General features: G+C 39.6%; 2 protein-coding genes across 4 annotated transcripts in view; one reads left to right on the top strand and one right to left on the bottom strand.

The window, feature by feature from the left end:
- The window catches only part of EDNRB (endothelin receptor type B), a 16,179-nt gene extending 3,728 nt beyond the window's left edge, over nucleotides 1-12,451 (top strand). The window contains exons 2-8 of one of the 2 annotated variants that reach the window (XM_048946222.1): nucleotides 5,404-5,516; nucleotides 5,682-5,886; nucleotides 6,232-6,381; nucleotides 7,336-7,469; nucleotides 8,044-8,152; nucleotides 9,700-9,845; nucleotides 11,682-12,451. In XM_048946222.1, the coding sequence (XP_048802179.1) occupies nucleotides 5,404-5,516; nucleotides 5,682-5,886; nucleotides 6,232-6,381; nucleotides 7,336-7,469; nucleotides 8,044-8,152; nucleotides 9,700-9,831 (843 nt within the window). In that variant the 3' untranslated portion in view covers nucleotides 9,832-9,845; nucleotides 11,682-12,451. Of the gene's footprint in view, nucleotides 1-5,403; nucleotides 5,517-5,681; nucleotides 5,887-6,231; nucleotides 6,382-7,335; nucleotides 7,470-8,043; nucleotides 8,153-9,699 lie in introns of both variants that reach the window. The other variant, XM_048946213.1, reaches the window with a different exon arrangement.
- Nucleotides 12,452-65,166: 52,715 nt separating this feature from the next.
- SLAIN1 (SLAIN motif family member 1) lies at nucleotides 65,167-121,512 on the bottom strand. Of its 2 annotated transcripts, XM_048946249.1 has the most exons (8): nucleotides 120,864-120,943; nucleotides 118,854-118,970; nucleotides 117,538-117,677; nucleotides 91,976-92,125; nucleotides 86,388-86,726; nucleotides 71,736-71,900; nucleotides 69,645-69,927; nucleotides 65,190-66,306 (listed from the first exon to the last, which is right to left on the bottom strand). In XM_048946249.1, the coding sequence occupies exons 4-8, from the start codon at nucleotides 92,034-92,036 to the stop codon at nucleotides 66,231-66,233; spliced, it is 924 nt and encodes a 307-aa protein (XP_048802206.1). In that variant the 5' UTR covers nucleotides 92,037-92,125; nucleotides 117,538-117,677; nucleotides 118,854-118,970; nucleotides 120,864-120,943; the 3' UTR covers nucleotides 65,190-66,230. The 2 variants fall into 2 exon arrangements, with proteins under 2 accessions (XP_048802198.1, XP_048802206.1); XM_048946241.1 differs by lacking the exon at nucleotides 118,854-118,970 and having other exon boundaries at nucleotides 65,167-66,306; nucleotides 120,864-121,512.
- Between the last annotated feature and the right edge of the window lie 11,248 nt (nucleotides 121,513-132,760).

Raw genomic sequence — 132,760 nt, forward strand, 5'->3', positions numbered from 1 at the left:
AGCTGATAAATGTGATGAATGCGTTCAGTAGAAGATGGGAAGCACTGGAATCATTCACACCATCAGCAGAACAGATACAAGATTAGAGAAAGAGGAGCACTGTGTTTTGGGAAGCAGAACCTGGAAGGCATTTCATCTTTCAGGGTCCTGGGAAACAAGCTGGCTTTGGCTGTATCCTCAAAACTGCAGAAGTGAAGTAAAGAAAAGACTGAGACTCTCATTCTGCAGCAAGGTGCTTTGCCAAATTTCTGCCAGTTGTAGTGGTTGTAAATATGCTCTATGCCTACATCGGCTCCACCACCATGTCTTTGTTCATTGTTAGATTTTCTCTTTAATTTATTAGACTTTCTCTTCGCTGAATCTATGGATAATGGAAAGCAGTGACAGTTTGTTATTCTGACGGTACAGATCTGGGAGACCGACACTTAGCTTCCCAAATTGACAAAGGTGATGTCTCGTGTCAGATGCCAGAACAACATCAGGACAAACTTAATGCCTTTCCACAGCAGTAGCTCTGCTTCTTATATGTATATCTGTAATGATATCAGAATGTGTAGCTTTATAAACTAACCAAACTGTGTAACACCCTCCTTTCTCTTCTTATGCCAACCTCTCTTGTTTTTAATATTCATTCTCTTATATTAAACTAAATTTATGGTCATGTTCCAATGGATATTTAACAGGGGAAAGATCATAGCCTTTACACACTCTTGTGTGACTTTCTGAACTCTGGTTATCAATCTGCTGTAGCATAAATACATGAGGAAGAATGTCTACCTGGAAATACTGTGATGGATTCCTTTATCACAGAGTGTAATTTAAGAGTAGAGGAAAGGAATTTCAGAGAAGGAGCAAAAATTGGTGTTTATCTAAGAAAATGATCTAAGGCCAAATTCTGCTTTGTGGGGTGTTTAATTGGTTTAGGATTTCTTCATTGTCAACGAATGGAGGTTGTAGGCACTTGGCAAATCATAGAATCCTTAGAGTTGGAAGGCACCTTCAAAGGTCATCTGATCCAACTCCCTTGCATTGAACAGGGACACCTACAGCTCCATCAGGTTGTTCAGAGCCCTGTCCAGCCTCACCTTGGGTATCTCCAGAGATGGAGCATCAACCACATCTTTGGGCAACCTGTTCCATCGTCTCACCATCCTTACTGCAAAATACTTCTTCCTCAAATTCAACCTAAAGCTACCCCCTTTAAGTTTGAAACCGTTTTGAATGGTCCAGCAAAATAACCTACCTGGACTCCACAGATGATGGGGATAAGTTTGTTATGTAGTCAGAAGGGAAGAGTCTACCCTGAGACCAGTATATGGAGTAGCAGTAGCGCCTGTATGGTGAAAGTGCATGCAAACAGTCTTCACTATGGGTCTCCAAACCAGAGTACATTAAACATCAGCATAGATTTCTAAATTTAGAGTAATTTTTTTACTGTGCATATATTAGTTATGCCTACATTTACTTAAATTGCGTGTGACAAATTTCAAAACAAGTTTTCATATTCTCACTTGCTCTTGTTTGGTTTTGTTTTTGTATTTTTTTAGTAGCTTTGTTCTGCGTTTGTGTTCCCCAGTCCAACAGTGGAAGAGCTTTCTTTATGGTTACTTTTGATGCAGTCCTTACACTGGGTTTGAGGGATTGCAGAAACCTCTCTGTCTAAAAAGTGAAAATCTGCCAGTTGTTTCACAGATGTAACAAAAAGTGTTGTTTGTGAATTAGTTGTACACCTGCGTGCCTGATTTCACATATAGCTCTGCAATGCATAAATATGAATGTCAAGTCCTACCCCACTTTGAACGACGTAGTGCAAATGCTCAGCCAGGAGGAAGTAAGTTCTGCTTAGCATTTCCACGTGCATTCATTACTTCGGATTAGGACAGAGATGTAAATGAGTGCACACCTTGCTGCTACTTCTTGTCTGACTGTGGAAAGCCAACAGTGGTGGGCTGGAGCTGTGGAGCCCTGGAGCCCTCAGGCTGCTGGCTGCAGCCGCTGGGCCAACAGGAGTGGTGCATTGCTCTCACATGCTGGGATATTCCATAGCAGATTACTAACATCCCTCTTTTCCTACGCAATCAAGAGGGAGCAGGGCAGGAACTGTAACTTGCAGGTGTGTCTCTGAGTCACAATATCTCTTGGGGCTACTTTCATTGCTGAGCAACTTTCACATCAGCTGAGGCCTGGCTTGAGAAAGTATTTGCTAGGAGTGCATCAGATGTAGAAACAGGGATTGTTATAGAAGAGTTCATTTCATTTTAATTTCTCATCATTCTGCAGTGTTCTATCTCATAGAATCATTTGAGTTGGAAGAAACCATTATAGATCACGTAGTCCAACTCTCCTGCAATGATTTTCAGCACTTCAGTCTTAGCAGCTGGAACTGCCCATGCAAAACAAATGACAATAAAACATTGGGAAACCCCACTCTGAATACAACCAGTGGTAGAGTTCTTTTGACATTTTACTTCTGAAAATGCAATATTATTTTTCCCTTTCCTGCCATTTGGCATTATCTCATGACTCAGAGTCATTTGTCACTTGTAAAATGGGACTCTTGTTGTTACAGATACCCTGCCATGAATCATAAAAAAACTGTTATACCCATATGAAATTGTATTAGACTGTTTCAATACAAAACTAAGACTAATCAGTTGTTCTTGTCTGCAAATGCTCTATAACTATTTCTTACTGAATACTTTAACAGAAGTTTTTTTCACTATACTTTAAGGCAGCGTTTTGAAGAGATGGAAATACAAAGGACAAACAAACAACAAGAAAGCATATGTAATTCAGCAATTAAAATCCTTCTTCCTTTTACTGTCTGTATTTTCAAGCTTTTGCTGCAAAGTATATCATTAGCTACTTGCAATACCATGGTAAGGAAATGGATGACTCATGCATTAAAATGCTCAAATTTCATAATACATCAGCTGCAAGAGATAAAGGACGTGCTTTTCCAATCCAAGGCAGACAGCTGTGCATCCATTCTGCCTCTGATTTAAAAGCTGGCTGAATGCAAGTAATATTTTGATGTGATGCTAAACCCAAACTAATTCCCCCTTTCTCTCAGAAGCGCACATTCACTCATGTGCATTACAATTATAATCCAGCCATATGGCTTCCAAACTGGAGCTGGCTTTGATCCAGGCAGCTCGGAGCACAGGTGTGACTGTCTGCACCTGAGAGATAAGCATTAGTTCTGGGAAGTTTCATGCGTGGCTGAACGGTTGTGATTTTAGGAAGAGAGAGAGAGGGAGTGTCTTGTACAGACACCAGCTAGCTGTAGCTAAAATTCTTCGGTAGGATCTCTCAACGGAAACTTGATCAATGCTCTGAATTTCTGTTTGGTGAAGAGCAAAATATTTCCATTTTAACATGCTTTTTTATGAATTGGTTCTGACTTAATATATACAAATGTACAATATACAGTAGATATTATAAAGAAGTGTACAATGACTTTCTTTTAAGTCTTTGATTTCTCTAGCAACTTGGTGTGTGGTAGAGTGGAGATTCTCTGGCTAATTGATATGTATAAATTAGTCCAGATGTCATTTGATTCTTTAGAGTGTACATTTAGAAAACCTGTAATTATTCACATTGCAATTTTAATAAGAGTTTGTTACTCTCATCCCCCTTTGGCAATTAAAAAGAAGTCTCATGGAGAGGCTTTGCTGAAAATGCCTCAATTACAGTCTGAGTTATTTTCCCACATCACAGAAGCAAAATGTACTGTACAGTCCTTACAGCTTTCTCCCTACTTCCTCTGCTTTATTGCTTTCCATGAAACTCAAGAAACATAAATCCTTAGAATTTATTTTTCTGCTTTGTTTCTGCAGAAGCGTTACACTCCTCATCCGACTTAAGGATATCATGGAAAAAGTAGATCAAAGCAGGGTTGTATTACAGTTTTCTTTCTGCTGTTCTTTCAAAGATCCCCTTTCAGCCTATGACTAAAGCAGGGTTTTGACGGTGTTCTGGTCACTTCATAGGGATTTCCAAAAGCACATGGTCATGAAATGTACTTAACTTCCTTCATGTGGAAATAAAATTATATTTAAATTATACCAGTGCTCTTGAAAAGCTTTCTAGCCCATGTAACTGGTTATCCTTTAATGCATATGTAGGTGTGCTTGAAGACTTCCCTAAACAAAACTAGCATCAATGGGCAACGCTGTGGTTATTTTCAGTAATTTTGATCCTCAGCAGAATCCATGCTACTTAGTGATCTGTTTATTTTCTTACATTCCCCTGAAAAAAGATGTCTGAGGGGATCTGAGCTGAGGGAAGGATTTTGTAATCTCGTGCTTCTTCTCTCTGTTTTTACATGTTGAAGTCCTCTCTCAGCAATAGATCCAAAAGGCCTGATTTGAAGAAATTTATGAAAAACAGATCTGTAGAGATGAGCTTAGATAATGTAACTAATTACAGAAACTCAGAAGGTTTACTTTTGTGTAAAGCAATTGCGACTATTTCTTGGCGTAACCCCTGTTCTGGAGAGCCATGTTTTTATGAGGAATTGGAAGATTTGGCCGCGGCTGTGATGTGTTTGAACCATTAAAGCAGCTTGCAGTGGAGTACAGAGATTAAATATTTCTAAACTGAAGCTACAGGCAAACAATTCATAGCTTCATCTGTGAGGAAAGTGCTTTCTGTGTCCAGTAAGACTTGTTCTCTAAATCAGCTAGAGCGCAGCAGTGGGGATTTGTCAGAAGATGTCTATGCAAGTATAAGAAACAGGAATTGTGATAGAAGTAGATACAAGGTGTAGTATTGCAAATTATTGGTCAATCGCAAAACTGATCAATAAAGATCTCCAGTACAGCATTCATCTCATCTGTGAAATCTTTACATCAAACAAACTAGTTGTATTCCTTGAATGGAAGGAAGGAGGACCCTCAAGAAGGCCCCTCATGGTCAGCAAAAAACTGTGGGACACATTGCCCTCCAGTCTAACCCATCTTCTCAGCTGAGGAAGCCTCGACACTCAGTTTTCAAATAACCCCCACCCGAGGTGTGCAGCCGTTTGTTGTGTTTCTGTTCTGATCAGCCTTGAGTTGTTTTCTCTGTTTCTAATAAATGGAGAATTACTTTCAGGAAAAGCCTGTCAGATAAAACCAATACGAGGAAGTGGGAAATCCTCGCTTTTTCACCATGAACACTGAAGTGGTGAAGTTGGAAGCAAAATGAATTGAATTTGCAGGGCTTGAAAAGTCAGGATTATGCCTGTGGCTGTGTTGCTACTGTTCAGTTTTTAGGACATGCACTTTAGGGTCTTATTTTTGAAATGGTTCTAATGAAGTTTTACAAGCTGGAAAAAAAATAGAGAAAGATAATATGTTACATCTAAGGGAATTATTTTTAAAAAATTGTTCATTTCTAATGGCTGTTTTCCTTTTACAGCTACTTGCAAAGGACTGGCCCTTTGGTGTCGAAATGTGTAAATTAGTGCCCTTCATTCAAAAAGCATCAGTGGGCATCACAGTGTTGAGTTTGTGTGCCCTCAGTATAGACAGGTGAGACCCATTTTTCCATCAAACTCTGTTCTCTCTTAAATAAGGGCACTGCCCCAAATTCTCTTTTCCATTCAACTAAGATGCTGAGTTTAAAAGCCAGTTAAACCAGACAGCTTCTTTTTTTTCTTTGTGCTTTTAATCTGCAAACATATGCTATTACTCCAGGTACCGAGCAGTTGCTTCTTGGAGTCGAATTAAAGGAATCGGAGTGCCAAAGTGGACTGCTGTTGAAATTGTACTCATCTGGGTTATATCGGTGGTATTGGCTGTTCCTGAAGCTATTGCATTTGACATGATAACAATGGAGTACAGGGGAAAGGATCTCAGAATCTGCCTGCTTCACCCCATACAGAAAACATCCTTTATGATGGTAAGACATCAAAGGTGGTATCACAGCTCTCTGGAACAGCTGCTTCAGCCTTCGCAGTGTTCTGTGGATCACAATGTTCACGAGTGTATGAGAAATGCATCTGAACATGTGCAGATGAAATACTGGCAAATTTCTGAACTATGTTGGCTAAATAAGCACCTTCAGAAGACTGTCTTTTTGTGAGTTGAGGGCATATTGCTTTCTTGTCCTGTTTTCTCAGCTGTAACATAACACCTTATATAGATATTTTTTCAGGACAGACTGACCAATTTTTTATAATATACTTTTCAAAATTGTAAACATTTAACTCTTAATGCTTTTTTTTTTTCCTCTTCCCTTTTCTAGTTTTACAAGCAAGCTAAAGACTGGTGGCTGTTCAGCTTTTATTTCTGTTTGCCACTGGCTATCACAGCACTTTTCTATACTCTCATGACCTGTGAGATGTTACGAAAGAAAAGCGGGATGCAGATTGCTTTAAATGATCACTTAAAACAGGTAAAAATTTATCCCTGACAACTTCGTTGACTTTATGCCACATCATTGCCTTACGCTTTTATGACAACTTCAAGATTACTACTAAGGAGTACTTCATGGCAGTGGTGCTAATAAACTCATGTATGTATCAAAGCTGTTAGAAACCTAAGAAGTTCAGTGATGATTGCAAGACACTTGTTCTTATCTGCTGATAAGATTCTAGATTTTATAGGCTCATTTCTTTGTAATAATGAGAGCTGGCTATTTTGTGATTGAAACTAAGATCATCCCATGATATAGAAGCTGGTGCTGTAGAATTGTTAATTATTTTTGAGTTAATTTCATGCCAAACTGTAGTAAGGTTATCAGTGTATCAGAACAAAACACATTGCAGAATACATTCCAAGTTAGTACTGTATCAGAGGGAAACATCATGTGTCATGAATGGAATTCTGAAAACAGAGAATTAATTTACATTTGTACTGTAAAATATATTTGTGATCCATGCTTTTCTAATAGACTTATATTTTGCATGCTAATATGCAATAGTGATGTAAATAAGCATGATCTTCTTACTTTGATAATGCTATAATTTCAATCTCTTAGAGCCATGAATGGAAGGACTGAGATCAAAGTGCAAGAAAATGCAGTTGAAAACTAGCTGGCCTTTGAAAGTGATTGAGCTGATGACTATCTTCCTCATTTTGATTTAAAAGACTGTTTATGTCTGTGATTTTTCATGTCATTACTCATACTTCAGTAAATTAGAGATACAGAGAGTTGGTGCAAGACATCTAAAACAACAAAGAACATTAAGTACATATTCCAAGAAAGTAAAGTACTCTGATGTTCTCGTAACTCCTATTTTTATAGGGATTTTATTTTATTTTATTAAACATTTGGATATTGGAAGGAAACAACCATTAAGAGAGGCACAGAAACTACAACAATGTTCTTTCCAATTTTCATTTTCAGAGACGCGAGGTGGCCAAGACTGTGTTCTGCCTGGTACTTGTTTTTGCCTTGTGTTGGCTTCCACTTCATTTAAGCAGAATATTGAAACTCACTATTTATGATCAAAAGGACCCCAATAGATGTGAACTTTTAAGGTGAGACTACACAAATAAAATACATATGGGCTGCTGAATTCTCCTTAAGGATATTTGGATTTCCCAGTGAATTAACTTCTTCTGTATATCTGAAGTTTTCTTCCTTATCTAGAACATTCGTGTTTCACTCCATTAACAGTTGGGAAATTATGAGGAAGACCACAAACAGAGGGCTTCTATCCTGTTTGCCCTGTCTTTTCCTGATCCCTTTTGGGACACTCATTCTGTCTTGTGACATTACGTGGATGTGGGGGACATTCTGTCCCCATTTTCCATTTCGTCTGAATAGATAAGATTAAACCTGTGAAGAAAATGTTGGGAATATTTCCTCCCAGAAGTTAAGGAGAAGTTAAAAAAAAGAAGTTAAGAAGTTAAATTACTTTCATGAGAATGGTCTACTGATTCAAACTTTGTCATTAAGCACAATCATTACCTGCATGAGTTAGTCCTATTGACAGAGGTCCCTTTACAATCACATTTCATATTTCTTCTTTGTTGACCATAGCGGAATCCAATCTTTATAACTGTAAACATTTTACGAGAAAATGAGAAGTCTACTTTAATTTTCACACAGCTTTTTTCTTGTGATGGACTACATTGGCATTAACATGGCCTCACTGAATTCCTGCATCAATCCAATTGCTCTGTATTTGGTGAGCAAGAGATTCCAAAACTGCTTTAAGGTAAGAGACTGTTGGGAGTTGCACCTCTGGTTAAGAGATGGTGTCAGCTGTAAAATTCATTGTATAGCACACACACAAAGTGTTACAAACCTTCATTGAAGTTTACTTTAAATTTCAGTTGCATTATGGTAAGTATTCTCACCTTCTCCCTCTGAAGCTATGTAGAAAGGTACTGAGGATTCCTAGAGTTAAAAAAAGAAAACAAAATAGCATAACGTGTAATAAACCCTCCTAGCACCATCATTTCCTGACTGGTCCTGGCACATGGCCACTTTGAGAGCCCTGACAAAACAGTGTCAGGCTGCTCTCTGGAGATTCGTGTAGTCATATCCTCTGCAACCCAACAGAGGGGACACACTGACCCCGTGTTCCCCAGAAACTTACTGAGCACTTGGTTCAGTATGTGCATAGATAACAAAGAGTGTATGAGTATTCCCTTGTCACTTTCAAACACCAAGGGAAAGGTCTGATCTGCTCGTAGTTTTGTCTTGGTTCGTGTCAATAGCCTAGGCACTCATTCTCCACACTGGACTTCAGGTTCTGGTTTGCAGCCCTTCTCCCGTCAGTCCTACAGCTTTACAGCCAGCCAGATCTACCACATCCGCTCATAAAATGTCTAGATCTGACATCCAGCAGCACCAAACAGCACTGGTGTTTTTTGAGCTTTTTTGAGGCCACTCCCTGTCTTCAGACAATGATCAAGATTCTTACACTGCTGTGCAGAAATTCTTATGTTTTTCTTCTTTGCAAGGCATTTAACAGTTGATCACTGCTAGGCCTATTGCCTAGTTGTGGAAAATCTTCAATGGCTGTAATTTTCAGTCAGATACCAGTCAGCTCTACATCTAGTAGTCTAGAAGTGCTGTGATGTCTCCCTCATACTTACAACATGTTGCAAAAGCTTTAAGTGTTGGCCTCATTTTCCCTGTCTACATTGCTGGCACTCTGAAGGAATAACCAGGGTTAAAGACACATAACAATCAAAGTCCTGATTGTGCAGAGAGAAAAAGCCTGAGACAGAAACCATGCAATACCCCCTCCTGTCAGGACCATAGGAGGACATTCAAAAGCCAGTCAGTTTGTAACACCAGCAAGAGGGCTGAAGTACATCTGCTACGATTTTTGTAGTTTTTCAACATTCTCCTATTTAATCTTTTTTTCCCTCTAAAAATGAACTAAACAGTGCTTCGTTTAGGAAGTACAAATTACTCCATAATTTTTTTACAGGAAAGATTGTGAGAGAAAAGAAGTGATTTTATTTTCAGATGCATGTAGAATTGCAGACCAGACTCAGCTAGTATGTATGTGGCTGGAATACTGCCCTCCCTGCCATCCAGCACTCAGCTTGCTGTGGCTAGTTGTGATCTAAGCAGTGAAGAACATAGCCTTGTTTTTTTTGGCTTACATTGCCTTGACAAAATGGAAGCTTACACATTGTCTCTTTTGTAAAGTACCACTGAAGAAGGGCAGTGTTTCCATGCGTCCTGCAACATGCACAAAACAAAATGATGCTGGATGTTCATTGTTCATTCCTTTCATTTTTACAGTCATGTTTGTGTTGCTGGTGCCAATCCAAAGATCTGTTGTCCCTGGAGGAAAGACAGTCGTGTTTAAAGTTCAAAGCTAATGATCACGGATATGATAACTTCCGTTCCAGTAACAAGTACAGCTCCTCATAAAACAGGCATAAAAGGTATATTCTCATATATTATCACTGGTGCCTCTTGAAGAAAAAGTGGCAATTACTTTTAATGAGGTGGTAGCATTCAGAAGACTTTAGTTTTGTTTTCGCACAAAGAGGACTTGATAAAAAGAATTGCCCCAAATCTGTGTAGCTCTCAAAATCATGGACATTTATAATGTTGTCACTTACAAAACATGAAGAAAAGCATAAAAAATCGTTGTTAGCACTTGAATCCTTCTGAATCAGCACTTCCGAACGATCCCTGCTTCCTGTATATTAAATCACCATTTGTATTCACTGTAACAGTTGTAGGAACTGGAGTCACAGTAATTACTAAGCAGTATAATATAACTTTAATTGGGTCAATGCCAGTATTATGTATAACTCAATATATTGTATTATCTTTTATAAAGCAGATTAACCACCATCAGTGTTGTTTTGTTCTTGGTTTTTTATTTTTATTTTTAAATAAAACCTGAAATATGTTGTAATACAAGTTTAAATGTAAAAAAGTAGAAGTTTTTATCTGGGTTTTATAGATGCAGTTAATTAATTGTTAAAGGATGCGGTCAAATTGAAAGAGCATTTTGCTCAGGTGATTGTTTTACCCACTGTTGTAGAAGGAACCTCCAAGGCCTGGATAAATACTGTTCTGTAGCCTCTTTGCTTATTCAGTGCATTTAGCAGTACTGGAGTATGATCCATTTAACTGTTGCCATGTTATTTGTGTTGAATGGCAAGAGAAGAGAGAAAAACACACAGAAAGCAATAGCGTAGAGTAGTAGATCCATACAAACAATGGCTAGTATTAGAAACAACCAACTTTTAACTGAAAACAAATTGTTTGTATCCCTTTGTAATGAGTGGGCATTCAAGAGTCCTAACAGCTTTCTCAAGATACTTTTGAGGCAGTCAAAGCTGCAATTGGCATACTGTCCTTCAGAGACAGCAGGTGGAAAAAATGTTAGAAAAAAAACAGCGGGAGAATTTGAACATTTGTTTTCATATGGATTTAAGTCTTCACAAAGAAAAATAATTCACAAACTGTGCTTTGAAAGAGCAGTATTATGTAGCACACTCAATGTTGTTTTAAAATGTTCTATTTCGGTAGTGCCACATTTATGGGCTTAAGAAGATGTGTGATTAGTTTCTGCTTCTGTAAATAGTTTAGTGAAGCTTAATTAATTATAAAGCATTAAAATATGGGCAGGACCCTGTAAAAAGCAGAAAGATAAAGATGCCTGTAGTAAACATGGTGTGTGTTGCCAGGAGCAATACACATTTTATACATACATAACAGGTCATTCTTTGGCTTTTCGTGTCCTATGAATTTTTTATTAAAGATGTCCCCAAAGACTTATTAACATATTTTGTGCACTAAGGCATGAATCTTTCAAGAAAAAAATATCATATAACTTGTTTTTATAAGACATTTTTTCAGTAGACATGGTATTTTATTATAATAAAATTATTTATGAAAACTCAGGATTTTTTTTTAATTTCCAAATTTTACATATAAGGACTTCTCCCTTTTTTGTTCAGCCTTAACTCACTTTAGATTTTTTTTTTTATCAAGTGCCTTAAATATGATCAAGATGAAAACAGTTTTCATAAAATGTTCAGCTGATATTTCTTTGGATGAGGTTCATCTCACTGGAGTTGAGGTAGTTGATACTTTAAAGACAACTGAAAATAGAGGTGAATTCCATCCCTGGTGTTGCCCCATCAAGAATTAATAAGTTTATGTCTGTATAAACAAACTAAGGAACTAAGCACATGCATTTGAGCATGTTTCTGTGTGTGTGCGTGTGTGTGTGTATATATACATTTTTTTTCTACCATTAGGTTGCTGTTACCAGCTTTCTCTGCAGCACAAACACCCAACTGCTATAATACTGAAATTCTGAAGAACAGAACTTTTAATACATTCATATTTATGAAACATTTTTGGCTTCACTTTCATGAAAACTGCCGTGGGAAGCAGCTTTTTTTCTGTGAAGCGTGTTTCTTCTGCTAAGAATGGATAATCAGTTAAATCCTAAATTCGATACTGGTCAGTACTATTTTCATCAAGTTTTATATCATTACAATATTGTACATGTATATCATCGTTGTTTTTATTTAAAATGTAGCTGTTGCATTGTGTAACATTTTTCATTTTTCCTAGATTAACTCTTTAAGACAAGTCTTGCTATGTGAGTGCAAATAAAGATCACATATATTGCCCACTTTTCAAAGTAGTATGTACATATTTGTACACTTTTTGTCTTCTTTTTTTTTTTTTCAGTATTTTTCAAAGCAGTATTTTTGCTAAAGGTCTCATTTTCTGTAAAAAAAAAAATCAAGAATTCTGCTCTCATGTACTTAAAAGAATATACAGAAGAGATCAAATGCATCTGTGTTCTACATAAACTATTACTCTTATAGTGAATACTGACATTCTGTAAAGTTCTAAGTAGAGATCTGTTCATAGAACCTCTGAAATCAGCGAATGTTAAACATTCAGTTCAGTTGGAACTGCATTAAGGCAGAACTTTAAAAAAAAAAACACATGCCTGAAATTTGCTGCCTTGAATTAAAAGAAAAAAAAAAAAGAAAAAAAAAAGAAAAAGAAAGATGCTAAATACTCTCTTTTCTGGACAAGAGAATTGAAAAGCTAAAAAGAGAAAGAGGGTAAAATCAGTTGTTGGGATAAAGCATCCCATGTAAGACTCATTTCAGCCTCAAACGGGGGGTTGCAGGTAACAGAACAACTGCAGAGAGAAGTTCAGTGTAGCGTGACTGAGGAAGAGTCATTGGTCACAGTGGACTGAACAGCTGACACATGATGAAAACAGATGAACTTGGAAGAAGCTACAGCACAGCTCTGTGCTTTGGCCTTCAGATGGCAGTTAGATGTTTGCCGCCGCTCTGGATTCTGCCTGCATACAGCTGAGTTAGGAGAGGAAATTCCAGACTGGGTGGACTGAACTGACGCGCTGGTACTACACCTCAGAGAAACTAATGGAAAAGGCAGTGGTTATGGAGCATCTACTGTGAGCTGTGGTATTTCAGTGTCCCAAATGCCTCTTAATCGATTAAGATGCAGTAGGCTTAGCAAGAAAATGTTGTTTGTATTGAAATAATGTTAAAAGGACTTTTTAAAAATTGTTTTGTATAGCAATGTAAAATAATTCTGTATTTCATTTTCTGTGGTCTCTGGAAATAGGAATTCTTGTGGTATAGGCACTGTAAACTAATGAAATTATCAATAAAATATTCAAAATTTCAGTTCATTAAAAGATGTTTCTGATGTTATTTCTTCTCTGGGGTCTCAATTATTTACCAGTAGCAGATAAAAAGTGAGTATTTCAGAACTGAAAATAAAAGCCTTTGGTCAAGATAACTTCATGCTGCTAGTTGAAAATTGGAAAGAGTTCAGACTTCCATACGCGTTGCAAAATTGTTTGTTAAAACAATCAGTCATGCCTATCTTTGCTGTGCTTGTTTTTGCTCAAAATGCCAGTTGCAATCTCTCTACATACCCATATATAGTCAGAAATCCTGCTGTATTAGGGGCATAACAAAAAAAAAGGCATGAAACTTTAGATCTGTGTGCATTCTATACTGGAATAAGCCTTGTGAAAACCATCATGTTTGTATGATGACTGTAATTTCATGCATATTTCAATTTACCTTCAGTAAAGCTGTAGAAAATTATATCAATCTAAATATTCTGTTGTTCAAATATATAAGTTTTTATGCTTGCAGTATCTCTATATTGCAAAATACATTTCCTGCTATTGGCATTTGGTCGCAGGCACTTAAGTTTCCTCCTGTTCAGTTGGTGACCTGCTGCACTTGTTATAGATTTGCCTTTCCTTGTGGTCCCAGGACTTTTATCACATAGTTTCAAGTTCCTTGTGCCTGGAACAGAAGCACCTGTAGAGAAGAAATCTCTTGTAAGTAAATGTTTTATTTAATACCTCTCCTGATCTCTTCATTTATTTTCCCTTCATCTCTGGTCCTCAGTAAGGTTATAGATTTGCATATTTCTTTTAAAATCCTACCGATTTATGTACTTAGAGCATAGCATTCACAGCCCAGCTCCTGCTCCCTTGCCACAATTTGCTTTTCTTGCTCTTGTCTCCAGTTTTATCTGCTGCAGTCTTGACTGTTTCATTTAGGGATTAACTGTGCAGCTTGTTGTTGGTTTTCTAAACATACTAGAATTTACATAGCAACAAGGATATACATCCAGTTTACGTTCCTCAAATACTGACTCATCCTAGCCACTGAGGGGGTATATTTGATGCTGTGGTGTTGATGGCTGACTGGTCCATGAAGTGGTTCAGTTTGCACTGTCCCTTCCTTTAGGCTGCTGTTCTTGTGGTCTGCTCGGTAAGGCTGAAGAGTTCTCAATATACACGTGCAAATCTGCTATATTTCAGTAACTGACACCTACAGTAATCGCACATATATACATAAATTTGATACATATTTATGTATATACACCTCTATCCCTATACACAAACATAAAATACTGGATCAGCCTATTTAATTTTTTTAATGTTATTTTCATAATCATTAATGTAAATCTCAAAAAAGCCTACATAAGGAAAATGATGATAAGGAAAACATATAGTTGAGGTCATCTGAGATTTGTTTACATATGTATGTAGCTTATGCAAGAGAATTTAACATAAAATCTTGTTTAGTTGACTAAAAGACTAAAACAGTATTATAATATACAAACACATTCAATATATAATTTATATTTAAAAACACTGATGCATATATTTGTTTTTATCTGTCTATGCATACATACATATATTGTATATATTACATAAGTACAGGTGTAATTACACTTATCTCTATTTATTTATTTTACTTATAATTACACTAACAAATCATTACAGTGAAAGAAGCAGAAAAGACCAGAGAAGCTATAGTTAGGAGTTAAAATACCAACAATTTCTTGCATAGAAATTCTAGTGTAGATTTACTGAGACGTCTGCTTGAGCTTACAGCTTTGATTCAAATAACCATTTTTCCAGCCAACATGATTATTCCAGCTTTTCCAATGAGTGGTAAAACCTGGAGTACAATCGTGTTTCACGGCAGTCCTACAGAGGAGCAGAATTGCTGATGCTGGGCTCTTTGCCAAATTTCAATTGAAATAATTACAATCTGCTTATTCTTTCCTATCAACTGTAGTGTGGTGGTGAAGAGCATACTGCTTTGTTCTGTAGCACTCTGCACAGAGACATCTGCTATGTCTCACTCAGGAGGTAGGTAACTATTTCAGTGCTAGAAAGTGGGAGCATTCCAAATGTGTCTGTTTGTAAAGTACTTGAGGGTGTTTCAGAATGAAAAGCAGAATTTAAACATAAAATCTGTATCTTAACATTGCAGGTTTCTTTCACTATGTGTCAACTCTACGTGAAATGTATCTAAATCACTCCTTTTCCTATTCTGTTAAGTAGTTTTATAAACATGCACTCTAAAAGGCTTTAAAATTTTAGTGTATCTTTTATTTGTATAGTTAGAAAGATTTATTATTATCTACATTCCATGAAATAGTACTGAAGTACTTTAAATAGGTATTAAGCGTATCTACAAGGTTGAATGTAGAAAGTCAGGAGTGTTAGAACTCAGTGGGCACCAAGCTGAGGCTAAGGTAGTTGTACGGCTTCCAGGGCAGAACAGGCTAACTTATATTCAGCTCATATCTTCAGTAGAGTGAACTAGTGTCAGTTTGCTTCCACGCTTGTGGGTAGATCCTAAGTGATGCATGGCTACTTACTCAGATAAATGTTTGAACCATTAGAGTATATGAAAAGATCATCACCTTCAATTTAATTAATTTATAAAAACAAACTAACAAGGAAGCAAGGAAAACCCCAAACAATTGTCATGCTTTGAGCAACTCTAAAATTACTGATTTTTTATTGACATTTTGTTTGTTTACATTCAGAAATTTCAAAAATCCTAGCGGAAAAAAAGTATTTTCCAGTCAGTGATGTTTGTGAAATAAAAGATGGGTTGGAAATGAACTTGATTTGACTGTGTTTGTGTAAGAGAATCGGTGTAGAACAGGCAACACTTATTTTAAGATGTTTCATTCCTTGGACACACATTGGGTCATCTGACATGCAAGGAGAGGTTGAGAGAGCTGGAACTGCTGAGCCTAGAGATGAGAAAGCTCAGGGAGGGTCTCATCTATGCGTATAAATATATGTAAATAAATAATGAAGGGAAGATACAAAGAGGATGGAATCATAAAATCATAGAATCATAAAATCATGGAATGGCTTGGGGACCCCAAGGATGATCAAGTTTCAACCCCCCCTGCCACAGGCAGGGCCACCAACCTCCATATCTGGTACTAGACCAGGTTGCCCAGGGTACCATCCAACCTGGTCTTGAGAATCGCCAGGGATAAGGAGTGTGTCTAGTTAACAGAAAAAAAATGCAGTAGTGAAAATCTGAAATCTTAAAAAAACTAAGCTGATTTCAGCAGTTCTATGATTTAAATCAATTCTATGTACTTTCTGAAACTATAGGAGCTTCCACTGTCAGAGAATAGGTATATGATCAGAGAGATAAGTTACTGCATTAAAATAATGTGAAAATTCCCTTTTTTTTTTTCACTTAACCCGTGTCTATTTCAATCCTGGTCACTTTTTTTTATATAACTAAAAAGACACAGGGAGATCCATAGAAATAAAACAAATGATTTGATAATTAATGAAGAGATGTACGTATGGCAACAAGAAATCACAGACATTTTGCAAAGCTTGTCTAACAGCCTACCAAAATGGACTTCATTGTTGTTCAACTGGGCTGCTGAAGACAATGGAAGTTTGCAAGGCAAAGGTGTATTGAACTGCAAAAGAACTAGTAGGTTTTATCTCCACTTTTATGGGCATCAAAGTGGATTAAGTTATGATTTTGTCTGTAGGGGTTATATGCATACTGATAATGCATTGCATTAATTAACTCATTGCATAGTAAATATGAAGCCATCATCTCCCAGGACTTTCTTTTTTTTTTGAAGGAGCACACCAGAAGCAAAATAATATTTGTGAGGTGGCACAAGTGACTAATAATGTACAGTTTTGTTCATTTTGTCTCATTAACAGTTGAATGCATTTGAGGAGACTGAAGTAATAATTCTGTTGTTCAAAAACCTTTGATTTTGCTGAGCTTCTTGACAAGCAGGCAGGAAGTTGTGAAACACACATTGCATATGTGCACATATAGAGTACAGTTAATGAAGATAAGCAGATGCATTCCTTAATAGTAATTCAAACAAGAGGAAGGAATATATTGTCCAATTAAGCATTTTCTCTTCAAGAGTCTCTACATGACAACAAACGTCAGTTCCTTCTCATCATCTACACCGATAGTTTTTAAAAATTATTTCTCAAAATATCCAACACATTAAAAACAATAGCAGACTTCTCTGTAACACAGGATTATAGTTCTGCAGCTGCACCAGCACAAGTACTTAGAGTTCATGCCTTATTTTGCTATAACAAGCACAGTAGACACTGACAAACTATGTAACATACAATACTTGAAAGATAAAATGGTTATCTCAGATTGGAACTCCACAACATATTTGTCATAAATATGACTCTCCTTTCAGTATTTCCCACAATTAGACTTCTCTCTTTTTTACAGTGTTATCATGTTGAATAATCTTTACACACTGATCTTTTACCACCCTTGATCTTTCCTGATTTGTTGCCATGTAGTTTTACACTGTTGCTTACAGACTGTTCTCCTGGTCTCTCATTCGTCAAGACAGTCTAGAGTCCTAATACAAAAGTGAGCATGCATATTCTGTGTTATTTACCATTCATTGGATACACTACCTGTAATCAATTCAAGCCATTTGTAAAAGTACTGAAGAGGCACATGTCCACAGCTGATCTTTGCAAGAATGCCTACTTTAGGGTGATTTTAAAATCATGTGAGTTTAGAATAACTGTATGAATTATTTTAGATAAATTTTCAGGGAGTTCATAAGGCTGTCGTGTGATAAGGTCAAAAATCTTGACAAGGTCGAAAGTCTTGACAAAGTCAAAGTCTACTCATAAGGCTAGTCAGCCCTTATTTATCCCGTGTAAATCAGATATGTAATTTCCCCCTCCCTCCCTCCCACTATTGCCAATGCAAGTTCTTCGGTGCTGTGGTATCTCCTTCCCAAACTGCCTTCCCAATCTGAGTTTGAATAACACGGACTGTGAGACACAATAGGAGAGGAAAAGAAAATTAATCCTATGACCGCCATGGCTATCTCCAGAGGGCATTACTTTGACAGAGCTGTCCTCTGGGATCCTCTTTTCTCTCAAACAGAAAACAAGCAGCTTGTGATTGCTGCTGCTTTGAGTACAGTCAATTGGATGTTCTGAATCTGAAGGACATGGTTTGTTTGTGGACAGGATCAATAGTATTGGCCTGATCAGTATTTGAAGGTGCTGTGTTCAAGGAAAGGAACAATCCACAAAATGGGATTTTAGAACAAAAGCCCTGGAAATCTGTTTTCAGGGCTGCCATGAGCAGTTCATTTGGTTGCTACAACTACAACAGAAAAGCTCTGTTAAATAAAGAAGACAGAATGTTTTCTGAGGCAGCTACTTGATATATACTATTTCCTTGACTCTTGGTCCTCAGGCTTTAAAACACCCTTAACATAGCACATGAACCATTTCAGAGTGCCACAGGATGTATACTGCCACATCCATCAGATACGCATTGGGCATGATGTGATGATGAGCACTACTCAGAGGTTCACACCTTAACATCAGCGTCAAGCAGGGAGGACACTTAAAATGAAAATTCCAGTTCAGTTTATTCAAAAAATAATCTAATTGGCAACCACTAAAATTACTGACGCCCTAAACATATTCCAACAAGTGAAGAAAATCAAGTCTTTTCCTTCAAAACCCACCTGACTGCTCTGAGCCAGGCATCTTTAGACAGAGACCAAGATTCATAAGGTACCTAAATTTTGTTACTGATTTCTCAATTATCGCATCTTTATTTAACCCACTTAAGTCTATATTCTTTCTCTCCTCTCTAATTCTTCTATAATTTCTTTTTAATTTTTTGAGATTATGTAAGTGTTTCTAGGCTTGCATTCAGTGAGAGAGCTGTAATTTTAATTCTGAGGTTTCACTGCATATTTATTTATTGGGATTGTTTACTGGGGAAGGCTTTTTAGATGCTGTAAGATTCCAAGTGACTATCATATCTAGAAACTCTTGTTTGAGGTAGAAACAACCACACATCCTCCCTTAGCCTCGAGGTATCTTGAAATCAGAGAATATATCTGTGAAATTCCAAGAATGAGATCCAATAATACAAATAATTACTTCCATGTTGCAAATATTTATTTGGAGTAAATAAGGAAGGAGATTTGTTGTGGTGCAATCAGTGCCTGACTGACTGAAATAAACAAGTACAAACAACTGTGAAATGGTTTCCATTATTTTTTGTTATTTCACGCAGTTTTTCAGAGAAGTTATCCATTTTCATGTCATCAATTTCCTCTTAGTATAAATGTCACAGTAAACCCTCTGTTCAGTGTTTCTCCTTATAATACAAGTAGGAGCATCAAACACGTTACAGCCAAAAACCGGAAATAGCGTGTCATAGTGTGGCTAGATTATTAAGGGAACCAGGCACCCTGAACTACCTCAGCTACCACTGATATTCAGATATGTAGAACAGCTTAAAGTACCACAATACAATGTAGTATTACAGTAGTGACATTATCTTCATTAAACAGAGAAGCACTCTATTGCAGCCATTTTTTTTAGTACATACCAATATGCTCAGGGTCACTGTTGAATTGTGCAAACAGCAAACAACTGCACAGCCCTGGTTGTGCAGAGCCAGCTCTGCAAAGTGCTTCACCTCAGTCAAATTACAATAGACTGATTGGTCCTGGAGCCAATCATTGTTAATTAGCCCGAGCTCACCACCAGAGCACTTTGTATTGCTTAAGGTAGACTTGTTCCTACATCAGTCTATACAGATTCAGACTAGATCACAGTGAAGAATGGGCACACACATAGTGTTGTACAAAAAGGGCAGAAGGGCTCAAATAATGCTTGACCACTGTAGTCTCATCTGTAACAGAGGTCACAGAGTTTTGCAGTTATTTCAGGACAAGCAGACCTGTTGTAAATCAAAGCTTGTCTTCAGAGAGACACCTAATCCAGATTTAAATGTTAGAAATGCCATGCTTCCCTGATAAGTGAATTTAGCCACTAATTTCACAGATCGTTAATGAAAAAAATGTTCTTTTTTGTTTGAATTTTTGGCTTCAGAGGAACTTGTCAGACCTTTGACTGCTGGACTGAAGAGCACTTCACTATTTGTCCTGCTTTTGTGTACCATGAGGAGTTATCTTTGAGTCATCATGTTGATAAACAGATTGAACTCCTGGAGACTTTCCAGGTCTTTAATATTCCCATGGCTTTGCTTTGACCCCTTCTTCAAATTATTCACATCCATCACAAACTCTGAACACTAGAACTGGACACTATTCCAGTAGCAATTGCTTTTCTGCCAAAAGCAGCAATGACTTAACCTTCCCCTCCTGTCCAGTGGAAACACCTAATGATAGCATTTGTCTTTTCTGTCCAATGGAGAATTATATTATGTCCTCTTCAGGATCGTAACTTCACAGAAAAGTCTTATCTCCCATTTTAGTGGCTTACATTTTTTTTCCTAAATGTGAGACCTTCTATTAAGCTCTACAGATATAATTTTTTTCTGTCTGCTTAACCAGTGTCTCCAGATCTCTTTTCACTGATCTCTCTCTTCTTAATTTTTCTGTTTTATTTGTGTCGTCACCAAATTTTGTCATACAATATGTTTTGTCTACCCAGTAGAAGTGGTATAATTGATCAATAGCATGGAGCCAAAATATTCTCTCTGAAATCTCACGGAAAGCAGTTAATCAAACAAGACAGATACTCTCATATTTACAGTTACCATGGAAATAAGCCGTTTATCATCAGTGTAATTTGTGCTATGTTGACCTGCTAATGTGCTTATGTGTGTTAATGAAGATGCCATGCAATGTCTTGTCAAAGGTTTTTCAGAAGTTTCTCAGTCTGTGAACAAATGTTGAATTAAATTATTCAGCAATTTAGTAAAAAAATATTTACCTCAAATCTGTTGGTTAAAATAAATGATATTAGCTTTTCTTAATATTATTTGGTCACTGCATGCAAAGTCTTCAATTATTTTCTATTAATTCTTTGTTTTAAAATATGTCATGATTTCAGCTTCTTTTGAATTCTCTGGAAATTCTAAGACTTACTGAAAATCATCACCAAAGAATATTCATATGAACTTTGGCAAAGGTTTGACTGCAAGATTACTTGATCTTACAACTTAAAGACATGCAACTTATAGCACGGGTAGCTGTCCTATGTACCACTGGATATGAAATCACTATTAGCTAATGGGAAGACATCATTCACTTTTCACCCCAATTTATAATACAGAACTGAAACATACATTGAATTATTTTATATTTTCTAGAACAGTCATTGTAGCTCTGTCAGGGACATCTAGTTTTTAATATTGTCAGTATTTCATATGGATCTACTCAGAAACTATATTTAATGGAGAAAATTATAGGCTTCAATTCTTTAATCTTCTTTCATCCATTTTCTTAATGCTCTGGCTTTCAAGTTGTGCACTGATATTACTCATAAAAAAAAATTCTTTCTTTTTATCATTTATTCTGCCATAGTTTATTTTCATCCAGACTGCTTCTTTTTTTAGATATAGAACTCTATCCTCGGAGCTCTGTAGTGTTTTCAGCAACTAGTAAAATATGTTTAAACAAATCCTAGTTATAATTCATGCATTTTTTCATATTGTTTCTTCTAACTGCAAGTGTGCACCATCTTCTATAACAAGATACAGTAGCTGTGAACAACTAAGGGATTTGGACCATATGATAGAGATTGTCGTGAATGAATCAGTCATCCAGCAACTGCAGGCAGCCGGTAATGGACTAGTGCACATTTAATGGGAACAAGAAACTCAAAGAATCTACTTGCTATTGTTTTATGCAGAAAGCCAGTCTCCACCACATTTCAAAGATAATGCTGAGAAATACCACAGTGACATACTGATGATGGAGAATTGCATCACAGTGACATAAGCCAGTTCCTCCAACAGTCCTTAGTGTATTCTGTTCAGTTCCATGGTCTTGTATTGGTTCAGTTTTCTTAAATAGTCTCTAATTACATCCTCTCCCAGCATCCTCTCCCATGGGTAACACTTCTCTGCTTGAGACTGCCAAAGGCATTCAGGTAGCCTGAGTGCTTACCTTGCAAGTAAGAGCAAAGGCAAAAGGATACAGAATCAATCTGTCTTCTCCTTCATCACCAAGTCATCCACCCCATTCAAGAGTGGGTCTTCCTTTTGCTACCAACTGTTTGTAGCAGTTCTTGTCACCTTCCTCATCAATTTAAATTCCGTCCAGACTTTGGCTTCCCTAACTTCATTCCTGTGTACTTGAATGATAAGTTCCTAGTCTTCCTTAGCCTCTCCCTGCTTCCAATTTCAGTGTATTTCCATTCTGTGTTTGTGCTCAGTCAAGAGTTCCCTGTTCAGCCAAGCTGGCCTCCTGCCACACCTGCTGTTTCCTGCCTGCACAGCTTGCACTTTGAGCAGATGTCCCCAGAGATATCTGTTGTGCCCTGCCCTTTAAACGAGGGCTTCTCATGCAAGACAGAGATGAAGATCATAGTATTTCTACTGTTCTTTTAGAAGAAGAGTTTATATTAATGTTTCCTAATCCACTTAACTCAAAGCAAGTCAGGTAAACTGCTTAGCTAAAGTAATCAATCCAAGTAATTCTTCCTTAAATTAGTTAGGGAGTACTCACAAATAACTTTACTGGCTAGATATAGGTCAGTGTATATATATATGTGTACCTATGTATTGAAGCTACATCTTCATTATCTGGATTATGGGATAAGTCTTTAACTTCCAGAAGAAAAACTAGAATCACTTCCTCCTTTCCCATGGCATGGGTAAAGCCCTGAAAAAATCTGTAGACTTAAAAATAAATAAATAAATAATCACACAAAAAAAACTACCTATCAGTACAGTTCTTCTAGTTACTACCTGGGCTTTCTTGTGGTCCTGCCAGATACCCCTACCACTGGCGCTAAGTCCATAGCTGCTCCAGCAACTATTATGGGCTATTAAGGGCTCTGGTTGCCCTTATCCTAACAGTAGGCTTAGATGTCTTGAAGAAAAGTAGAAATTCCTCACAGTTGCAGATGAGCCTCACACAAAATCACAGCTCCTGGCTTTTCTCTAAACTACCATTATGCAATAGCTAAAAATGTGTCTCTAAGTGGTGTGTCTTATTGACCATTGGTGCCATATTTTTGTTGAGATTCCTTTGAGAAAAGGCTTCTCCCCATACCTTTACTGAACTTGACATTGGATCTTTACAAATGTCTTATTGGTGCACATCCTTCAGGAATTGTCTGATTTTCAGTTTATTAGAACTGAGATGGTTATCATAGTAGGCAAAGGCTGAGGGAGATTTATTCACTGGTTCTCCTAGGCTTGGTTCTGTGACACAGAAGAGAAACAGTGAAAATTTCACATGAGATGGCCAGGGTCTTAATTAATCTGTTCTCAACCAACCAAATTTTATATTTGCAAATATAAATTACATTTTCAGTTAATTTAAACCACATTTCTGGCAATTAAGTAAGCTATTAGGGAAAATATTATTTGTTTCCAGCCTTGTATTTATTGTAACAGTGTTTATATAACTCAGCTACGAATAAATTATAAACATCAGTGCTTTGGAAAACAGTTAAATACAGCAGTTTACCTCTTTATTTCAAACACATATGCTTTCTTCAATCATTTACTGGCTAAAACTTCTAATGTTCCTTCCAGTGTTTGTTTTATTGTAATGAATTTACCACCGTTACTTTCCTCCCCTTTACTGGAAATAACAATTCGTTTTTCCCTCTCTTCAAACATCCTAGTCTGCAGATGAGCAGGATACAGAAAAAGGCACACCTATTTACCAAATCTAAACATGCCAAGTTATCATGACATCTTCAAAGTGCTCCTCTTCCTTCCGCTGCCCCCCCCCCCACCCTTGTTGCCACATACATATTACAATTGCTTTTGATGTCAATGTGTCTGGATTCCTGGTTCTAGTGTCAACCACCATCTAGGATACTTAAAAGAAAAATTGAAAGAGGAAGAACAAGTCTGACTAGGCCTATGTTTTGTTCTAGGAAGCCTTGAAAACATTATTCATTTTAAACATGGGAATAAATGGATTAAAATCAGAGTTCTTTGAACAATTCATTTTAAAAGCCGTGAAAATACTTCACAAGACCAAAGGCTAAGAGCCAAATCTAGGTCCATATTTTCATATACACTGCATAAATCAGAACTTTGAGCTACGATAGGTAAGTTTTGGTTCATGTATATCAGGATCTTTTTGCAAACAGTTAGTAGGGCCAGGGGCTCCTCCACATCGGTATAATGTAGCCACGCTAGTTGAGAGCTAAGGGAAATCAGCTATGTGAGTGCAGGCCATTCCGTGCTAGCAAATGTTAACAGTCATATTTAATTTATGTGCCTATGTTTAGCAAACCAAAGCTCCCACTTCCTAACTATTTCATGAAAACTATGCTCTGTCTCTGGCCACGTAATGAACTGAATTCCATGTTGCATATGTGCATTGTGGAGCTACTAACTCCAGCTAGGACACTCTTTGTTTTGGGCAGTTACATAAGCTTTGCAGATCCAAAGAGAATTGCTATAAAGTGAGTCTACAAGCATCTAGGATCTGGCAGACTTTGTTGATGCCGGCAGGAATTCCTGTATTTAATATTGGAGCCAACACTATACAATATTTTGTTTGAACCACAATTCAGTATAGGTATCTGTTATACTCAGTATATTTCCAAAAATGATTCACTTAGGTACTGCAGGCAGACTGGCAGGCTGAATATACCCCTATGTATTTTCTTTGAATTGTAAACTGATCAAAAGATGCATCAATAGAAGAGAGACATTCCTTAACAGTATCAGATGCAAAAAAGTACCTGGTCAAATAAATTGTTAATTGTATCTAGTAAACAAATCATGTCTTAAACACTATAGCTTACCTGACTGTAATGTAACAAAGATTAGAAGACGTTAAGAAAACTAGCAATTATCTTAATAATACTGTTTATTGCTCACTGCATTACTTCAGTCGTCCTGAACAAGACTGAATGACCAGTCTGGCAAGTCTTCTCTCTCAAAAATGAGTACTTAACATTTAACAGAGGCATTATTAGTTTGGCCTTTAATACCCTCTGTACTTCATTCCCAACAGCAGCTCAGCATTCAGACTCCTCTGCACTCAATCTAAATCCCATTAAAGTCAATGCAAGTCTCTCCTATTTTAATGGGATTTAAATCAAGCCTTTAATCCTCAGTGTCTATGTCGAGGAGAGAGAAAATACTGAATGTGATTTTGAGAGGTAGTTACATACCACTGCACTGGAAATTGCATGGTAGCAACAAGTACAAGTTGCTATGAGAAAAATATATTTTTGTATACCTTTGTTTCTGATGAAAGCATAAGATCTTTTATCCTGTAAGAAAATTAAAGGCAAAATTAATATTTAAGATGAAAAATTTTGAAGAAGTCATTCATCTGCCCTAATGAACTTGCCTAAAAATTGAATGCTAATTCTTCAGGTTTCTTTTGCTGCAAAAGAAGAGTTAGAGTCATTTGAGTTGGAAGAGACCCTTAATTATCATCTAGTCCAACTTTGCTGCAGTAAACGGGGATGTCTACAAACTCCCATACAGTTTGACCTTGAATGACTCCAGGGATGTGGCAACCGCATCTGGGGCAAACAGTTCCAGGGCTTCACTTATTATAAAGAACAGCTTTATCTTTATATCTAGTCTAAATCTCCCCTCTTTTAGTTTGAAACCATTACCCTCTGTCCTATCACAGAAGACTCTTCTATAGAGTTTGTCCTGTTCCTTCTTATAGCACCCTTTAGATACTGAAAGGCCACTATCAGGTCCCCCTGGAGCCTTCTCTTCTCCAGACTGAATAGCCCAGCTCTCTCAGTCTGTCCTCTCATAAGGGAGGTGTTCCATCCTTTGGATCATTTTTGTAGCCCTTCTCTGTATGTGCTCCAACACATCCATGTCTCTTCTGTACTGAGAATTCCACATCTGGATGCAGTATTCCAGGTGAAATGTCACCAGCACAGAGTAGAGAGGCAGGATCATCTCCCTTGACCTGTTGACCACACTTCTTTTGATGCAGCCCAGGATACGGCTGGCTTTCTAGTATGTATGGCTCCATTGCTGGCTCATGTCCAGCTTCCCATCCACCAGTACACCCAAGTGCTTTTCAGCAAGGCTGTACTCAATTGTTTCATCCCCCTGCTTGTACTGATAGCAAGGGTCATGATCTTCCCCAGCACAGAGGTGAGACTGACAGGTCGGTAGTTCCCTGTACATCTTTTTCACCCTTCTAAAAAACAGGTGTGACATTGCTTTTTTTCTAGTCACTGGGGACTCAACCTGACTTCCATGGCTTTTCAAATATCATTGAGAATGCCTTGGTGACTATGTCAGCCAATTCTCTCAGGACTCTAGAGTGCATCTTTTCAGGATCCATAGACTCACAGGTGTTTAGGTTCCTTGGGTGGTTGTGAACATGATCTCCATTTACAATGGGGAGGAGACTGCTCCCTCAGTCTCCACCTTCCAACCTATTCATTTGAGTACTGAGGGAAGAGCAGTTGTCATCAAAGACTGAGGTAAAAAAACTGTTGAGTATGTCATCCTTCCCTTTGTTACCAGCCTGTCTGCATTACTCACTAGGGAGAATCGGACTTCTTGGACTTTCCCTTTCTGGTTGATGTACCTGTAGAAGCCTTTGGTGTTCTTCTTTGCATCCCTTGCCAAATCCAGTTCCAGTGGGGCCTTGCTCTTCCTGATCCCATCACTACATTCTATCAGCATCCCTATACTCCACCCAAAGAGTTACCTCCAGAGAGCAATTCATCTGATCTATCTTAGTTATATGTCTTCAGTTGAGACGAACAGCCTTCTTCTGATTCTTATTTTTTGATATTGATCATACTGGTAAGCTTGAATGCATAACTTAGATATCTAATTTTCAGCCATTTAAAAGGCAGGCTTCGATTAATTTCTTATATAATTAGAGGAATTCCTTAAGACTGAAAAGTAGATAACATCTTATATTGTGCTGATATTCAGTTTCACTCCTGAAGTTATATGTAACAAGTATAACATTACACTTTTCTGCTGCTTCCTTGTTAAGTCTTCTGCTAATATAATGACACTCTCCAAAATAATCTGTCCCATTACTGCTATCACAGTGATGAAAAACAGTATATACCACCTGTTAGGGTCTAAGTTGCAACATGATCTTTCCTCCTCATTATCTAACTGTTGATTTTCTGTGTTGCTGTCAAAATATGACTGCATTATAATAATTACTATTAAACTTCCATTGTGGACAATGTGATTAGGACAATGTGAGATATGATCATCAAATCATGAGTTCTGTTTTTTTTTGTTTGTTTGTTTTTTGTTTTTTTTTTTTGTCTCATGTTTAAGAAAAACAAAATATTAAAATGCCAGTTCCATAGAGGAAGGCTCCTTTCCTTTCCTTTCCTTTCCTTTCCTTTCCTTTCCTTTCTCTTTCCTTTCCCTTTCCTTTCCTTTCCTTTCCTTTCCTTTCCTTTCCTTTCCTTTCCTTTCCTTTCCTTTCCTTTCCTTTCCTTTCCTTTTCCTTTCCTTTCCTTTCCTTCTCCTTCCCTTCCCTTCCCTTCCTTCCCTTCCCTTCCCTTCCCTTCCCTTCCCTTCCCTTCCCTTCCCTTCCCTTCCCTTCCCTTCCCTTCCCTTCCCCTTCCCTTCCCTTCCCTTCCCTTCCCTTCCCTTCCCTTCCCTTCCCTTCCCTTCCCTTCCCTTCCCTTCCCTTCCCCTTCCCTTCCCTTCCCTTCCCTTCCCTTCCCTTCCCTTCCCTTCCCTTCCCTTCCCTTCCCTTCCCTTCCCTTCCCTTCCCTTCCCTTCCCTTCCCTTCCCTTCCCTTCCCTTCCCTTCCCTTCCCTTCCCTTCCCTTCCCTTCCCTTCCCTTCCCTTCCCTTCCCTTCCCTTCCCTTCCCTTCCCTTCCCTTCCCTTCCCTTCCCTTCCCTTCCCTTCCCTTCCCTTCCCTTCCCTGTCTTTTCTTTTTTCTTTTCTTTTCTTTTCTTTTCTTTTTCTTTTCTTTTCTTTTCTTTTCTTTTCTTTTCTTTTCTTTTCTTTTCTTTTCTTTTCTTTTCTTTTCCTTTTCTTTTCTTTTCTTTTCTTTTCTTTTCTTTTCTTTTCTTTTCTTTTTCTTTTCTTTTCTTTTCTTTTCTTTTCTTTTTCTTTTCTTTTCTTCTTTCTTTTCTTTTCCTTTTCTTTTCTTTTTCTTTTCTTTCTTTCTTTCTTTTCTTTTCTTTTCTTTATCTTTTCTTTTCTTTTCTTTTTCTTATTCTTTTCTTTCTTTTCTTTTTCTTTTCTTCTTCTTTTCTTTCTTTTCTTTCTTTTCTTTCTTTTTGAAAAAATGTATGCCTAGTACTAAATGGTTATAGTCTGTACACTGGAATACATCTGTTGAAACACAGGAAATGATATAAATCACTAAATCTTTAAGTCACATTGAAAATACATAGTTGCATTTGAACAGGAATGTTATTAAAGCCACTGTTTCACAGATGACATGCAAATAATGAGTATGGTTTGAGCTAAGAAAAGAACTATGACTATATGGAAAACCTAAGGATCTTGAAAAAATTGAATGGATTTACTGATATGAAAAAGACTTTTATAGAACTCAGGAAAAAAAAAAGAGGGAGTAGTATAGCTGAAAAGCTCTAAAACTTCTGTAGTAATATCAGAAGGAGGGAAAGAAGGAAAGAAAGAAAGAGACAGAGAGAAAGGAAGAGAGAAGGAGAGAAAGAGAGAAGGAGAAAGAGCAAAAGAGAAAGAAAAGGATTCAGCATCAAGACTCAATTTCTAATTTGTTTGTAGGACCTCTCAAGTGCTTGCAGCTCACAATTATCCTGCTGGCAGTTGTAACCGCAGCTCTAGGACTAAGTCTTTTGTGTCTTGTCATTACAATGCTTCCTTTTGTTTGATGGCTGCAAATGTTTGACAGTCATTAGAAAGTCATCCAAGGAAATACTTCCTTTCCATGTACAAGATGCTTGTAGCGGATTTTTAACACTGAGCTTTCTCAGTAACTCAGATAGCATTAGCAAAAGAATAGTTTCTTACAGCCTGCCTCTGCCCTTAAGGTTCTTTTATAAAGAGAACAGAAGCTCTTTGTTGTTACTCTTTCACACGTTATTAACAGAAATTTAACAGAAAGAAGAGGGGCTTGTTACATGCCCGCTGCAATTTGTCTTTTTCAGTTCATTCAGATCTCCATCATGTCCAACCAGAAGACGGATTAACCCAGATCCAGGGTGGCTGTTTCATAGTAAACAGAAAATGAATTTTAGAAAGTCAGACAGTGTAATCTCTCTCTGCAAAGAACCAACTGAGCTTACTAGACAGTGAATACTCCTGCATACCAAGAAAACAATTTAATAAGCCAAAGTGCTGTTAAATTAATGAAAATAAATTTCAGTAGTATGAAGATAAAATATCTTGATAATCTCTAGTTCACGCTTTTACATTCATCTCTGCTAGTTCTTCCCCTCCTACCTATGTTCATCAGTCGTGCCGTACAAAGCAGTAACTTAAAGTGATGGCTTCTAATCCTATTGCAAATTGATCTCTGTGATCTGCCAGTTAAACAGAATTGCTCTGCTGATAACAGACAAATGAGGCTGAGTCACACTTGCTGAGCCTCAGCTTCCTCATTTCCGCCTTTGGCAGCATCCACACGTTCACTGTGACTTGCAACTTTTTACATCCATAGCAAATCTTTTGATAAATTTGGGATAAGGTCCAGTATGAATCATGGGCAACCACCCAGTACCACTACTCAGGACCGAAAGTTGTAGATTTTTCTGTTGTGGCCCAGTGAATCATTTAGCTTTCTGTGAAAATTTCTTTTGGTTCAAGATGCTATAAAGGGATGGTGAAAAACATCAGCACTTGTACTAGATGATCTTTGGATATCCCTTCCAATAGCTCTATTATATTCACAGAATCACAGAATCACAGAATCACAAGGTTGGAAACGACCTGCAAGATCATCTAGTCCAACCACCCTCCCATTCCTATCAGTGCCACAAGCTACTAAACCATCTCTCGTAGCTCCTCATCCAGGCTGCTCCTCATTCCATTCTGTCCAAAGCCAAAGAGACACATACATAAAAAGGGAGTTAGCAAAGTGGAATCCAATGCTGCACTTCCTGCTGAAGTGCAAAAATCTCTTGAAAGCCAAGATCTTTCAGCCTAAGCTATTCTGTAGTGTCAGATTGCTAATACTAAGAGTTAACACTGGTTAAATGCAGCTTATTTAGCAAATGGGATCTTTTTCTTAGAGTGCCAGTTACAGTTTCCATTTTAAATGGCGAGAAAATTCATTCCTGAACAGCTTTATCTAGTTCTGTTGCCTGTTCCCCTTCTCTGTTGCAGTTTTTCATCCTAAACTACGCTCTTAGAACTTCACAAAGATGTGGAAGGTATCTAGAGTGATCAAGATTGAAGAAAAAAACAATGTCACCCTCCCGACTTCACCATACGCAGCTTTGGAAAAAGTTGAAGCAGAAAAGTAAGTAGGTACAGGTGGACTATTTCAAGACAATTTCAAAAAGAAAAAAAAGAAATCTGCAATGCGTATCTAACCCAAAACACAACAAAGCAAAACAAAATATATCGACAAAAATAAACCAAAACAGAAGAGGGAAAATATTTTCACTTTCTATACTAAGAACGGTGTAGGGAAGGTCTACTGATCTAGTTTGCAGGAAACAGATACCAGAGGGGATGCTCTGAACTTACAGATAAGGTATAACCAGATATCTGGCCAATTTGAGTGGACTCCTCAATTCAAGCTGTATAACACTCATAGAGCTAGTGTGAGTTGAGTCGTGTGTTCAGTTCAGGATGTTTATAAACAGCCTGGAAAAGAGAGCCAACAGTGCAGTGAATGAAAGCTGTGGATGATACATAACCATTTAGGTAAATGAAAGTAAAGTGCACAGAATCACAAAAACACCTTAAACAATTGAGCCATAAAACAGCAGGTGGATTTTAATGTAGATAAATGTGCAGTAAAGAGAGAAACCACATGGAAAAATGGACCTAGCATCATATTTTAAAATGTCATATGAAATGAGCGAGATTTTATATCCTGGGAAAGGACTTTGACTAAATAACATCATCCCAGTGCTTAGAAAACTGACAGAATATTAGGAAAAGCTAGGAAAGGAATACAGAACAGAAGATATCTGTATGTCATTATTCAATGCAATTTATGCCCTGATCTGGAAGTCTGGGACAATACGCAGAATATACCCCCAGTGATTCAGGTGGAGACAGTTAGAGAGCTCCTCTTCCATCTGGACTGTCACAAGTCAATGGGACTGGATGGGCTACACCCTCAGGTGCTGAGGGAGCTGGTGGGGGTGATTGCCAAGCCGCTCTCTGCCATCTACCTGCACTCCTGGTTGTCTGGAGAGGTCCCAGAGCACTGGAGGTTTGCTGATGTGACTCCCAACTACAAGAAGGGCCACATGGAAGATATGGGGAACTATAGGCCAGTCAGCCTGACCTTGGTACCAGGGAAAGTTATGGAGCAAATCATCTTGAATGAGATCACACGGCACATGTGTGGTGTCCAGGGGATCAGGCCCAGCCAGCACAGGTTCATGAAAGGCAGGTCATGCTTGAGCAACCTCATCTCCTTCTATGACTGGGTGACAGACTTGTAGATGAGGGAAAGGCTGTTGATGTAGTCTACCTAGACTTCAGCAAAGCCTTTGACATGGTCTCTCACAGGCTTCATCTGGGGAAACTGGCTGCCTGTGGCCTGGAGAGGTATACCTTCCTTTGGGTAAGGAACTGGCTGGAGGGCCGTGCCCAGTGTGTAGTGGTTAATAGAGATAAGTCCAGCTTGTGACCCGTTACAAATGGTGTCCCCCAGGGGTTGGTGCTAGGGCCCATCTTGTTTAATATATTTATTGATGACATGGACGAGGGGCTTGAATGTAGGGCAGGGAGGCCCTTCAGAGGGATCTGGATAAGCTGGATCGCTGGGCTGAGGTGAATGGGATGAGGTTCAACAAGGCCAAGTGCCACGTCCTGCACTTTGGTCACAACAACCTCATGCAGCATTATAGGCTTGGGGATGAGTGGCTGGATGACTGTAAAGAGGAAAGGGACCTGTGGGTGTTGGTTGATGCTCGGCTGAACATGAGCTGACAGTGTGCCCAGGTGGCCAAGAGGGTCAATGGCATCCTGGCCTGCATTAGAGATAGTGTGGCCAGCAGGAGCAGGGAGGTGATCATCCCCCTGTACTCAGCACTGGTGAGGCTGCACCTTGAGAATTGTGTTCAGTTTTGGGCCCCTCACTACAAAAAAGACATTGAGGCCCTGGAACGTGTCCAGAGAAGGGCAGTGAAACTGTTGAGGGGTCTGGATCAGAAGTCTTATGAGGAGCAGCTGAGGGAGGTGGGATTGTTCAGTCTGGAGAAGAGGAGGCTCAGGGGAGACCTCATTGCACTCTACAACTTCCTGAAGGGAGGTTGTGATAAGGAGGGGTTTGGCCTCTTCTCCCAGGCCACAAACAGGACCCGAGGAAATGGCTGCAAGTTGTACCAGAGGAGGTTTAGATTAGACATAAGGAAAAGTTTTTTCTCTCAGAGAGTGCTGGGCACTGGAATGGCCTGACCTGATTTAGTAGCTTGTGGTAGCAATGGTAGTGGGAAGGTGGTTGAACTATATGGTCTTGTAGGTCCTTTCCATCCTTGTGATTCTATGATTCTATGATTTAAATGCATGATTGCCCATAGCTTGAATAGTGTGTATAGCTTTGATACCTTCATCATTGAAAGGCCATTAGGAACTATCAGTTACTAGCCCAGTTTTTCCCTTCCCTCCATATCCACATATGGACAGTGCTAGGATAACCTGGTGGCTAAACATGTTTTTTGTCTGAATCATTTCTATGTCCTTTTGTGTATGTGGAGATTATTTTATGGCTGTGAGCTAGTGCTAACTAATCTAACAAATGAGTGTTGGCAACCAGTTCCAGCTGAAAAGTGTACATTGGCAAAGGTTTACCTGTTGTATGCACAATTCTCTGTGAGGATAGAGAGGATGAAGACCTGATTACAAAAAGATTTGAAACTCTGTACGCATGGGATCACCTTGGGGATAAATAGCAATCAGTCTGAATAATTTGCTCTCCCACCAATACAGTTGAATGCTTATGCATATGGGAATAATGCAGTATAATGCAGTAACTGCATAGTATTGTGATCAGTGTTAAAATGTCTCAGATGCATCTCTGCTGGCTGTGGCCAAACAATGACAAGTACAGACACGGATTATAATTGTACAAAGCAATTATCTAACTGGGTTGTTAAATATCGTAAAGAAGCTACATAGGCAGGGTTTTTGATACCATTCTCTCATACCCTGTTCAAACCCACTGCAGCTTTCCCATAGTGGTACACAATGCCAGCAGTACACCATGAATGTTAGAAAGCTCACAAAAATTTTTATTTGAACGCTTAGCTGTCAATGGTTGTAATCCCATAAGAAGCTGATTATTTCTGCTTTATATTAGCAATATTTACTGTGTGGGAAAATACAAGCAATTCAAATGATGTATTTCTGCTGCTGAAAATACAATGTCATTTTCAGAACTCTCTGAAAATATCAGAGACTCCAGTAGTTCAACAGTACCCTATTGTTGTTAACAGTTGCAAGTAACACACACTCCATTCATTTGACTGCTTGAACACTAAGGGACGTATTCTCTTACTCATTCTGCTTTCCCTCTGCTCAGCTGCCAAAATGACAAAAGGAGGCCAGCTGAATGCTGCAGGCAATTTTATTGAGTATAAAGCTAATACTTTCAGACAGTCTCAGGAAAACAGTAGCTCAGATATACTCAACTGCTTCAGAGCAATTGAGTGGCATGAAGATACAGATCAGACTGAGAGAGATCAGCATCAGCTAGCTCACATCAGCACTGTTCCCAGTCATGAAATCAAATGGAACTGAAGACCTAGATGCTCTTGACAATCTCTTCCTCAAATACTGAAAAATGAACATCATGGATGTTTTCAAAGGCTGTCAGATATACATCGTAAACATTCTTAATTTCTCTTTTGAGCCTTGAAACTCAACCTAAATCTAAATAAATACATTCCAAGTCCCCGTGTGACTGTTCTAATTGGACAATGAGTGCCTTTTAGCAGCTGGGCTTAATCTCAAATTATGCAAAATCATCAAGTAAAACTGCGCAAATGCATTGTTATTATAGATAAGATGATATATATAAGAATCTCAAGCATGTGCTGCTAATGCTTTTCTCTCTTCTAGGATTATACGTTTTAGATAAACTCTCCGTTAAATTATGTGATTTGACTTGAACCTATGTGAAATAAATCCAAATCACATAGCCTGAACAAAAGCTGTTCATATTGAACATATTGTCTAGCCGAGACTCCATTTACAATAGGAGTGAATTCAGTGGAGTAATCATGGCATAAAATATTATTCATATATATATACATATATGTATGTATACATAAAGTATTATTCATACAATATATATGTGGGAAGCAGAAGCGTTCTTTATATGGACGAAAATCTCATTACAAAATCCTGCTGCATTCCTTATAAAAGCAGAAGCAGATCAACATACCAAGCATAATGTTCAGCTCAGAAAGGAAAGCAGGAAAAAGAAGGAAAAACAACAGCATTGACCTCCCTTTAATACTTTAGGAAATACTTGTTTGGAAGAGTTGCATGAGAACATACAGACAATGTTTTTGGTTTCTTATCAGGCTGGACCAATTACAAACCAATGACCTCAAGGTTAGAAGCCCTACATGTCTTTTCCATGTTCTTAAACAATCCAACCCTTCCTTCTCATAAAATATCTTATTCAGGACTCCATACTATTGAGTTACATATAACTTCTAAATACAACTAAGTCTAGATAATCATCTGACACTTGTATTGCATCAGACAATATGAAGAAAAAGAAGCTGATTCTCAGTGCTACAAAATACTTTCTATAACGTAGGGAAAGAGTGTCTCTTAAAAGCAGATACAGGTCTAGCATTTGGTGCTTAAGGTTTTGCATGTTTTAAGAATGGATCACTTATTAGGTACACATTTGGGAAATGTTCCATAGTATCTACTCTGAAAGGAACTAGGACCTCTTAGATCTTATTCTTACAAAAGAAACATTGAAAGCTTCATCACTGCCAGTCTATTTCATAGGTGTGTTTTCCTGCAGTACTATCTTATTTTGATGGAGTATGCTTTCTGGTTATATACACCTTTTTTTTTCTTTATATTTACCAATGAAGGTTTTCTGACATATGAAGCATATGAACTGGATTATCTATTTATCAATAAGAGAAATATACCACAAATTGTTTGTTGATCAGGTTTCTTCTCCTTGTACACACAAACCCATCAAGTGCTTGAGTTCAGTTTTTCTCTGCAGCAATCCCAGCAGGTGGATGCAGCAGTGACCTGTGTAGAAGGAGGCCACAAACCAACCTGTGCTGATCACAGTTGGTTTTGGCCAGGTGGCAATTGTGCCAAAACTTCAGGTAGTTAGAAGAGCACACAATGTAAAAAGAGACACATAAGAAGGGCTGGGAGTTGCTACTGTTTGAAGATGTGTAAAGAGACACAAAAGGACACACAGGAGGGGATATGTAAGGGTACACTAAAAATGAAAGAGGAGATATGCAGGAGACATGATCATGAGGGAGATGTGATCATGAAGGGATATGCAATCTTAAAGGAAGCACTCCTATACAGAAATGATACACCTCTAAAGGAATGCAGCCCAAGGATACACACACACTGGAGCAGGAACACCCCTGAAAAAGGTTGTTGTCTGTGGTAGAACGCACACTCACACTTGTCCCAACCTCCTGCACTATCTGTTGTCTCTCAGAAGAGACTGAGATTTCTCTTTTTGATTGATGCTGCACAGGGGGAAAGAAGGTGGAAAATTTTCCATAAATGATTGTTTAAATGTTTACTTTCTTTGTTTCCCAGTACCCAAATTGGTGATTAAAATTTTATGTTAATTGGCAATAAACAAAATTAAGTGAAATTCTCAGTCAAGACTATGTTGCCTGTGACAGAAGGAGATCTCTTCAGCTGAGATTCTGAAAGAAAAAAGAGGAGGTGACAGCACCTCCATGTGCCCATTATGGTCTCAGGAAGGAATAGATGCAGTTTGCAATCTCATTCATGATATCCATGTTGGCATTTACACAAGCCAGCAGAGGAGTGAGAATTAACCTGATCTGAACAATATTTTGTTGCTTTTTACCTTCAGCTCTCCACTTAAACTGGAAACACGTAAGTCAATGTAGCTTAATTTCACTCTTTCTGGAAAGAAGATCATAGAAAAGCTGTAAAGAAAGACTTGGAATTGTGTCATGACAAGGAAAATAAATGCTGTTGATAGCACTTGTTTCTAGGAAGGTTTGTATTCAGATAACTTCTCACCACAAAGCTGGTATTCCTGTCTCTGCATAAAAGAAATCTCTGACAGCTCAGAAGTTTTGGTTTTTTTTACAAGTCACCTGAGGCTGTTATTAATATTTCTGAGCAGGATACAAAACAAATATTTAATTCCATACATTTCTTTTTTTTTTTTTTTTTTTTTTTTTTTTTTTCCTAGAAGTCAGCAATTGTGTGAGAATGAAGGATAAAACAGATGAGAGCACAAAAAAATGTATGGCGCACAATCTGAGTGTATATTTGCCATCCACATCTTCCTCTGCATTTGTTTAAATTTCTGAGCATGTAGCATTTCTACAAGAAAGAAAGAAAAAGAAAATAGAGAAGGAGAGGAATAGAGAAAAAGGGAAATGGGGAAAGGGGAAAGAGGGAAGGGAAGGGAAGGGAAGGGAAGGGAAGGGAAGGGAAGGGAAGGGAAGGGAAGGGAAGGGAAGGGAAGGGAAGGGAAGGGAAGGGAAGGGAAGGGAAGGGAAGGGAAGGGAAGGGAAGGGAAGGGAAGGGAAGGGAAGGGAAGGGAAGGGAAGGGAAGGGAAGGGAAGGGAAGGGAAGGGAAGGGAAGGGAGGTATTTCAGACATAGGCACTTTAAAATGTTGAAAATACATTGTCTCTTTCCATGTAGACATACAAAGAAGTCAAATCTTTTTCTTTTGTCAATTAGCTTGACAACTGTACTGAGTAAATAATAAAACAAGTCTTCTTCAAATTACTTCATGCATGCCTGAGATTATCCTATTAAGATATTAACCAAAGCATATACTGCATTTGCAAATCACAGTATTTCCAGTTTAGTGAATTTTTTGTTTTACTAATTTTTTTATGTCTGTAAACAGTACATATATTAATATTGGATATATTTTAGGTCAAAATGCCATTTAATTACCTAAAATGTTACTTTATTACAAGGAAAAGTGTTCAATATATAGGAAAATGAATGTGCAATTACTAAGAGGTTAGAGTGGTGAATGAGTTGAGGGAATATTACAGAGGCATTCCAAAGACACTAGTTGAAAGAGCTTAATGTCATTAACTTTATTGGGAGCCATTCCAAAAGATGCAAGTTGAAAGAACCCATGTCATTAATATTATTGGGAGTAATTCCAAAAAAACAGTAGTTGAAAGAGCTTCTTGTAGGATGATTTATTTGTTGGTTTAAGCAGATAAGTTAACCCATTTGGTATTTGATGCCAGATTTTGACAGTAATTCATTGTACTGATGACTTTCAGAAAAGGAGGTGGGTTGTCCTGGACTAATATTCACACTCAAGGTTGAAGTTAATTGCTTGTAATCAGGAAAAAGGTTTTCTGCATTCTCCAAGACCCATTAAATAAATCTTTTTTTTTTTTCTTTTTTTTTTTTTCCTTCTCATGGCATAAGGACAAACTTTTATTTTCCATGCCCTTTTCAACTCTGTCCTTCTCTATTTCCTCTGTTTTGTATTTATCAGTGCTGTGTGTCGCAACTACTACATTTTCATTTGAAGTGCTCTTCCTCTGCCAGGACAGATGCTGTCCTCATGGGAGAACAATTCACGTTTTTAATTTATTATCCTGTGCTTCTGCACTGATTGTAGCTTTAAATGATCACTTACAATTGCATGACAGTCTTATACAGGATGCACTTTATATATTTGTCTGCGAATCTGTTAATAGGAAAATTTCTTCAACCTTTTACATGGCAAGGGAAATAGACAGCATCCATACTTGTTATGCTGGATAACACTGTGTTCTATTTCAACATCTTTTCATATCCCTATCTCAGCATTTAGACCATTTTGAAGAGGGATATATTTTTCCTATGTGTTTGAGAAAAGCACTGGGCACAGAGGAGTCCTGGGTATTGCAGAATTCCAGACAGTGCCATATCTTTATTGTCATGTTCTTTGTTACATATTTCACACTACGGTCTCAGTCCTTTGGTCTTCTTAGCTACATACACATTATTTATCATCCAAGTTCCCATTATGGTGTGGTGAATGGTAGTGTTGGTGGAGGTAGTGAGCCTGAACGACTCCCTTGGCAAAAAAAAAAAAAACTGCAGGCATGAACTGGAAAACGTTGCCTGCCAAGGTTTCATTACTATTTCTGCAATATAAAAATAAATGCTGGCACATCTGACTTCTTCAGCCTCCAAGCAACATGGCCTTACGTGCCCTTTCTCATTCTCATGCTACAGACAAAAATGACATGCCTTAGCTTTGGCAACAAGCTACAAAACATTCCTGAGTTAGATTGTATGGCAGTTGGCCTTCTGGGCTGCAGCTGAATGGGAATGATGCTAAGCAGCACTGAAAGAAGTGTCAGCTGGGGTCAAAAAGAGATCAACATTTATGGTTTCACCAGTTTGAAAAAAAAAAAAAAAAAAAGATCTGAGGCCAAAGAAAGAATCCGGAATTTGAGGGAAGTTTTGGTGTTTCCAGAAAATGCACAACAAGTTGAATGGAGAACTAACCATTCAATCTGCCCTTGATTCTCCATACTCAGGCTAAGTTCTACACAGAAGTGCCAGCATGCAAGAGACCAGTCTGTGACTCAGAATCACCAGCCAACCCAGAATCTAGCTGTGCAACATCTCACAGTAGTAGCCTCCAATAAAGACAACCACAGCAGTGGAGGAGCCAGGAAGAAGTGGACAGCCATGTGGACAGAGCATTCATGAATATCTATGCTAGGCAGCAAGGCTCTGCTGGATCAAGAAGCTATGCCTCTACCAGTTCACAGAGTTGTTGGTTCTGGGAAATCTGAGAGAATGTTTCATTTTAGTGTTTCTGATGCACAGGGGAAAGATATACTTACTCATTCAGAGGGGTCAAAAGCACAGTAATGCGTAGACTTGGACGATGTACAGAACAGTCTTGTATAACTTTCCTTTGAGTTTCCTGGCAGGAAAATTTCTCTGTCTAAACTGGCTCAGGGTGAACAGCTCCTCAGATTCACTTTTGTGTCCATGTGAAGAAGGCAATAAAAATGGAATGTTGGTGCTGCAGGGTAGGAATGAGCTCCTCCAAAATGATTACAAATGTTCTCATAAATAAAATAAAGTTGTGGATGCACTTGCATTTCAGGACTAAAACATGTCTGTTTCCTTACCCAAAACTGTCACTCAGCAACAAGTACTGTGGCTGCATCCCTGACAAAGAAAGAAAAAGGGTAATATCCCAGTCAAATCAGCCTTGTCTGATCTCAGCATCTGAGATGAGAGGTCCATGAGAGGTCTGCACTTGCCAGGGTCTACTGATCTTTGTTAGATATCTTTGCTCCAACTCTTGGAGTGCAAATAAACCAGAAGTAAATAGTTGGCTTTCCTCCTGTTTTTAAACTTCCTTCATGTAACGGATGGCCTCAATGAGATCTCTGTAGATGATTCTCTTCCAAACCCAAAGCAGGTTCTTTGATAGTGATAGAAAAAAGGGGAATAGTTTTAAACTGAGACAGGGGAGATTTAGATGAGATTAGTTTTCACACAGAGGGTGGTGACGCACTGGAACAGGTTGCCCGAGGAGGTTGTGGATGCCCCATCCCTGGAGCCATTCAAGGTCAGGCTGGATGTGGTTCTGGGCAGTCTGGTCTGTTGGTTGGCAACCCTGCATATAGTAGGGGGTTGAAACTAGATGATCTTTGAGGTTCTTTTCAACCCAGGCCAGTCTATGATTCTGTGATTCTATGAGAGAGCTTAGCATGCGTGGAAGCCCTCATATGTATGCCTCCTTGCTGGCCTAGAGTGAAAAAAAGGAAGCTGGAGAAGTGAGCCAATGGATGTGTTTAAATGTATTTTATATACATTTCATGTTGTATATTTATTTTAAAATTCATACAAACAGAAATAACTATGTAACTGCAACCCAGTAAAAGGCCTACTAATCCCTTAACCCTAGTCCATCCTAAACAGGGAAGTATATTACAGTCTCAGATTTGTTGCTTGGATGGCCCAATAATGACTGAAATATATCCAGAAGAGGCAAGTAGCCAAAATTTGGAACATCTTCTCATAAAAAGAGAAAGACTTTAACTAGTAGCTATGCACTTCACAGAGGGAGTTGTATTTTGTTTCTGCTTCCTTTCTTCCCTTCCTCCTTCTCACCTTTCAGAACTGTTTAATTAATATATTCATTTGCTTGGCTCATCACATGCAGCTGCAAAAGCATTTGTTCAGACAAACTAGGCTTATTTTCCCAGATTTCTAGGTATATATTCAAGTCTGTTTTAGTATAGAGTCTTTTAGAAGCCTTTGTTGCTGCCAACAAAGCCTGGCAAAAAGATTATAGTTGTTAGGTTTTATCTGAGAAAAGCAGCTGTAATGTATGAATACTTATTTTAAGTGGTTCATTTTGGGAAATGCCAGTGATCAAAAAGGTCTCTTTCCTTTACTACAGACCCTGAGGCTATGTCTACAAAGCACAACAAAGCATGTCACCTGGCTTGAAGGCCAGGTGGGACCAACTGCTTCCCTCAAACTTAGTTAGGACTAATCTCCTGGAGATATGCCTTGGAGATGGCTAGCTGGAGCAGACTAAAACAAAGCCAGGGAATGAGATACCAATCAAGCAAGGTAGATCACACTGGGTGTAGCGTCTGAACTCCAGTATAGCAAGGATGACTGAGCTCTATCCTGACCTTTGAACATGTCTTGTGGAAGTGAGATGACACCAATATACAAAACATTATTACCTATACCCTGTAGAAGAAGACTCGGGAACAGCTTGGTCCACAAGGACTCTCCACCTTTCAGAGGAATGGATCAAGGTTTGAGTTGTATGCTTTCATTTTGTGCTGCTGCTCAAAAAACTTTGCTTATTCCAAACTAGCAACTGTATAGAGATCCTAGTCCATAGCTTTTAAATAAGACTGTCAGACTACAGCTTTAAACCCTAGATTATACTTCTGTATGCAATGTGCTGCATTTTTCACAGCACACACAGCAAAGTCACAAAGAGTGTCCACAAGTAGTTCTACAGAATCTGATGCCAACACAGCAGTTCCTGAGCCCATCCCATTAGTAGGGATGGTGCTGATAGGTCTTTGGAGGGGTCTTATCACTAGGGATCTCATGATTGTCAGTTATCCTGCCCAGAGCTGGCTTGAAATTATTCCACTGCATTCATTTGTCCAGGTCACCTTTTGATGGATGGTTTGTTTACCCACTCTTTCTTTTAGAAAGACCGTTTGGTAAAAATAAGGAAGCATCTGAGTTGTCATCTCAGAACCTATGCTATACTTGCATTTTTTCACTTGAGTGCAGATTTTGAAATGCTCCAACCTCTACAGAGCATCCAAAGACTTTTGCCTGTGACAGAGAACATTTTTGGACTGCAGGAGGGATTACATGACGTGAGAGATCAGCTATAAGTTTCTATCTTGTGACATTTTCTTATGGACACGAGAACACAGCCTTTTAAAGAAAACAAAAACAGTAACAACATCCTCTACTGTGTCGGTCATACTTCTTACAGATGTTATTAATTACTGTCTGTGACAGGAAAATATTTTTCTTCATGCAAAAATCTCTTACAAATATGATCTTCTAAACATTTTTATCGTGCCTTCAGGCATTACCTTTCTACAATGTTTTGTCAAGTATGAGGTGTACTGTCATGACACACAATACCATCTGACCAACAGTAAAAATAAACTGTTGTACTTAGTACCTCTGTCCTGCAGAGTTGCTTGAAGCACTGCATGGTTTAATATAAACATCCTAAAATATATAAACATGTTCTGATTAAACCTACCACTTAAAATTCAAACAAATGGTAACAAAGTGAGGATGAAAAAAAGGCTTTATGAGATAAGTAAACCCAAAGTCACTGTTGTTTAGGATTAAAATATTCAACTTCATTTAAGTGATGTTAGATCAATTGCTTTAATGTGATCCTTAGGTCTGACATCTGTACACAGGTTGGAAAATTTTTTTTAACAAATAGTTTAACCACTCTCAAATTAGCTTTATCACTAAAACGCCACTACATATGCCTGATAAAAGAAGAATTTGGCTTCCACAAGTCAGGTAAGAAGCTAATACAACCATCCATCTTGTTTCTGGAGCAGCTTTGTGAAATTGTCTCCTTGCTCTCTAGATACTACCAGCAATACTAATTAAATGTGCTTTAATTATAATGTGAGCTTAGCCATGGAATTTGTTTGCAGACAGCGCATTTAGACATCTACAGTCTGGTATTGAATCGCACTCCAAGGTGGCTTAAGTGATGAAAATGTAAGCATTTGGGACTCCATTCAGTTGCTTGAATACAGGGTGTCATGCTTGTTGTCCTGCCTTCCCTAATGGAAAAGCACAGGTTCACCAAAAGTCCTGTACCATATCCATTAGTTTTATGTGGAAAACCCTACGGCAACAGGCGACTATGTTTAGACAGCAGGATTGGTCCTGCTGAGATGAAATGAACCATAACATCGAAGTTTCTGCTTCTATCCACTGAGTGTATATAATGTTGCTGGTGACCCCAAGCACCACAGTGAAGCAGAAGAGTCCTGCTGTGGGTAAGTCCGAAAAATCCTAAAGTGGAGGTATGTAAGTACAGTTCACTTCAATGTTTGTGTGGATCCTGACAGAGATATCTTATCTGAAAGGTACACTGAGTAAATCTCCATGAAAGGAAATCGAAGCCCCAGTGTCACTTCCTTTATGTGACTCCCATCTTTGATAGAGATGTTTTTGACACTTTCCAAGTATGTTTCAGTGTTTCCATGTGTCAGTGGCCATGGATTATGTACTAATACGAAAGCCCTTGTATTGCTGCTTGCCCTTCACGTTTTCCCTGTCATTATAGGATCCCTGCTGTTGGTCCTCTCCATATACAATCTGACCCTAAGGATCTCCAGTCTTAACACATGGCAGAGTACAGTTTTCAAAGCTGAAGTCTAACAGCAAAAAACATTTGTTCCAGAAGAGCTCTTGGGAGTGAACATTAAAACATGCCTAAAATAAAAATTCCAAAATCAATGATCACCAAGAAACACCATCAGTCATAGGAAATTTCAAAACAGAAATGTAGCAAGGAATCTCTGCAGCCATGTAAGGGTCTCACTGTTAACAAGATGGGTTTTATGGTGTATTTTGGAAAGGAAAGTTAATAAGAGTGAGTAAACACGTATGCTTTAGGTACTAAAAATAGCTAAGAGCTTCTGCATCTTCATGGAAATGTCCCATGAAAACTAAAGAGAGAGAACTGGAAAAATACTGGTTCCACAGCAAAAAGCATTGTAAAAAATAAAGTGGTAAATATCTCTCTTTCATCTGATAATTAGTACCTTATGTTAATTCCCAGGAAGGTTGGTGTTAGATTCTTCTATTATATCTTGACATCTCTTTCAGATCAGAATTTTGACATAGCTTAAGTGGCAAGAGTTTTCATTTTCTGTACTGAGTTTTTATGGAAGAGATAATATTCCTTAAAAATTGCTGAGCCCCAATTGTCTTTTACCATGCAGGAAAATCTTCTGCTTTTCATTACCTCATGTCAAATCTCAGAGGCCATCCCCCACTCTGCAGCTCTTCTACAGGGGAGAGTTTGTCTTCTTTTTGTTTCTCAGCTTCCTAAACATGATTCTGTTTCATCAATCTTTTAATCAGTAGCACTTTCACCTGTAGCAACATTATGGATAATGTAAAATATTTCTACGGCTCTCTTTTTTTCCAAGTCTTACCTTCAACTGGTTGCTTTGACTTCTCCAAATTTTTATAGCTTATAAAAGCTGCTATAAAAGCTTTCAATTTTCTCATCTGGTCATGCTCAGTCTGCATTATATCCAGCACTTTGTCAGAATGTGTCACTGTAAAACCTAAAAGTAAAGTAATAGGGTCAAAACACACGCCTCCTCATTTTAATACCTAGAATAGGGAAATTGAGGTAGGAATGTGAACATTTGATTCTTTGTGGTCAACAGAGAGAAGAAATCATCTCAGAAGGCTGAGTTACTTTCTTGATACACACTTCCTTCCATTGCCTACATAAAGAGGTATTATAGATGCTGGAGTTAGAAGCCTGACTTCCATTGGAATGCATCCAGGAAGAAAAAAAAGAATATTATGAAGTCAAATGGTCACTTCAAAGCCAGGGACTTCTGCTGGATGTGCCTCTATTTGTTTAGCATATACTATAGTATAAGCAAAGCAGTTGTACTTCAGTGAAGCATGGGTAGCTAGTGTGATTAATGTCAAGCCTTGAATTTTAAGGTAAGATCTTAATATATTTGAAAAAAAAATGGCATATATTAAAAAATAAAATTAAATCATGCATCATTTCCTAAGAACATTAATAACTTCAGTACAAAATATGGATACTTTTTTTGTCTGGTTCTCTCTCTTACAAACCCTGGAATAGATAATTTGTGTTTTTTATATTCCAAATTCTGGTAAAAATAGGAATTCAACTCCCAGAAAACTTTTTTTTTTTTTTTTTTAAATAATAAAGCCAGAAACCAGAAAATCTGGATTTCGTCTCTTCTGTCTGTTAATAGAGATCTGCATCTGTACTGAGCTGCAACTTGTAAAGCCTCTAAACTCATAAACAACATGCAACCCATTTATATGTGTTTATAAATGTAGTCACTTTGAATGTGAGTACAAGCAGTACACATACCTCCAGGAGTTAGAAGTAAACAATTTCCTAGCAGAAGCCATGGAAGAATGCATTCATGTATTGGTGAGGATCAGCAATAAGTGATGACATATTGACAGGTAACAGCACAAATCATAATTCGGCACAGCACTGAAATGGAGAACACGACAGAATTAAAAAACTGAGGATAAATGTCTCAGAGTTACTTAATTAGAATGATGGATTCCTTCTCTGTTGCCTATCATCACTTTATTTCTGCACAGATTCCCATGGCTTCTTGATTAGCTACAGTCTGCTGCATTTGCTTTCATCTGTCTAGAGTAACTTAGCAATCACGGTGTCTCAGACATAAATGTTTACTATACAGACAATATAAGTATTACAAGGTGAGTACATGTACAGAAACAGAGCAAGTTTATCTCCCAATCTCAATTCCAGTCTCTGTGACCAAAACTGCCCATGGTTACAAGAGACATTGAATCGCTTGTGTTAAATGTATAAAGTTATTTTCCATAGTTGTCACCAGGAACACAGGCAACATCTAGATGAAACGAACATTTCAACCACAAAATTGTATTTTAATGCCATTAATATGAAAGCCAATTTTACATTGTCAGGATGCTGTGGTTTAACCTGGCAGGCAGCTCAGCACCACACAGTTGTTTCCACCCTCCCTCCCTTCCAGTGGGATGGGTGAGTGAACAGGGGAAAAGAAAAAAAAAAAAAGTAGAACTCTTGAGATAAAAAATGGAAGCTGACTTGAGTAAAGATCTCAGTAAGAGACAAAAGGCCTAAAAGAGAAACTTATTTTTCCTCATAGAGTATGGAGAAAAAACATGTGACTAACTTAGAGGAGACACCTAACTTCTGTTGGCAAAAGTTAGATTAAAAAGTCTTACCTTCAGAGATTATATTTTGGGAAGAAATAACATTTATGTTCCAGAAGAACAGTGACAGAGGGACACTGGCCCATTTCTAATGACACTAAAGGCAGGGGGAAGGCAGTGGACCCTAGAAGGAATACACTGTATGTATGATATGGTTGTTCCCTACTCGTTGCTTCACTCGACAGGTTTTTCCCTTGTAAGATCATGTGACCAAACAGCCAAACCATCTTTCCTGTTTTGCTATCATTTGCAATGTATTAGACTTTTACTAGGACTGAACAGCGAATACATGGAAGCAGTGTAAGTGCAGGTATATACAGTAGGCAAACATTTCAGATAAAACAAAATCATCATATAATAGAATCATAGAATGTCCTGGGTTGAAAAGGACCACAATGATCACCTAGTTTCAACCCCCCTGCTATTTGCAGGGTCATCAACCACTAGACCAGGCTGCCCAGAGCCACATCCAGCCTGAACTTGAATGCCTTCAGAGATGGAGCATCCACAACTCCAGGCCTGGACACACTAATTCAGATGGGGCCTCACAAGAGCTGAGTAGAGGGGGAAAATCACCTCCCTCTCCCTGCTGGCCACCCCTTTTTTAACGCAGCCCAGAACACAGTTGGCCTTCTGGGCTGCAAGCGCACACTGCTGGCTCAAGTCCAGCTTCTCATCCACCAGAATCCCCAAGTCCTTCTCTGCAGGGCTGCTCTCAAGGAGATCTTCCCCCAGTTTGTATAAATACCTGGGATTGCCCCAACCCAAGTGCACCCTGCAGTTGGCCTTATTGAACCTCATTCGGTTTTCATGGGCCCACTTCTCCAGCCTGTCCAGATCCCTCTGAATGGCTTCCCTTCCGTCCAGTGTATCAACTGCACTGCTCCTTGGAGATCAACAAGTAAATTTCATTTTAATGCAGTAAGATAAACTGATGGCAACATCTTCTCATTGTGAGTTCATGCCAAAGTGCTGTTCAGATGTCACTGCTAAAACTCCTTGGCACTTCTACCTGCAAGATGACTGCCTTGGAAAATCAACTCGAGTCAGTGATTCATACCTGTTCTGGAAAACTGAATGGGCTAAAGATTTCAAAGAAAAATTCGCACCAAATCTAAGTGACCTGCACAACACAGAAGGAAAGAGAAGTGGGATGAAGAAGAGAGGACTGCATGAGGCTCTTCACTTTTCTAAGTAAATCTCTTTCTCATTGGAAAGGAACACAGTATGTTGAAAGCACTAGCAGAGTGCTTTTCAGTAAAACAAAAATGTGAGAAAGCAAGAGAACTCATATGCAAACAATCCTACAGTCACTGAAAAATTGTTTATGATAGGCAATAAATGACAAAGATACAGCTGGAATTAAAAAATGAGTTCTCTTTAACATAGTGTAGTAAACACTCTCCACAAACAATGAGTTGACAGGAGGTCAGACAAGCTTTTATAAAGATTAAAAGCAAAGCTGAACAAGTCACCTTTCCTGTAGTTTCTTAAAATGGAAATAAGGAATCACACTCTGCAGTGTTTCTACTTCTGCATTACCCTTACTGATGTTCAGTATAGAGAAACGTTTGTAAGATGCATTTATTTTGGCCACTACTGCTGACTGAATCTGCTCCATTATAGCCAATAGAGTTGTGTATATATTACTTTCAGAACAATGCAATTCATACCACTCAGATGTTTGAGAAGCTACTCCCTTTCCTAAAGGAAACGTGAAATTTTTTAGTGACTATGAAATGTTTGCAGACATGCATTAAGGCAAACGTTACCATGAGCAGAACTATGAGGATTGGTGGAATACCACACTCTTTGAAACCCTACGGCTTTCAATTTCCCTGCACTGGTTTACTCATCCAAAGAGGAAGGAGATAGGATTGTAAGCATTAGGTGGCAAAATATCCTATTATCTCAGAATGAAAACTTTCAGACTTGTCAGTGTTTACTCTCCCTCCCATCTCTGGGCAAACAAAATGCAGTGTGGTTTACCAATGTCCTGGGGAGTGTGTGTCATACACAAAGCTTTAAAAGTTCCTGTTTATTGTGAGTAGGCATTTCAGATCCCAGGATTCAGAATCATAGAACTAGGCCTTATTTTTCTTTTATACTTTGCCAATAACAGACTGCTCACTCTGTTGTAGTATAGAAGCGGTGTTTATGTCAGCCTTGAGATGTTTGAAAGACGCTACATAAATGTAGGTTACGGTGAAAAAAATGAGGTTTAAAATCATGCATAGCTTTCATGACTGTAAACAATGACAGCCATCTATTTGAAGGCACTGAAGATGTCTAATGAGCTAATCAATTCCAATTCAATTATCCAGATGGATAGCTGCTTGAATTTTTGAGAATGCAAAGATTATCCTTTGCAATTCTTACTAATAAAAAAAACCACAAAGCTTTGCAATATTACTGAGTCATGCATTAGTGTGGCAAGACCTGTTTATCTTAACTTTCTGGAGCTTTAAACATGAAATCTAAGAGGGAGGAAGCAGGAAGACAATTTAGTGGTCAAGAATAGCTGGTGTGAAAGGAAGGGAGGGAGCTTTCCCCTGGAGCTGTGAAAAGATAACTTGCAAACTCTTGTTCTTTCTTTCAAAAAGCACTTAAAATTGGAGATGGTGATTTACTGAATACTCAAGTTCTGGTACTTAAGTGAAATTATTTATGCTGATAAAATATGGTTATGGTGGTGGTTTTTTTTTTTTTTTTTACTTTCAAAAAAACAGTAATCTGCTTATCTGCTTTTTGTCCCTTTTTTTTTTTCTCCTTAGGAACAGGTTCCAAAAAAAAAGGAATAAGACTGTAGGTGACGTGCATGCATTCAGAGCATGTAACTCTTGTTTTGTGGTAAATTTTCTATAATGATTTTAAAAGCTAGATTCTATGGTTCACAAAAGCATAAAAAGGACAAGTTCAAACCTGTTAGCATTCAAGTAAAAAAGCTCCAAGTTTTAAAGTTGTTTTAGAAATGATCTTTTTAAAAATATTTATATATTTCTTTCATGGAATCAGGAAGATATTCCAGCGTTTTAGATAGCTATGCAAATGTCTTCTTTTAGCTTCACAGTGTTCAGTAAAAGTAAATGAGAGCAAAATAGACCCAGACATGATGGGGTCTCCATACACAAAGTGACGCATTTTCTCCCTATCATGTGACTAGCAACATAGATTGCACAAAGCAGTGCCATTGTGAAAAAAAAAAAAAAAAAAAAAAAAAGGTGCTACATTCCCTCTCATCTTCATTTGATTACAAGGATTAAGACTGTATAACTCTGCAGTCTTGCCACCCAAAAGTAGAATGGAGATTCAGAGCCATATGCATTCATAGACACAGAAGTTATGGGAGCTGCCCGTGGCATATTTTCTCCATTATAGTAATAAAATTACACACTGCTGTTGCACTTCTATTCCAGAATTTATTTTCATGGCTCAAAATGCAGCCAATATGTGATGACGCCAACTGATATTTGCAAAAGCAAATTTTTAGATCTGTGAGAAAATTGTTCTACGGTTATTTTCAGTGCTGGAAAAGCCATGTGCTACTAAAGCTCATATGGTTGAATATTTCTAGATAACTGGATTTGTATTCACAAAGAGGCCCACAGGTAGACACTGTGTGATGGCAGCTTCTGCTGTGAATGCAGCTTTTCCAGAAGGCAGAGTACTTGGCACAAGCCTGGAAGTCATGAGGCCTGCATGAGACTTGGACAAAGCCATCTGAACCTCTGACTTCTTTTGTGAAATAGCAAAGACTGCCACTGTTTGCTCTCCAATGACTGCTAAAAAGTTTAACTAATCACTGTTAATAAAGCATGCTGAGGATCTCTCACAGCATGGACATTTGGTTCTCTGGGACAGAACAACATGCAAAACAAGAAATCTCAATTCCTGATTCCATCTTAGAAAATGACATTTTATTTTAGGAACACAAGAAACTTGGAACCAGATCCACAAAACAGCAACTTCAGTGACATCTGCTGAACCAAATGGATCTATCTCAGTGAAAGGTAGAGCCCTTAGTTCTTAAGAAGTAGCATTAAAAAAATAATAATAATATGTGAGCTCTTTGGTTTGGTTAAGACTTAAAATAATGGAATCATTAAGGTTGGAAAAGACCACTAAAATCTAGTCCAACTTTCAGCCCTTCACCACCATGTCAACTAACCATGTCCCTCAGTGCCACATCTCCATGTTTCTTGAACACCTCCAGGGACAGTGAGTTCACCACCTCGCTGGGCCGTCTGTTCCAGTACCTCACCGCTCCTTCTAAGAAGAATTTTTTCATAGTATCCAAACTAGAACAGCTTGTGCAGGGAATGCTATTAAGTGCTTCTTAATTAAATACAGCTTGTACTTAATGTTAGGCATGTATTCCCATGCTTTCCTAAATAGGAGTGACACCACTGTTGTTTAGGGGTTCTCTGCCAGATTCCACCACAACTGTTATTAGAAGTATCAGATAGACAGGACTGTTTCTGAAGTTTCGAATCAGGATTTCATGTCCCCTGTGTGCAGTGAACCAATATCTGTTCAACGTTCATTTTGCAGAGTACAAGCTCTCCAAACTGTATTTTCACAGTGTTCATTTCCTTGGCATCTGGAGAGATTAAATAGCCTTGCTCATCTGCAGCAAAAGCAATACTGTTTCTGCCAATATCTAAGAATGAGAGCTGAAAGTGCATTCAAAATACATCTTGAATAAATGTTCAAAAACATGTCCTTAGGGTAGTTTCCTGTGTTACTGGCAAACCGTCTTTGTGTGTGTCTGATAAAATGGTTTGAACTATGAAAGTTTAATATTGCAAAGAGTGTTTGATGATGCTTAGGACATGGCATATGACATACTCTGAGCAATTCCCTATGCTCCTAGCTTATCATTTCCTGTCACTGAAAAAATCCAGCCAAATGTATTGAGCAGGGCATCTACTTTGTTCATCTTTCAGGTACCTAGTAGTTGCAGATAATTTCCATAATTTTGCCTCTTAACGTTCTTTGTAAGCTTGAGCATTTTTATTAACTTTTCTTTATTACTAGTATGAGATACAAAACTCCCTGAACTATTTTTCCTAAATGATCGAATTTGTATGGAATGACTTCCAAGCTGCTCAAGTGAGAAGCACTTATGTTTCTACAGGTGGGAGGGATTATTAGCAAATGAAGATTTAATCAGGGAACTGTTCTTTATACCTTTCTTTCTCCTTCCCTTCGAACCAAGATTAGGTGAATTCCTAGAGACTCAGATAAATATAGGGGTGAATGGTGAGTAAGCTTGTAGAAAATGATTTATAAAAAAGATTTTAATCAGCATGGAGTTACGAAAGCTAAGAAAATCAAAGCGAATCAAACCAAGCAGAATGAACAAAATCAGAGTAGTATTCGTGCTTCAAATAAATCCAAATCCATACCAAGTGTTATCTGATGAGCAAGAGGACTCAGTTTTCAGAGATGTTCTTCCACAAGGACACTTTCTACTTCTACTTGTGAAAGTTCTGCTTTTCAGAAACTGAAAGTTTCTTGACGTGTTCCTAACTGTGCCTGGTGCTGGTAAGGCCAAGACCACAGAGAACTAAAAGAAAACATTTCCAGTTCTTTCAGCTGTTGAAACATTTAACTGCCATTTTGTCTGACATTCAGCTCTGTTGAGAAAAGAGGACTGGGATCATGTTATATGGCAACACAGCAGTCAGCAATGAGTCTAATACTTTAGGCTGATTTGGATGCTTACAGTGAGAGCAGGATTGGTTTTTTCTCACTGGTGACAGGTGACAGGACGAAGGGAAATGGCCTTAAGTTGCTCTAGAGTAAGTTTATGTTGGATATCAGGAAAAAATTCTTTACAGAAAGTGTTGTTAAGCACTGGAATAGGCTCCCCAATTAGGTGGTTGAGTCATCATCCCTGGATGTGTTTAAAAACCTTTTGGATGTGGTGCTCAGGGACATGATATAGCGGAGTGTTGTTAGTTAGAGAAGTATGGTTAGGTTGTGATTGTACTTGATGATCTTTAAGGTCTTTTCCAACCTGAGCAATTCTATGATTCTATGATTCCATGCATCCAGAGGTAACTTTGCATCATGTCACCATGCAGTAGAATGCTCTCTGTTTTCTTTCAGGATGAAGAAACCACAGTTATTAATATTTTTTTACCTAGAAACACTCAAAAACCAGTGCAAACAAATGCCTATGAAAACTAAGCACATCCTTTTTAAAGCCTTGTTCTGTAAAATTATTTCCAAAATATTTATAGGTGAATATATTTGCCCTGGGCTACTAAATTCCAGTTTTCATTGGAAGAGCAATAGGAAGCAACATCTTCATCTGTCTTACAGCTTTAAGTATAGCAACAAAACACTGAAACATTTAATGCTAGAGTTTCAGATTGCTTATTTTTACTTCCTTCTCCTGGTCATATTTTGAAAGAATAATGTCTCCTGTAAGCTATTTCTAGAACAGAAGACTGGTTCTGTCTGCTGATGTAAGTTATTAATGTCTGCATAATGGTTTGCTATACTGATTTAATCTAAAAGTTGCAGACATATCCAGGAAAGTAGTGATCAAAACGACTATTACAAAAGATGCTTTTCAGATACTCCTGCAAAACATGATTCCCTCTGTGATAATATAAACAGTCTGCATTTATATTTTATACGCATCTTGTACCTACATTTGTCATGACTGCTTTACAGCAGCATGTTTAGTGAAGTAATTTTTCCAAGCTTGTTTTTTACATCTAGAATCATTAAAAAGAACTGTAGGCATTTAAAGTGCACGGTAATCTCTGTATGCAGTAACTGCTTAATGTAAAACATAGAAGAAGTCCCAGGAGAAAACCAAAACAAACCAGAAACCAAAACCAAAACAAGAATAAACAGACCACCAACACTGTGGTTCCTTTCCCTTAATTGCTGCAAACTGTTGCAAGTTATGTAACTTACGCTCTTTCTTTTTCCTAAAGTTTTCAGTAGTCGCTTCTGCTCAGTTTATCATAGAATCACAGAATGAATTGGGTTGATGCATATTGTATCAGCTGTAGGGTAGAATCACAGAATCATAGAATCATAGAAAATTTGGGTTGGAAGAGACTTTAAAGATCATGTAATTCCAACATGGGAAGAGTTGCCACCTATCAGATCAGGCTGCCCAGGGCCCCATCCAACCTGGGCTAGAATGCCTTCAGGGTTGGGACATCCACATCTTCCACATCTTCCACATCTTCTCTAAGCAATCTGTTCCTATACCTCACCACCCTCTGTGTAAAGAATTTCTTTCTCATATCTAATCTAAATCTCCACTCTTGTAGCATAAAACCATTCTGTCTTATCCTGTCACTGTCAGACCTTATGAGCTCTCCTAAAATAGTGGAAGGCTACAATGAGTTCTCCCTTGAGCCTTTTCTTCTCCAGGTTGAACAAGCCCAACTCCCTTAGCCTGTTTTTATAGGAGAGGTGTTCCAGCCCTCTGATCATCTTTGTGGCCCTTTTCTGGACCCTCTCCAACAGCTCCAACAGTTCCATGATTTCTTGTGCTGGGCATCCCAAGCCTGGATGGGGCCTCACAAAAGCAGAGTAAAGAGGGATAATCTCTTCCCTTGCCCTGCTGGCCATCCCTCTTTTGATGCAGCCCAGGATACAGTTGGCCTTCCGGGCTGCAAGCAGACACTGCTGGCTCATGTCCAGCTTTTCATCCACCAGAACCCTCAAGTCTTTCACAGTAGGGCTGCTCTCAATTAATTCTTCTCCTGCTCTGCACTTAACCATGTTGAAATTCATTAGGTTCATGTAGGTTCACTCTTCAAGCTTGTTCACATCTCTCTGTGTGCCTTCCCTTCCTACTGTCACATCAATTGCACCACTCAGCTTAGTGTCATCTACATATTTGGTGAGGGTTCACTCAGTCCTATTGTCTTTGTCGCTGATAAAGATGTTGAAGAATACCAGTCCCAAGACAGACTCCTGAGGGACACCACTTGGGGTGGCCTCCACCTAGACATAGAACCACTGACAACAATCCTCTGGCTGTAACCATCTAACCAATTCTTTATCCACTGAATAGTCAACTCTGCAAACCTCTCAGATTTAAAGACAAAAGTGTGGTTTGGGACCATATTAAATGCTTTGCACATGCCCAGCTAGTCCATCAGAGCTATCAGTTGCTCTTCTTTTGTCCAGCCATGCCATCACTTCATTGTAGAAGGCTACCTGATTGGTCAGACATGACCTGCTTTGCTAAAGTCATGTTGATTGTTTCATATCACCTCATTGTCTTGCAATTTAAGAGGAGAAGTTGAGGGATCCTAATAGCAGTGGTTTCCTTTGGGATACAAGCTGTGAGATCCTACAAGCCAGGTGTAGAACTTCTTTGGTAAGCATTAAAACCATCAAGAGGGTACTTCTTTTCTGCTAGAAGAGAAACTGGAATTTAAATTAAGCAACAGGCCCACAAGTCATCCACAGTATTTAAATGTTAATTCATTCACCTTGGCTGCTGTTTGGACTGGCTTAGGTAACTTGCTTCGAGACACATTTTGTTCCAGAGGGAGCTATCTCTCAGCTGTGTAGCCAAGAAATAGTTCATGTCATTTGGCTTTGAGGTCAGGGACTGGGTCACAATCTCTTTTTAATTAGCAGCATAAACATTGCTTCAAAGAACATGTAAGTGTCAGACCTGATTAGGGGAATTGTGGTTCTGACTCCTGAGTGAGCAGTCATCTCTTTTATAGCCCTAATGCAGGCACCTACAGTCTAGAAAAGGGAAGGATTTAATTAACTAGTCCTAATGGAAACACTCCTCCAATATATATTTTGGATTACCTCCTAGGCAGACAGGAACGTCAAAAGTAGGCATGACATTTACTACCGTGTAGGTACCCTACTGGATGTGGTTCTACACTCCATAGATAGGTTTTCTTTTCTGTTTGTATTTTTTTTTTTTCACTAAGCCTAGAACTAGAATCTCTGTTTATCCAGTCTCTGATGATGCAAATTTAGATGAAAACCAGAAGCTTCCTGGTTGGAACTACTTAGAAGTGGTTAAGAGATGAGGAAGAACAGAAGCTTAGTACACAGTAGGAAAACTAATGTCCCAAGATTTTAAAACATCAAATAATATCATGATAATCCTATTCCTTTGCTGTTTTTTAAGTCATAGTAGATGCCATCAATCCCGCTATTTCTTTCACCTTTTAAGGCATCCATGCCAACTCAGGGCTGACCACAGTTGTGTGGTAGCTGACTTTTACAGTCCTTGCTCTCAGAATTAATGCTTTAAGGTCAGCTTCTATGGTAAATCCAAAAAAGAGGATGCCAAAGATAACTGCCAGAGGTGTTACCCTTTCAAGAACATACAATCTAAAAAAGCTGCTCTACGGAAGTACGCACAGTTTTATGTTATTTTTTCCTTGTTTTTCAGACCCTAATCCCTTCAATGTAGGGACTTATTCTTGATATATCTAATTTTATCTCCTTACTAACTGCATGTGCATAGCAACAGACGTGATTCTTTAGTAATAACACAAAATTTCAGAAAAGAATTTTATTTACCGTAACAGGAGGACAACATACAAAAAATACTGAAGCGCTTGGTTTCTGATGAAAAGGGAAATGCACACATACATTAGCAATGTATACTTTCAAAGCAGTATGTGTCTTAGCCCAGATCATTTGGCTCATCAGGTAACAATAACAAAATAAAAAAATCAAACAACTGTAAGATTGGTTTTTGAAGTAAAAAGATATCAAATTCCTGTCTTGTCCATACCAATTCTCACCACACAGGAAATGTTTTTATTCTTCTCCCTGTGCAAAACAAAGAACAACACTTTAGAAGCAGCACAGTTATTTCCTTCTGGATACTTGAACTTGTTACAGACCCTTTGTTCATTACATAATTTCATTGCTAGTACAAGATAACCCCATCTCTGTAGTAGACATGAGTAGATCATATGGAAAAGTGCCTTCAAATTTGAATTAGAAGGGTATTATTCCACTGCTTCTTTTCATTGCTAAATGGTTATCTGTATTCATTAGCATCAAAAATTACTATCTGCTTCACTGTAGTTCCTGCAAGACTTAAGCAGTAATTCCATTGTGCTGTATGAGAACATGGTTAAGTTCATTTAAGCAAAGGTTGTTTGGTTAAGCAAAGATGTTTGGTTAAGCGGGGAAAAGAACACAGGTTTTCTGATCCCCAATTTACTCTACTGACTGTTTACTCATGTCTCAGCAACAGTCCTGCCATGTTCCTCCAGCTGGAACAACTTTGTTCATACGACAAGGTGCACAAACAGAGTTCAGGCAGTGCACTCACTGAGACTGCCAGCTGCTTCAGATGAGGCTTTTTGTTGTTATTGTATGAAATCCAACTTGCTTCCAGACACTGCCATAATACAGACACCTAATCCCGCTGCACAAGCATGGGCATGTACCACGGGTTTTCCAGTGGTACTGAGGTTTTTATGAACAATGTTCATTTCCACTGCTCTGTGATTTTGTCAGCAGGCTACCACATGCCACAAAACAGCTTTTCATGTCTCTTTTTCTTTTTCTCTCAGAGGAAAAAGAAAAATAAAAGCATTTCACAACAAACTTATCTGCTTTGTGGAACTAAGGAAGGGTTTCAGAACGGAGGACAAAGTGGCAGTTCACTGATTCACAAAGGATTAAAGGGATATACAGGAGATGTGCTTTATAAGTTTTTTTCTCAAGGAGATGGTCTGCTTTTACGTAAACTGCCTTTCATCTTATCATATATTGTTCACAGTGAGGATATAAAGTAGACAGGATATTGAGTGAGGCTGCAAAACGATGCAGAAGGAAACACAGCTTTTTTCAGCAGTTTATGCTCTTAAACGCTGTTGAAACGTTTCAAGTTTTCCACTTCTCCATTTCTTTCTTGGAAATTTGCTTGTGCTTATATAAACATGACAAGCACCTGTGATTTATATTTTGAAGCAAGACATGAAGTCGAGCAAACCGCTGCTTTAGTCTTCAAGAAAGCTGTAAGCCTGCTCTTTGGGATACTGATGAGGCTCACTGTGGTGGAGTCCTCCATCATATCAGTGCTCCTTGGGTGTAATTTCATAGCGTACTGTATACTTAACTTGGACTTTTATGAATGCCTATGTCTTTTTATTAAAATACACACTCATTATACACTTTCTATTAAAATATACACTCAATTCTATATAAAGCAATTGAATGCCAGGGAAACCTATCACTCCAGTTGTCTGGAATACCTTGTCTAGTAGATGGCATTTTTGTTCCTATTTACTTTGGAAAATATGCCCTCAACAAAGCATTATTTTTAACAGAATGTCCTGTGCATGAGTCTGGAATGAGCCACAAAAATACACAATATTCCTGTCCAGATAATTAATTCTATTTCAAACTATTTTCTGTCAGTGCCATCGTATAAACTGCTTTCTGTAATAGACTGTAAAATAGTGCTCCATGAAAACAGAATAATGAAACCTCAATTTAAACGGGACTTAATAAGAACAGAGATTGTATCAGGAGATACAATTTGTCCAGCAACTAATTTCAGAGGTGTTAACAGTCTTACAGTTTGAGGCAGAAGCAATGGGATTTGCGAGTACTCAGTACATGAGAAAAACATGCCCATATTGTTAGTCTGTGAATAATTACATTTGGCTCTTCATCAAAGGGCATCACTCAGTTTGCTTACAAACCACAGGCCTGATAACAGAGCCACAGATTTGCTATCAGCTCTCAGCTGCCAGGCTGATTGTACAGAGCTAGGTATGGCAGATGTATGACCTCCTACCCAACCTCAGATCTCTGTCTGCATGAGATCATATCCAAAATAATAAGGTGTCCTGAGAAGCAAGATAAGCTCTGCTAACACTTGGCATAGCTTCTGGATCAGACTTCACTTACAGCAACCAGATCAGAGCATACCTGAAAGGGCTCAAGCCCATCTGCACCCACCCAAGTAGCTGCAGCTGTAAATCAAGTGGGGTGGGGACCATCACTGCTATTGCATTCCTTTTATAGAGATGGAAGCAGGTTTGTGTACTGTGATTTCTGATCCAGACAGCTTTGCAGCAACATCATTTCTTCTGATGTTTTTTCCCTTCTCTTATGTATACAAAAATCCTTCCTGTTGTATATGTATACATAATCAGAGTTGCATAGCTCATTCCAGTCAATGACTGCCTAGAAAAACAGGGATTAAATCAAAACACATTTCTATGATTTCTTTGGCTTAAAAATCATGCCTTTTCTAAATTAATTTTCTTCCTGAGTTCTTGAACTTTCACTTCAATTACTGCTTTACATTTTAAAGGAGCTGAACAGAATATTAGCAGCATTATGGAAAAAAAAATTGTACATTGATGTTGGAATTGGAATATCTGCTTTAGAAGCAGTTTAAGAAAGTCTTCTAGAAAGGTCAATAGTCACTAAGCATTTTTCAACATATTTTTATTGATTTAGTGAAATTCACATTTGGAAAGAAAAGAACACTTATTCAGATGCTGGAATGGGCTGGGAAGGGAGGCGGTGGAGTCACAGACCCTGGAGGTGTTTAGGAAAAGGAAGGAAAGTTTAGATGTTTTGTTGAGGGACATGGTTTAGTGGGAACTATTGGTGATAGGTGGATGGCTGGACTGGATAATCTTGGAGGTCTTTTCCAACCTTGGTGATTCTACAGTTCTATGATTCTATAAGGGTATCCAGAAATGAAGATACAACCTCTTGTAGGGAAGGTTGAAAAGCACATTGGTGCTTTTCAAAAACATACTGTTGTATTTTCTGCTATTGCAAAAAAAAATTGTTCAAAATATTCCAGTTTATGTGTATTGTGGCTGACACTCAGATTACATTTGCTGCTGCTTCTGTAGTTGAAAAGCTCAGTCTTGGATACAGGCTTGCTCAGAAACATCTGCATGCAGTCTGCAAAGCACAAAGGTTGGATGGATTGCTGGAGTTCAGTTTGGGAATACTGCTGCAGGCTTATTCATGCTACAGGTCTGGCCAAATGGACAAAGAAGTAATATTTTGTTTTTCCAGGGAAACAACATAAACCTGAGGTACAAGGAGTGAAGTGAACAGAATCGCAGGAGGAATATTATTTTCATTTTTTAACAAAGAAAAAAATATTATTTTTATTCTTTTAACTTAAAAATAATAATGACAAAAAAATTAAAGAATATGTACAAGCATAAGGAAAGAGCTCTACGTAGCAGAAAGGTGATGTCTGACATGGCTAAACATTATCCGTTAGGTATGCTCACAGAACAAAAACAGCATGTTTGAGTATCATCATTTGAATAGATTCTAATATGTAATCCTTCTTTCAAGCAGTTCACCTCACCAAGCAGCTCTCTGGTACCTGCACACAACTTAGTGAACCACGAGAGCTGTGCATCTGGGTAACATGTCTGCAGCAAGCACTGCACTTCTGGGAAGAAATGGCACTGTTGTGTTGGCCAAATCTACTCTGTACATAGGAGACACAAGTTTTTTTCTGCACAGCCGGAAGAGCAATGTATGTGTCTCAATTGGTCTCAAATGTCCAGCCCCTCTGTGTAAAGAGCCATGCAGCTCCAGATAGCTAGGAGAGTAGTGGCAAGGACAGCGCTGCTTCCATTTTGTTTCCATTTTTTGTCACATTTCTCTTCAGGCAAGAGTAACTTTATGGTGTGTGCATATTATCTATTGTCTGCCTGTTGTTTCAATTTTGATAGCTACACTTGGGAACTGTGTGTGTTTCTTTCGACTGTGTTTCCATCTCTAAAAATCATGATGAATGATCAATACAAAAGATTAAAATTACATATGTTCCATAGGTAAAAAATGGCTTTGTATCTCTACAGAGTTTGAAGTTCAAGCATTCACTTGATACAGTCCAAAATTCTTGACATGGTTCAGAGAGCCCAATTTATACTTCTATCCATTTTTTTAATCTGAACCAGTGAAGGATAAGACAGTTGTTTCCATATGTATGTATTTATGCATGCCATCATTACATATTCTGCTCAAGATAATCCACGAACTATGTGATATGTTTAGCCCTACTTCAAAAAACAAAGAATTCACTATTCTTTCCTCCAGATCTAGGTTCATATATTCTTTGTCAGTGTACTTACAGAGATCAGAAAAATTATTAAATTCTCTTCTCAACTATTTGACTTATCTGTATTCATAAACATTAGTCCAGGTTCTTCTGCTGAAAAATAAATCCACGAAAGTCGGGGACTAATTCAAAAAGACAAATTTGGGCACTGTAGTGCTTACAGCACAAGATGAGATCAACGCAAGCACATGTATGTAAGTGGTTAATGACAGACTTTCTCCAGTAAAGCAAGCATTAAATCTGACCCAGATACTATATAATAGTTTTCAGCTAATGCTATTCTTAGAGTACATTTTCTTACCTCTTAATATGCTCAGACTATTACAAAAACTTGTTATGTTGAATATAGAATGTGCAGAGAAATTGGCATTTATGATCTCAGATGTATTGGGAAACCACGTGACCAGTCCTAATCAAAAGACGGCTGCTATCTGCAAAAATGTATCATAATGACATTTCAATCACATACAGATCTGCTGTTCATAAAGTGTCAGCTAGAATAGGTTTCACACCAAGACTTCAAGATATTCCTCTGCTCAGGATGCTTAAGACATCTATACTGCATTGAGCGTGGCGCCAGTATGTGAACTTCTTGGTATTGTCAAGCATTCAGCAGTGAAGTCACAAATATGCCTACTGACAGTGTACCAGAATGGTGACAGGAGAAGTAATTCAATCTTATTCATTTCCTTTTTTAATCCAGAATTTCCTAATTGATAAATCGTGCCTGAGAATTAAACACAGCGAATGTGTTTTTAAGAGATAGTGTGCTTTATTCCCTAATTCTTAATGAAATCTTACAAATTGTTCATAGTGAATGTTTAAGTGGTGTTTTCCATATGGAAAATGTTCATTTTTGGAATTTGTGTTAGCATACAGGCATTTTAGTGTTGAGCCTAAGAACCTATTGGGCTTCGTACAAGCACAATGGGAAATATCTTCAGCTTGCAACAACCTGCAGTCTGGGTATAGAAAAAAACACATCAGGAAAAGGAAATATGATGGGATAGCATTGATTAATGGGCTCAAGAGCAGTCAGAAGACATAGTTTAACTGTTGTCCTGTTTTCAGTGGTACTGTAGAAAAGAAAAGCCTTTAAGGAAGGATTTGAAGGTGGATAAAAATGATGTCCCTTCTATTTATGGGAAATTTCCCCTTCAGTGATGGACAACATAGAAGGAAGGCTTTTGATACTGCCTCAAGGCTTTTGATGCTGTCTCCCATAGGCAAGCTCAGGAAGTGAAGGGTGGGTGGGTGGATGGTGAAATGGATTGGGAACTGGGTGAATGGCAAATCTCTGAGGGTTGTGATCAGTGGCACAGAGAATATTCTTCTCAACAGAAAAGAACACCTTGAAATTCAACAAAGACTTACGAAGTCTAACACTTGGGGAGGAATAACCTTATGCATGAGTACAGGCCTGGAAAAGAGATGTCTCAGGGGGTTTTGATCAGTGTGTATAAGTATCTGAAGGGCAGGTGTCAAGAGGATGGGGTCCAGTAATAGGAAGAGAGGCAATGGGCACAAAATGAAACACAGGAAATTCTGAATAAATAAGAGGAAAAAAACTTGTTACTGTGGAGGTGAAGGAGCACTGACACAGGTTGCCCAGGGAGGTTGTGGAGTCTTCTTGAGGTCCCTTCCAACCTGGCTATTCTTTGATTCTGTGATTCTGTGATTCTTCCATGGAGACTCAACAATCCTGGGTAATGTGCTCTAAGGGACTCTCCTTGAGGAAGGAGATTGGAATAGTTGATGTCCAGAAGTCTCTTTCAACCTCAACAATTCTGTGATTCTGTGAAGCTAGGAGATGCTTTGTTTAGAAAAGAAACAACACAGGATGACATCATGGGCTTAGATATGGTAATCTACTTCAACAATGAATGCAAAACTGTTAGTGGGATGACACATTGCTTTGAAAACTGAGTACAGCTTGCATTTAACTACAGTGATTTCCACAGCAAGAGAGAAATCAGAAGCAATACACAAAGAGTAGAAGTAACATTATCAAAGCAGGAAGACGGGAAATGATCTTGCAGTTTTTGTTTGGGTGGATCTTGTATGTTGAAGACTACCAGTTAGGGCCAAATAAAAAAGTGACTTCATGAGAGGAGATCACAGATGAATGCACTATCTCTAAGGATGGAAAAGGAAATTTGTATCTTCAATTTATCTTGCAAAATTTACACTTAGATTAGAACGTTAGGTTGTAATAAGAGTCGAAGACTGATTGGGTTATGGAGTTGAATGACTGGAAAATGAAAGGGTTTTATTTCATAACTGAAAAGGGAATGAAAATATCTTTAAGAAAAAGGTTTAGAGCTACTTTTCAGACACCAGCCTGAGAACTGAGACTAAGATTAGTTTAGATAAAAGGAGGTAGGTTTGCATTGAAGAGTCATTTCTGGGGCTCAGCAACAGGGAGGCAAGAGTAGATTGCTTTCATGCATCAAAAGAGGAAGAACCAAAGTTGGTTACAGAGAATCCTCAAATACTTCCTTATATTCAGAAATGAAAATATCTTTGGTTCCTCATGAAAAACAGTGGTTTGACTATTTTAAAGCTATCTGTGTGGCCTTGCTGTGTTTCATATTGCCCTGGAGAAGATTTGCCCCACACAGAATTAATAATGGCAGAAGTGGTTTTGTTCTGTTGCATAGTCCATACAGTTTTGTCCCAGTAATGCAGTGATAAAGTATGTGACATTGGGCGCTATTTAGTAGTATTTGGTTAGCTAATTGCAATGGAGACAGCAAATTCATAGAATTATAGAATCACCAAGGTTGGAAAAGACCTCCAAGATCATCCAGTCCAACCGTCCACCCATCACAAACGTTTTCCACTAAACCATGTCCCTTAGTACGACTTTTAAAAATTTCCTGAACATATCCACAGACAGTGACTTCACCACCTTCTTAGGCAGCCCATTCCACATCTCACCATTCTTTCATAAAAGAAGATTTTCCTAACATCCAATCTGAATTTCCCCTGGCAAGACTTAAGCCATTCCCTCTAGTCCTACCGTTAAGTGACATGGGAAAAGAGGCCTACCTCCATCTCACCATAGCCTCCCTTCAGGTAGTTGTAGAGAGCAATAAGGTCTCTCTTGAGCACAGAATCATACAGTCAAATTCCCTCAGCTACAAGGAAACAGAATCACTACCACAGTCTGTGGTTGAAATGAGTTGAGTCTGTTGATTCTTTGAGCACAGAAAAAGACATCAAGCCACTCACAGCTTGAGTTTCCTCCTAAAGATTGATGGTGTCAGTGTGACAGATACTTAACAAAACACATTTACAAAATCCTGATGTAACGAAATAACACATTATAGGAGATTAGAACAATTAAAAAGGGAAAAACACTGCATTTTCTTAAACAGTCCAATGCATCAAAAATGCTTAATTCTCCAGTTCATGACACATTTTGTGGTGTTCAATATAGAAGTGCAAATCACAAGCATTTCACCACTTTCTTTTGAATGTCCTAATATACAAACAACACTGGAAAAGAATTCAATGAAGAGCCTGGAAAGTGGTACAGCTTTATTACTGCAAATAAAACATTTTCCAAGTACATGCTGCCCTCTTGCGTGCAACTCAGCACTGCCTCCAACAAGGAGCTTGCAATTCATCTTAAAACTTCAAAACAGCAATTTGTGGCTGTTATAACACAGATAATGGAGAAGCAAGGATATAAACGGGGCACCAGGGTTAGCTCCCAAAGGTTAGCTCTGCCTTAGCACTGCTCGTGCCAGACAGAGGTGGTGAACCGAAAGCCTTTGCCTGCTTCAGCTGTAGGTTAGAATTACAGAATTACATAACAGTTTGGGTTAGATGGTAAAGATAATCTATCTACAACCTCCCTTCCAAGGGTGCGGACACCTTCCACTCAACTAACTTATCCAAAGCTCTACCCAACCTGGGCTTGAGCACTTTCAGGGATGCATCCACATCTTCTCTGGTGTGGTGGAACACGCTGCCCGTTCCAGTGCCTCAGCACCTTCACAGAAAAGAATTTCTACCTAATATAAAATATAAATCTTCTCTCTCCAGCTTAAAAACATACCCCTTGAACACTACACTCCCTCACAAAGAGTCCCTCCCCAGCATTTCTGTATGCCTCCCTTTAAGTACTGGAAGGAAACAAGGTCTTCCTGGAGTCCTCTCTTCTCCAAGCTAAACAAGCCCATCTCTCCCAGCCCTTCTTCAGAGAAAATGTGCTCCAGCCCTAAGAGCTTTGTGGCCCTCCTCTGGAACCACTCCAGCAGCAGCATGTCTTTCTTGTGCTGTGGGCCCCAGGCCTGGATGCAGGTTCTGTAAAACTCCTTGTCATGGGCAAATAATGAAGCACCAACAGATCTGGCTCTGCATCCCTGTCACAATCAGTCTGCAAGCAAAATAAACAATTCAAAGTAACTAAGATTGTCCAAGAAATGATTGATTCCTTTAGCCAGTAGTTATTTTTTCTAATTAGTTTCTTATGAACAAGATGAGTTCCATGCACACACATGCTGAAATACTTACTTGTGCTGAGACAATTTCCATGCTGGAATATTTCTTGACCCTTATCAAGATTCTTTTTTTTTTTTTTTTTTACTAGAACTGCAAAGATACTACTGCATTCCTGTACAATCACATCTCACCCTAATAAAGACTTTACTCACTACTACTAAATTCTTCTTCTTTATTTTTTTTAGTTTGCCCTTTTAATAAAAACAGATCCTCAAGAAAATTCAGAGCTAAATCCATGGCAAAAGAATGGCCTGGTAGCTTCATACATATGCTCTTTTTCCTACTGTCTCACATTTGCACTTGCAGAATTTGAACAATAAATTGAAAAAAAAAAAATCTTAACATCACAGTAAGTTTGTTTAAAAAATAATGCTCACCTGTGTTCTGGGCATATTATGGCATGTTTTTTTAAAAAAATTCAGATGAACTTAGTTACTAGTTGCAAAAATGCAGCATAATATCAATGCTACGTAATAGGAACTCCAGAAGTTTAGTAGATGCTAAATTCTGACAAAGCTTACACTGCACGCTCAAGAACAGTATTATTGCTGAAATAGATTCTTTATTTCTGAAACATTCCAAAACAGCAGTATACACAGTTGTAATCAAATATTAAGTCATATACCATTATAAGAAAGCATTGATTAGTGCAATTGGATTTTGTAAAAGATCTATCAAAAAAGATTTATTCACATTAAAACTCATTTTACATAAGCAACTGTTAATAAAACATTACAGTTTTATTCTTTGTAATAAAGTACTGAAAACCAAACACAGTCATAGAGATCACCGTATCTTTGTAAGTGCAGTGTGACTTACGATGCCATTTTAAATACAAAACACAATGACAATAAATTAACAATTGAACAAATGGTGAAAGACCAACAAAACCATGCTGACCCTGCTGGATGGCAGTCTCCAGTGAGTGCTACTTTTTTTGTGCTTTCGCAACATAAATACACTGCTTTGTATTGCCAGTGGTACAATTTTGTAAGATACGTTCCTAGTGCTAAAAAAGTACATTACCCCAAAAATATTATTTATGGCACAGAAAAGTTAAATCATCTCTCTGTTGTTCGATTCAGGCAAGTTTAAATGAACTCAAGTATACAAAATAAAATATACTGGAAACACTAAAAAAAAATCCAAGCACATACGTAAGTCCCTCCAAAATTCAAAATAAAATACACAATGCCTTTATACTGAATAAATTATCTTAGTATTTCAGTATAGCAAAACTGCCCCAGAATCCTTAACTCCAAGTTCTTTCTAAGGAAACATTCTGGTACTTTGCACATATGTAGTTTTTTCTTCAGTTCTACACAACAATTCTGCCATTGTTAGTCTGACGCAGCTGTTCGGGAAACAATTTATTAAGTGCAATATTTAGTGTTTTATAAGATGTTCCTTTTTAAAAAACAGCATTGCATTATGGATATTTACACATTAAAATCCCAGGGGACATAATATTGCGTGATGCTCCTTTCCCAAAACATTGTTACCCAGCCAGCTGGGTATGAAATCTGCATTACTTATTTTCCACTGTTCATGGGCATTGTTCATCAATAGCAGCCATCTCTCCAGTTCCCATCCCGCATCGTGGTAAGTGATGAAAGTGGCTTTGGAGGCTGAAGAAAACTATGGAACAAATGACAGAAAAAGACAAAGAAAGTCATATTTCACATGAAAGATTGAGGTACAAAAATATGATGTACTTCAGTAATGACACTCGCTTTGTGGCTTGCTCGGAGACATCACTGTGGTATAATCCTGTCTCCATGCAAAGGCAACTATAAAGATCTATGGTGAAATTAAGACCTCCAATGAAATCCCATTCTGTTACTGGATAAAAGGTTTGCAGAAAGGAATTTACTGAATAATTCTCACATGAAGCATGAGATCCCCCTAAGTAGGAAGACTTGATTCTTCAGAGCTAAGCATGCTGAAGAATATAAACACAAATGTAAACTTATTTTTATCACTATGGACAACAAATCTTCCAATAGTGACAGATAACAGAGATGTAATGGGAAATATTCTCCAAAAAGCACTTCTGCTCATTGTACTTCCAAAAAACCCAAACGCACTATGCAGGCACTAACAAATTAAGGCATCTTAACAAAAGAAGAACTGTATCAAGCCCTGTTCCAGAACTTCCTATTCAAGAGATAAGATTATGTATCTCCATCACTCAGCCAAATTCAGAGAGCTGCCACTTCCTACACCACTGCCAGTGCAGAGAGCTAGCAATCCTTCAGCCACACACTCTCACACTTGGGCTCTAACTCTCACTAACAAGGACTGCTTATGAAACCATTACTGGCCAACTTCCAAACCTTCCAGGTTTTTATTAGCAAGGTAACTGTTTCAAGGACTATCAAAAAACAAACACACAAACAACTATCTAACTGACCTTACTACCAATCCACTAGTGATAGGCAACCTTATTTTAGTTACATGACAAGTTGCTGAAAAAGAAGTGTCCCAATTCTGTAAAACTGCTTCTTAAAAAACCAAGTCCTGAGCCTTCTTTTCTTCCTTCTTTGCATTTCCTTTAGCAGTAACTTCCGTAACTTACTGATGTCTTCTCTCCCTTCCAAATGCCCAATGCACAAAAGAGACATTCTGTGTTAGCTGAGACTTGCCTAGTCACTCGAGAACTGTCTGGAAACTGGGACCATTGGCTGACACTGGTCCCAGCGCTGCTCTGCTCTTGTTTGAGTGCTGTGGGATAACAGGGCTGTTGCAGATGGCTTCCAGCTCACTCTGCTCATGCCATCATGCTCCTGAGTGAAGATGGAACATGGAGGACCAACAAGTAGGGGAAAGAAGTTGGGAAGGTGGATCCATAAACCTAGTGCCAGAGTGTGAACTTGAAGAAAGCTGGGGACTCGGGCATCCATTTAACAGGGAAAAAATGCTGCCTTGCTTAAAAGATTGAATGCAGATGGATGTACTCATCACAAGTTATTTACACCACTTTTGGATGCTTTAATCTCTGATAGTAGGAGAAAGGCAAGTAACATTTAGCCACGTTGATTATCTTGGCTATAAATTGTCCCTTGTGTTTGGTTCTGAAGTGAAGTACTGAAGTTTCCTAACACGGGGCCTACATAAAGTGCCAATTTATTTTATGCAGAATACCAGTAACTTGGCTACATAGAAGTCTGGCTATAGGTAAAAAATAAACAGCTTTATTTTGAAAGAACAATTCTTCCTGAACATGTGATTTACTAAAGAAAAACAAAAAAAGATCTTTTCTACTTTCAATGAAGTTATGATTAAAAACAGTTTTATTTTATTATATACTAATAGAAGCTAGACTCTTCAAAAGATAATCAAAAGTACTGTTCCTCAGAAATGACCATAGTGACAAAGTCAACACTGAGAAAATCTTCCTCTCATGGTTGACTTCCATCCAAGAAAGTTTCAGATGCACTGAAGCCACACTTATTTTTCAAATGAATAAATAAAATGAAAGTAGGATCTTAAAGTTGTTGGCTGAGCTCCAACCTGTGCTTTTTGAGACCCATAAACTTGTCATTTACACAGTGATAACACTATATATCTTCCAGCATTGTTGGCAATGTATGACACTGCAATTTACTTGCAGATGGGAAGATATAATTCCAGACTTCCTGGACTAAAAACAGAACTGTTACCAATCTGAACCAGCTTCTAATAAAAATGGTGTTGAGAGTAGGGTGCTTTGCCCTCTTACTGAAATCTCTTAATTTTGTTTTTCTTTAACATTGTCTGTTGTATGAAGTTACAAAATAGCAACAGACAGGGCCTGGTTGCCCAGAAAGTCTCTGTCTCACATGTTGCTAAGAAAGATTTAAGAGCTCTGCAGAACATGAAGTTGAGGAAAAGAAAAAAAAAAAAAGAAAGAGAAACCTTTACTATAAAGAACTCTAACAGAGAGAATTCCAGCAGAGAGGAGAGAAGGTTATAACAGAAATCTCATGATATAGTCTTCATCAAAGAAGAAATCTGACAGCTCTTTATCAAAGTTTCACCACAGTTGGTCAAAATCTGTTGTCAGTCACTTTGGTGTAATCCCTGCGTAACTCAAGCAAACAGAGAATATGAGCAATTGAAATTGCCAGTATCTATTGAAAAACACAGGAATAGTGAGAGGTAAACAGAGATAGTTCATCCAACAGAGAAGTAGGTAGTGATACAGCAGGCTTTCGCAATAGGGGGGATGCAGGCAATGGGAAAAATAGCATAAAGACTTGACACTAGTTGATAAAAGTTTCTCTTTGACAAACTTCAACTTATTAATCACAGAATATACAGCTAGAAGTTTAACTCCCATCTGCGATAAGGTGATGAAAACATAGTTTCTTTTTTTAGGCTTATTTTACTGCTTATCCTAAAAAATTACTTGGAAACAATCTCTAGCAAAATGCAAAATCAATTTATTTAGCAATATAGCTCATTGCAAGTACACAGTACTTCAGGATTCCAGGTTTGCCTATTGTTTCCCAGCTGTAACTGAAAGGATGCTGGTTCGACACAAGACCAAGCCATGCAAGATATCTCCTTCCTCATGTTCCAATGCTGTAACATCACAGGTTGCATTTTTGAAGTCCACTGCTTTTAACAATAGGCATGCATACCTATTAGCAAGCTTATCCTATGAGCTTGGATCAGCTATTGGCAGGTCTGGAAGATGGTGAGTCAGTACACTAATTATATGAGATGTTTCGATTTCTTACTGATGAGTAGCAATCCATTCTTACATAATTACATTCTAGCAAGTATCACAGTTTACTACCATTAGACACTGTCCATCACTGTTTGTGGAGATAAATCTTCACCCGTTCACTGACTCAGCACTGGAAGCTAGAAATGTCTCTCCTTTATAGCCCAGCTTCATACTCCATGGGAAAAAAAACCAACACAACTAACTAAACAACTATCTAAATCAAATCTAGCTACAGAAGAAAGGTAGCCTGTTTAATTCTTACCTTCTAACTGGCTGTGCAATTTTACTTCTGGGTATGCCACTCCCATTGATGGCCAACGAGGGTCTTGGAAGAGCACTGCGCCCCAAAATCCCTTGACTGGCAATCTTGTTTGGCATTGGGATACCAGTATTAGAATGTAACTGTAGATTGTTGGATCCTGGAATACTACTACTACCTTGTACAGTTGGGCTTACATAGGCAGTAGCTTTGAGAGGCTGCCTAACAGACACTGGAAAATGTCCCACACTGTGAACTCTGTGTTGAAGCTGTCCAGGAGATGGAACTGTTAAAAGAGAAGTAGAAAAGGAAGTATCATGGTCAATATGCAGCAAATGAGGCAAGGTAATAATGCTCATCTCAAGACAGATTTAAATGCAGATAAACACATCATTATGCAATTAACTTGCTAATTATGAACTGCTGAATAACCCCTTGGATCCAATACTGCATCTGGTGACACTGCATTGATCTAAAATATCCCATTCCATCCCCACACCAAACTAAAACTTTATCCCTTATTCACCTTTCTTTCTCTCTCTCAAAGAGGTTTCATTAGTCATTAAAAGCAAACTAATTCCACTTATGCAATTGCAGCTTTGAAACCACTGAAAGTATATTAATTACTGTTAGATTATTCAGACGTTTACAAGGTTGTCCATAATAAAAACAATCAAAAAGCCATAAAAAGGTCTGAAATATAACAACATATTCCATGGCTGATGTTATGTAAACTATCGTTTTAAATCAATGCTACCCATTCCAGAAGCTTTATCTACACAATCCTGCCCTCTGGTGTACATCAGACAAACATCTGTTTCAGAATTCATGTATCTAAAGCAAACCATCAAAAGCCTGAAGCACTTAAACTAACTACAGCACACAGGCAAATCTTTTTTCAACTCTTTGAAAAAGGGCATCTTAAAACCATTTAAAGACATGGAAGAAAATAAAGATGTGTGATTCAGTTAACAAGACTAGCAGTGTATTGCTATGGAACCTCTCTCATAACACAGCTCCTTAAAGACCCCAACAAAGCCACCTGGTAAATAATGTATTTCAGAAGAGTTACCTGTTACACACATATGTATACATACATACATAAAAACACAGATAAACATATATTTTAAAGTAGTAAATAAAAAAATTCTCAACACACTAGGAAGTGTTTCAAGTGTTTCAAGAACCATGAACATCTTTTCATTCTCCTACAAGACATGGATGAAAAGAAAGCAAAATAAATCCAGCATAAGAAATATCAATTTAATCGTTCTGAAGACTTTTGAAAATTCAGTTGTAATTTGAAGGAAAATACCACAGCACTTCTGTGCCAATTTCTCCCTCAAAAACTTCACAGGCAATGGGAGGCAGAATTCAGTTCCTTCTGTCTGTATCAAACAACATTCACTTTTTCCACTTCCCATAAGAATACCTCAATTATTGTGCTAGAAAAGACTGCCTTGGTTCTTGATCTATCTTGTTGACATTCTACATGAATAATTCAACAAATGACAGATCAATACTGTCACCTTGCCATCTAGAAGTCAACTAAATTAAACCAATTACAGAGTCATTTTAAGTCATTCACTCAACATGTAATATATACTTGAGGATATAACCCTCCATTTGCCACAAAGTGGCTCCAGTTCAACAGGAGAGAGGTCATGTGTTTTAAGACAATGTAGTGTAATGTAAATACAGCATTGTGCAAATTACTGAGAAAAGCAGTGTTTTAAATGTTAGTATCAAAGCTAAAAATCTAAGCCTATATGAATTAGCTCCTTTATTGGTGCTTCTGTAATACTACCACTGTATTACTGTAATTTTAATTTTGAAGTAGTAAAAAATGAGTGGGCAAAGAAAATAAAGGTTGTGATGAAACCCTCAGCACTGCATAAGAAGATCAGATGGAAGATGCTTTCCAAAATAGCAGCTTTAAAATCTGGAGCTATATTAAAATCACTATAAAAGGAATGCAGTCTGCCTTTAATTTTTCATAAATTGAAAAATTTATGGAAGCTTTCCAGTGGCTGGAAGATATACTTTACCATTCTGTCAATACCTTACACAAAGCCAAAGAACACAGGTACTTACTACATGACTGCATTCTTGAAATCCCATTACTTGCTCCATGTAGATTGGAATCAAAGCTCTGACTGTTCCTCACTGTGACTGGAGAACTAGCAAAGCCAGCAGTATTGTTAATGGTGGGGGTACTTGGCATCCGAGCTAGATTAGGCATGCTTCTTCGGAGTTTATCTGAAGTGAAAGAGCACAATATTCACAGTCATGTCAGAATTTAGCAACAAATGCGAAGAGTCTCTGAATCATTTCTGTAAAAAAATCAAAATTAAAACCAAATTGATTCAACACAAAGAAAGGTTTGGGTCAATAGGGACAATATGAATACATTATTATTAGCCCACTAACTGAGTCCTTCTGATTACTGTAATATCACAGTTATTCACAAATCATTTTAAAAACACCAACACGGAGTACATTTCAGGGATTACAAAGACTTAAACGCTAAAGTGTCATAATAAGAAAGAGTTCAATGTAAATGTGTAAAATAGGTCAGATGAATCATGCCCTGAATGCGCCTGTTTCTTTGAAGTGAATAAAAAGCACGGCTGAAGTGACAATCAGACGTGGATATTTATATTATGGATGTCTAAAGACACATTTCCACAGGGTGGCCGTGCTGAAAACCTGCTCAGTCTTGATACTGGCATTTGCTTGGAGACCTGGGCTGACATCACGATTTTCAAATCTGGTGGGTTTGCCTCCTGTCGTACTTATGGTGGACATTTTCCAAGGCCCTGCACAGAAAGAAAGCTGGAAATAGATGTATGGGGGCAGGATCAGTTGCTAATGTAAGTATGGAATTAACAGGTCATTCAATAAATCTTCTTTGATAATAGCACTGGCCTCTTGGCAAGGTTCAGTAGCAAAAATGTTGTGCTGCTGGCTTGTCGTTATGTTTTTTCTGGTACCAGGGTCAGCATGGAGTCTGCCAGCTACTGATCTGCAGTAGGTTCCAATGCACAGTACAGATCTGCCTCTAGCTCTTCCACTGCAGTGATGTGCTTTTCTTGTAAAAGGCAGCCACAACTACCCTCTTCAATGGCAAGCAGGACTATTTAAGATTAAAATTTGGATTTATGCACGGGAATAATACAACACGTATGGCTTCCAACTGCTGTTTCAGGCTGACCTCCTAATTCACATGGGGATGAGTTCAACATACAGAAACTGAACTGTTTCTTAGGAGTCTCTGTTAATCAGCTCGCATAAATACATAACCTATTTAGCACTATAAAGAGCTCCTCTAATCCTTAAATCTGCTAACAACTAATGAGTAATGAGAATTGACAGTACAGTTCTATCTATAAAATGTATTAGCAGTCACTAACTTGAGTACGTATGTTGCCTATGTACCTCCAGCGAACTGAGTCATATTGCAAGGCTATAACTGTAGCTGTTGTATATGAATTGTCATTATGATAAGGTTCAGTACAGCATTCTCCAAATTGTGAAAAACATGCTTGAATTTCAACGGCCCAGCATTTTGAATACCCTCGTGTCCCAGCTCCCAGTTACCACTGCCTACCTGTACTTTTTGGTCTTCACATTCATCCCAGCTAATGCTGAATTTCAATTACCATAGGATGGTCTGAGATAGAAAACCATTGCTATCTAGGAAATAGTTTACATAGCCCTATTTATTTTACTGAAATCAAACAGTAAGTATGGAAAGCAAAATAGGGAGGTGTTCATCAGAAGCGAATACAAGGTCTGACTTTCCAGAAACTAGAGTACAGCCAAATTCTGATAAATCAGAATTTTAAAAGGTAACCCTTCATTAAAGAATTAAAGCTGGTGTGCTTCAGTGACTCATCACTGACACTGGCAAACAAAGAGATTACCACTGTGATTCACTCAGGCAGTGAAAAATAATTTCATTGGTATAAAAATGGTACAATATAAGGCTTCCAAAATCATACTGAGAATGTGGACAATGGCATCTATATAGAAACCATTTCATTCAGAAATTTCAGATTTTGCAAATCAGAAAGGTAACTGCCTTCCTACAGTAACAGTTTCGGCCCAGAGTTGCAGAGAACTCACAAACACGAGTTGTCTGTAGCTACAAAATGGCAAAAAATGTGTGGTAGGATAGTGGTAGGGAAGATGACACTACATAAAACAGATTTTCGTCGAATACTATCCACATATCACCTAGTACAAGCAGAATTCCTAGGAATCTACATGTTCTTCCACTCTGGGACTGTGTAGACAAAAAGGAATAATCTGTGTTTAGAACTGTCCAGTAGATGCAACTAAAGTAGCAAGAAAATAAGCACAGAAGTTGCTTGGATTTCCTCCATGGTAAGGGTGGCCATTTCTTTTGCCTCCCACTCATCAGTCCCTTCTTTTCTCAGCAGTCTGCTCTGCTGCTGATTCAGTCCTTAGGCAGAAGATTCCTACTGCACCTGCAAATTCTCATCTGTCAAGCATTTGTGTTACTTCTTAGATGATTCCTTTGTCTGTGAGATAAATAGCCCCGAAAAGCAATGAAAACAGCAGGTCAGTGTTGTGTTTGGGGAAAACCCAGAAATGCTCATCTTTATAGTACTTTGCAGCTTTCATCTCCTTGGATGATACATTCTCTTTCATCTCTTTCTTGATGTTTATTCTGTCACCTGTTTCCCTCCTATGAACAGTGTAGAGTCTTATGGGTGTTTTAAGTGAAAAAACAGCTCCTGTAAGCCTGGTACACAGAAGGAGAAGACAAGAGTTATGTGATTTTAATATTACTTCAGGTCACAGAAACCTGACTAGATATAAACTTGCTGGAAATCTATGAGAAGAAAGCAAAAATAATTTGCTAAGCCACTGATAGCAAACATTCCCTTTCTAGAGCTCTTAGCTTTTCTAAGAGTGATAAGAAAATTAACAGAAAGGAGTGAAGCAGAAGACCTGAGATTCTCAGGTAAGAAAATAATTTGCTCAGATGGCCCTGTTTATTATGAATGCTGAACGTAGCAAAGGTCTGCTACCATTCCAGTTAGCTCTCTGGCACCGATCTGTCTCAACAGAAAGTCTAAAGTATCATTGGTTGTTTACAATTTATTCTGTTAGACACAAGTAGCTATTAACAACACAGGACCAGCACCTTCTATAGCATCAAAGACTACTGTGACCAACTAAGTTAGTCTTAACTAAAATTTGGGTTGAAATTAGTAAGATTTTATAAGTAGAATGCAGTCACATAAAATGCTACAGATGTATATTAGCTCTTTCCCTTTTTAAAAGCGTTAAGACCAAAATGCATGGATAGGTCATGCAAGAGACTCAATCAGTATCTTGTCGTTATCATATTCAGTAGTTCATGTATATACACATGCTTGTTATTTCATGACTGTTCTTCAGATTGCATCTGTCACCCTTGTTTCTCATATCTGCGGCAGAATAATCCAGAAAAAAATTGCCTAAAGCATATTTGCACATCTTCCTCTGTGTACTATACACACTGAACTCCACACTGCATGGAGTACAGGAAAACTAGGAATTATGAAACGCACTTGAAGGGGTGTGAAAACATCACCCAGACACAGATCATCGCCACTACAGTAAGTTTCCTGTGGAGACTACCTTCAGAGCAGCTAAGACTACACTGGGAATCTGGAGGGATCTGGAGTAAAAAAAAAATTCCTCCTTGCTCAGGAGACCAGCTTTCCTCTTGGCAGTCTCTGAAACTGCAGGCCTAAACATGGTCTCCACCAGACCGCAGGCTTATTCCAAGAAGACCGTGGCGAGGAGAGATTGCCTAGAAATGTGGCAGTTCAGGTCTCTGGCTGCAGGGAGTGCCTGACCATGCTGCTGACTGGGGAGAGTGGCAGGGATTCCACCTGTATGAGATGTGAGCAGGTGGATGAGCTGCTCAGCCTGGTGGTGGAGCTCAAGGAGGAAGTCCAGAGACTAAGGACCATCAGGGAGTGTGAGCAGGAGATGACTGGTGAAGTGACTTGCTGGCATGCTGGAGGGAAAGGTGCCAGGGAGATGCGCCCAGAAAAGAGGTGGAGCCCCTGCCCCGTCACAGTCGGACAGACCTGACTGATGAGTCATGGAGCCCCCCCTGTCTGCCTACCTCGCTTCCCCAGGTCCCTCTAAGCCATAGGTGCTAGAAATTGAAGGGGAGGCGAGTGGGGAGGCAATTGAGGATCTGCCTGAGAGGGAGCCTAAGGCAAGGTGCTCACCTCCATGCCTTGAGACTGTCTCTATCAGGAAAGAAAGAAGGGTGGTTGTAGTGGGTGACTTTCTTCTCGGAGGAACGGAGGGCCCCATACACAGATTGGACCCGAACTGCCAGGAAGTGTGCTGCCTTCTGGGGCCCGGGTCAGGGACGTAACCAGGAAACCACCAAAGCTGGTTAGGTCCACTGATTATTTTCCCTTGCTCATAGTTCAGGGGGGCAGTGATGAAATTGCTCAGAGAAGCCTGCCAACTATGAAAAGACATTTCAGGGGTTTAAGGTGTTTAGTTCGAGGTGCAGGAGCACAAGTGATCTTTTGTTCTACACCTTCAGGGGCAGTGAGGGACACGGAGTGGGCTTGGAAAGCACAAGCAATGAATAAATGGCTCAGAGTCTGGTGTCAAAGCAGAAACTTTGGGTTCTTTGATCATGGGGCACTTAGCCCCTGGCCTGTTATCTGTTAACAGAACCCACCTATCTCAAAGGGGGCAATGAATCCTAGCACAGGAGCTAGTGGGGCTTATTGAAAGAGCTTTAAACTAGCTACAACACGGGAAGGGGACAAAACAGGGCTCACCAGATGTGAGCCCAGGGGAATGATCTTGAGCTGGGCGTGAGACAGACAACTCGGCTGAAGTGTGTCTACACCAATGCACTCAGCATGGGCAATGAGCAGGAGGAGTTAGAAGCAATTGTGCGCCAGGCTAAAAATGTTCTAGTTGCCATTAGCAAAACTTGGTGGGATCACTGGAGTGCTTTGATAGATGACTACAAGCTCTTCAGAAGGGATAGATGAGAAAGGAAGGAGGGTGGAGTGGCCCTTTATATTAAAGACTGTTTTGATGTTGAAGAGCTTGGGGTTGGGAATGATGAAGTTGAGTGTCTGTGGGTAAGAATCAGGGGAAGGCCTGTAGGGGCGACATCTTGGTGGGGATCTGTTATAGACCGCCTAATCGTTATGAAGAGATGGATGAAGTGTTCTATGAGCAGCTTGCAGAAGTCATAGGATCTCCAGTACTTACTCTCATGGGAGACTTCAACTTCCCTGATATACGTTGGAAATATAACACAGCACAGAGGAAGCAATCCAAGAGCGTGAGTGGAAGATAGCGGGAAAGACTGTTGATGTAGTCTACCTAGACTTCAGCAAAGCCTTTGACATGCTCTCACAATATTCTTCTGGGGAAACACAGCTGGTACAAGAGCCTCCTACCAGGAGTGGTGCCCTGCTAGACCTGCTCTTCACTAATAGAGAAGGACTGGTGGGAGATGTGAAGATTGTGCACTGTCTTCGGCAGAGCAAACATGACACTGTAGAATTCTCTATTCAGAAGATGTCAGAAGGGTGACTAGCAAAACTGCTATCTTGAACTTCCAGAGGGTGGACTTTGCCCTGTTCAGGACACTTGTAGCATAGGTCCCTTGGGAATTGCTCCTTACAGGTAAAGGGGTCCAGGAAGACTAGATACTCCTCAAGATGGAAATCTTAAAGGTGCAAGAACAGTCTGTGCAAGAATGCCGTAAGGCAAGTTGCAGGGGAAGACCAGTGTGGATTAGCTGAGAACTATTGCTGGGACTCCAGAAGAAAAAGAGTCTATGTCCTCTGGAAGAAGGGATAGGCTACTTGGGGAGATTACAAGGAAGTTGCTAAGGTATGCAGGGAAGAAGTTAGGAAGGCAAAAGCCCAATTGGTGCTGGGTCCTGCTCTTCGGCCACAACAACCCCATGCAGCGCTATAGGCTGGGGGCTGAGTGGCTGGATGATGTGAAGAGGAAATGGACCTGGGGGTGTTGGTTGATGCTTGGCTGAACATGAGCTGACAGTGTGCCCAGGTGGCCAAGTAGGCCAACGGCATCCTGGCCTGCATTAGAAATAGTGTGGCCAGCAGGAGCAGGGAGGTGATCATCCCCCTGTACTCAGCACTGGTGAGGCCGTACCTCGAGTACTGTGTTCAGTTTTGGGCCCCTCACTACAAGAAAGGCATTGAGGCCCTGGAACGTGTCCAGAGAAGGGCAACAAAACTGGTGAGGCATCTGGAGCACAAACCTTATGAGGAGCTGCTGATGAGTGGCTTCCTAGCCAAGGGGGCCATGGGCCCCTTGAGCAGCTGTACGAGCAGGACAAAGTGGGAGGCTGTAAAGACATACAGATGGAAAAATACTAGTACGTTCTCTGCAAGGACACCGTGTACTTGAGGCCAGAAGTAAACAACCTAGGAGGAACTTGGGTCGGAGGTAAAGAAGTATCTGTGGGGGGAGACGCAGAGATAGTTACTAAGGCATGAAAGCATGTGTAATCAATCATCTTTGTGGGTTAGGGGTTGTTATGGGGTTGTTAACCAACCAGTTTGTGCCAAGTTTGCTAAAGTGGTTATAAATATAGGCTTGTGTTTACAATAAAGTCGGAGTTTTCTGATGCACTCATATTGAGTTTCTGTCATCACTCCCTGCGCATGTGGACTAGCGAACTGACTAAATCCCAGGACCAGCCCTGCCGTTTCCACGGCAAGGAGCAGCTGAGGGAGCTGGGATTGTTTAGTCTGGAGAAAAGGAGGCTCAGAGGAGACCTCACTGCATTCCACAATTTCCTGAAGGGAGGTTGTGATGAGGATGGGTTTGGCTTCTTCTCCCAGACAACAAACAGGACCCGAGAAAATGGCTGCAAGTTGTATCAGAGAATGTTTAGGTTAGACGTAAGGAAGAACTTTTTCTCTCAGAGACATGTCAGGCACTACAATGGCCTGCCCAGGGAGGTGGTGGAGTTGCCATCCCTGGCAGTGTTCAGGAGATGTCTGGATGAGGAGCTACGAGATACGGTTTAGTAGCTTGTGGTAGCAATGCTAGCGGAAGGATGGCTGGACTAGATGATCCTGCAGGTCGCTTCCAATCTTGCAATTCTATGATTCTATAAACTGGTCAAGAACAAGCCAAAATGTTCCTTATTTTGTAAAATATTCCACAAAATTATAGTTAGGACAGCAGTTTGCCTCTTACCCAATTGCTTCAGTTATGATTTTCCCAAAGAGTTTGTTCCCCAATATATTTTCTTCTCTGGAGTCAGCCAGGAATCAGTAGACAATCTCCTTCTGGCAGGACTCCACAACAGACAGCAGCACCTGACGGCTGTCTTCTGATTCCAGCTCTGTTGGTAGCCATCACTGCCCAGTGCTTTTGTCCTTCTTCTGACCAAATACTAGCATCATCTGAAGGTTAACATCCATGCAGAATGCACCAAAAGAGGAATGACCTTGCTGGGCTGCCAGACTTCTGAGTTATGATCTTTGGGTTTCCCTTAGAGGCTCTTGATAAATATTAACTTCCCTCTGAAAAAATGCTTTCATCCACTGTGCTTCATCCACTGAAGCAGCCTGTGATCCTGGATAAATGTCCCTAAATAATGATTCTTTTAGATCTTAGAGAAGTGGCCCAGAATCTGAGGGAATGGTTTCTATAAAAGATATTTCCTAGGATACAAGAGAATGTAAAAATGTTGCCAATGCAACTTTTCCATATGCCATGTCAGACTGATATACCCAAATGGTATATGTAAGTCTGTCAGCGATTTCTAGAACTGAAGAAAGGTGTTAGCAGACAGAAAGAAAACAAAACCTAAAATGAACTACAGAAATACGTACTGGAGGATAACAATTGGTTGGCTAGCAGCTTGCACATTAATTAGTCTGTTTCCACTATGTAAAATGAGCAGGTTATCAGTACAAGCATTACTAAAGATGGGTCTTGTTACATACAAAATAAGGTTTAAAAGCGTAGATTTAAAAACACCAAACTGATGTCAGATATCCAACACTTGTTGACAGGATCAAGACTAAGTGCAGCCAAAGCTTATGTTGGCTACACAGTGAAGTGTCTTACATTTATTCATTCATTGTTATTTTCTTCAAGTGTTGTCAGCATTTCATTTGAGCAGATTCACATCTGATCAAAAGTGCACTGTGGTTAAGAAATGCGATACAATGAATCATAATTAATAGAGTCTCATAGAAACCTATATCACTTTTCAAACTACATTTGTAATTTCATTCACATACTTAAGTCCTTCACACAAAACTTGCAAATTCAATCCCACCTTATTTGTATTGTATGCACAAAGAAGTTATGAGAAAAAACTTAAGGGAAAAACTTGTTATTCACAGTTCTGAAATCCTTAACAAAATCGTACTCAATGACAACTTCACCATGTGGGATATATACTATTGATTAATTTCTCTTCTTCATCTTCAAACATCTGAGCTCATATCTGCATTACATTTGTTACACTTACAAGAGGTAAGACATCCTAAATAGATCATGGCCCAGTTAGAGATCTGTGAAATCATCAGTTAATACAACAGAGACATCAGTACACAAATGCATTATAAAGAACTAAAAAAAGTTAAGCAAGAGACAGCATTCTTCATTATTGTCAGTATCTACATTTTGCTATGTTGAACATCTCCATTTTATTTAAAATTATTACTTCACCCTGACATGTCTCCTTTGAAAGACATATAGAAACTTTGCCATTATCTTTCCGTGACTTCCCTTCACTGCTCACTATGCTCAGTAATGCTTCGAGAGCGACTGAAAAATATTTTCTTCTCTTTTTCTTTAATAAAGAGTCTGCTAAAATTTCCTTCTGATTTTTCTCTTCCTCACTGAACTTCAGAAAGGTAAGAGAAGAAAAGCACTCAGTAAATCAGTAAGAGGAGGTCTTTTCTCACCCCTCCAAACACACAAATCAATGTCACTTGACACTGAACTAGTATCTAAACACAGGCCTACTGCCTACTAAAATGCTGTTCTCTTAAGTCTGATTGAAGTTTGCTTGGAAAGAGGAATGGAAGGAATGAGGGTAAGGAGAGGGTAAGGGGAGGGAAGGGGAGGGAAGGAGAGGAAAGGGGAGGAAGGGAGGAAGGGAGGTAGGGAGGGAGGGAAGGAGGGAGGAAGAAAGGAAGGCAGGAAGAAAGGCAGGAAGAAAGGCAGGAAGGCAGGCAGGAAGGAAGGCAGGAAGGCAGGAAGGGAGGGAGGGAGGAAGGAAGGCAGGAAGGCAGGAAGGCAGGAAGGCAGGAAGGCAGGAAGGAAGGAAGGAAGGAAGGAAGGAAGGAAGGAAGGAAGGAAGATGTGCACTTTCCAATTGAGGCAAGGATTTTGCAACACTCAATGATGTTCTTACAATTTCGTCTGAGAAAAGTAATTCCCCAAAAGTGTAAGCAATAAAATATTTCATAACTAACAACTTAAGAAAAGAAAAAGCAAAGACTGTTAGTGTAAATAGTGTCATAAGGCATCAGTAAATGAAATGGCTGATGACTGATTAGAAATGTTTTTTTTTCAGATGTAGTTACAGACATTCAATTGATTTAAAAAAGAAAGCAAAGTTTTTCTATTAGTGAATTCTTGGCAGAACTGGAAATAAAACTTATTAGAATATAAGCATAACATATGCACACTACAGGCATTAGATACATCTGCAGCCTGTGCTACGGGTGGCCCTTATATATACACTCTAAGCATAACACATTTACATTTGCACGCATCTACCAATTTATGTTAGCATTTGTCAGGAACCTCTTAATGCAGCAGTCGTTGCGGATTTGCAGCAAATAGGACTGGTCCCATTCACACAGAGAGTTCACTGGTGGGGTAAAGGGAGAACAAGAACCTGAGAAGAAGAGCAAGACTGCATGCTATTTTAAAATAGATATATGGAAATTTAAAGCATGGTAGAGTATCAAAATTACACCAACAGGCAGTGCTTTGCTAAGTGCACTGGCAAGAACAATGTGCAAGTTCAAAGTTGTAGAATCATAGAATCACTCAGGTTGGAAAAGACCTTAAAGATCATCAAGGACAACCACAACCTAACCACACTACCCTGTTAGAGTACAACCCTCCGCTAAATCATGCTCCTGAGCACCACATCCAAATGGTTTTTAAACATATCCAGGGACAGTGACTCAACCACCTAATTGGGGAGCCTATTCCAGTGCTTAACAACTCTTTCTGTAAAGAAGCTTTTCCTGATATCCAACATAAACTTACCCCAGCGCAACTTAAGGTCATTTCCCCTCGTCCTGTCACCTGTCACCAGTGAGAAGAGACCAATCCCACTCGCTGCAAGCACCTTTCAGATAATGGAAGAGAGCAATAAAGTCTCCCCTCAGCCTCCTCTTCTCCAGACTAAACAGCCCCAGTTCCTTCAGTCTCACCTTGTAGGGCATATTCTCCAAGCCCTTCATAAGCTGTGTTGCCCTTCTTTGGACCTGCTCCAACACCTCAATGTCCCTTCTGTACTGAGGTGCCCAAAACTGAACACAGTACTTGAGATGAGGCCTCTCCAATGCCAAGTACTGAGGCAGGATTACTTCCCTAGTCCTGCTCACCACAACACAGCTGGAAAACATCTGTGAGCACATTCTCATCCCAAGTATATGCAGAAAATTACAGGGGCTAAGCTCACAAGACAGGAAATCTCTCTGCTACCTAGAATGACATCCTGCGACTGGAAAACAAACAGACCATCAGCTCTAGTGGGCCTCCATATGGGTACATAGTGCCATTTGAGAGATGCTCGGTTGTTTAAGGCATCTGAACAACACTGACAGATGTCTGTGGTGAAGCCAAGAAGGGTGGCCTAGAGCACCTCATATAACAATAATTGCTTATATGCAGGCAGAAGAATTGGGCAGTGCATTCACATTTGGACACCTACATCCCAATACCTAAATGCAGCTGACAGCAAAGCAGATCCAATCTAGTATATGTGTAAGGGCATACAATGTGCATCCTAAGAATACAACATTCCTGACTCATCTCTTGAAAAGCCTGGAAGCATTTACAGCAATGAACCAGAAGTCTTATCTGTTCAAACCTTTGCAAGCCCTTTCAGCAAGGTTAAGGGAAATGGCACAGAGAAGCAGTCACTCCTGTCCCCAGAAGCCACACGCCTACATCTCCTCAGTCATGGTGACTGCCACTCTCTGTTAGGTGACAGCCCATTTACCTTGCCCTTTCCTTGAGGCCAGTGTTAGACACTGCTCAGCCTTGTCAAAACAACTCTGTTACAGGGTATGTAACTAGAGGATGTCTTTCCCAAGCCACTGGGAACCTGGATACAGTGTTTGAGTGCTTGCTGGGATATTCCTTGTCTATTCGGTAAACATTTTACCTTTTCCAACTGTTTTCACAGAGTCAGAGAATCACAGAATCGTAGGGGCTGGACGGGACCTCCAGAGATCATTGAGTCCAACCCCCCTACAAAGCAGGCCACTTACAACAGCCTGCACAAATGGGCGTCCAGGCGAGTCTTGAGTATCTCCAGAGAAAGAGAATCCACAACCTCCCTGGGCAGCCTGTTCCAGTGCTCTGTCACCCTTATCACAGTAAGAAGTTCCTTTGCATAGTGGTGTGGAACTTCCTATGCTCCAGTTTATGGCCATTTCCCCTTGTCCTGTCCTCAGAAACCACTGAAAAGAGGTTGGTCATGTCTCTTTGACATTCACACTTAAGATATTTATAAACATTATTAAGATCACATTTGAGTCTTCCTTTCTCACAGCTGAACAGACCCAGGTCGCTCAGTTTTTCTTCATAGGAGAGATGCTCCAGGCCCTTTATCATCTTTGTGGCCTCTATCCAGGAGCTCCCTGTCTTTTTTTGTACTGGAAAGCTCAAAACTGGATACAGTAATCCAGGTGAGGCAGAGTAGAGGGGGAGGATCACCTCCCTTGACCTGCTGGCCATGCTCCTTTTAATGCACCTCAAGATGCCATTGGCCTTCTTGGCCATCAGGACACACTGGACTCTTGAAATCCAACCCAGCTTCATAGCAATAAACATACCAAAACTAATCATCAGGCATCCAATACTCTTAGAAACTATTAACATTTTCTAAGTTTATCACCCCTTCAGTCTGTTATTATTATTATTATTATTATTATTATTTTTACAATGCAGGTAGTGCAGATCTAAACTCAGAATAAGTATCTCAATTAGCATACCGCACCAAACAAACAAGTATGATAGAACCAGAACCCCTGATGCTATCTGTTCTTAAGAGCAAAAAAATATAGTCTAGGTAAACATGTAGATAGGTTTTGGGAAGACACTGTGTCAAAGCTAAACACTGTCTTTCCATCAAGACTGAGTGCCAAAATTCAATGCTTACTTGTTGATTTCTTTTCATTTACAGAGAGCTCTGTGAACGGCCAGATGAATCAGCAGCCAGACTATTGACTCCATATACAAGAACAGAACCAATCTCTTTAGGGGAAAGTAGAGGAAAAGAGATTTGGGAATACTGTAACAGTAGTACTACAGCAGAGCATGCTTAAAGTGCAATTTTGATTAATTATGAATAATACTTTTCATGTATATTGAAAGCTGCAAGTAACGTAACAGGTTAGCCTCTCTATCTATCCCATTCTCGTTATTCATCAGCCTTGGGAAAGTGCAGCAGTCCATCACACTGAGGTTCAAACAAATTCTTCTTCTGCAGTCTAACTCTATTTCAACTTGTAGTTCTTGAAAGACTATGAAATTGTTGCCAATATGATGAGAAGTGCTGGTGAGAAGACACTGTCATAACACTACTAATACATCTTAAACATAGCAAATATTCCTTGTTTGCCAACAGAACATAGAATCATAGAATGGCTTGGGTTGAAAGGGACCTCAAAAATCACCTAGATCCAAATCCCTGCTGCAGGTAGGGTTGCCAACCAGTAGAATAGGCCAAAACCACAAATTTTTCACAATCAGCATTTTCCATTTATGTTGATCGCTGCTGCATGAGTCATAGAGTGAAGTTGAGAAAGCTAAAGAGATAAACAAATTGCCTCTAAAGATAATGGTACTGGCTATTATAGAATTGTCTGCCATGCCATCAAACAAGAGACTGGAGTAACACCAGTAACGTGTCAATCTTCCAAACAATACCGAATACATAATCCAACACTTAAGTTTTTTTGAGAAAAAAAGCAACCAGGTGATAAAATTGGTAATGTTTTACATTTTTTTCCAGTTAATAAATTAGAAGTTCATGTAGTATTTGTATGCTGCAAGAACTTTCTGAGATTTTCATGTGGGAATCCAATGATTAAACTGCTGAGAGATGTGGTTGATGCCTCGTCTCTGGAAACTTTCAAGGTGAGGCTGGATGAGGCCCTGGGCAATTGGATAGAGCTATTCATGTCCCTGTTCACTGCAGGCGAGATGGACTAGATGACCTTTAATGGTCCCTTCAAACTCTAAGGATTCTATGATTCTATGATTCTAAGTTCTACTGACATGAAAAATAATTGAAAAAGACTTTAGGAACCATATGAAAACACTGCAATGCAACATCCTGCCCACATTTCAGAATCAAAAATGTCCCATCGCTTTCTTTTCTATCTCCCAAACAGATTTTCCACAAGCTATTCAGCACTGTCCCATTCTCATTCCTCACAGATGAGAAAAATAATATTGAAATGAATGTGGTACATATGCTGTAACAGCAAACATCCACATCACTGTGCTCTGTGCTAACCTTAGCCTTCTTTGTAGGCTGCTACCTGTCAATTATACTTTCATGCTGTGTCTTACTTTGAATGCAAGTGCTCTTGGAACCAACCTGTCACCTCTGATTTGTCAGGAAAGTACCATGCATACCTGTAGCACACTATAAACAGGAGCTGTCTTGAACAACACATTTATTTTCTTGCCCAAGGGTAAGCTGTAACCTGTAACGTTACAAACAAAACCTTGACTGAAAACTAACTGTCCTGAAGTATCTTGGGGACTTGGACTGAAGGAACAAAAAGTAGGATGGAGCAGTAGGAAGAAAATTATGATCATAACGAGAAAGGAAAAGGAATATAATAGCAAAAACAACTTAATTCCTGAAAAAGCAGTAAGAGAAAAATATTTTGGACTCTGAAATATATATCAAATGCAGCGCATAAAGCAGCAATGGCTCAGGGTAGACTGGGTACAACCTTATCTCTGACCACCTCAGCAGCCTGCCCTACCAGACTTGGAACAAGAGCAGAGCACTGACCTTTATCATAAGCACATATCCTGAACTTACAACAAAGCTGCATTCATGGAAAAGTTGGGAAATAAGAATGTTATTAGGAATGAAAATCCTTCTCTCTACCTTGCCATATCCATGATAGACATACACAGCCCAGGCTCGAAATCCTGATTAGCCTTTCCAGACAAACAGTGGCCTGCTAAAAGATGCTCTTTTCCCTGTTTCTTCTCTCTCCACATGTGCTCATAGTTGCAACATTTTAAAACTAAGTTAATAGCTTTCATGACTGAGTCAAATTACAAATTATCTAATTACAACATTCCTCTAATAAAACAATCATTAGCACAGATTTAAATCTATTGTTGCAACTCAAGAACTGATCATAAACCAAACACTTTTCAGTCAGTTTACACAACCTGATCTTTAGAACTGGCACTTTGAACAGAGGAGAGGCATAACAAAAGCATGCAACCCACCTCCATTCATCCTATTTGGTTGCTGTTCTGGAGTTTGGACTTGAGGAGAATAGTAGGGCTGCTGGTAAGTACTTGAAGGAAAGTGCTGGGAAGTAGGGCTTCTCCTGCAGTCCCGAATACTGGAGAAAGTCTGTGAGTGTGGGATCCCTCTCTGGAATGGGGAGCAGCGTGTGAGCCGTGGCTGTGGGGGAGGGAGATGGTCAAATTCTTCCTCATCCTCAAGGCTGTAGCGATCATATTCCTGGTCGCTGCACGTCCCCTTTTTTCCCAAATGCAGTGACACACTTGAACTGTGTCTTGACACTGATGCTGAAGTCGAAGCATAATCTTGTCTAAGGCCTGTAAATTCCAAGAGAAGGATGATTCAGCTTCTGCTTAAGTGATCAACACTTAACACACAATCTTTCAGACTTGGCAAGTACATGGACACATGATCTGACAGCAAGAACTGGATTTACACTCCAACCAAGCTGAACATCTGAGATAGGATTCAAATCTAAATATTGGTGTCTACCTTTCAGGTATCTAAGCCTGAATTACTTCCAGTGAGATCTCTTTTTAATAACATTTTTAAAAAAAGAAACAAGAAAGAGAATACAAGCATCTCCAAATTGTGTTGTGTGAACATGTCTCGTGTTTCTCTTCAAATAATATGAATTACCCTAAGGAGCTGCCTATTTCTCTGCCAGTGAAAAAGATGACACAAATATTAAGTATTCAACTTTTTTCAATTGGAGGAATCAACACTCACTCTATTTGTTTTCCAAATTATTATATTTATTATACTTATTATTATACTTTTACTATTGTACTTATTACTGTACTTTTATTTTCCTGCAAAAAAACTGATGACATTCCTTAACATATAATCCACGTAAATATTCTTGCTCTTTAACCACCTTGACCACGGTGAAATCCTGCTAGAACCTAATTTCAAAGAAAAGGCTCAAAGGTGACATTGTTGCATTTCATATACACGCATTTTATCATCCCCTTCTCAAAACGACAGGTGTTGAGAACTATACCACTATTAGCTCTACAGGTTTGCTCCAAGTGAAGTGAAGGGAGAGCATCCACAGTCCTTCCACTTCCCTCTTTTCCTGCTGCAGAGCAGCCAACACAGGAAGCTTTGCACTTCCTGCATCTGAGCAATTCTGCAAATGGCTGTGAACAATAGCTTCCTTAAATTTATACAAAGCTTTCAGCTTTAACAAGTGTCTTTGCTACCATAAAGAAAATTTCTTAACATACCTGCTTTTTTTTCCCCTCTGCAGTAGGAGATTATTTGTGCATGTGAACAGTGTGTGCCTATGTGCACGTATAATACTACCACTTTCTGCAGGATTAAGTGCACAACAACTGTCATGTGTTCAAAGACTGCATACTGATTGCTGGGAGAAGAATGAGATACAGTGATTACACAGGAAGTAGATTAGAAGAAAAATAGCATTTCTCTTTCCAGTTTATGAATGACCTGATTTATCAGAGCTAAGCACCTGAAGACTTTTTTTAAATATCACTCTGAAGGAGGACAGCACAGCATTTACACAACACGTTCTTTCACCTCTCTGGTAGTCACAAAACTAACTTCTCTTCATTCTTATATTTTGCAAATAATATCAGAAATTTTCTGAGCTGTGATTACACACATTGACCAGTTGAGAATTCAGTGATATGCTTGCAAAATTTCTCTGCTGAATGTACCTAGTACTAACAGACTCATAGCAAGCTCAAATGCTAACAAGTCCAGTGGCTTGAGTCAGACTGGATCTCCAACTTCTTGCTCTAATTTCTTCATTTCATGTAATCATAGAATGGCCTGGGTTGAAAAGAATCACAATGATCATTTGGTTTAAGCCCTCTGCTATGTGCAGGATTGCCAAGCATCAGACCAGGCTGCCCAGAGCCACATCCACCCTGGCCTTGAATGTCTCCAGGGATTGGGCATCCACAAACTCCTTGGGCAACCTGTTCCAGTGTGTCACCACCCTCTGAGTTAAAAACTTTCTCCTAATATCTAACCTAAACCTCCCATCTTAGTTTAAAACGATTCCCCCTTGTCCTATCACTATCCACCCACGTAAACAGCTGTTCACACTCCTGTTTATATGCTCCCTTCAAGTACTGGAAGGCCACAATAAGGTCTCTCCCGAGCCTTCTCTTCTCCAAGCTAAACAAGCCTGGTTCCCTTAGTAGTCACTTAATATTTTGCATTGCAATTCATGCATCATTTCCGAAATTCCCTTGTTTTTTATCTCATCATATCCCCTTTTACATCTCATTTGGCACTCGTAGTAAGTGAGATGCATTGTTTGAGTGAGTTCTATGCCAAATGGCATTTATTTCTGAATAAAGTTATCTTCCATAAACTACCATCACATCAAAATATAATACTCCATTTGCTATGGAGACTAGCTTCAGAGCAGGTAAGACCGCACTGAGCAGGGGATCTGGAGTAAAAAAGACAACAAAAAAGCTTTTTTTTAAGGCTTTTTGAAGCCAGCAACAGTGCTGTGCTTATGCAGGGCAGCAGGTAGCTTGTGGGTGGGCTCCTGAACCAGCAGGGGGGGGAGCTGGTACATTAGCGGCACAGTTTAAACACCTTATGAACGCGTCATCACCTGCCCTTAACGTTCACACCTGATAATAAGCTTTAAATAGCTTCGGAAAGAGCAGAAGCACAGAGCACCTCTGGTCAGTAACCACTGCTGCTGCCCACTGAGAAAGGGGAGGCTCAGTAAGCACAGCTCACGCTGCCCACATGGTACTGCAGCTGTGAGTGTGGGAGGTGGGTCAAGAGGACTGTAAGTACTGTTCCTCCTTGCTCAAGAGACCGGCATTTCTCTTGGCAGTCTCTGAGACTGCAGGCCTAAACACAGTCTCCACCAGACAGCGGGCTTATTCCAAGAAGTCTGTGGTGACCCAGACGGAGGAGAGACTGCCCAGAAATGTTCAGGTCTCTGGCTGCAGGGAGTGCCTGACCCTGCTGCTGACTGGGGAGAGTGGCAGGGATTCCACCTGTATGACATGTGAGCAGGTGGATGAGCTGCTCAGCCTGGTGGTGGAGCTCAAGGAGGAAGTCCAGAGACTAAGGACCATCAGGGAGTGTGAGCAGCAGATGACTGGTGAAGTGACTTGCCGGCATGCTGGAGGGAAAGGTGCCAGGGAGACGCGCCCAGAAAAGAGGTGGAGCCCCTGCCCTGTCACAGTCAGACAGACCTGACTGATGAGGATTGGAACAGAGTCCCGACTTGGAGTCACGGAGCCCCCCCTGTCTGCCTACCTTGCTTCCCCAGGTCCTCTAAGCAATAGGTGCTAGAAATTGAAGGGGAGGCGAGTGGGGAGGCAATGGAGGATCTGCCTGAGAGGGAGCCTAAGGCAAGGTGCTCACCTCCATGCCTTGAGACTGCCTCTGTCAGGAAAGAAAGAAGGGTGGTTGTAGTGGGTGACTCTCTTCTCGGAGGAACGGAGGGCCCCATATGCAGACTGGACCCGAACTGCCAGGAAGTGTGCTGCCTTCTGGGGCCCGGGTCAGGGACATAACCAGGAAACCACCAAAGCTGGTTAGGTCCACTGATTATTTTCCCTTGCTCATAGTTCAGGGGGGCAGTGATGAAATTGCTCAGAGAAGCCTGCCAACTATGAAAAGACATTTCAGGGGTTTAAGGTGTTTAGTTCGAGGTGCAGGAGCACAAGTGATCTTTTGTTCTATACCTTCAGGGGCAGTGACACGGAGTGGGCTTGGAAAGCACAAGCAATAAATAAATGGCTCAGAGGCTGGTGTCAAAGCAGAGGCTTTGGGTTCTTTGATCATGGGGCACTTTACTCAGCCCCTGGCCTGTTATCCGTTAACAGAACCCACCTATCTCAAAGGGGGCAATGAATCCTAGCACAGGAGCTAGCGGGGCTTATCGAAAGAGCTTTAAACTAGCTATGACAGGGGAAGGGGACAAAACGATTATGAGATATGAGATATGAGCCCAGGGAAATGATCTTGAGCTGGGCGTGAGGCAGACGACTCGGCTGAAGTGTGTCTACACCAATGCACTCAGCATGGGCAATGAGCAGGAGGAGTTAGAAGCAATTGTGCGCCAGGCTAAAAATGTTCTAGTTGCCATTAGCAAAACTTGGTGGGACCACTCCTACCTCTGGACTTTGTGATAGATGTCTACAAGCTCTTCAGAAGGGATAGACGAGAAAGGAAGGGTGGTGGAGTGGCCCTTTATATTAAAGACTGTTTTGATGTTGAAGAGCTTGGGGTTGGGAATGATGAAGTTGAGTGTCTGTGGGTAAGAATCAGGGGAAGGCCTGTAGGGGCAACATCTTGGTGGGGGTCTGTTATAGACCGCACTCTGCAACTTCCTGAAAGGAGGTTGTGATGAGGAGGGGTTTGGCCTCTTCTCCCAGACAACAAACAGGACCCAAGGAAATGGCCGCAAGTTGTACCAGAAGAGGTTTAGTTTAGACATAAGGAAATACTTTTACTCTACGAGAGTGGTCAGGCACTGGAATGGCCTGCCCAGGGAGGTGGTGGTGTCACGGTCCCTGACAGTGTTCAAGAGGCGAATGGATGAGGAGCTATGAGATACGGTTTAGAGGCTTGTGGTAGCAGTGATAGTAGAAGGATGGTTGGACTAGATGATCTTGTGGGTCGTTTCCAACCTTATGATTCTATGATTCTATAATATATGTCAAACAAGCCTTCTGGGTCAGATTTGTGCACAATCACAGGTCTCACATCAAAATGCTGACTTTAAGTGTCTGAAGAATTGTAAGGAGAGTTCATTTATAAAATTTAGAAAAACAAAGTAGGTGCAAAAAAAATGAGTACTGCTTAGGTTTTTTCCTTTCTCACAACACATACGTACAATGATAACCACAGAACCACAGAACTGATGATCTTTAAAGGTCCCTTCCAATCAAGTACACCTCCCCCTGCCAAAACAGGCTCCCTAGAGCAGGCTGCACAGGTAAGTGTCCAAGCGGGTCTTGAATGTCAGCAAAGGAGACTCCACAACCTCTCTGGTCAGACTGTTTCAGTGTTCTGTCACCCTTACTGTGTTGTTCTTATGCACACTTCTGCTGAACTTCTTATGCTTCAGTCTGTGGCCATTTCCCCTTGTTCTGTTGCTGTGTATCACTGAAAAGCATCTGTCCTCATCCCTTTGCCTCCCACACCTTAGATATTTATAGACACCAATCAGAACCCCTCTGAGTCTTCTTTTTTTAAAGCTGAACAGACCCAGGTTGCTCAGCCTTTCCTCATATGGAAGATACTGTATGCCCTTTATCGTGCTTTATTTAAATAATACCATTAGACACTATAAAACAGCCAAATAAAAATGTATTCAGTGGATATGGAGCTCCTAACTGTGTTTCAGCAATAAATAAGAATCAAGTTTGAAACATCCAGTACCATTAACCTGAAGCCGATATTATGTACGCTTTCTCAGATAAAGAGTTTTTCCATCTGCTGTTGAAGAGGTGACAGCTTTCAGGAAAGATCCAATTGACTGAGACAAGGCAGGAGCAGCTCTGACTGCAGCGTGAAATCTTCCTCTGAAAAACAGAAGAAAGAAGCCACCTACTCTCTTCCTGTAGACGGGCCATAATCTGAACATCGGTGAGGTCCTGCAGTTTATATCCCATGGAGATAGAATCATCCTCCAGCTCTGAGGTGCTCAGCTCACTGTCTATTGATGACTGAGGGCTCAAAGGGGAACTCCTAGAAATGTAACCTAGGCAGAAAAACATAATCTTTAGTCTGTGAATATCTTTGGTCATTTTTCATTCTGAGTTACTGCTCTTTATGTTACAATAGCTTAAATTATTCTTATGTAACAAACAAAAAGCTTTCGGAAGTATAGCCCAGCACAGCAAGAATCAGCAAAGGGATCAGAAACTCATGAGAAGTAGGAGTAATAATGGATCATAAATTCCTCTGTTTGTTCCCAAAATAGCTTTGCATAGCCCAGACAATGAATAATTTAATCCGTTCAGTTCTGATAGCATAGACTTGTTAGAGTACTCTAAATCTACCTGCATTTGAATCCTTCTTATGATATTGTGGTTCTCCCTATCCTTTTCTGAAAAGCAAGTGTGCGTATGTCTTATGTTTAAGCTCAGTACTCAGATTCTGTACAGCAGTTATTTACTTAAATTTTATTATTCTTTTTAATTGTTTGTAATCGTCAGAGAAATAAATGATCATAGCAATTAAGACTGAAATAGGCATTATGAAACAAAAGAGTAAACAATGCGTCCTTCACAGAGCTTTCAGGGAGTGCTCTAGATTGTATTTTTTCCTGTGAAGTAGGGAAAGTATAAACTATACTAGAATCACTTGTACAAGCTGGCATTTGCCCAAATTAAAGAAAAATTCTTCAAATAAAAAAGCAAATTACTTCTTAATATCCTTTGAACCACCAGAGGCTCACAGGATGAAACCACTGTGGTGAAGGCTCTTAAGCTGTGCTTGTATCACAGATGTGTTTGTATCCTCCAGCACAGCATCTATCCAAAATTTACCATCAATTCAGCTGTTCTCTAAAAATAACTCCAACGGAAAAGCACGTGCAGGGAATTACTTTGGTTTGGAAGGATATAAGTGGTAAATGTGTTTGCCTTTTTAAATTTTCAAGTTGTAGTGGTCTTTTAGGTTTTGTAACAGCTGTGCTCTTTTGGATCAGCAGTTGGAAGCTAGATAAGACATGCGAGGGCACCTAAAACTGAACTAGATGCTTCTGGTTAGGAACTAAGCTGCATCCCACTGAACAGGGCAGCTCAGACATCTAGCTTACACACACAGACACCTACACAAGGCATTATCTCACCCACAGCACTCATATTCCTTAACAGGGCTCTCTGCACTGGTAAAGAAAATTGCGTATAGAGCACTGTGGCACTGTGTCAGCACTGCTGGCTTCCTCAGATCACATCTGCTATTGCCAGCAATAAAATATTAATGCTTCTTCCCCAGAGGATTACTTTCTCCACTGCCACTTCAGCTTAACAGCAGACACAGATTGAATCCTGATACCTGTACTGAAGAAGGAAAAACCCACTGAAATTTTATATTTTTCCTAAAATACCCGTGTCCTCTGAAAATTGGTGATAGTAGTAATGACGCCAGATGGAAAACAGCCTTTTTTCTGAGGGCTATTTTACAACAGGTAAATTGCCCATGCAAAGTCATTACGCAGCTGCACAAATGTTTTTGTACACATAAAGAAGGGGCACAGTGGGATAGAAATAAGTAGTAAAGGGCAAAGCTAGAGATGGCTTAAACTGATACTGTAGCAATTATAAAGTGAGGTTAACCATTAGGGAGAGCCAAGCTGCTTAGGAGCATTGCTTGCCTACAACACACTACGTAACAAAGAAAATAACTTATACCAGTAGCTATTAGTAGCAAAATTTTAGTTCTTTTTAATGAAAAAATCCCTCTGAGATGAGAGTTTATAAAATCATCTAAACAGTACATTGTTGTTAAATGCTAGCAAGTTTAGATTGAATTAAGCAATCTTGTAAGAGAACCATAAATGAACAAAAGGATAAGCATTACCTGTCCGTTCAGGTGTTAGTATTGCTTTACTGGAGGTTTTAGAGAAGCTGGGACTATTAAAGCCATTGGTATATGGGGTGAGTCTTGCAACAGGACTATAGGGGAAAGCCAAGGAGACAGGTGTAGAGAAGAGGCTCCGCCATCGGCTAGCTGTTATGGATGTGATGGAAGAGGGGAAGGAGAAAAAAAGATTTATTGTTAAAAATTATTAGAGAGAAAATCATCTAATGATAATCTCTTAACTATATACATGGTTTACTTATGGCAAATGGAACAGTCTGAATTCAGCAGCAAAACAGAGCATCAGAAGAGCCTTCTACATTCAAGATTTGTTCCACCAAGTTTTCTACTAAATATGTGCTGTTTACTATTTTCTATGTATAAACCATTTTGGTATATGTTTATCATATATATTGCTGTCAGTCAAGGCACAAAACAACAAAGAAAACAAAAAACATTACAGTTAATATAGAAACAGATTAAATTGGTAGTGCTCTTCAAGGAATTGTTCATGGCAATCAAACATCACACTTACTGAATTACAAGATACCGAATTATCAGTTCAGAGACAATGGTAAAATACGCTTAACCACCAAGTGCTAAAAACAACTGTAATCCCACAGCAAAAGCTTTTAAGCTACCATGCCATATTATTACTTTTCTTTTTCCAGCGTGGTTATATAAGCATGACATTTTTTCAAGGACCAACCAAATAATGGAGCAGGGCACCTCTTTCTACAGATTGCTTACAGCAAGGTTGAAAAGCATCTAGTCTGCTCAGAAATGTCACAGAAAGTTCAGAGTAGGCAAAAATGCTAATGTTTATTTAACTTACATTTTCTTAGCTCATCTAGTAACGTAGCAATACATTTGTAGTTTGGTTTGGTTTGTTTGTTTTTAATATCTGTTCAAAAGGTAAAATAAGCAATATCCACATACTTTTAGGATAGTCAAAGACTTTTTAGCTTCTTGTCCTGCTCTGCCAGTGAGAAGCAGAGGGAGGACAGAACCAGGACAGCTGATTCAAACTGGCTGAAGGGATATCCCATACCATATGGTGTCATGCTGAACAAAAAACTGGGAGGAGCTGGGTGGGGGCTGCCACTGCTTGGGGACTGGCTGTGCTTCTGTCAGTGGGTAGTGAGCAATTACTTTGTGCATCACTTTGTTTTGTATATTCTTTTACCATTATTATTATATCCTTTCATTTTCTATCCTGTTAAACTGTCTTTATATCAACCCACAAGTTTTAGCTTTCTCTGATTTTTTTCTCCCTCACTCCTGTGGGGAAAAAGTGAATGGTTTTGTTGGTGCTCAGCTGCCTGTTTGGTTAAGTCACAGCATATGGATATATTTACATCTAGCTCAGAAATCCATAGGATAACTTTGGCACTTAGCAGGTGTCCTTCTCTGTGACAGATGTTGCAAACCTATTTCAAAACCCACAACCCTCAAAAGCCAAGTGTCTAACACATAATGGTTTGTATCACAAATCTACTATATTATTTGAATTTGTTCATCCATTTCACAGAACCATAGAATCATAGAATGGTTTGGTTTGGAAGGGTCCTTTAATATTATCTGGTTCCAGCTCTCCCACTATAGGCAGGGATACCTCTCCCTCTAGACCAGGTTGCTCACAGCCCCATCCAACCTGGTCTTGAATGCTTCCAGGGAGGGGGGGCATCCATAACCTCTCTGGGCAACCTGTTCCAGTGTTTCACCACCCTCACAGTAAATAATTTTTTCCTGATAACTAGTCTAAATCTACCCTTTCCAGGTCAAAGCCATTTCCCTTCGTCCTGTCAATACATGCCCCTATAAAAAGTCCCTCCCCAGCTTTCCTGTAGGTGCCCTTCAGGTACTCGAAGGTCCCTGTAAGGTCTCCCTGGAGCCTTCTCCAGGCTAAGAGCCCCACCTCTCTCAGCCTGTTCTCACAGGGGAGGTGCTCCAGCCCTCTGATCATCTTCGTGGCTCTCATCTGGATTCGCTCCAACACCTCCATGTCCTTCTTGTGCTGGGGGCTCCAGAACTGGATGCTGTCCTCCTGATGGGGTCTCATGAGAGCAGAGTAGAGGGACAGAACCACCTCCCTTGTCCTGCTGGTCATGCTTCTCTTGATGCAACCCAGGATACAGTTGGCCTCCTGGGCTGCAAGCTCACCTTGCCAGCTTATGTTGAATCTTTCAATTGACACTCCCAAATCCTTCTCCTCAGGGCTGCTCTCAAGCCATTCTATGCCCAACCTGTATTTGTGCTTGAGATTGTTCCAGACCAGATGCAGGACCTTGCAATTGACCTTGCTGAACTTCATGAGGTTGGCACGGGCCCACCTCTCAAGCCTGTCCAAGTCCCTGTGGATAGCTGCCTGGCACACTCACAGATATTTAAAAAAAAAAATATTCAAGCAGACCCTGTTTTAAGACTTTTCTGATTAAAAACCTTACAGGCCTGAGATCATATCTAGGAGCAGCACCATTGCCACTTCTAGAAAACTGCACCGTGCCTAGCAACATGGCCTCTACCTCTAGATAGAGCTATTCATTAACATTTACTGAAGGTAAATTTTGAAAATTTGCAGTTCAAAAGTCAAGTGTGCAGGTATTACAAGATAAAAAGAAGAGTGAACTCCAACAACCACAGCTCTACAAAACAGTATGTAACACAGTCACTACGGATCAGATTAACCCACAAGCAGTCAATACTGTAAGTTAATTTGAGGCATTAACTTAAAGAAATGTGTGTGATAGAGTAGATCTAAATATCATGTCCACAGCTAACATCTGTCACTCCATCAGAAGCTATCAGTGAGGAGCAAAGGATGACAGCTCCTTGTAATTCTATTTTTCTGCCTAACACAAGGTCTTGTTTCATCACAGTCTGATCATTTGCCAGGCCAATTAGCTTCCAGCATGTTCTCACCCACAGATGTGGTGAACAGTACAGCACAAATAAACATCATTCATTGCTCTGTACAATCACCACTGTAAGCTGGCCTACAGAGCACAAAGCAACAGTCATTGTGACTATGTAAGCAAGAACCCACACTAAGAATATATTCAGTATTTATAACAAAACAGATTCAGAACTACTCTTTCAACTTGTGTGTGTTTTGAAGGGAAGGCAGAGAAAGATGCCTACAAACTCTAGCAATATACTATTCTAAAATGTCCCCCAAACCTACTGGGTTCTGTGTTTCAAATGCTTCAGGTTCAGCTGAGGACTGTCATTTTTTATGCATATGATTAACACCTAAACAATAATTTAGGTTCGAATATACAAAACCATTTTCATTAGATCTGAAATGGAAATATCAAAATGAAGTACATACTGAGTATTTCAACAGTATCAACAACAGTAATATTAGACTTATATAAGTCTTGGGTTATGCCAAAAACATGAAAAGGTATGTAGGGAATGAAGGCTACACATACCTAAGCAAATACACACAAAAAAGTAACATTTATAAAACCACAGAATAGTGCAATGGATGGTCACTTTAGGATAGTTATTTTACTCCAAACTGATTCTGAGTCTGCTCTGGTTATTACAGTAAGCACTGTTAAAATATGCAAGGATTTGTACTTTGTTAATGGTTCCCAGTAGGATTTTTCCAGAGAGTGAGGCAACATTGTGAAGACCTTTATTTTCAATTTAAAAGCCAAACTGTTTGGCTTCAACACTTCATATATTAGTAGTTTTTTTTTCTTAAAGCTCCAACTTGGGCTCCCAGAGATGATTTAAGAAACTCATCTGCCCTTTAAAAATAAAGGAATTTTCTGACCCTTGCAGTTGGATATAAACATGAACAATCCAGAAGACATATTGAAGGAAGAAACACCAGCTGTGGAAAGGAAAGCAGGCTTATCTAAAGAATCATAAAGAGAAAAGAAGCCAAAAAAATCCTTTTGATTTCCTGATGGGAAAGAGTCATATACATTAACAATTGGACTTCATGAAGCATGAAGCTGTTCACCTTTGACACCAACAAAAGGAGCTAATAATCTCTAATACATAAAAACAAATTGTCCCAATCTTCAAAGTTAACAGCTACACTGTGAATGCCCAACTTTCTGAATATTGTTTTCTTGGACTTGATCAATTCTTACTAACTAGATTGCTGATAATATACTGGGTTACATAACATCTATTATAAATAACCTTAAAATATTTACTAGCATTTTAAAATTTTTACTAACATTTTGCTAAAAATGATATGCTGGATGTATCAAAATGATGCAGGATACTAGTGTAATAATTTTGAGCAACTACATAAACACAAATACGTACCACACTGACTGTTGTTAATAATCAGCTTTAACAACTACGCAACAATTCACATGAAAACTTAAATAAGTAAACATATCTATCCATATATATCCATATATGGAATTGCATGACAAGGAATGGAATAATAACTAGAACAAACTCTATCTCTAAGCATATATACAAAAGCCAGTTTTGAAAGTGAGGCCAAAACTGACTATTAACATTAATGGCATCATTCATATGCTGGGACACAAGGTAAAACTGGCATTGACTCTCATCATGCTGTTTTAATTTTGTGCAGTTAAGCAAAACAGTGACAGATCAAGTACAGCTGCTGTACATAAGATAAGCTGCTGTATATTAGATAAGGATATACCTTATATATATATATAAGGGCTTTCAAGAAACTAAAGGGAGTATACGTACATTTGAAACACCTCTCTTTCTTATAATTCCATTATGAAACTCAGTGAACAGTTTGGCAGAATTCCGTATATAGCACCCTATTTTCACTCTAACACAAATAACTATTTCTTTGCTATACAGACAGAATAAAACATTAAATTGCTATATTAACAACTAAATTTTATCTGAAGTTGCTATCTAGCTTAATTAGCTTAAGTTTTATATAAGCCTTTAGGCCAGAGATGAAAATAGCTTTTATATTCAAAGCTAAAAAATAAATTGAATTGCATATATGAAGATACTTGACTCTGGTACTAATTATATGGCCTGAATAAAGCCTCTCTTCAAAGCTAACAATTGAGCAAGTATTGAAAATACAGTCAATCCAGTAAGTCCCATACTGTAGGTGGTAATTAATCTGAGGTCTTGGGCTACATTCTGTGCCCCCACACTGTGATCGAGTCCTGCCTCCACTCAATGCCCTCAGATTTTCTTGCTGACATACTTTCCTTGAGAAAGAAAGCCAACCACTTCCTTGGTACATTATGCATATGGGCAGTTGCACAGCAGCCATGCTTTAAAAAAAAAAAAAAAAAAGTCTTCTCCACGAGTAAAACACACAGTCCTGCTTGGGAAATACAAGTATTGCATTAAGCACTGGGGACGTTCAAGAGTGCTAGAAGGGAATTCAGAACTTCTTCCTTCATGTAGGTAAGAGTTTAAACAAGCTAAGAGGTACCACATGAGTGAAGTATACCTAACAACTTCACATGAGTGAAGTATACCTAACAACTTCCCAAACACAGATATTTAACTATAGTTTAGAACCCTGTGATTCAGAGTCTGACCCCTCCTCCTGCAGTTAGCTGTATGCCTGGGAACAGGTAAGTAGTTAACATGCTTGAACAGGCAGTAAGAGGAAATTAAAATTTTTGTTACTTGCTGAATACAACAATTGTGGTATTTGCTTAAGAAGTGAAAAACATGGGCTCCTACTGCTCTCTGAAGAGATTTTTCAAGGATTTTTTCAAGGATTTTTCACATCCTTGAAAACTCCTATAATGATTTTAAACACTCTTAAGAAGACAGGAGGGACTTTATACTCAATTGCAAGCAATGCTGTGGTGCCAATATGTAGGAACTGATCTCCAGGTCTCAAAATATTCAAAGCAAAGCTTAAACAGACAGCATCTCAATTATCTCTGTAACTCTCTACTACAGGAAGCTTAGAAGCACACACACCCCTTAGATCGGCTTCGTACAGTGAGGCAATCAGATTCTGTACTCAAAAGCGAATAGTTGTAACATAGAATCACAGAATCATTAAGGTTGGAAAAGACTCTCAAATCATCAAGTCCAACCATCAGCCCATACCCATCTTGCCCACTAACCATTTTCTTCAGTGCATCTACACATTTCTTGTACATCTCCAGGGACAGAGACTCCACCTCTTCCCTGGTGGCCTCATGATTTTCAGCAAATTGTAAGAGCTTAGTGATGTGCATCTGCAAATGTGCTGTGCCAGTCTGCTCTTTACACGTTTTGAAATGGTCACTGAAGCAAATGAGCAATAGTAAAAATGAAGACTGAGAGCAGTACGTTTCATTCAAAATTTAACATTTAAAAAACATCTCCCAGCATTTATCCGAACTCTGCAATTTCCATGCTTTTCGCTGTAATTACAAGTGCTAAAACTTCTTCAAAAACTACAATTTTTATTAGTAACAACAAAACAAATTCTGGGCCCAAGACAGCAATGTTGTCACCTCTATTACTGTATGCAAGATAATTGAGTTATATTTATAAAATTGGAAGTTATTCTGGTGAATACACATATTCTCCTTTTATTGAATATTACTGCAAACATCTCAACTTTTCAAGCATTTCACTCTTAGTTCCAATCTCTCCCAGTCATCAGCTGTGGTTGTCTCAACACCTTATTTAAGCATTTACAGTTTCATAACCACAGCTATAGCTCCCTCAGCCATCCAGTCAGCAAAACTGTCATCAGCACAGAGCCACATTTCATATGCTTAATGGACATTTTCACTCACATTGAATCTGTCATTGTCCAAAGCTATTTCCCTCCACTGTCATACCCAGCTCACAGAATGCTCTTGGGGCTAGTTTGCTGTTTCATACCTTGATGTCTCATTCCGCAGAGGCAAGATGCCTCCTCATCCACAAATGCAATGATGAATCTGTAAGTGCCGACTGCACAAATCAGTAAATAAGGGACTCCAAAATAAGATTTCCTGCATATATTTATCCTTGAAGCTCCACAACTAAACTGCAATGGCTGAATAAGTAAACAGCAACATTTTCCTTAGGTTTTGTTAGGATTTAGCGTAGAAATCCAACGACTTCCCACATTCTTAACATAGGTCAGCTTGTAAGAAACAACATAGCATTTTCATGCATTTTCATTGCATTGTCTTCTAAAAGAATGTAATTCCAATACAAAATTGGAAGTTTTCACAGCACTTTTATATGCAATATACAGGACTGCCATACAAAATAAATAAAAAAAAATATTAAAACACCCTTTCCATGCTACTTTAAAATAATAAAGAACAATCAACTTCAACCTCAAACGCGGTATCAAAAGTCTAATGAAAACAACTGCCACTACAGGTAGGTGACATAATCATGTATTAGGAAGAGCTGAGAGAATTAATAAGGATTGCCTACTTTCCTCTAAGCCTAGGAAAACTGAAAAATAATGTTAGTTTTAAGTGTATGTGAGAATTGGAAGTACCTAAAAAAGCTTCTTTCCCAACTATTCACATAAAGTAATTTCTTTTTCAACAATAACATAAAAAGGAATCAATATTAGCGTAAAATTAGAAAGTAGCTCCGTTGGTTTGTATTGGTTTACTACTGTTTAAATCAAACTGCAGCAACTCATATGCTTCAAAATCTGCCCCAGCAAAAATAGCACAGACCTCTTTCAAAGGTACAGTCAGAAAGCATCTAAATTGCAGAAGTGTCTAGGACTTTCATCCAGCACAGCACAGCAATGTAATCGACAGTACTGTTGAGCATGCTACAGTTGCTGAAAAAAAATGTAAATCTAAGTAAGATTCAGGAATGCTGCATTGTGTCAGACAAATTTCACTTGTGTCAATGGTGATGTATCATTGCAGGCAGCGAAGATTTCTACATTTTTCAAGACACACAACCACTCAGTTTCAACATAATTCAGTGATATGCTGACCTGAAAATTGTCTTTGGACACACTACAGATTGGAAAAATGATTACACTATGTTCCAACAGTAGCGCTGAATTGCAGAGAGAGTCCAACCCACCATTCCCCAACAGAACTTTTCCACACAAATGATTTTTTCTAAGCATTCAGAAGACTAGAAACAAAATGGAATTGAGCAGTATGAATTACATGTCTTATACAAAACTCCTACAAAAGAAGTCCATCATGCCTTGGCTTTGTGCTTTTGCATGGCTGGGTTTTTGTTTTTCTTTAAGTTTGCCTCTTCTTTATAGGTGAACTATTTACTAACTAGTTACACAGACAAGCACGGAGGCTTTGTGATAAATAATTGTCTCACTGTTCATTTTCTTACTGCATGCAAAACTCCCTCTGCATGCACAGGTCCAAAAAACAGATTTTCAAAGAAGTAATAGCAAACAGTCAAATCTGGCTTCCAAATTTCCTTTCCTGAGATACTGGACAAGTATTACACTGAAAAACTACACCTAGTAATGACCTGGGGCCCAAATGTCTGTTCCCTCCCTAGCTCCTGTATTCAGCTTTTGGCAATTTCTACAAACTGCTAACCTGATGTGTTTTCTGTCTGTTTGGTGGATTCTTAATCAGGATCCATAAGAATACAAGTTGTCACATTTCAACTATTTTGAAACAAGGTATGATTTCCTAAGCAGAAGACACAAGTATTACTACATAAGGCAACGTGGTACAAAAAACAGATTGCCCAGACTCTTCTGCCAAACTATAATCTTTTCATTCATTAAGGAGGGTGTTTACACCACTTATTTTTAGGAGCCTTCTAATAAGGAATTACAAGCTTTTTAAAATAAGGAATTCTTACCAAAGAATGCTATCAAGAATAAAAGTTCACATGGGGAAACTACATAAATTCACAGAAGAATCCATCAAAGGTTGGTTAATCACATAAATCAGGTATCATATCTGGTTCAGTCACACTCCAAACTGAAAATACACCTGGGAGAGCGTCAGAGCAAGGGTGAGTGCTGCTTCCTCTTGTTCTCATTCTTTTCTAGTTATCTATTTATGGTACTTTTGTCCACAGGAGTCTGTGTCACACAGACATGATGAAGATGCTCTGAGGTACAGACATTTATGGCTGACCTAGTCACCACAGTACAGAATATACTCAAAAGTGAAAGAAAAGGGCATGATTCACCTCAACTCCACTTAAAAGGCCACGAGCTGTGCCTGTTTGCCTCCACTGACTACAAAGGGGGATCATGGTGACTGGCTGAGATACACGTCTGCATATATTCAAAGGAAATTCATTCTGACAGCATTCATTACAGGGAACAATAAACAGAGCTTAGAAAGAGACTTCAGAAACTGGCTTTAGCTTTCCCTTTTTCTAAGCAACTGAAAAAGACAACTTCTCTGAAACGCTAGAGTGTAACAGTGCTTGCAAGTATCCAACATAAACAGCTTTCTCAATCCAAGGAAAGTTGTTGTGCATCCTTCTTGGTAGTAGGGGCAGCTTGAAGGGTAACCTGTTCCTACAGGATGATCCTTTACCTCAGTCCTCCCAATGTCATTTTCTCAGCTATACTGTTACACTGCAATTACAAGTTTCCTACAAAGATTTAATGATAAATTTGATGAATTCTGTGATCTGTACTAAGAATAACTTTTTGTAGTTTTTTTGTTTGTTTGTTTTTTAAATACTAAAAAGAGTTTCTCATTCCCATTTACCAGGAAAATGCTGGAAATTTATAACAAGCCATTTAACAGAGAAATGGAGAAGGAGAAAACAGGAGCAGGAAGCTGAGGCTGCTAAAGTCAATGTTGCCTGCAAAGAAAATATCAGAGAACAACCTCTATGAATCACAGAATCATACAACAGCTTGGGTTGGAAGGGACCTCAAGGATCATCAAGCTCCAACCCATCTGCCACCAACACACAGGACCACCAATCTCCAGATCTGACACTAGACCCGGTTGCCCAGAGCCTCATCCAACCTGTCTGGCACACCTTCAAGGAAATTATGACATGTCTAAAGGTAGGTGAGATGAATTCAATGTCTTACAACAATTACTTACTTACATATACAGCACAAAGTAAATCACTGGCAATTTCATCATATCTGTAACAATCAGAATCAAAAAACAGTAGAAAATGGTAACTATCTTACAATTCCACAATTACTTTGAGGATAGATACATCACCTTCCTACTACAACCATGTATCTAAGGCCTCAGAAATATCTTCCAGAGCTTACCAAGTCAGCTGGATAGATGTCCTGTCTCAGCTCTTCCTAGCTACCAATCTCTGAAAGAGATATTATCAGGCCTCTGTTTAATCTAAATCAGCACATGCTGCAAGCAATGGGCAAGGACACCATTGTGTATGCCAGCAGATCTGAAAGTGCAAGAATGACATCCTCGCTGAAGAGAAAGTGGGTTACATTTAAATGTAAAGAGATTAAAAGAAGATACAACCACAGCAACATAAATTGTCTTATTTCAAATTTAGTGGATCCACAAGAGGCTTGCAGGACTGTTTATACTACAGAGCAGAGCAGGCTATGCAAGGGCTCAGAACAAGCTCTGAGGAGGCTGATGAATCTACCTAAGGAAATGTTGGACCATGACAAGAAATTACCATTAGCACAGCTTCACTATTAGTTATTTGCATCTAGACCGACCAACATAACTAATTTGTTCTCATATAGTTCAAATAACCTTGAAAAAAACCCCATTCCATACTAATTTATGAGTGGCATGTTCATTCGTCTACCATGAAACAGGTGTCCTCATATAGACTTTGTCACTGCAGCCTACAGAATGGAAAAGCAGTAGATTTAAGCAGAGCAGTGTCTAAAGTTATGGTACACACACCATTTCAGCACTGCTCACGCATAATGACTGCCTCTTGGTTAACTATTTATACAATTCTTACTGAAGTGCACCTATGGGAAGTACTGATAAAGCAAAGTTTACTTAAGGAGTCTCTGTAGAGATGTCTGAAATCTTCCCGAAGGAGCTTATGTTCAGGAACATGCTATGACTTAATGGCAGGAGGCTTTCTCTGGGGAATCTGAAGAGAGTGGTCTCTCTAGGCTAAAAACTGTCATTAAAGAAGACCTGACCCTAATCACAGTAATAATAATGGCAGTGGTATCTATATCAAATATCTATGTGTGATTTACGCTGTTTTTCTAGAAATAACTATGTGCTTTGTGCTCTTTGCATGACTCTAGGTTAGTGTAGTACCCTAATTCTACAGAAGGATGAATATTCGTAATACTTTTCTAATACTTTAACAGTCACTTAAGCCTTTAGCAGAACCTACATAGTTACCTTCACTCCTACCATCACTTTACTATTGAATCAGGTTAATTTTACAGTGGTAGAATTCCATGGAATTCCATGGAAACAATTCTAGTTTACCACAGCATACATAAAGGTAGTAAAGGGACTGTGAAGGTGATGAAGCACAGGAACAGGTTGCCCAAAGAGGTTGTCGATACACCCACCCTAGAGGAGTTCAAGGCCAGGCTGGACGTGGCTTTGAGCAACCTGGTCTAGTGAGAGGTGTCCATGCCTACAGAAAGGGTGTTGGAACTACACCATCTTAAAGGTCCCTTCTAACCCAAACCATTCTATGATTCTATGACTCTAAATTAATTGAGTGACACATCTGATGACTAAAAATTCTTAGAATAGCACTGGTATGGCAGCCAATCTAATGTTTAGCCAGAAAGGAGGGAACTGGTAGATGTTTTGCAAAATGCAGCATGTTCTCCATCTTTTAACAAATCATGTGATCAGTATTCAGCCCAGCAAATTCTCCCAGTCTAAATCTGATCTCCAGTTTTACCTAATCAGCTGTTTCTCTTGCCCCTCCCTGTCACTTGAGGAAGACAGCATGAGATGAATCATGCTACTCTGGGGTTGTCTTTCTATCAGTTCCTGACACTTCAAGCTTGATGTTTAAGAAATCTTGAGCAAAGAAAGTTGAACCTTACCTTGAATGCACTTACAGAATGTATTACAGAGAAATGCAGACGTATATAGTAGCTTGAGATGTGACCTAAAAGTTGAAACACAAGGAGTATCGGGACAATTTGAATACAAGTTGGATCCAAAAAACAGCTATATCCATGTGTATTATCCATACAGCATGGCACTATTGTGTGTGGATGTACTGACATGCTTTAAAACATCCAATGACAGCATTCCTTTGGAAGTGTTGCTTTCAACTCATATAGTACAACAGCTGCTTTGTGGTCTTTTGAATGTCTGTATCTTTGTACTGGCAGGTCTACAATTGTTAGTGTCATCGTATTTATCTTCCTGTCAATTCAATAAAGAAGCTAAGTCATTGCAAACACATCGGTGGGCAGGCTCCATTTCTGCAGCTCTAGTCTTGGAAATTCAATAAAGGGCTGGAGGGGTCAGAATTAGAAAAGCTATTCCAGTAAAAAAAGAGAAAGAAAAAGAAGATCACATAAACTAAAGCTTTTCACAAATACATAATAATTAGGGCAAACAGGTCCATCCAAAGAATAAACAAAATATGTAAGAGAACATGCTGAAAGTATTATTTCAGAAACTCCTTTAGCCTATTGATTGGAGTAGAGGAAAAACAAAAAGGGGTATTACATCATGATTCAGAGAAGGCAATTTTTTTTTTTCTCTCAGAACAGCAGCTGCATGAAAAATACAGTTAAATTGTATTTTTTAAATTTAAAATTCTAGTAGTATACGTAATTCTTATTTCTTCTGTACACTTTCTTTCAAATGGAGCTCTCTGCCTTCAGCTGTGGTAAGGATAACACGTAAGGAATCTGTTCTGAAAGCAACTCATAGAAGAACAACCTCACTTCCCTCTCTTAGCAGTGCTGGATATTAATTACACATCAGGTGGAATCCAAATATGTGAATCTATTCAGACATCACATCACAATGTGAAAAAAAATTAAGTAGTTCAATCATTAATCCTAACATAGAAGATACTGTAAAATATGGTTTTCTATTTATAAAATACCAAAGAAAAAGAATATAAACAGGAGGTGAAATGACTGTTTATGAGGGTTTACAGTGATAGGACAAGAGGGAATGGTCTTAAACTGAGACAAAAGAGGGTTAGGTAGGATATTAGGAGGAAGTTTTTCACCCAGAGGGTGGTGACGCATGGGAACAGGTTGCCCAAGGAGGTTGTGGATGCTCCATCCCTGGAGGCATTCAAGGCCAGGCTGGATGTGGCTCTGGGCAGCCTGGTCTGGTGGATGGTGACCCTGCACATAGCAGGGGAATTGAAACCAGATGATCATTGTGGATCTTTTCAACCCAGGCCATTCTATGATTCTATGATAATCATGCAAAACAGGATAAATGACATAAAGATATTTGATATAGATACTATTGTCATTATTATTACTGTGATTAGGGTCAGGGCTTCTGTAATGACAGCTTTTAGCCTAGAGAGACTATTCTCTTCAGATTCCCCAGAGAAAGACTGTCTCCTCCTGCCACTAAGTCAGAGCATATTCCTAAACGTAAGCTCCTTTGGGGTGATTTCAGACATCTCTACAGAGACTCCATAAGTAAACTTTGCCTTATCAGTACATCCCACAGGTACCTACACTGTAGTAAGAATTGTATAAACATTTAACGAAGAGGCAATCTGTGTTTCTTGAAAGCAAGTAACATACATATAACTTGATGGAAAGGGATGTGTAGGAGTATAAAGCTGTCAACAACAGTACATTACAATAGGGAAAGTATGAGAATAATTCAGAAACAATAGTCCATGCACATGAGTTACATGATCACCGTCAACAGAATTATGATGCTGCTGCAGTAACTTTCTGCCCAAGTCTTATTTTATGGAATAAAAGGTACTTCACGGTATCTTTTCAAGCATTTTCACCACCAGAACCAGTCATGCCCACAATTAGCTGGAATGGTCTTAGGCAAGTTTGAAATGTTTTTCAAACTATTCACTAAAAACCATTTGTCTCTTCAAAGTAATTACCTCAGATTTATCAGCACCCACAGAAGCAAAAAATAACAATATTCAACACAAGAAAACATGTGCCTCTTACAAACTGAAATCTTTTTTCTTTTTTTTTTTGCTTATAAATTGAATGTGCTTTCACAATACATGAAACAAAAATGACAGAAACAAACCTCAAGGCAACAGAAAGGAACATGCTGAAGGCAAACATTTCCTCCATCAGTTTATTCTGTTGTATTTAGTGCTTGCATAAAAATCACTTTTTTCCCTGCTTTTCCAATGGGTTAGGATGGAGGAATACAGAGCACCAAGAAGATCTGATAGCATTCTACTGATCTACCTGAGGGTTGTGGTGGTGCCCAGTAACAGGACAAGAGGCAGTGGACCCAAATCGGAACACAGGAGGTGCCCTCTGAATATCAGAAAGGACTTTTTGACTGTGAGAGTGACTGAGCACCAGCATAGTTTGCCCAGAGAAGTTGTGGAGTCTCTCACTTTGGAGATCCTCAAAAGCCAGCTGGACATGGGCCTGGGAAATTTGTGTTGGGTGGCACTGCTTAAGGTGGATGGACCAGGTGACCTCCAGAAGTCCCTGCAAACCTCAGCTCTTCTGAGACTGTGTGGTTCAATGAATACTAGGGAGAAAGAACCTCAAACCATTACAATTACTGTTGAACTCAGTCCTTTCTATTTGCAGGCAACAAGAGAATATATGACTAAGCTGACATCACTCATACACTACAGGCCACAAAATCCTTTCCTGCCCCCTTAACAGACCTTGTGATTGAAGCCTAAATCACAAATACATTAATTTTTAAATACCTCCAAAATTTGAAACATAGAGATATGCTACAAGACAGATTCAAATCCTTAAGATACAATACTCAACACTTCTCATTTCTCAAAGGTCAGGTACTGTGGTAGTACTCAGAGTCCAATTAAACTGGTATTATACTGCATGAGGCACTTCGGAAGCACACAATAAATGACAGTCCCTATCCTTAACAGCTGACAATCTAAACACCATTTTCATTTCTTTTCATTTTCAAATCTTTCTACATGGTTTTCAAGTGACTTTAAAACATGACAAGCAGCTAATGCGACATCAAATCTATTTATGCACTAAACAAAGTTCAAAGTACCCTACACAATTATTTTCTTTTGCGCTGATAACTTATCAATGACATGATAGTATCAATAAAAAACTTACACTAAATTTCTTAATATGTAAAAAGAAATTCTAAATGGAAAACAAAACTAATCAATACATGCTGCTGTATGAAGCATGAAAAATCACAAGAGCCATATGCCAGCATGCTAATAATTGAAAAGCTGTAACCTAAACACAGATCCAGAATGAATTTTAAAAAGTTGAAAAATCTTCCTTCTAAAACACATTTATTACACTAACAGGTTGCATGTTAAAAGTGACCTGAGATGTTCATACATACATCAGTGAAGAGGTTAGTGTAATTCATTACTAATAAAATCATGGTTGATTACAAAATGTAACATGCTAACATATATACCCCTAAGAAGAAAAAGAAATCAACATTCTCTCATAAATTTGTTTCAGGCATTCATCACTACACCATAGACCTTTCTTCTGACTATCTACAATGTCCACAAGTAAGTTCTGATTACAGTCAAAGTCTACAATTCATCAGTGGCATCTCATGCCATTCAGACATCTGCTTTGGGCATTTTGAAGGCATCAGTGCCATATGTATGGACAATTAAATCTAGCCCTGTCTTTCTACTGGCTGTAATAGAAATTTAAATACTGATTGTGTGGAGTTAAGCAAGGAGATGATTGTCTCTGGCTGGAGGTGAAAGTAAATGGATGCATCAACAGAAACTACCAGACAGATAGGAGACATTACCCAACATTACAAGGAACAGGCAGTACCCTGACAGCCTCATACGTGACACCATGTAAAGCAGATATGATTTAGGCAATGGTATCAGAATTAGCAAATCTGGGACCAAATGAGTGAAATATAATTAGGCACACGTTGTTTATTTGGCATGGACATGATGGGGAAAAAAAAAAAAAGAAAGGAACATGCCTGACAGGGTATAAATGTGAAAAATGAAGAGTTCAAATTTACCAGTGAAGAATGTGATCCAATACCTCCAATATCTTGATTTACGGGAGAATTTACTGTATTGCATTTTATTTATTTTATTTTATTCGGGTAACAAAATAAGAAAACAAATAAATGATGTCTAAGCTATCAGCTCAACTTTATTTTAAAACAACCAATGTCCCACATCTGATTTCTGCAATATCTCATAGTCAAACATTCCACAAAATAAACTAATCAAGAGCATGCTAAAGTACTTTTTTTTTTTTTTGCTCTTTCACGATTCTTTTAAATTAATAGAAGTATAATCTTAAAACTTGATACAACTGCTTTTTAAAACAAGAATAAACCAGGATTCAGCTTTTTCTTTTTTTCTGAGAAAAGCAACTTTTTTGTCTTGCAGGCAGACTTACAATGCATTTCTCCCTTGATCTTCTCACAATCATGAAACTTTTAATTAAGTATGCAATTACAGTGTTGGGTCAATCCACGTTCAAAGAGTAAAAAAGGCTTAGTGACCTCCCCCAAAAGTGAATACTCCAGAATAAAATATATTCTGTAATTATGACTTTCAAAAACATATCCAATTCTAGAAGTAATATTATGGAAACAGTATCTCAGGAGAAGTGCATGAAAGAATCATATAAAATACTAAGGAATTTCACTTTTATACGTTCGTATTTAGCTTGGAGAAGAGAAGGTTCCAGGGAGACCTCACTTTGGCCTTCCAATACTTGGAAAAGAGTGATAGAACAAGGGGGAATAGTTTTAATCTAAGACAGGGGAGATTTAGGTTAGATATTAGGGGGAAGTTTTTCACACAGACGGTGGTGACACACTGGAACAGGTTGCCCAAGGAGGTTGTGGATGCCCCATCCCTGGAGGCATTCAAGGCCAGGCTGGATGTGGCTCTGGGCAGCCTGGTCTGGTGGATGGTGACCCTGCACGTAGCAGGGGAACTGAAACCAGGCGATCGTTGTGGATCTTTTTAACCCAGGCTATCCTGTGATAATATAATAATATGTCTCCATCATTCAAACTAACTTACTATGTCTTCCAAACAAAGACTATAAAGTAAATCCACAGAGCTTGACTTTAGGGCCAGTACTCCTCAACATTTTCATACATGCCTTGGATACACAACTCAAATGCATTTGGAGCATGTGGACAACACTCTCAGACATACAGATGAAATTTTGGATGGTCTTATGTTGTGATGATCCCGGAGTTGAACTCATTGATTCCTGTGAGTCCTTTTCTTCTAATATATTAAAATGTGATGTCAACCACCAAGGACAAACACTATACATCATATATACAAGCCTATGGACTATATCCTAGGAGTAAAGACCTCTCAAAAGATACTTAGGAGTTATGGCATAGAGAAGTCTGAACAAAAGCTTCTTAAAAAGACACAATGCTATGAAGACAAGAAACAATGTTCTCATTGACAGCAGAAACTCAGAAATAAACAATATTTTCATAAGGAAGTGATGCTACCTCTACATACCATGTGGGGAAGGCTCATCTACATCATGAAATTTTATTTCCTGTTCTTTTCTGTAGCTATCAAAAATGGGCAGTGAAAGAAAACGGAAATTAAATAAAAAAGTTATAACAATAATTTGGAGACTAACAATGAGAAAGATAAATAGACTTTCAGGACCAAAATGAAATGAGATCTTCCAAAACAGCCCGCTTTGAAAAGATTCTCTTCCCCACAAAAAAATTATGCTCAGAGCAAAGCTCATCCATGTCCATCAATAAAGCCTATCTTTAATTTCTGTCTGGGAAAGCAGCAGTATACCTTTCAGACAAAAACATTATTTAGTGCTCCACTGGATAACAGTAACTGTGCCTGTATTTTTAGCGTAACTGCCAGGGTCAAAGCTACTACTACTGCTTTCATACATATGCTGCATTACAGAGTGAGCCTACGCTGCAAACATAAACCACCCCTGTTTTAAATAAGGCTTCTGAAATCCTCATGTAAAATTTGACAGTGTTCCTGGCTGTTAAACTTTTCAGAATGAACTGATAATCCTAGCTCAGTAGTAGGTGTGCATTAATAGAGCACTTTCATTCTAAAGCGGAATGGATATCTTCTCAATAGAGATAATACGTAATGCGACTTCTTAGACTGCAAATTCTGCATCTTCTCATAATTGTAATGACAACTAGAAATCAGTTCTAAGAAAACATTTGATTACAAATTGCATAACAGCCAACTCCCAAATAAATGAAAAATTCTTAAAAAGCATATTATATCTAAGAGCCATATTACAAAGGCAAGAGATATCAGAGAAGTGAATAGACTGAACTGTCTGATTTTCTGTGCGTTTTGTTGTTATAAAACTTTTCAACCAAACCTTCTACCGTGATGTGCAGAGTAGAAATGTTCCAATGCCGGAGAAAAATATTCTATTTGAAATGGAAGTACATGCTTCCAAGTAGAGTATTGAAAACCACTTATTTTTTCCCAACTGAAGCATACAAATAATCTTCAGTAGCTGTGTTAGAAAATCCAGTGATATCAGCATTTGCAAAACCTCTGAGAACTTCTTAAAATTATGCCAGTGTTACATGTTACTTCAAATAAATGAAATCCAATAGGAAATAATTCCTACACACGTATGTTTGTGTGCTCTGAGCGCTAAACTTGCACTGTGGTAGAAGACTGCTATACATACTGCCCTCTGTGATGTCATATTCCCTGAAAGGAGCTCAGATGCAGAAAGGTATTACAGATACCAGCAACTTTTGTTGTCAGAAACACACAGAGAGAGAAAATTTTGGATGTCAGGGGAAAGTTCTTGACAGAGAGAGTGGTGAGCGATGGAACAGGCTGTCCAGAGAGATTGTGGATGCCCCATCCCTGGAGGCACTCAAGGCCAGGTTGGATGGGGCCCTGGGCAGCCTGGTCTAGTATTAAATGTGGAGGTTGGTGGCCCTGCCTGTGGCAGGGGGGGGTTGGAGCATGATGATTCTTGGGTCCCTTCCAACTCAAGCCATTCTATGACTCATGCTATGAAATGAGTCAGGCTTGCCACCTCTTTCATGCCTTCAAGAGACTTAGAAATTGTTTTATTTGTGATGAAAACAGCAATGCTATTGTCTGCAGGCTTCAAGACATTATCATTTGCAGCTCCAGAAGGATTTCACGTAAAATTTCAATCTCCATTACATATGAAAAATAAGAATGAGAAAGCTCTGTTAGATCTTATTAATCCACTCCTGATCGCCATAACATGCATCTCTGACAAATCAATGTACATGAAATAAACAACACGCTGCCACGCAAAACAGCACTGGATTCAGTTCAAGGACACACAATATAAACTATCAGTAACTTACAGTATTTCTTGTTTGCTTCAGCTGTTAACAGACCATGGTGTAAAAGTTCTTCATAACATCAATTTTTACTTGTTGATTAAATATACAGCGCATCTTAAATATGTCAAACTAAATGACTTCATAGTGAGTCTTTTGGAAGATTAGAAAGAACTAGGAGAACAGGACAGAACCTGTCCTAGTTCTGTGTAAGACAGAAGCTTCATAACTAAATAAAATATTCTGTCTGGGACCATACCAGCTAAAATTTTTTACAGATAAAAATAATTTAGTACTGCAAATTAATATCTGGGATCCCGTACAATAATCGCTAAAATTTCACTGAGATTTTTGGGTTTTGTGAAATCATGAAATCAACGGGTGATCTATTTAACAAAATACCATACTCACACAACATACAACATAATAGCATCCATCCTGAAGTATATTATTTATTTTAAGAAACAAAAAATAGCTTCATCATAAATTACTGCAGCCAACTGCAAAATTTCCAGACTTCTGTCGCCTACTCTTTTGAAACATCTGAAGCAGCTTTTGTGAATGAGAACTCAACTACGATGATCTCTGTCTCTAACCAATATTTCATATTCTCCAAGGAAGAGTAGTTTTCTTTCTGGAAGGCTGAATTGGATGAAATACGCTTTGAAGCCCTGCATAAAAGCTGAGCTCCTATAGCCTGACTCCTTCCTAAGCCTCTAAACTCCTCAGTATATCCATCTGACTGCTCCACAGCAGTTTTTACAGAAGTGAAGCTACTCAGTCTAGCTTCATCCAGGATGTATATCAACATCTTTTAATAATTTCAGACAAGTTATACCAATCCGCAGCATCTAGGAAGTTTATATACTACATCTCTCTCTCACCCAGTGGGTTTTAATGCTGACATTTCACATCTTCAAGGATTACCAAGGATTATAGAAGCTCCACTATACTTTCACGACTATTAAGTGACTCTGGTGATTTAAATGAAACTAAAGAAATAAGACAGAAAGCAGTAGTGACAAATGGACAAGGAACTGATTCTACAGTAAATGGAGAACCGTGGTAAACAACAAAAACCATAAAGGTTTTAAACAAAAGATAACAGAAGAAGAACAAAGAGAAAGAAGTGATTCAGGTCAGGTCATAAAGTAAAAACAAAGATCACCTCATCACTAGAATTGCACCTGGAAAACAGGAAAAGTTCTAAGTAAAGACCTTACCATATGAGATTCCACGTAAGGGATGGAATATCTCCCGTAAGAGAAAAGACTGAAAGAGCTGGGGCTGTTCAGCCTAGAGAAGGTTACAGGGAGACCTGATAGCGGACTTTCAGTATCTAAAGGGGGTTTGTAAGAAAGAAGGGGACGGGCTCAATAGAAACATCTGTTGTGACAGAATGAAGGGAAATGATTTCAAACTAAGAGGGGAGATTTAAACTAGATATAATGAGAAAGATGTTTTATGATAAGGCTGGTGAGACACTGGAACAGGCTGCTCAGAGAGGTGGTGGATGCCCCATCCCCTGGAGACATCCAAGGCCAGGTGGGACGGAGCTCTGAGCAACCCGATGGAGCTGTAGGTGCCCCTGTTCACAGCAGAGGAGTTGGGCTAGATGGTCTTTAAAGGTCCCTTCCAACTCAAATGATTCTCTGATATAACTCTTATCCTTCTTAAAGCTATCATGCTTAATCCACTGGAACAGGACTTGTAATAAGTCTAGTTCATTACAAACTAAACATACAAGTTAACTAATAAGTGCTAGAACAGAGGCATGCAGAGAAGCTTGTCTATGTTCTCACAGCACTTCACAGCGAAATCACCTGCAGACCACCATGCTTATAACCCTAAAGATTTATTCCAAGATGAAATCTTCCACGTTGAAACACATAAAACAGGTATTTTTTTTTTCCACTAGAAAGGAAAAAGGCGCAGTAAACTGAAAAGAAAAATAGCATCATTCAAGTGTCTATCCAACCTGAAACATCAAGTAGACATTTTATTATTTCATTGCCTAGGATTGCTTTGGCTTAAGTCTCTCAAAGGCATTTAGGCTCGTTGTGAGCCATTCCAATGCTGCGAAATTTCACACAGCAACTCAGCATTTTTATGAAAATCAAAATATAATAAAATAAGGGAAACTTAAGCAGAAACAAATGAGCACGGATTTAAATATTGCTAGAAGAGAACATAAATTTGTTAAATGCAGAAAAACAGCCTCACAAAATTTTACTTTCTTGGTTCACAGCTCTCCTTTCTGTGTGCATTCATACATGCTGATCTGGCAGACAAAAATCTATTTTTACTGCTTTTCATTTCTGTCTGTACCACAGTGCTAAGAGAGCAATGATAATGTAAACTGGATTAATTTTTGGCTGATTTGCATCACTGACAAATTACTAATCTAATTCTACCTGTAAAACATCTCAGAAAGAGCATACTGGTACATTACAAATGCTTTTTTTTTAACTACATGTTTAATATTTCTCTCATATATAGTGCTACAGTTGATTCTGTGCCTTACAGAAAAATCATTACTAGATTTCAAAACCACTCTAAAATACCATTCCAAAGCCAACAGCTGAAGGGGGAAAATACTTTTCAACTTTTAAGTATGAAGTCTGAAAATTTAACATTAGGAAACAAAAGTGCCATTGTTAATTATAACAATTTTACCATGAAATTCTTGCAGTAGTAACAGGAGTCCATTCCTTCCTTGAACATATGGCTCCCATATCAACATAAAGCCTGGGAAATTCATGATGCCATCACAACTAAAGTGATCCATCATCAATGTAAGTCAATGTATGTCACTCACTGTGACTTCTGCAGAGAGACTGTATGGATAATCATACAGTGATTTAAATCCAAAGTAATAAATTTGCCTTTCTAATGCTTTTATTGCCTATTAAATGTAAATTAATACCTTGGAAGTGAAAAATAGGTCATGTATTCCTCTGGCTGATTCCTGCATAAATATTATGGACTTGATTCAGTTGCTCATACCTATATGTATAGAGAGTATACTGAGGTGTGCTTGGGAGGCCCTCAAAAGAATAGCAGAGTCACAGAACCTGAGAAAGGTTTGCACCCTCCCTGAGTGGAAGCCAGATGTCAAATAGGGTAATTGAGGACATCCCGAATGGTACTAAATGCCTACATGGGACAATTTGAGTGGAACCTCTACACCAGTATTCAGTTCCAAACTGGGATGCCCTACACTATCTAGGTGTAGGATATCTTCAGATGTGACATATCTTCAGGTGACCAGATGCAAGTTGAGTTCCATTATTGTCAGTGGACTCAACAGAGCTCCATTTAATTCTAAGAACAACACCTACACCACGTTCCCTGAGTAGCTCCCCAGGACTCTAGATGAAAATTCCGCTAACTGCCAAACACAGACTTCCAGCACACACTGCAAACACCTGAGCACAGTTAGGATCCCAAGACAAATTCCACTCTACAGCTAGGTGGGATTATTACCAATATATGAACCTCCGTTTGGCTCACCTAACTGTAGGCAAATGAACTCGACTGCTTATTGCTATGACAGTAATTATTGTATGATCTTTTAGTCAAAGCAAAGAGAAAGATCCCTTCAGAGACTGATTCAGTTAAATGCCTAATTTTGGATAAGACTAACCAAAACTTTATATATGCACCAAAGCATGTAGTACATGTTCAGCCACTCTTAATAAATACTGTAGCTAAGTTATACAGCTAATGGCAGTACGAGCAGATGGCTGTATTTCCTTTTCCTGTCAACCTCCTGTTCATTTGTATTTTCTTACCTAGTGACTTACAAACATCAACATAGAGTCTTCTATCTTATTCATTCTCTTTGAACACTTATTACAGTGTTAATACAATCCTAACTCATTAACAAAAAAATAAAAAATGCATTGCATCTTGACAATTTGGTTTTGCACATAACCAGAAGCACTGCTTTTCAAATCTCAGTGCCAGATGAGTACTAAAGTTTGCATCAAAGTTTTCTTGCAAAGAGGTCCACAAATTCCTGTTTTAAGCAATGTATGAAAAATACCATGTTGAAAATATGAGTTATGAAACAAAAGAAAAGAATAACAAAGAAGGAGAATACTTTAATACTTCAAAAAATTCATCATCATCAAAATAAATAATAACAATAGTGTTCAAGGAGTAGAGGAAGACTTGCAAGAAAAACTGCATGTTTGCCATTTTTGGAGCTTGCTGAACTGCAAAAGACACTGAAACACTAGGACAAGACAGCCAGCTTACTAGTAGGAAGATTCAAATAACATACCTTGTTCCAGTCTGAAGCATAAGGAACGTTTTGCAGCCTCTATCTCAGGACTTGGATGATCCAGAAGACGTCTGCACCACTGCAGGGGACTCACTGATTTCTCTTGAAGAGTGACAGTCTTGTTAGGCAAGACATACAACCTTAACCAAAATAAACACAAATATCAGCAAGAAATGCAATACTTAAGATTTTACATTTCTATTCTCAGTTTCCTGCCCCTTTGTAATTTTTAACAGTGCAAAGTTGCAACGTAATTCTAATAACAAGAGATATTCTGGAAATTAGTTTAAACTAATTTTCTTCCCTCCTCAGCAAGCCAGGTGCCAAATTACAGACTTTACAGGTCTAGAACTGCCAGTCTAAGTTCAATGAGACCTCTCATTAAAATCCTGCATCTCATTATTAAGATTGTCAGAATTTCAGAAAGGTTCAAAGTTCAAATGCATTAGCTGCTGCACACATCTGTAAAGATGTACACACAACAAAGAAGCTACTGGTTTTCCCTTTTCTATTTATCTTCACTGGGGATTAGATAATTTCAATATTCGATTTTGCGTTTAAATTACAATTTCACTGTCATGCTTTGCATTTTGACCTATAATTTAATCAACTTGTCAGAACGCTGATGATAATGCAAGTTGTACAAAGGGCCTTCTCCTAGATGAAGCAAATGCTGTACAGCAGTCAGACTTCTAAAGATTAGAAAACATTTATAGAGATGTTTTCCATGTTGTTTTCCACCAGGAAAAAAAGCAAAAAGAACTAGCATATATGCATTACTCTCATGCGCTATTCTCATACTACAGAAGGCAACTAATCAGATGGCCAAGCACATTAGGAAGCCAGGTATCAAGAGTGGATTTCATGGGTAAATTCTTGAAGCTGGGATTTGTGCTGCTGCTGCCACCCTTGCAGATTAGCTCACCAGGGCAGGCATCAGCTCACCTGGGTGAACACAAATCTTCCCAGGAAATGAACTATTATTAGCTGCCCAAGATCGCTCTCAGCTTATCAGCCTCACCACTTCTGATCAATGGGGATGCAGACAGTCTTAGATATTCTGCATCAGCAAAATGCTCCACAGACTGCAAAAGGATTTAGTATCCAAATAGGAGGTACAAAAGGAAAGACAACAACAACAAAAGGATTGAGCTCATCAGGTAGATCTCTTTCAGCTTTTTAACTGTTCAGAGTTTTGGTTCACCAGCTACCCAAGCCAGAGTGTAACTCTTCTCCCATCTCTGCCCTGTATCTTTTCCTGTGAGGTAGGTAAATCAGTGCTCCCTGCCCAGCTCACAGCGAATCAGTACCCTCACCTCAACTGGTATCTCTCCTGGCAGTCTCAGAGGAGTTCAACTATTGAATTGCTCTAAGGAGAAGACTAATTTCCCCTTGCTTCCTCCAGTGCTTGGCTACATATTTTAAAAATGATCCTGTGGGAAAAAAAAAAAAAAAAAGGGAAAAGGAAAAAACAGAAAGGCTTTGAGCTCTCCTGTTAACTTGCAGAAGTGTTTCAAAAGTTAGACATCCAACTGATGAATTCTCAGTGATGAGACACTTAAAGAGCTGACAAAAAGATTTGACTTGGCTGCAATGATGCTAATCCTGTTTTTTTTGTTGTTGTTGTTGTTTTTTGTTTGTTTTACTGTAGTTAAAAAAAAAAAAAAAAAAGCTAAGGTCTAAAATTAGTAACCAACAACCAGGGCACACAATGGTCTTTGGCCTCCTAGATACCAGACTGCTTTAAAGACTTGCATGACAAAAAGCCCCAGGTAGCTGACATCACACAGCTGACCATTAATGGAAAAGGATGGAAATTCAGCCTTGAATGAAAAATGTGCAACAGGTAAAGCAGCTGCTGGCAGAATAAATAAGTTGCCAAATTCTTCTTGTAGAGACATGGCTGTGTGACAAGTAGGCAAGTTTCTATCCTAATAAAGCACTTAGGAATGCTTCCTGGGGGCACATCAAAAAGGACGCTGATCAAGATCATCACTCTGTTGAGGCACACAAAATAATGCTGACTTTGCAGTGCTTTGTGAAACATAAACAAAAAGGAATGATGTTTTGTTGAGGAGGACTGGGGCACACAAATCCTCAGTGGAAAGGAAAGTTGCATCATTGTTGCTCCTCTGTCACTCCTCTGAACACTGGCTTGTAGGACTGAAGTAAAATCAGGACCTATAGCCCCAGAGGAACATTGCACAGACCAACAGTGCATACAGTGAAACCACACTAGCAACATGTCCATACAATTTTTGGACAATTCTCATCTGGAAGAAGCAATTATCAAAAACTGAAGCATGGATAACCTTGTAGCGTGAACTAGATACAACCAACATTCAAGAAATATTTATGTTATTCAGATTAATTTTAAAATATTTTTTCTGCTACCAAAATAATGATGTTTAAGTGCTTCTCAGCTGCACTACGTTGTATTCTCAGCTCATCTAACCTTCCTATTAAAAAACTGCAATCATTAGAAAAATGATGTTGAAGTTTCAACACATTCTTAAGACAGATACGTGAATACAGATAATGCAGATCATACTACTGAGACTGTGTGTTGTGTATGAACACAACTGAGCATCAATTATCCCCAATACAGTTATGCAGCATCATCTCCATAGTATTTCTGCAGTGTCTGGATAGTTCCTGAGATGTCTGCATGCTTTGCTGGGGCAAGTTGGAAGCACCAGACGTTATTTATTTACCCCTTCCAAGAAGCCCCTACTTTTTGTTTTCAAGGAATCCTCCTTCTAGGTCAATTTTCTGTTAGGCTTTATTAATTTGCTGTTTGTTGCTGCCTTACCTGACGCACCAGCACACCGCCATGTGTCCTGATGCTACATGAAGATACACAAACAACCCTTTAGGTCTATGTATAAAAGACAAAAGCCCTCCCAAATCCCTTAGGATCTGCTACAATTGGACTGAGATTTTAGGATGGCGAGCGAGGCGGCGCTGCCCTGATAAAGGATTTCCCGAATCCCTTAATATTTTTAATTCCTTATGTAAAGCGGAGGCTGGAACTAGGCTGACACCTCAAATCGGGGGAGGCAAGCATCCGCGGAAGGGAGAACGCAGAAGGGGCACACGCAGGGAGGGGAGCCGAGGGATCAAGCACTGGGGGTCCTCACCGCGCCATATTAAAATAAAGGAAAAATAAAAGAAAACGCAGTATAAAAAAGGCAGATGTAAGTTTAAGCAGCACGAGATCAAGTGGATTTGGGGGCTAATGCTAATAACGCCTTGAGCCAGCAGCCGGGAAGCTCGGCAGCCCCGCAAGGGGCCCGGGGACGGCCGCGGGGGCGATCCGCATGTACCATGTATCCTCGTCCTGGCCGCAGCATCCGTCCTCCAGCTCCAGCACCGCCACCTCGTCCAGCACCGTGGCAACCCCCGCACCGCCGGCCTCCTGCCCGCCGCCAGCCGCCTTGAAGTAGGCGAGGGGCTCCTGCAGGCCGGGCGCGGCGCCGGGCAGCGGGCCGGGCACGCACGGCGCGGCCGGGGTCGGAGCCGGAGCCGGAGCCGGCCCAGGGGGGCTGGCGGGGCGCAGCGCGGCGGGGGCCGGCAGCGGGGCCAGCAGCAGGTGCGGGCTGGGCGGGCGGGCGGCGGCGGCACGGCTGCGGAGCTGTTCGTTTTGCTTCTCCAGCTTGCGCACCAGCTCCTGCAGCTTCTTCACCTCCAGCTCGGCGCTCACGGCCGCGCCGGCGCCGCTCCCCTTCACCTCCGCCATCATCGCCGGTTTCAGCAAGGCGGCCTCCATCCTGCCGGCCCTTCGCCGCGCCGCCGCAGGGCAGCGCCCGGGCCCGCGGGCGCTGGGGAGGGAGCGCCGGGAACGAGAGTCGGGACCCTGCGCTGCGCTCCGCCGCCCGCTCCGCTCCGCCGCTGCTGCGCCTGCCGACAGCGGCGGGCAAGGCGCGGGCGGGCCCGGTTCCCTCCCACTCGGCAGCCGGAGCGGGGAGGGAACAAAGCCGGGGCCGCCGCCTGGCCTCTCGGCTCGGGGCCGCGCCGGGACGCCGAATGATGTGAGCCCGTAGGTGTCGAGGCGGTAATTATGCAGATTGCGGTGTGATTGGAAACGAGAGGCGCAGCGGGAGGCTCTGTCGTCGGGCCCGAAAGGAACGGATGCAGGCAGACGTTTGTGGCTACCAGACTTGCTGATGTTTCGGGTCTTCTGATTCACAGCAGCGTGTTTTCAGAACAAGTGTCGTGACAAGAGCTGAGGGAGCTGGGACTATTTACTTATTGAAGGAGGCTCAAGGGAGACCGCATCTCTCTCTGCAACTGCCTCGAGGAGGTGGGGGGTCTCTTCTCCAAAGCTGCAGGCAATGGGACAAGAAGAAACGGCCTCAGGTTGCTCCAGAGGAGCAACTGCTCCAGAGGAGCAACTAGGCTGGATATTACAAAAAGGGGCTGTGAAGCATTGGGACAGGCTGCCCAGGGAAGTAGTTGGGTCCCCATCCCTGGAAGTATTTAGAAGACATGTAGGTGTGGTGCTTAAGGGTGTGGTTGAGCAGCAGATGTGGCAGTGCTGGGTTAACGGCTGGAGTTGATAACCTTAGAAGTCTTTTCCATCGCAAATAATTCTATGGTTCTATGATTTTTTTTTTAAGATGTGTTGGTGATGAAGGGAGACAGAACCACAAACAGTAGAAAACCACACAAAATTGTTGGAAAAGACTTTTACCACTAATATTGTCTAGTCCACGACTACCATGACCAATAAACCATGTCCTTCAGTGCCACATCTCCACATTTCTTGAACACCTCCAGGGACAGTGAGACCACCACTTCTCTGTGCAGGCTGTTCAGTGCCTCATCACTCTTTCTGAGAAGAAATTCTTCCTAATATCCAACCTGAAGCTCTCCTGGCACAACTTGAGGCCGTTACCTCTCTTACTGTCATGAACTACCAAGCATAACAAAAACATAACAAAATTGTTAAGTGGAGGAGAACCCCTGAGATGAAAAATGCTCCTCCCTCCCTCTTCCCTCATTGAAAGGTCCTTTAACATAGCCCAGATAATGTAAATCAGTTTGCTACCCTTCCTTATCATTCCTTGTCTTGGAACAAGTAATTTCTTCCAGTGGAAGAAATTACTCATGCATCCCTTCTCCTCAGCAAGCAGGTGGAAAGAGGTTCAGCATCATACCCAACCACTGTGTGGGCAACACAACCATTTCACACCCAGGACTGCCCCTTGGGTTCATTTAATCAGGAGAAGACAGAAGTTGCCCTGACGTTGCTGCCATGAAGTTTCCTACAGCTCTGATGTGATGTATGTGAATTGCCAGGTCAGCCACTGCTGGTAGCTGTTGGGGTCAATTGGCTGCTACCCAACTGCTGGGTACACCAATCCTGGACAGAGCTGTAGCGATAGCAGCCACTGCCACCTGCAGCATCACAGGTTTCATATGTCAGGAGGTACAGGTTCTCTACTCAAAGCATAAACAAATCAACCAGTTATCTGTTTTCTCTCTTTTGTTCGTAGTCTTTGAGGGGAAACTTCCTTCTGCATATGCACAGGACCACAGCACTATTACTTGTTAATCTTTTAAGCACTTACGCTATCACAGTGTAAGGATAACAGCTTGTACTACAAGAGTGGCTGTAAAGATAAAGCAGAGAACAAAGCACTGATGTACTGATTTTTATTTTACCACTGAAGAGAATAAACATAGCCTCTAGCATAACCTAGATTGATCCCGATAGTGCTTAATCCAAAAATTTTGTTTGGTCTCCTCCATCCACTTGGAAGAGAGAAGTGGAAAAATGTTGAATGTAAAAAACTGCTGGCCCAATTCTGCCACGTATCATCCACGTTGGTAGCATAATCCAGTTTTCACTGCTACGGATAGCAAATTGTTGACTACCTGCTTCTGTTCATGCTGCCAACACAAATGCTGCACACAGACACTTGTTGGGGCAGTGGTCAGAGGAGGAAAAGCTGAGTGCTGTACCTTAGTCTTGGGCCAAACTTTTCAGGCAGCTCAAACAAGTTGATTACAAGCAGAATAAGGTTCACTACATCTCACCCACCTTCTTTGAGTAGCACAGCTTTGAATCTCATCTCTCTCCTGCAAGAGCTCAAACTTGTTCATGCTTCTGCTACTATGCTCATAATTGCTGTGTGAGACTGTGTCTTTTTTTCCAGGTATTTCCTGGCTGAGTGGAGGTTAACCATCCATTTCACTGAATTGCTTTTGTTGCTGTATGTCAAATGTATGTGTAATATCTTTGCACATGGTGTTGATGGTGTGCTTTTAAGTCCTCTATCACCTTTGTGCTGGCATACTGGTCTTCTGGCAAGAGGGTTAGAACATGATTGAAATATTTGACCTGTTTGCTTTTCCTTAGTAAATTATTTTCCTCCCAATATTAACATTACTAAAAAAATTGTTAACAAGCTCTACTCAGTGTCCCAGTACTAGCTGATTAGGCTGGCCAGCTGAGAACAAATACACTCTTTACAAACCAAATAAAGACTTTATGATTCCTTTTTTTTTTTTTTTTTAAAGTTACTGATAAAATGTGTTTTACCTCCAATCTTACATCTTCGAATGCCCATCAAACCTGTTATTCCTGGACCTGAGAAACTGCAGTAGCAGAAAAGGTGCTGATTTTGGCTACTTACATGGCCTACTGGAGTAGAAATTTATGAATCAGTATAGCTGTTGATAGGCTCCCAATGCAGAGAACAAAGAAGCAGGAAAGCCTGCAGATCCCATCTGCTCTTTTCTGATAATAAGCCTGTTGCTTTATTCTGTAATAGCTGCAGGCTGGACCTGCCTTTCAGGCAAGCCAGTAAAGAATTAATTGCAGTAATCCAGTCTGAGCTTCACAAAGGATGTGTTACAATAAGGTCAGAGCACGGATGGTAACCTCCGTGCCTAGTGAAATTTTGAGGAGCAGTTCCAGACCAAAAAACGTCTGTGAAAATAACTTCATAGAAATAGAGCCACTAACACAGCAGCAGCAGTCCATCTAATCAGTGACCGGTAACAAAGGCTGAGAGTAGCTGCTTAGGGAAAATATATCAGAAACAAGAAAAATACTGAGAATTTCTCTCCAGCATTCTGTAGTCAGCAGATTGGGACATCTGGGCCATTTATTTTTTATAGCCACCAGTGTGTAATATATTTTGCTGAGACCCATTTTTAAACCATTTATCCATTAGGAACACCCTGTGGCAATTAGCACTGCAATTTAATTACGTATTGTAAGAAAAGCTACTTCCTATTATCTGCTTTAAATCTGCTGCCTAGTAATTTAATTGGGTGCCCCTTAGTTCTGTTTTTTTTCTAAGACAGAATGATTAATCACCCTCTATTCAGATTTTCTTTATCATTCATGACTTATAAAACTCAGTCACTTCTCTTCCAAGCTGACAAGCCCTCATTTATAGAGCCTTGCCCCCACAGAAGCCAGGCTGAACCTCCCGTTCTTTCCCTCCATGATGAGAGCTGAATTTTCCAACCCATTGTTTCCTTTTTATTAGTAGTCCTTGTTTGCTTATATTATGATGGCTTAAGAAGAGATTGTGACAATTTTCTTATAAATCCAACTATATTCAGATAAAAAAAAAGAACAACTTCCCCAGAAACATATTGTTGCCTTTAGAAGTATTCATACATTCATGAGCACACCTTTTCTTGAAAAAACTGTATAGAATTGCCTCCAATATATCATACCAGATGCCTGCATATTTCATTATTTATTGTAATTGGTACAAATTGCATTGATAGAAAAGTCAGCTTAACTGAAATATAGTTCCACAGAGCAGCTTTCATATTTATTCAGGCCCAGTGTCACAGTTGATGCTTCCGATTCATTTGGCACAAGGCATGCTTTGAGCAATAGGTTAAATGCATGTAAGAAGTTGAACAATGGTACATTCGACCCTCTATAGAATTTTCGTATGCACAGTCTGGTCCTAAAAATTTGTTACTGTTAGATTTAAAAATCAGTTCAAATGTACAGGAGTAGATAAACATCTTCCTGGAGTTACAGGATTCTTCACTATCACTGTCTCTTGCAAACGTTTTATCTTCTTAATTGTTACTTTCAATTTTCTCTTAATTGACTTAATTATTTTTATACAATTTCTTTTTCTAAACTACTATGGTTCTTTCTGATCCTATGTTTTTTTTCATTATTAAATTAATATTAAGCTGAACTACATCGCAGTCACTACTAGCATATATTTTCCATGGGATTAAGTCCAAAACTGCATCATATTCTGCGAGACCCAGTTGCCCCAGAAAATCAGTAGTTACGGTAACTAAAATATTGCCTGTGTATTGAACATAAGTTTGTAGGTCCATCTAGATGAAACATGACACTTGTAGTTTAACTGAGTACTTTTTTATTTTAATTCATCAGTTCCATATGAAATCACTCTGGTTTACAAATCCACTAACCCCTCCCTTACCTTATCAGCCATAGACAGAAAGCATTGACCTACATCAGTGCAGGTTGTTTCTTTCTTACAAGTTTTCATCAAGAATGACAGAAAAACAGCTGATCTCCAGATGGCTAAAAAACCATACCACACATTTTGCCAACAATTCTGTTTTCAGCTTGATTTGTCTTCATGGGACAGGGGATGTTGGCAGAAGGAGAAACGCCTTCATGATGATATGAACGTACTTGGGCAGCTTTTCAACAGAGCGGGGAAAAAATTACTATCCATCTTCACAGCTCCATCACACAGAATAACTAAGTGGTTTTTACAATTTGAAAATTTAATAATGATACCGTAAAGTGGTTTAGAAGTTACCACGTTAAAAAACTGAACAGCAATATGCTCAGCACTGGTCACGTCACATGTCTGGGAAAAATTGATTTCAAAAACCCTCCAGCCAGCACTAAATGTGCTTTTTGAGGAAGCAAATCTGAGTGCAATGACACCAGAGTAGAATTAATGTCAAAAGAGCATGGAAAATTTGCAGTTATTTCGAAGGTTTTACTTGTGTTAGCATATGTGTATGTTGAACTCTTAGACGAGGGAACAGTTTCGAAGAATAATTGCCTAACTATTATCCAAATTCAGTTCGATCGTGCAGAAAACTTTGCTAAACATCCCAAAATAATTAAAAAAAGAATGGCTTGCGATGGAAGGAATCTTAAAGATCATCTAGTTCCACTCCCCTGCTGTGGGCAGGACTGCCACTCTGCAGATGAGGCTGCCCAGGGCCCCACTCTACCTGGCCTTGAACACCTCCAGAGATGAGGCATTCACAGTTTCTCTGGGCAGCCTGTGCCAGCATCTTACCAAGCTCTAAGAATTTTTCCCTAACATTGAATTTAAATCTCCCTTTTTCAGTGAAGCATTCGATTTTACCAGAAACTGGTGCATGACGGGATACGATAAATTCACTCAATGCCATGTTTCTGGCCTAAGTATCCACAAGTGAATTTTTGAAATGAGTCCCATTATCTGACTCATCTGGGGTGCCATGTCACCACAGGATTTGCCTCTCCAGACCTAATGTGGTGCTTTGGGTGGTAGTGTGGGGTCCTGCCTATGTTTCAAGCCACCCAGCGGTTGCCTCCACCATGGTGAGCACATAACTTACCACTTACCATTGCGAGATCGTGGCAAGGTGATATAATCAACCTGCCACACCTCCCCATATTTGTACTTTTGCCATCGCCCTTCCCCCAAGAGAGGTTTCATCTTCTTGGCTTGTTTAATTGTGACACACGTGTCACAGTCATGAATAACTTGGGCAATAGTCTCCATACTTACGTCCACCCCTTGGTCTCTAGCCCAGTTACATGCCACGTCTCTTCCTTGATGGCTTGAGGTCTCATGGGCCCACCAAGCTAAAAATAACTCTCCCTTGTTCTGCCAGTCCAGGTCTATTTAAGCCACCTCAATTCTGGCAGCTCGATCTACCTGATGGTTATTTTGCTGTTCCTCAGTAGCCTGACTCTTGGCACATGAGCATCTATGTGATGCACCTTTATAACCATATTTTTTGTTCAGGCAGCGATGTCTTTCCACAGTTCAGCACCCCATATAGGTTTACCCTTCTGTTACCAGTTGTTCTGTTCCCACTGCTGTAACCACCCCCATGCATGAGTGAGCATAAAGATAAAGCGTTGGCCACCTCTCCCGCTCAGCAACATCTAAGGCAAGTTAGACAGCTTTTACCTCTGCGAACTGACTTGATTCTCCTTGTCCTTCAGTGGCCTCTGCAACTCATCATGCTGGACTCTGTACAGCAGATATCCATCTGCGATGCTTCCCACCATATGACATGATCTGTCCACAAACAGGGCAAATTTCTTTTCATTTTCTGGTAGTTTGTTGTATGGTGGGGACTCTTCAGCATATGACACCTCTTCTGCCAGCAATGTTCCAAACTTTTTACCTTCAGGACAGTCCATAGTCACCTCTAAGATTCCTGGATGGCTGAGGTTCCCCATCCATGCTCATTGTATAAGCAACACAATCTGCTTAATCCAAGTGGCATCAGTAGCACGATAGGTGGAAGGAACCTTTCCTTTAAACATCCAGTCCTGCACTGGCAATTGAGGTGCCAGAAGAAGCTGCGTTTCAGTGCTGATTACTTCAGAAGCAGCCTGAACCCCGTCATACGCGGCTAGGATCTCCTTTTCAGTTGGAGTGCAGCCCTCTTCCAACCTCCTGTATGCTCTACTCCAAAATCCCAGGGGTCAGCCTCAAGTCTCTCCTGAGGCTCTTTGCCACAGACTCCAAGCGGGACCTTTCTCTCCAGCAGCAGTACAGAGGATGTTCTTCACATCCTGTCCCATCCATACCAGCCCTAGGGCCGCAGCATAGAATCACCAAGGTTGGAAAAGACCTTCAAGATCATCCAGTCCAACCATCCTCCTGTCACCAATAGTACTCACTAAACCATGTCCCTCAAAACAAAATCTAACCGTCCCTTGAATACCTCCAGAGTCAGTGACTCCACCAACTCCCTGGGCAGCCCATTCCAGTGCCTGATCACTCTTTCAGAGTAGTATTTCCTAATGTCCAGCCTAAATCTCCCCTGGCACAGCTTGAAGCCATTACCTCTAGTTCTACCACTAGTTACATGAGAGAAGAGGCCACCACCCAGCTCACTACAACCTCCCTTCAGGTAGTTACAGAGAGCAATAAAGTCTCCCCTGATCCTCCTCCTCTCCAGACCAAACAATCCCAGTTCCTTCAGCTGCTTCTCATAAGGCTATGTTTCAGACCCCTTACCAGCTTTGTCACCCTTCTTTGAACCCACTCCAGGGCCTCAATGTCTTTCTTGCAGTGAGGGTCCCAGAACTGGACACAGTACACAGGCTCTCTTGTTTAACCTGTTCAAAAGCCTGCTGCTGTTCAGGACCCCACATGAAATTGTTCTTTCACATCACCTGATAGAGGGGGCTAAGTAAGAAGGTGCAGTTTGGGATGTGCATCCTACAAAAGCCCACTACACCCAGAAAAGATCGTGTCTCTTTTTTGCTAGTGGGTGGAGACATAGTGGTGATTTTGTTGATCACATCTCCTGGGATATGACGATGCCCATCTTGCCATTTTACTCTTAGGAAACTGAATCTCCAGGGCAGATCCCTTCACTTTGTTTCACTTACTAGCAAAACCAGCATGCAGAAGAATTTGAATTATTTGCGCTCCTTTCTTAAAGACATCCTCTGCTGTATCACGACATGGATCAGCCCATGGCAAATAGTCAAGCTGTGTTTCCTCTTCTGGGGCAAACAGTTCCAGGTGTACTGAACACCCCTCCAAATAATAGCAAACTGTGGCCTGCATTCTGTGGCCAACAGAATGGAGAAGAACGAATTGATAATGACAGTGGTGGCATACCATTTGGCTGCTTTTGACTCCAGTTCATACTGGAGTTCTAACATATCTGGCACAGCAGCGCTCAGTGGGGGTGTGATCTCATTCAGACTGCGGCAGTCTACCTCCAGCCTCCATTCTCCACTGGCTTTATACACTGGCCATATGGGGCTGTTAAAAGGCAAGTGAGTTTTGCTGATCACTTCCTGACTCTCTACCTGATGAATCAGCTTATGAATGGGGAGCAAGGAATCCCTGTTGGTGCGGTACTGTCATCTGTGCACCGTTTTTCATAGCAATGTGTACCTGCTGCTCTTTTACTACTTTTTTCATCTGTAGTAACCCCACAACAGATGGGCTCCAACAGGCCAGACAAGACAGACAGCTGCTTAATGCTGTCTGTATCTACAGCAGCTATTCCAAAAGCCCATTGGTATCCCTTGAGATCCTTGAAATACCCCCTTCTAAGATAACCCATACTGAGTACGCATGGAGCCTCCTGTCCAATTACTAAAAGATGCTTTTGCCTTTTTTTTTTTTTTCTCTCTCTCCTTTTTTTTTCCTCTCTCTCTCCAGTGAGGCTTATTGCTGCCTCCAACACAGACAATTCCTGAGAGCACCAGTCACTCTGGAGATATAACTCAGTTCCGTCCCCTTATAACTCAAGGGCATCAAAGTGCACTGAGCACCAGTGTCCACCAGTGCTTTATATTCCTGTGGTTCTGATGTGCCAGGCCATGGAATCCACACAGTCCAATACACTCTATTATCCCTTTTCTCCCCCTGGCTGAAGGCAGGGCCCCTCTCTTTGTTACCTGCAGTAACGGGAGCAACTTCAGTGGTGGTTGATCTGTTTTGTAAGTCTCTCACCTGTGCTCGTAGTGCAAGAATGGATTCATCATGCCACTTCTTCATATCCTCTCCATGCTCATGTAAATAGCTCCACAGGGCAGCACGAGACATACATTTACTGCAGTCCTTTGCTTGGATGGGGGGGGGGGGGGGAGGGGGGTGTTTGTCTTTGATAGCTGAGACTTTAATCAGTTTGACCAGCTCCTTCAGCAGGTTCTTTTGATCATCCTGGTCTTCATCGGGTGTTTCTGATACTGCCATGAGTTCATCACAATTGATCACTCCCACATGCCGTTCTGGCTCTTTCTGGAGTTCAGCAGATAGCTGATATGGAAGCATGGGATGGCGGTAATCTTTGTTCCAATCTCTGAAGTGTAAGAAACAGTTCAAAAATTGGGGGTCTTCTGCCTAGGTCTTCATATCTATTGGTCATTGCAAACAGTGAACTGGTGTACCATTCTGGTGCTGTTCACATGAGTTTCCACCATATTTCAGGTGTACTCACCATTCTCTTGGGATCATGGTCCTGGCATGGATCATTGGAAACAAATTCAGGATTGTACAGCATTTCAACTAAGGCTGTTTCTCCCAAATAACCGGATGCCTTTCTCAACAGTATTCCAGCTTTTCATCCTAGACTCCAGCTCGGTTCTGAAGGGATATCTTTCCTTCACATCTAATAACATTCGTTCCCGAAGGGTGGTGATTCCATCCAGATATCTTCTAATCCCCCTGTCAACAGCTGAGTCTCAGGTGATGTTTCCTAGTTGGTGGGCTTCATTACTATTTAGGGACACACTACCAGCTCTCCCTCTCTCCCTCTCTCCCTCTCCCCCTCTCCATGACAGTGTTATATAGAGCTCAGTAAGCACAAGCCAAGCACCAAATAAGTTGTTCCTCCTCAGATCTTTCTGAGCTGCACCATCCCTTACCCAAATGCTTGCATAGTTCCTCAGGATCCCACAGGTGTTCAAGAGTAAAATCCCATGATACAAGGGGTCCCCACACTTTCCTAAACCTCTCCATATTCCCCACCACTCCACATTCTCTGGTTTCAGGGAAAGCTTCCTCCACATAAATGTAAAATACCATTGCAGAGAATACGTGCTGAGAGACTGACAGCACAGTATCCAAGCTGGCACCCTGAACATGCATACAGAACCAGGAAGAGCACCTGGAAACCAGTCCAAACATCATACTGTCTGTTAGATTAGCCTGTTAAGATAAATAAGAACCAAGCATGTAGATATGTGCAACTCCAAAACAGAATATGAGGGGCTTAAAAAGGAACCAGGATGTTCTCAAGAACACGAGGGTCCTTCATCCTCTATATAATGCTCTTAAGATGAAGTGAAAACCCATAGTTGCCCCCATACTCCACCAACAGTTGTCATGGGGTTATCCTTAGATGTAAGTCCATGACTGCCCCCTCCCCTCCCATCAGGATATTCAAACTACCCATAAAAGGCAGTAAATGGAACCAGAACATTAACTCGTTAACTCCCACTGGTCCACCTGATGTTCTGATGGGGAATACTGACAACAAAAAATTAATAACAAAGCCACAACACAACTGCACCACTCAGCTTAGTGTTATCTGTGTACTTGCTGAGTGTGTACTCAATCCCAACGTCTAGGTCATTGAGAAAGACGTTAAAGAGTACTGGTCCAAAAAGGACCCCTAGGGGACACCACTCATCATTGGCCTTCACTTGGACAGAGTAGCTGACCACAACGATATCACCTTTGTGATTTCTTTATATCCTATCAGAAAAAAAAAAAAACAAACAAAAAACCTCACACTCAAAGCCCATTCTTGCATTATCTATAACTTATTCATGCACAAAAGAGTCCATATCACATAAATATGGTGTTACAGCTGGAAAGATTACCATGGTGAAAATGGGAAAAGAAACTAACAGGGAAAGAATGCTCACCTATATCCAAAGATCTACGTTTACAGGAAAGACTCCACAGAGGAGGGATCTCCAGAAAGTATGGCAGTCAGCTCTTAAATGGAGTCTAGTGCAGCCAGGCTCCTCCTCTTCTGGTCAGACAGCTGAATCACCTTCACCTGTGCACCCACCGCTGACTCAGTCCTTGCCTCAGGTGATCAATCAGTGGTTCAGGCTGTGACTGAACAGTTACCATACAATAGCAAAGATACCTAAAGTAGAGCTTCAGTATAGTTACAAAACCTAAATCAAGCCATTGTTTTTCCAGAGCCTCTCTTCCATATGCTATACCACTTTTAAAATACTTGATAACTTTCCTGCAATAAATCATGAGATAAGCATTAAAATATTTACCATTCCTCGTAGGACAGGGTAGTGATGTGTCAGTCTTTGTGACTGTGGTGGTTTTTCACCAGCACCATCACAGTGCTCTCTCACTCCTCCTCAAATAGATAGGTGGAGAAAATAGGATGAAAAAAATCTCATAGAGCCAGATAAGAACTGGGTGATCACTCACCACTTACCATAATGGGCAAAATAGAATTGGTGTGAGGGAAATTAATATAGCTTATTGCCCACAAATAACCAAAGTAGGGCAGT

The sequence above is a fragment of the Lagopus muta genome, chromosome 1 (assembly GCF_023343835.1).
Source record: "Lagopus muta isolate bLagMut1 chromosome 1, bLagMut1 primary, whole genome shotgun sequence".
Classification (NCBI taxonomy): domain Eukaryota; kingdom Metazoa; phylum Chordata; class Aves; order Galliformes; family Phasianidae; genus Lagopus; species Lagopus muta.

Coding starts and splice junctions, on each gene's coding strand:
- SLAIN1 (XM_048946241.1), bottom strand. CDS start 121,306: ATGGAGGCCGCCTTGCTGAAACCGGCGATGATGGCGGAGGTGAAGGGG. Junction 92,126..117,537: donor ATGCTTCAGACTGGAACAAG/GTATGTTATTTG, acceptor TTTTCTGCCTAG/GTTACATTTCTAGGAGTTCC. Junction 69,928..71,735: donor TTCAAGAATGCAGTCATGTA/GTAAGTACCTGT, acceptor CTCTTTTAACAG/TTCCATCTCCTGGACAGCTT.